This window comes from Symphalangus syndactylus, chromosome 22 (assembly GCF_028878055.3).
Source record: "Symphalangus syndactylus isolate Jambi chromosome 22, NHGRI_mSymSyn1-v2.1_pri, whole genome shotgun sequence".
Taxonomy (NCBI): domain Eukaryota; kingdom Metazoa; phylum Chordata; class Mammalia; order Primates; family Hylobatidae; genus Symphalangus; species Symphalangus syndactylus.
The window spans coordinates 11,365,499-11,496,321 of record NC_072444.2 but is presented as its reverse complement, the minus strand read 5'-3'; the positions used below and the strand labels follow the sequence as shown (position 1 = coordinate 11,496,321).

General features: G+C 50.4%; 5 protein-coding genes and 2 pseudogenes across 26 annotated transcripts; 4 read left to right on the top strand and 3 right to left on the bottom strand.

The window, feature by feature from the left end:
* The first annotated feature begins 11,391 nt into the window (after positions 1-11,391).
* On the top strand, positions 11,392-53,436 carry CEP85 (centrosomal protein 85). 10 transcript variants are annotated; one of them, XM_063631421.1, is made up of 16 exons: positions 11,422-11,558; positions 15,034-15,137; positions 15,444-15,545; positions 16,987-17,059; positions 21,324-21,476; positions 28,935-29,629; positions 31,694-31,827; positions 32,241-32,358; positions 33,997-34,182; positions 42,883-43,035; positions 43,860-44,014; positions 45,420-45,513; positions 46,452-46,502; positions 49,610-49,717; positions 51,169-51,394; positions 51,763-53,436. In XM_063631421.1, the coding sequence occupies exons 2-16, from the start codon at positions 15,105-15,107 to the stop codon at positions 51,921-51,923; spliced, it is 2,442 nt and encodes an 813-aa protein (XP_063487491.1). In that variant the 5' UTR covers positions 11,422-11,558; positions 15,034-15,104; the 3' UTR covers positions 51,924-53,436. The 10 variants fall into 10 exon arrangements, with proteins under 10 accessions (XP_063487495.1, XP_055117062.1, XP_055117061.1 ...); XM_063631425.1 differs by lacking the exon at positions 15,444-15,545 and having other exon boundaries at positions 11,392-11,558; positions 51,766-53,436; XM_063631422.1 differs by lacking the exon at positions 15,444-15,545.
* On the bottom strand, positions 37,424-37,845 carry LOC129471937 (small ribosomal subunit protein bS6m-like; annotated as a pseudogene).
* A 945-nt stretch (positions 53,437-54,381) lies between the features above and the next one.
* SH3BGRL3 (SH3 domain binding glutamate rich protein like 3) lies at positions 54,382-56,158 on the top strand. Its single transcript, XM_055261099.1, is given in 7 exon segments — positions 54,382-54,406; positions 54,409-54,450; positions 54,453-54,529; positions 54,531-54,660; positions 54,663-54,829; positions 55,411-55,578; positions 55,696-56,158. Coding segments are annotated over 7 exon segments (675 nt in total). The 3' UTR covers positions 55,762-56,158.
* Positions 56,159-56,904: 746 nt separating this feature from the next.
* Positions 56,905-81,070, bottom strand: UBXN11 (UBX domain protein 11). 12 transcript variants are annotated; one of them, XM_055261090.2, is made up of 16 exons: positions 80,994-81,070; positions 77,413-77,537; positions 77,174-77,279; positions 76,063-76,091; positions 75,301-75,399; positions 71,732-71,844; positions 71,234-71,288; positions 70,726-70,802; positions 68,026-68,152; positions 60,332-60,546; positions 59,975-60,052; positions 58,905-59,025; positions 58,683-58,786; positions 57,421-57,494; positions 57,206-57,346; positions 56,905-57,126 (listed from the first exon to the last, which is right to left on the bottom strand). In XM_055261090.2, exons 3-16 carry the CDS (start codon positions 77,242-77,244, stop codon positions 56,922-56,924), a joined length of 1,509 nt encoding a protein of 502 aa, XP_055117065.1. In that variant the 5' UTR covers positions 77,245-77,279; positions 77,413-77,537; positions 80,994-81,070; the 3' UTR covers positions 56,905-56,921. The 12 variants fall into 12 exon arrangements, with proteins under 12 accessions (XP_055117065.1, XP_055117067.1, XP_063487534.1 ...); XM_055261092.2 differs by having other exon boundaries at positions 71,744-71,844; positions 80,994-81,069; XM_063631464.1 differs by having other exon boundaries at positions 71,732-71,877; positions 80,897-81,030.
* An 11,864-nt stretch (positions 81,071-92,934) lies between these two features.
* Positions 92,935-95,580, top strand: CD52 (CD52 molecule). The gene is made up of 2 exons (XM_055261083.2): positions 92,935-93,091; positions 95,230-95,580. Exons 1-2 carry the CDS (start codon positions 93,038-93,040, stop codon positions 95,359-95,361), a joined length of 186 nt encoding a protein of 61 aa, XP_055117058.1. The 5' UTR covers positions 92,935-93,037; the 3' UTR covers positions 95,362-95,580.
* Positions 95,581-96,858: 1,278 nt separating this feature from the next.
* On the bottom strand, positions 96,859-129,232 carry CRYBG2 (crystallin beta-gamma domain containing 2). Of its 2 annotated transcripts, XM_055261542.2 has the most exons (21): positions 129,087-129,185; positions 120,260-121,796; positions 118,790-120,208; positions 118,291-118,338; positions 118,092-118,204; positions 117,799-117,928; positions 114,308-114,447; positions 113,379-113,505; positions 113,022-113,057; positions 112,539-112,675; positions 112,254-112,380; positions 111,843-111,982; positions 111,608-111,734; positions 111,341-111,373; positions 111,098-111,210; positions 106,813-106,942; positions 103,763-103,902; positions 103,239-103,362; positions 99,208-99,366; positions 97,216-97,375; positions 96,859-97,119 (listed from the first exon to the last, which is right to left on the bottom strand). In XM_055261542.2, the coding sequence occupies exons 2-21, from the start codon at positions 121,739-121,741 to the stop codon at positions 97,031-97,033; spliced, it is 4,974 nt and encodes a 1,657-aa protein (XP_055117517.1). In that variant the 5' UTR covers positions 121,742-121,796; positions 129,087-129,185; the 3' UTR covers positions 96,859-97,030. The 2 variants fall into 2 exon arrangements, with proteins under 2 accessions (XP_055117517.1, XP_055117516.1); XM_055261541.2 differs by having other exon boundaries at positions 118,790-121,796; positions 129,097-129,232.
* On the top strand, positions 101,745-102,097 carry LOC129472112 (large ribosomal subunit protein eL34-like; annotated as a pseudogene).
* Positions 129,233-130,823: the final 1,591 nt, after the last annotated feature.

Sequence of the window (130,823 nt, the reverse complement as noted above, 5' to 3'; positions counted from 1 at the left end):
CCTTCCCCTTCCCCTTCTCTACTCCAGCAAAGAGCAACTACCACTCCCCATGCCTTACTGAGCCTGAGTTAGGAGTGCAGCCCTGGATTCTGAGCTCCTAGGACAGTACAGAGGAAGATATTGGGAGGTGGCTGGAAATTGTGTGTCTCATCACCCCTATGGTCTCATCTGATGGGTTTCCCATCAACTACAATCAGTGGACCTCTGGGGACTCCCTATGAGTCCATAACTTTTACCAGGGACAGAAGTATCCTTGGCAAACTGTCCAGGAAGCAGACACCAATTCTGATGAGAGGAGCAGCAGGGGATAATCATTCCCAATAGCAAGTCTACTCATTGAGTACCTACTAGGTGCTAAGCATGGTGCTGAGTGCTTCACACGCATATTTCATCCTCATGACCATCAGTGAAGTGAGTATGAAGAGGATATGTCCCCATGGGACATATTTGAGCCTGGGAGGTCGAGGCTGCAGTGAGCCGTAATCATGCCACTGCCCTCCAGGGTAGGCAAAACAGTGAGACCCTGTATTAATTAAAAAAAAAAAAAAAAAGATGCTTCTATGAAGGAATACAAACAAGTTGTTTATGTAAATTACTGTGGATAGCTTCAGGGTTCCTAGGTCTGGGGATCTATGAGGTGGCACCTCACTTTTTAGGCAGACCAGGAAGAAGGTAAGCAGGTTTGTTCCGTCCGCCCTTTATTCTCTGTGGTTACCGGTGCTTAGTGACCTTGCGGAGGCAGAAGATGTGGGTGAATGTCTCTCCCTCTGGGGCTTCATGATGAGGGTTTTACTCCTGTCCCTCTCCAGATATAGCACCATCCATGTTCCGGGCACTGGGGACATCATCATCATCTTGGGCAACTTCACAGACCTTCAGCTCTCAACTCTGCTTGAAAACAGAACACTTCCTCTTGGCATGCCCCTCTACGTGGTCCTCAAGACAATAAGCAGTGATCCAGACCAATTTATTTGCCCTGGTGGTCAGTGAGGTCTTTGCCAGCACCAACTTCTCCAGGACAGGTGCTGTTAAGGCCACCTACCACTTTGTGAACAAGAGGTAAGGGTCAGTCAGGCCTGGTAACCTCCTGTGAGTGCCAGACCAGCCCCTGGATTTGGCTTGTGCTGGGTGCTTTTATACCCTTGAGCACAGATTCTGTCACTCTTCTTGGTATCCCTGGCATGCAAACGCTGGAAGAAAGTGCTGGGTGAATGTTTCTTGAATAACGCTATCATTCCCATTTTGAAGATAAGTAAATTAAGGCTCAGAGATTAAAGCCTGCCCAAGATCTTGCAGCCAGCAAATAACATGCATTTCTTTTTTTCTTTGTTCAGTTACTGAGGGCCTACAAAGATAAAACTAAAAAACAAAGACACAACATTTCAGAGTGCTATATATATGTTATATATTGGACATTCATTTTATTTAGTAGCTAATAATATCTAATACTGACATAGCATTGACTCTACTCCAGACACAGTTTGCATCACTTCACATATATTAACTCATTTAAGCCTCACAACACACTCTATGAGATAGTTATATTTTCTTTTCTTTTTTTTTTTTTTTTGAGATGGAGTCTCGCTCTGTCACCCAGGCTGGAGTGAAGTGGCACGATCTCGGCTCACTACCACCTCTGCCTCCCAGGTTCAAGCAATTCTCCTGTCTCAGCCTCCGGAGTAGCTGGGACTACAGGCACCGGCCATCACACCTGGCTAATTTTTGTATTTTTAGTAGATATGGGGTGTCACCATATTGGCCAGGCTGGTCTCGAACTCAGGTGATCCACCCGCCTCAGCCTCCCAAAGTGCTGGGATTACAGGCGTGAGCCACCGCGCCCAGCCGAGATAGTTATATTTTCATTCCCACTTTATGGAGAAACTGAGGCTCAGTTCACACAGTAAGTTGCAGATCTTGCTAAGTGTTGGGAACACAGAGACAGTAAGTCCAAGTTCTTCCTCAACATTCTTGGGAAGGAGTTGGGTCTCCCTATTTCTAGGTCATATTTTAGTAACAAGGCTTCACAGAGCACAGGGAATCATTTATTACCTTATTTATTCCTCCAAACAACCCTAGGAAGTATTATTTCCCCCACTTTACAGCTGAGAGAACAAGGGAAGACTCGGAGTTTAGGGGACTTCACCCAGGACACACCATCAGTCTCCAGAGTCCAGGCTCTGAAACACACCAGGGCCAAACCTGTCCTTGCCTGTCATTCCTCTTTTATCAGGAGGAACTAGAACCCAGTGGTTAAGGGTGTGGGTGGGCGCTAGGGCCAGGCTTCTCCCTGCAGAACCTTGGGCAACCCTCTTTGAACCTCAGTTTGAGCCTCAGTTTCCTCATCTTTAAAAAAGGGGTGGTGGGGGGCAAAAGTATTGTCTTCTTCACGGGATCGGTGAGGATGAAATGATGTAAAGTTCTCAGCATGAGACCAGCATCTGCACCTATACAAGCAAAAGTAAAAAGTGGGCAACGGTGCTCGGTGTTCATCCATCGGCACCGCGGGCCTGTGACGCTCTCCCCACAGCTGCCCCGTCAGCAACCGGCTGCTCCAGGGCCTGCGGGCCAACGGGGCCTCTCTGGAGGTGACCTTGGCCTTCAACCTGATCCGCTTCTCGACCAGCGATACACTCTACCTGCACGGCCGAGTGACCCTGTGTGACACGCGGGCGAGACGCCCGTGCCAACCAGTGAGTGGGCAGCCCCGGCGCCTCCTGCGCAGCCGCCGCAGCCTTGCCTGCAAAGCAGTTCCTGCGGGGCAGGCTGGATAGCCGGACTCCCAGCTGCGCAGTCTTCACGGAAGCGGGGCTGAGGCGGGGTCTGGGGGACTGCGGTGCTGGGGACTGGCCAGTCCTGCCGGGGGCGGGGCTTGTAGAAGACGGGGCGGGATTTTGAAGACCTAGGTCTTGTGGATTGGTGAACTCACTTGGGACGGAGGGAGGCGGGGCTACCCTGGGGTCTTGGGCAAAGTCCTCGCCTGGCCGGCTTCGCTACCCTTGCGCTTGCGTTGCCCACAAGCTTGTAGTCAGAAGAACTCGCCTGGGAGGGATCGCTCCTGGGAGATCCGAACGCGGGAGGGCCTGGAGCGCGGCGGCAGCTGGATAGTGTTCGGGCCCATCCGAATAAGCGGTAAATGGATCATTTCTGGGGCCTCCCTGACTCCTCTTCCAGAGCCTCCTACCGACCTGCTTCTGTCCCCTCCTTCCTTCATGCCCTCCACTCTTCCCTAAATGCAAGTCTCCTCCCCGAGCCCATGTCCTCCTCGGCTTCCCCTCTGCTCTCCTCACCGAGTCCTGGTCTCACTCGGTAAACTTCGAGTCTGAGCCTTCTCTGCCTGTCTCCTTCCATTCTCACCTTTCCTGTCACGCTACATCACTCTTCTCCCAGGCTGTCCCTCGTGCCAACTTTTTTTGGTAAATCTTCCTTAATGATCTAGAAACAGTCTCTCCCTTCTTTCTATTCCATAAAGTTCCTTCAAAACCCCAACCCTCCAGGGCGCGGTGGCTCACGCCTGTAATTCCAGCACTTTGGGAGGCCGAGGTGGGCGGATCACGAGGTCAGGAGATCGAGACCATCCTGGCTAACAAGGTGAAACCCTGTCTCTACTAAAAATACAAAAAAAAAAAAAAAAAAAAAATTAGCCGGGCGTGGGGGCGGGCGCCCGTAGTCCCAGCTACTCGGGAGGCTAAGGCAGGAGAATGGCGTGAACCCGGGAGGCGGAGCTTGCAGTGAGCCAAGATCCTGCCACTGCACTCCAGCCTGGGCGACAGAGAGAGACTCCGTCTCAAAAAACAAAAACAAGCAAACAAACAAACAAAAAAACTCCAACCCTCTTGGGAAAGCCCATCTTCTACTAAGTCCATTCTTATTAGAGGCAGGTCCATCATCACACCCTTCTGAATCTCAGTTTCAAAGAGACCAAGCCCTTTGCCCAATCTTGATAAAACAACGGGAGAATGCTAGCCTTGTCCTGCCAGAATGGCACCTTAAGCTTGATCTCTCTTTCCATGTGGTTTCATAGTCCAATGTCTCCAGCAGCAGAAGCTCAGCCGGTTGGTACAAAGAGTCTCACCCTGTTGCCCAGGCTGGAGTGCAGTGGGGTGATCTCAGCTCACTGCAACCTCCGCCCCCCGGGTTCAAACCATTCTCCTGCCTCAGCCTCCCAAGTAGCTGGGATTACAGGCACGCACCACCATGCCCAGCTAATTTTTGTACTTTTAGTAGAGGGAGGGTTTCACCATGTTGGCCAGGCTGGTCTCAAACTCCTGACCTCAGACAATCTGCCTGCCTCAGCCTCCCAAAATGCTGGGATTATAGGCGTGAGCCATCGCGCCCGGCAGTTAACTTGAGTTTCAGTCTCTTGGGTCTCAACAGTACACGGCACTTGTCATTGTGGGGCTGGTGGTTTATCTTTCATCAGAACCTGAGTCTATCCAGAAATGATTGAAAATTCAAGATACAGGGGCAAGCAGGTAGGAGGTGAAAATTCAAGATACAGGCCATGCAGTGGCTCACACTTGTAATCCCAGCATTTTGCGAGGCCAAAGTGGGAGGAGTGGTTGGGGCCAGGAGTTTGACACCAGACTGGACAACACAGCAAGATGCTGTCTCTATAAAAAATTTAAAAATTAGCTGGGCATCATGGCACATGCTCGTAATCCTAGCTACTTGAGAGGCTGAGGCAGAAGGATCACTTGAGACCAGGAGTTTGAGGGTGCAGTGAGCTATGATGGCGCCACTACACTCAGCCTGGGAGACAGAGTGAGACCCTGTCTCTGAAAACAAACAAACAAACAAACAGAAAATTCAAGATACAGAGCCAGGCAGGTAACAAGGACAAGTGAAGGTGGCTGAGCAGGGTCCACACTGAACTAGAGAGTGCCTTTCATCCCCATCCTCCCCACCCCCAATTTAACTTACACACAGTCAGTCCCAAGAAATCTTGTTGAATGAATGAATGGATTTCTAAATAATTCCCTAAAGGGGAATATCTAAGCCTAAAAAGTTTCCCCTGCTCTCAATGCCACTTAATTCTGTTTTATAATCATTTCTTTCTTTCCTGCAGGAGCCTGGATGGCCATCTTTCTTCTGATAGTGATAGGCTGGATGCTGGGATAGAAGCCTGATACCTCCTCCAACCCTAGTCCTTGGCCTCTAGTTTACTCGCCTGAGGCAAGGGTAGAGTGGAGGAAGATTTAGGGAAAGAAAGTAGTCTGTCTTATTGTTAGGGACCAGAGAGGTTGGGGGTGCAGATGAAATCAACATCTGGTAAGGAGTGTGGCTGATCAGCCTTGGGCTCTGCTTCCTCATCCCACCTTTGCTTCCCATCTCTGGAACTCTTCTAGGGGGAGATTGAGTTACTCAGTATGGTATGGGGAGGTGCAATGGGTATGGCTAATAAACAGCCGGGAATTCTTCTTTGTCTGACTCCTTTCTATGTAATCCAGATCTCATATTGAGGGGGTTGGGGATGGCAGGGAGAAGTCACTTTATCCTCTATCTCTCCATATGTAAAATGAGAGTTTGAACCGATGATCTCTGCTTCAACATGGGGACTCTATGACTCTCATTCCAGGGACAGTTCCTGGGCCTTGGCCAGCTGGCCCTAAGTCTCCTTTCTTTTTTTCTGCAAAATGGGCACGAACTATTCAATTTCAGAATGAGGATAAATGTATACGCACACTATTATCCAAGCCTCCTTCTCCCGCCCCTTAATTATTTCTGACCTCATTAGCTCCCCCTTCCTAGTAGAGGGTGGATATGGCAGCAGTGTTTGTGTGAATGTCATTCCTTTATTCAAAAACAGGCTGGAATCTGTTATGTACTTGTTAACTGTATTAGGCCTGGGGGATTCAACAGTACAAAAGACAGTCTTTGACCTTACAGAGAGAACAGTTGAGTTTGGGGAGTAGGTAGTGAGGACCAGGAAGCAAGACAGGGTTTATAAGTTGGGAGAGGTGGGACCTACCCATAAGGTAGAATTTCACAAAAACACAGGAAGGCCCTGTGCCTTCTTTTGATGTTTCATTTTTGAAATACAATTTTTTATTAGTATCCATAATTATTTTAGAAATTAATTTCCGGGGGAAAACATGAGTACAAGCAACACAATAAAAGTTAAATTTGGGCTGGGCACAGTGGCTCATGCCTGTAATCCCAGTACTTTGGGAGGCCAAGGTGGGCGAATCACGAGGTCAGGAGTTCAAGACCAGCCTGGCCAGCATGGTGAAACCCCGTCTCTACTAAAAATACAAAAATTAGCCAGCCAGGCGTGGTGGCACACGCCTGTAATCCCAGCTACGCAGGAGGCTGAGGCAGGAGAATTGCTTGAACCCGGGAGGCAGAGATTGCAGTGAGCCAAGATCATGCTACTGCACTCCAGCTTGGGTGACAGAGCGAGACTCTGTCTCAGAAAAAAAAAAAAGTTAAATTTGGCCAGGCACAGTGGCTCACACCTGTAATCCCAACACTTTGGGAGGCCAAGGTGTGCCAGATAGCTTGAGCCCAAGAGTTTGAGAGCAGTCTGGGCAACATAGTGAGACCTTCTTCCCTACAAAAAATTTAAAAATTAGCCAGGCATGGTGGTGTGTACCTGTAGTTCCAGCTACTTGGGAGGCTGAGGTGGGAGAATCACCTGAGCCCAGGAGGTCGAGGCTGCAGTGAGCTGTGTTCCTGCCACTGTACTCCAGCCTGGGTGACAGTAAGACCTTGTAAAAAAAAAAAAAAAAAAAAAGCTAAATTTAATTTAAATTTAACAGTCTTAATATTTCATTTGCAGGTTGGCTGGGCATGGTGGCTCACGCCTGTAATCCCAGCACTTTGGGAGGCCGAGGCGGGTGGATCACGAGGTCAGGAGATCGAGACCATCCTGGCTAACACAGTGAAACCCCGTCTCTACGAAAAACACAAAAAATTTGCCAGGCGTGGTGGCGGGAGCCTGTAGTCCCAGCTGCTCAGGAGGCTGAGGCAGGAGAATGGCATGAACCTGGGAGGCAGAGGTTGCAGTGAGCCGAGATCGTGCCACTGCACTCCAGCCTGGGTGACAGAGCAAAAAAAAAAAAAAATTCATTTGCAGGAACATTTTGTTGTCTTTAATGCCTTAACAGCTCCTGAAAAAAATCATGTCAAATGATCAATCCATATTATTTTTTCATGCACATCAAAGTCACACATTTATTAAATCAGCAATAAATTACATTTCATTGTGAATTCATATTAACTTTATATGTCTGTAGTAGGCTTTAAACAGTCCTGCTATCAAAGGCATTAGCCCTTGCCATTATTTAAAATGTATCCTGGCCAGGCACTGTGGCTCACGCTTGTAATCCCCGCATTTTGGGAGGTTGAGATGGGTGGATCACCTGAGGTTAGGCATGCAAGCCCAGCCTGGCCATAATAGTGAAATCCTGTCTCTACTAAAAATACAAAAATTAGCTGGGTGTGGTGGCAGGTGCCTCTAATCCCAGCTACTCGGGAGGCTGAGGCAGGAGAATCGCTTGAACCCAAGAGGTGGAGGTTTGCAGTAAGCCGAGATTATGCCATTGCACTCCAGCCTGGGGGACAAGAGCAAGACTCTGTCTCAAAAATAAATAGATAAAATATATCCTGAGGGAAGAAGGGAAGTAGAAAAATATATACATGTATATCTTGAAGGATAAGGACAAAATATTGACTCTGCTTAAATATCTCAAAAAGAAAATAAATGAAATAAAATTAAGTAAACAAGGAAGCTATTGCATTTAAACTAAATTAGTTGACCACGTTAAAGAAGCCTCAGTGCTGTGTAACAATAGATGCTTATAAAATAATCCACCAGACAACACAGTGCATATGAAAGTGATAACTCTAATTATATGATTGTAACTAAGTTGCAATTTATTTTTTTTTATACCGAGGTGGGTCACATCTGGCCTAACCCTGTCGCTTTTCAGTCATAGTGTACTTGATATATTTTATTAAAATATTCAGTAATATGATTTGGCTGTGTCCCTACCCAAATCTCATCTTGTTCCCATAATCTTCATGTGTCATAGGAGGGAACTGATGGCAGGTAATTTAATCATGGGGCCGGTTGCCCTCGTGCTGGTCTCATGAAAGTGACTTCTCACAAGGTCTGATAGTTTTATAAGGGGCTTTTCCCCTTTTTGCTGGGCACTTCTCCTTGCTGCCACCATGTGAAGAAGGACGTGTTTGCTTCCGCTTCTGCCATGATTGTAAGCTTCCTGAGGCCTCCCCAGCCCTGTGGAACTGTGAGTCAATTAAACCTCTTCCCTTTATAAATTACGTAGTCTCAGGTATGTCTTACCCAGTGAACATTAGTCTGTTCTCAGCGTGAGAACAGACTAATACATCCAGCAAGTCTTTTAAAAATAATAATGTAACTGATGATTTAAGAATATCTCATATTGGCCAGGCGCTCACACCTGTAATCCCAACACTTTGGGAAGCCAAGGTGGGTGGATCACGAGGTCAGGAATTTGAGACCAGACTGGCCAACATGGTGAAACCCCATCTCTATTAAAAATACAAAAATTAGCCAGGCATGGTGGCGTGCACCTGTAGTCCCAGCTAATCAGGAGGCTGAGGCAGAAGAATTGCTTGAACCCAGGAGGCAGAGGTTGCAGTGAGCCAAGATCGCTCCACTGCACTCCAGCCTGGGCAACAAAGCAAGACTCCATCTCAAAAAAAAAAAAAAAAAAAGAATATATCTAAAGAGGTTGGTCATGAATATTCTCTGAAACTAGGACCAAAAGTCTCTGTTAAAATATAAATGAGCTGGGAGTGGTGGCACATGCCTGCAGTCCCAGCTACGCTGGAGGTTGAATGAGAGGATAGCTTGAGCCCAGGAGTTTGAGCCCAGCCTGGGCAACATAAAGAGACCCCTTCTCAAATGTGTGTGTGTGTGTGTGTGTGTGTGTGTGTGTGTGTGTGTGTGTGTATGTTTCTCCTTTGAAACAATTTTCCAGTCTGATTCTTCAAGCTCATATTAACGCAAATGGACTTAATGGTTCCTTTTCCTGGGGACTAAGTTTGGGGAGGGAGGCAGGACTGATTCCTTACCCTTCAACCTGAACCCTGGTCACAGGCTGACCACTGCCTCCAACCCAGACCAAGCCCTGACCCTAGACTCAGACTGTGCCATAACCCTGACTAGCATATATGTATATATATATACATATGACAAGTCATTCACATTTGAAAATTGGCAGTAGGGCCGGCCACGGTGGCTCACCTGTAATCCCAGCATTTTGGGAGGCCAACGTGGGTGGATCACCTGAGGTCAGGAGTTCGAGACCAGCCTGGCCAACATGGTGAAACCCCGTCTCTACTAAAAATACAAAAATTAGCCAGGTGTAGTGGTGGGTGCCTATAGTCCCAGCTACTCAGGAGGCTGAGACAGGAGAATTGCTTGAACCTGGGAGGCAGAGGTTGCAGTGAGCTGAGATCACGCCACTGCACTCCAGCCTGGGTGACAGTGCAAGACTCTGTCTCAAAACAAAACAAACAAAAAAGAAAACTGACAGTAGATAATGGAATTACTTTTAAACTATAGATATCTATTACAAAGAACTGTACAAATGTACTGTTTGCTATTTGTAAATTTAAATCTCAACACTTCCACTATGTTTCCAGTCGGATTTCTCATCTATCCTCTGTATCAGCAATTCACATCATCCCAATTCTTCTCAGTCCTCTAGATGCCCCTGTTCCCTCCCTCCTCACATATGCCTTTCACAAAAGAAATGGAAGCCTTTCAACGTTTTCTGACTCTTCTTTCTCTTTCTTTCTTTTTCTTTCTTTCCTTCTTTCCTTCCTTCTTTCCTTCTTTCTTTCAGAACCTCGCTCTGTTGCCCAGGCTGGAGTGCAGTGATCTTGGCTCACTGCAACCTGTCCTCCTGAATTCAAGTGATTCTCTTGCCTCAGCTTCCCCAGTAGCTGGGATTACAGGTACCCACCACCACACCTGGCTAATTTTTGTATTTTTAGTAGAGACGGGGTTTTATCATGTTGGCCACAGGCTGGTCTCAAACTCCCAACCTCAAGTGATCCACCTGCTTTGGCCTCCCAAAATGCTGGGATTATAGGCGTGAGCCACCGTGCCCGGCCAGGACTAACACTTTCTAGCTTTCTACCCATCAGTCCATAAATTTATTCATTTAGACACCCTATCTTAACATTTTTTTTTTTTTTTAGCCTTTACATTAACAGACGCTTCTGGTCGTAATTTCATATCATACCCAGGTTCATTTTCATTATCCATTAAATCTGCTATTTTATGTCTTCTATATTCTTACCTTAAAATACTAAAAGAGAGGGCAGAGGATACAACCTTGGGGCACATCCCTAGGGTCTTTCCTCTAGAGTGACTTTTATTCAGTAATGAACTCGCTGTGTCTGGCTCTTAAAGCTAAGAAATTATACAACTTTTTTTGTCCATACAACTTTTATTTGGAGTGCAGGGGCACGATCTTGGCTCACTGCAACCTCTGACTCCCTGGTTCAAGTGATTCTCCTGCCTGAACCTCCCGAATAGCTGGGATTAGAGGCACGCACCACCACACCCAGCTAATTTTTGTATTTTTAGTAGGGACGGGGTTGCACCATATTGGCCAGGATGGTCTCGATCTCCTGACCTCGTGATCCGCCCTCCTCTGTCTCCCAAAGTACTGGGATTACAGGCGTGAGCCACCGCGCCCGGCCTCCTATACAACTTTTTAATATCTCTCCCTGCCAAGTCAGGTTTCTGGATACCCAGAATTTCACTATTCGAGATTCATTCCTTTGGCTGATGGTTCCGTTCTCCTTTGAAACAATTTTCCTGTCTGACTCTTCAAGCGTATATTAATGCAAATAGACTTAACGGTCCCTTCTCCTGGGGACCAAGTTTGGGGAGGGAGGCAGGACTGATCCTTTACCCTTCAACCTGAACCTTGGTCACAGGCTGACCACTGCCTCCAACCCAGACCAAGCCTTGACCCTGACTAGTCAGTGACCCAGGCCACACCCTAACTCCTGGTCACAACCTGAACCCCTGCTTCAGGTGGGAGAACTGATAGACCGGCGCTGGAATGGAAGGAGGGTGAGGCAAGTTGAGTGGGATTCTCGTGTCCCCAGCCCCGCCCCCGGGCCGCCAGCTTCCCAGCCTGCACAGGCCCAGCAGGGCCCCTCCAGGTCTGGGTGAGCAGGGCTCCACCTACAGGTAAAACGGGGCAAGGGGCAGAGAAGCAGTCAAGTGGCGGCGTGGTCATGCGCAGAAAGATCCGTCCGGCGCTCTGAGCAGAGGGTAGCGTGCGGGGGCGGGATACCGACGCGGCTCGACTGCCGATTGGTCAGAAAAGGATAGAAAGGGGCGGAAAGCCGGCGCGGCTCGACTCCCGATTGGCCAGAGGCAGCAGAACGGGGTGGGGCCGGACGACGCGCGTTCTGTGGCGCGCGGCCTCGCGGGCGTGCAACGGCCGTTAGAGGAGCTGAGGGAGGGAACCACGGCTCACCGCAGACGTGGTGGCTGCAGTCAGTCTTCCCGAGTGAGGGATTTCGCCGCCCACTTTCAGGCCCGTGTAAGTTTTCCTCCCTCGGGAGCCCCAGTCCTAGCGGCCGACCTTGCCTCTTCTCCCGTAGCTCCGGCGAAGCCGCAGACGCTCGCGACCTGCCACCGTGAGGGGCCGGGGAGAGCGAAGCGCATGCGCCTCCGCTCCGAAGCGAGTGCCGCGGCACACACCCTCTCGCGTCCCATTCCCCTCGCTTCCCCCGTTGCCTTGCTTTGCCCTCCGTGGTTCACCCCACGACAGTCGCTTTACCTGCGTGCCAGGCCCTGTGCCGATAGCCAGGGACACAGCGGGCGGCGCATTCCTTGCCCTCGCGGAGCGCACAGCCCTGGGAGGGGAGTCGACGTTAAGCGGGGTAATCCCTCGGCGCGCAGTGAGGGTAGAGTGGAGAAATCTTACAAAGAGCAGAAAACAGAAGGCGCGGATCTAGTCGGAGAGGTCAGGGAGCCCTCCCCGAGGAGGTGAAGTTTGAGCCGAGATTGGAAGGCTGTGTAGAGAATTAAGGTTGTGGGACGGAGAGCACTTGGCGGGGCCTTAACCCCGGTACTTCTCGGCCGGGGCGATTTTGCTTCCGTGGGGACATTGGTCGATGTCTGGAAACATTTTTGATAGTCACAGCTCCAGGGCTTGCTACTGGCGTCTAGTGCGAAGAAGCCAGGGATGCTTCTACACAGCCTACTGTGTATAGGACGCCCCCAACAACAAAGAAAAATCCCCCAAAATGTCAGTAGGGCGGAAGGTGAGGAAGCTTCCTTCAGTGAGAAGGAGCTGGTGCTTTGATTGAACGGAAAGTTTAGTGTGTTCAGGTTCATTTGTTCAACAGTAAATTCAACGCTTACTTCACCTCAGTTAATGAGAGCGATCCTTTACACCAGTATATCCCCAACACGTGGCTCAGAGCCAGGCGCATAGTAGGCACGCAGTAAATTTCGGTTGATGAATTGAACACTGGGATACGTAGGGGGCGGTGGTGATACAAGGATGATGAAGCTAGCCAGGCCTCATTGACTTGCCCTCAGACCTTGTCTACTTTATAATGATCTAGTGGTTTTGTATGTCTCACGACTTTTCTTTGTAAAAGCAGCTTCTCAAGGATTTGGCTTCTCTTTCACAAGGTTTAATGAATGATCAAGGCGGTGAAAATAGTGTGATGGTGTGAGATCCTTCGTTTGTCTGTGTCAGCTGTCTGTGTATCCCTTCAGATCGTCTCTTGTCTTGATGTAGTTCTCTTAACAGCTGCCAAGCGTGATGTTCCACACTTAGATTGTAATTCTTTTTTTTTTTTTTTTTTTTTTTTTTTTTTAAGACAGAGTTTTGCTCTTGTTGCCCAGACTGGAGTGCCGTGGCGCGATGTCGGCTCACCGCAACCTCCGCCTCCTGGGTTCAAGCGATTCTCCTGCCTCAGCCTCCCGAGTAGCTGGGATTACAGGCATGCGCCACCATGCACGGATAATTTTGTATTTTTAGTAGAGATGGCGTTTCTCCATGTTGGTCAGGCTGGTCTCAAACTCCCGACCTCAGGTGATCCGCCGGCCTCGGCCTCCCGAAGTGCTGGGATTACAGGCGTGAGCCATCGCACCCGGCCACACTTCGATTGTAATTCTTATAGGGGAAAAATACTTATGGCAGTCAAAATCTAATTCTTGGGTAGCAACTTGAGAAAGTCTAGGTGATGACCAAGGACAAAGTGAAGAAATTTTATGAGCTTTTACTGCTCATATAATTAAGGCTTGCAGCTCTAGCTGTCTGAGGCAGAAACTCCAACTTGTGGTGCCATGCTTGATCTCTTTTTTTGTGTTTTGTCACATGTAGAATGCTGACTAGACTCCTGTAGCGTTAGAGTACAGTCCTGGCTTTGAAGCCTCTTCCTAGCTGTATGACCTTCACTACTCTAAACCTTTATTTTCTCATCCATAAAATGAGGATAATAGTAGCTGCCTCATAGGGTTGATGTGAGCATGAAACATGAGACATGATACCTAAAAAGTGTTGAGCACAGTGGTAGTAAGTGCAGAATGCATGTTGAATTTGTTGAATGAATGACTATTTCTGTAGTTTAAAGGGCTTTGAAGATGGAAACCAATCCTGTTGGGTGCTTTTTTTTTTTTTCTCTGTCTGCCTCCATTCACTCCCTTTCTAAGCTTTATAACTGCTTGTGTTACTTCTTGTACATTCACTTCTCTCATTTTTATCCCAAGAAATTTCTGTCTCCTTCAGTTGTCCCAAAAATTTCCACCAGTAGCTCCTCTAATTCTGAACTTAAGTCAAGAATGATTTATTTTGTATTGTTTTACTCCTTACGGGGTTTCTTTCTTTCTTTTTTTTCTTTTTTCTGAGATATTTGTTGTCAATGAGAGTCAGACTCTGAAATATTTGAAGGGATTTATTCTGAGCCAAATATGGGTGACCAGTGGCCCCTGACACAGCCCTCAGGTGATCCTGATAACGTGCCCTGGTTTTAAACATTTTAGGGAGACATGAGACATCAGTCAAATACATGTAAGATTTACATTGATCTGGAAGGGTAAGACAACTCTTAGGGGGTGGTGGCTTCCAGGTCATAGGTAGATTTCAAAATTTTCTGATTGGCTGTTGGTTGAAAGTTGTTATCAATAGAAAGGAATGTCTGGGTTAAGGTATCCTGGGGATCAAGGTTTTATTGTGCGGATGAAGCCTCCAAATAGCAGGCTTTAGAGAGAATAGATTGTAAATGTTTCTTACAGACGTCTGTGTTAATGGTAATGCTTTTCCTAAATTCCAGAAGGGAGGAGGGTATAATGAGGGATGTAGGACTTCACCACCACTACCACCATTATGGCCTTAACAGGTTTTTCAGCTTAACTTTGGAATGCCCTTGGCCAAGGGGAGGGATCCATTCAGATGGTTGGGGGTGCCTTAGAATTTTATTTTTGGCTTATATCACATACCATAAAATTTAATTTTATGTGTGTGCAATTCAGAGGTTTTTAATATATTGGCAAGGTTGTGCAGTCAGTCACCACTATCTAATCTCAGAACATTTTGATCACCCTGAAAAGAAACCCGGTGTCCATTAGCAGTCCCTTCCTATTCTCCTACCCTCCCTCCTCTCAGTCCCTTGCAATCACTAATCTGTGTCTCTATGGATTTGCCTATTCTAACATTTTATATAAATAGGATGAAGCCTTTTGTTTGGCTTCTTTGACTTTGCATGTCTTCAGTGTTCATCCATGTTGTCACATGTATCAGTACTTACTTTTATTGCTGAATAATATTCTGTTTTTTGGATATACCACATTTTATGTATCTATTCATTAGCTCATGGATATTTGTGTTGTTTCCACTTTTTGGCTATTGTAAATAATGCTGCTATGAACATTCTTATTGAAGCTTTTGTGTAAACCTATGTTTTCATTTCTCTTGGGTGTATACTTCAGTGTAGAATTGCTGAGTCATAGGGTAACTGGGAGTTCTTCTGTCACCGTGTTTTCAACTTGTCTGAATTTAGAAACGCCTTAGAATCCAGTGCACCTACCATTTAGTTATCCTTTAAAGAAAGGAGTGAAGAAAAGGATTTTGATGTTGACAAGAAAGGAAATCACTAGTAAGGAGGTAATCTAATCCTTCTATGTCATCATTTAACTCACTGAATAATACTTGCCATAAACTAAAGCTTTTATTACTGAACAAAGCTTCCCTTGCCCAGTATGTGAAGAACTGGGATTCTGGAGGATGATACCCTTTCTGTTGTAGATGCAGTGAATTAATAAGCGTTTGGGTTGTTGTTACTAAGAGAATACTATAGAGGTCACTAAAGTACATTAGAGAAATAGTACCATATAGTCTTTTTTCTCCAGAGTGATCGAGTTATGTTCTATGAATTGTCCCAAACTCTTTTTTTTTTTTTTTTTTTTTGAGACGGAGTCTTGCTCTGTCGCCCAGGCTGGAGTGCAATGGCGCGATCTCGGCTCACTGCAACCTCCGCCTCCAAGGTCCAAGCGATTCTCCTGCCTCAGCCTCGTGAGTAGCTGGGATTACAGGCGCCTGCCGCCATGCCTGGCTAATTTTTGTATTTTTAGTAGAGACGGAGTTTCACCATGTTGGCCAGGCTGGTCTCGAACTCCTGACTTCAGGTAATCCACCTGCCTCAGCCTCCCAAAGTGCTGGGATTACAGGCATGAGCCACTGAGCCCGGCCGAATTGTCCCAAACTCTTTTGGGGCTTTTATAAATTTAGAGTTTGAGTTGATACTCCTTGATCTTCCATGGGCTGTACAGTGCTACTTTTGTTGATGTAAATTGCCAAGTAATAACAGCACTTAGTATGTGTCAGGAACTGTTGTAAGTTAATTATAAATGAATTAACATGAATTAGGTTGTGTCGTTATCCTCGTTTTTATATGAAGAAACTGAGGAACAGAGATACTAAGAAATTTGCCCAAGGTTACATGGCTAATAAATTGATAACTTAATGTTTAGTGGGTTCAAGTGTATTTGTTTAGACTTCAAATCCACTTCTGCTGAATTCTCAGCACCTACCCCTAGTATACCGTAAATATAAATATTTTAAGGAGTGAGAACACAGGACAAGAACTTCATGTTCCTAGCTCAGGATCGGGGTTCTACTTATGAGAAAGAGTTCTTTCCATCTTTATACGTCGTATGACTGACTTTAATTACTGGAAAAATTGAGGAATTTGTTTTGTGTTAATCATAATTGATGCTGTAATACTTCACTGTTGGTTTAGTTCTTTAGTTCTTTATCCACCTCATCCTGTCATCAGGTCCCCATGGCTAAGAAGATTCATGGTAAAGTTTGTTAATTAAAAGTAATATTTTTAAATTTTATAAAAACCAGAGGGGTTCTAGGACCATATGGAATCTGTATTGGTAATCTCTGGTTCTAGGTTTTCTATACTGGATTTAGGAAGAGCAGTAGAGTGGAGTATTGGGATTTACTTTGTCTTTAAAAATATCCTTAGAAGTAAAACACGTAAAAACATATTTACTCCTAAATATCCTTAGGAATATAACATTTAGAATACTTGAATATTCTTTTTTATTTTTTTTGAGATGGAGTCTTGCTCAGTTGCCCAGCCTGGAGTGCAGTGGTGTGATCTTGGCTCACTGAAACCTCTGCCTCCCGGGTTCAAGCAATCCTCCTGCCTCAGCCTCCCGCGTAGCTGGGACTACAGATGTGTGCCACCATGCCCGGCCAATTTTTGTGTTTTTAGTAGAGATGGGGTTTCCCCATGTTGATCAGGCTGATCTCGAACTCCTGACCTCAGGTGATCCGCCCGCCTTGGCCTCCCAAAGTGCTGGGATTACAGGTATGAGCCACTGTGCCTGGCCAAATACTTGAATATTCTATATGGGTTTGACAGTTTCAGTTGAATGAGAACTGAGTTGCGGGGAATTAAAGATACTGCAGAGAACTGACTGGTTATTCCTTCATTCTACAGTTGGCTCAAATAACTGTGATGGCCATGCAGGAGAAGTATCCAACTGAGGGGATCTCTCAGGTCACTTCACCGAGTGAGTAGTCAAAAGTTTTCTGGGTTAAATTCTGACCTTTGTTCTGTTTTTTCGTATTCCTTAAGGTATATATTGAACAAACAAGCATTCACTGAAATGCTGGTGCTAAAAGAATAAAAATAACATGGGGCTTCATTGAATACAAAAACAGGTCTCTGAGGGAACAATTATTTATCTCTTGTGCTACGTGGCTTTCAACAGGACCACGTGGTTGGGAGAGGACGACATATAAAGGATTGGAACAGAAAGACTGCAACATAGTTCCATTTGAAATCAGAAAAACACAGCATAAATTACTGTGTTCTATGTTGTCTTTGTCCTCCGGGTGGGTCAGTCATCTGCTAGCCCACAAAGATAGGAATTCTGCTTGGATGCCAACAGATTCTGTTGCGTTGTTACTAGAAACTCAGGAATTTAGAATGGATTAACAAGATTTTGAAACTTCAGTAGATATATTAAATATATACAGTCCTTAAGTGTCCATGGCGGACTGGTTCCAGGACCTCCTGCGGATACCAAAATCCACAGATACTCAAGTCCCTGATATAAAATGGTGTGGTATTTGCATATAACCTGTGTATATCCTACTGTTTACCTTAAATCGTCTCTAGATTACTTGTAATACCCAATGCAATGTAAATGCTATGTAAATAGTTATACTGTATTGTTTGGGGAATAAGAAGAAAAACAAGTCTATGCACGTTCAGTAAGATACCATTAAAAAAAAAAATTGGTTGAATTCACACACATAGAAACCATGGATATGGCCAGGCGCTGTGGCTCACGCCTATAATTCCAGCACTTTGGGAGCCCAAGGCGGGTGGATCACCTGAGGTCAGGAGTTCGAGACCAGCCTGGCCAACATGGTAAAACCCCATGTCTATTAAAAATACAAAAATTAGCCGGGTGCAGTGGCACGTGCCTATAATCCCAGCTACTTGGGAGGCTGAGGCAGGAGAATCACTTGAACACAGGAAGCAGAGGTTGAGGTGAGCTGAGATCGCACCACTGCACTCCAGCCTGGGCAACAGAGCGAGACTGTGTCTCAAAAAAAAAGGGGAAAAAAAAGAAACCATGGATATGGAGAACTGACTGTGTATTAAACACATAAATATATGTATACACTGTGCAGGCATATTAAGTAGATAATGTATATTTCAAATAAGTAATATTTTAGAAAAATGACTTGTTGAATTCTGGGGTATTGGTACAGAAGAGGGCACATTTAATTCAACTTAGGGTATGTTTTATTTAACTTTAAAATCTCACAGTGCCTTACTCAGCATAGATATTCGGTAAATGTTAGGTGTATTCTCTTAGGCATGCTGCCTTGCATATAGTAGGCACCATTATAAGCTTTGGTTGAATCAATTCAAGATTCCTTGAGCAGAATTTTTTTTGAGATGGAGTCTTGCTCTGTCACCCAGGCTGGAGTGCAGTGGCGTGATCTCGGCTCACTGCAAGCTCCGCCTCCCAGGTTCATGCCATTGTCCTGCCTCAGCCTCCCAAGTAGCTGGGACTACAGGCGCCTGCCACCATGCCCAGCTAATTTTTTGCATTTTTTAGTAGAGATGGGGTTTCACCATGTTAGCCAGGATGGTCTCGATCTCCTGACCTTGTGATCCGCCCGCCTGGGCCTCTCAAAGTGCTGGGATTACAGGCGTGAGCCACTGCGCCTGGCCTCAGCAAATATTTTTTAAACATCTGCTATGTGCTGCACATTCTCTTAGGTTTGTATAGTTTCTATGACAATTATGTATATAATGCAAGTTTTTGGAACATTGCCTTTCCTATGTTTTTTTTCTCTCTTCAGTAGTATCTCATTCAGATTAATAATGGTCTTAATAATTGATAAGGATGCTACTGACAGGACATGCACTATAACACAAAAAATTTCAGCGGTTTTTTTTTTTTTTTTTTTTTGGAGACAGAGTCTTGCTCTGTGGCCCAGGCTGGAGTGCAGTGGCACAATCTCAGCTCACTGTAACTTCTGTCTCCCAGGTTTAAGTGATTCTCGTGCCTCAGCCTCCCAAGTAGCTGGGATTACAGGCATGCACCACCACACCTGGCTAATTTTTTTGTATTTTTAGTAGAGACGGGGTTTTGCCATATGCGCAGGCTGTTCTCCAACTCCTGAGCTCAGGTAATCTGCCCGCCCCGGCCTCCCAAAGTGCTAGGATTACAGGCATGAGCCACTGCACCCGGCCAACTTCAGCATTTAAATTTCAATTTTGAAATAAGTGTAAACCTCTATAAATATACCAAAATATATTTTTAACAAATAACTCTTTGGAATTAGAGTATGGAGTAGGTGGATGGAAAAACGATGAAGAGTGGAAGATTAGTAGTAGTAACAGGGAAGCAGTTTCCAGTAGGAAGTCAGGAAGATGGTAATAGAGGCCCTCAATCTTAACTGTTTGAAAAGGCCTGGCAAATTTTACACTGACTAGAGAGAGAAAGCTGTGTAGACTCACCAGAAGGTCGGATTTTTTTGCTTTGGGCCAGAATTACACCAACTTAATATAGTAGCATTGGCTAATCTCATGCTGCTCAGAAACTCTGATTGTTGCCTGTGTCTTCTATAACAATTACAGATTACTGAGTATATAAAGATTCTTTCAAATCAGGCAGTCACTGTGATCCAAAGAATAGAAGAAGTATTTGGGGAAAGTCAGGTTGCCTTCAGTAGAAAGCCAAAGTAAGGGTAGCAAAAAAGGAGCAAAAGTAGAAGAAAATAGGTTAAAAAGATGGGAGAAGCACTAAACTTGGAAGAAAGGAATAAAGTAATTTGTGTCCAAATATCATTTGCCTCCCACTAGATCAGAGTCTGTAGAACCGTATTTTCTGAAATAGGCTCTCACACTTTAAGTTAAATGGAGGATAAGTAGCTGCCATTGGTTTTTTTTGTTTATTTGTTTACATGGATCACCAGATACACCTTAGGAAAATTATAGTGGTTTTTAAAAAATAAATTTAAGTCTTTGCTAGAATGTTAGTGAATCAAGTATTTATTGAACACTTACTGCCTACCTCCCCCTAAACAGCATATTTTAAATCAAATAAATCTCATCAGTCTTTTTGTCTTAACCTGCTCAGCAGTTTTAGTGATTTCTTCACGTTGCTCTCAAGATAAAGCCCTAGGCTCTTCAGATTGACTTTCAAAACTCACCTTGATCTCAATAGGATTCACCTATTGAGGGTACCCTGGTTCAGTGAAGCAATGATTTTCTTTTTTTTTTTTTTTTTTTTTGAGATGGAGTTTTTCTCTTGTTGCCTAGGCTGGAGTGCAGTGGTGCAGTCTTGGCTGACTGCAACCTCAAAGTAATGATTTTCAGCTGGGGACTGGACTGCTTGTTGCCCTAGGAATGATTTGGAACTATATGGTTATTTTCTGGTTTCACAATGATGGTGGGCTTGGTTGAGGGTTGCTGCTGGCATTCAGTGAGTGAGAAACAGGGATGCTAAACCATTCTGTAATGTATAGACTACACATTGAAGAATGGTCATCCCCAGAATGCCAAAAGCACCATTGAGAAACTGTAAGAGGAAAGAATGTGGGTTTTGGAATCAGAAAGAACTGGGTTCAAATATCAGCCCTCCCCTCTGTAAAATAGGAGTGGTAATACTTTTCAGTAAGTAGGTAGGCGAGATTATGTTTGTGAGGTCCTGTGGCTTTACAGGTTTCAATAAATGGCCACTGCTATTAAATACGATTGTTTTCTGTTCCAGTACTCCTGGATTCTTCATGGGTCTTATTACCATCTTTGAATATTCTCACTTCTCATACTATTTCCACTTAAAATTAACTAGCTCAGGCTTGGCGTGGTGGCTCACACCTGTAATCTCAGCACTTTGGGAGGCCAAGGCAGGTGGATTATGAGATCAGGAGTTCAAGACCAGCCTGGCCAAGATGGTGAAACCCCGTCTCTACTAAAAATACAAAAATTAACTGGGCGTGGTGGCGGGCGCCTGAAATCCCAGCTACTCGGTAGGCTGAGGCAGAGAATTGCTTGAACCCAGGAGGCAGAGGTTGCAGTGAGCTGCGCACCACTGCACTCTAGCCTGGGCGACAGCAGACTCCATCTCAAAAAAAAAAAAAAAAAAAAAAAAAGCTAGATTGGAGCAGCCGAAATAGGCACAGGAGAGAGAAAGGGGTGGGTTGCTGCTATTCTCTCTTAGGTTTATGTGATTTTTTTTAAAAAAAGATCTGATGGGGTTACATCAGCCGGTTCACAGTAAAGGTGGGAAATGCCTCTTGTTTCAGGTTCCAATGTGATTCAGAAGGGCAGTTCCCTGGGGACTGAATGGCAGACCCCAGTTATCTCGGAGCCCTTTCGGAGCCGCTTCAGCCGCTGTTCAAGTGTAGCCGACAGTGGGGACACAGCCATTGGTACATCATGCTCAGATATTGCAGAGGGTAAGTTTGTATTAATGATTTGATTACCAATATGTGTTCTCATTTTCAGATTGCATTTTGGGTATATTGGCATTTCCAGATTGTGTTATTTCCAGAATGTTCATAACGTCATTCCATTTCATTCAATGAGTCTTTCATTCTTCTTACTCTGTGCTTCTCACATCTGGTCCCTTTATCTAAATTTCCACTTTTTATCTTATCTGAAACAGCTTTGTTGGGGGTGGAGAGACAGGGTCTCACTCTGTCACCCAGGTTGGAGTGCACTGGCGTGATTATAGCTCACTGCAGCCTCCCAGGCCGAGGTAATCCTCCCACCTCAGCCTCCTAGGTAGCTGAGACTGCAGGTATGCACCACCGTGCCTGGCTAATTTTTTGTGTGTTTTTATAGAGATGGAGTTTCGCCATGTTGCCCAGGCTGGTCTGGACTCCCAGACTCAAGAGAACCACCTGCTTCAGCCTCCCAGAGTGCTCAGATTACAGGCATGAGCCCCTGTGCCTAGCCTTTGAAACAACTTTCTGATAGGTTAATTGGCATCAAGTCTTTCCCTCTGCTGCCAGATTATTTTTGCTAAAAGCCTAATTTCATAGTTTCCTATAAATCTTCAATAACTCCTATTGCTTGGGCGATGAAGTTCAGAGGCTTCAGTTCTGTGATCGTCCCTATCCCACCCACTCAAACATATTTCCTGCTGCCATCAAGTCTGAACGTACGGTCCTGTTTTTTTGTTTTGTTTCTATTAAATTTTTGAGATGGTCTCACTCTGTCACCCAGGCTGGAGTGCAGTAGTGCCGTCATGCTCACTGCAGCCTTAAACTCCTAGGCTCCTGAGTAGCAGGGACTACTAGCATGGTGCCACCACACCCAGCTATTTTTTTTTTTTTTTTTTTCATTTTTTGTAGAATTGAGGTCTTGCTATATTGCCCGGGATGGTCTCAAACTCTTTGCCTGAAACGATCCTATTGCCTCAGCCTCCCAAAGTGCTGAGTGCTGGGATTACAGGCTGGAGCCACCATACCCAGCTGGTTTTTGGTTTCTGATACCAGGGCTCTTTTTTTCCTTTTTTTTTTTTTTTTGAGGCGGAGTCTCGCTCTGTCGCCCGGGCTGGAGTGCAGTGGCGCAATCTCAGCTCACTGCAAGCTCCGCCTCCCAGGTTCACGCCATTCTCCTGCCTCAGCCTCCTAAGTAGTTGGGATTACAGGCACGTGCCACCACACCCGGCTAATTTTTGTATTTTTAGTAAAGATGGGGTTCCACCATGTTGGCCAGACTGGTCTCGAACTCCTGACCTCAGCTGATCCACCCACCTTGGCCTCTCAAAGTGTTGGGATTATAGGCGTGAGCCACTGCTCCTGGCCTCTAATCTTAACTCTTACACATTTTGTTCATGAATCTAGCTTGCAGTCTAGTTGACAAGAACCCCTATGACTGGTATACAGTATAGTTCATTGTTGCATCTTTAAATTGAATAGGCATGCTTTTGATTCCACCCTCTTCACTAAAGTGTTTTACCTTGGAAGATTCTCGAGGGACAGAGTAGAGGTGGGTACTGAAGAGTTCAGAATGCTTTCAGCTCTTTGCAAAAGACTGAAATAGTCACTGGCGTAATTCAGGTTACTGAATCACTTCAGGTGTAGACTGAAGTGACTGAGATTTGGTAATAGCTGAATCTACCCTTACTGTGAAAGGAAGTTTGCTCAAAAATGAGTTGTTTTTTAGGGTAGGGAGGGGGCATAAAATGTGGTTAAGTAGGGGAGAGATTTAGAACTATATTCTTAAAATGGAAAAACCCCAATGTTTTTGGGAACTGTAGATTTCTGTAAATAAAAATCACATATCACATGCATTGTATTTTTTAAAGAGATGGGTCTCGCTATGTTGCCTACACTGGAGTGCAATGACTGTTCCCACAGGTACCCATCATAGTGTACTATAGCCATGAACTCGGTGGGGCTCAAGTAATCCTCCTGAGTTAGACTGCTGAGTAGCTGGGCCTACAGAGGTACACCACCTGCCTGGTTCCCATACACTAAATTTTGAATGCCTTTGAAAATTGTAGAAGATAGAGGTCCCTTTGAAAATGAGTGTTGCTATTTCGTTTCGAAATATTCTAAACCACAGACCAGACTTATGGTGTAACTCAGAGGTCCCCAACTCCTGGCCCGTGGACTGGTACCAGTCCATGGCATATTAGGAACCAGGCCACACAGCTGGAGGTGAGCAGCAGGCGAGCAAGCATTACTGCCTGAGCCTGCGCCTTCTGTCAGATCAGAGGTGACATTAGATTCTCATAGGAGCACGAACCCTATTGTGAACTGTGCATGTGAGGGATCTAGGTTGCTCAGTCCTTACGAGAATCTAATGCCTGATGATCTGAGGTGGAACAGTTTCATCCTGAAACCATCCCCCCAACCATTGTCTGTGGAAAAATTGTGTTCCACAAAACCATTCCCTGGTAACAAAAAGGCTGGGGACCGCTGATGTAACTTTACATTTCATAGCACAGTTAGTCTGAATCAGGCAGTTTACTTAATATAAATAGATAAACCCAATAGATAAGTTAAAAATGTGGACAAAGACCTCACCTTAATTTTCTAATATGTCCATTTATCATCTATAAAAAATTAGAAAAGCCATATTCTTCTGGGTCAGTTGGTACTTTTCTTCTTGGCTTTGGTTTTGGCATTATTTTGGGGTTATCTTAGTCTATTTTCTGTTACTATAAGAGAATACCTGAGACAGTGTAACTTACACAGAAAAGATGTTTATTTTGCCCATGGTTCTGGAGAGTGAGAAGTCCAAAGGCATAGTGGCAGCATCTGGCGAAGGCTTTTGTACTGTATCATAACATGGTGGAAAGCAGAGACCACTAGAGTGAGCCAAGCTTGCCTTTTTTTTTTTCTTTTTCTTTTTTTTTTTTTTTTTTTTGAGACAAGAGTCTTACTTCTGTCACTCAGGCTGGAGTGCAGTGGCGGGATTTTGGCTCACTGCAGTGTCTGCCTCCCAGGTTCAAGTGATTCTCCTGCCTCAGCCTCCCGAGTAGCTGGGATTACAGGCACCTGCCATCATGCCCAGCTAATTTTTGTATTTTTAGTAGAGACGGGTTTCACCATGTTAGCCAGGCTGGCCTTGAACTCCTGACCTCAAATGATCTGCTTGCCTCTGCCTCCCAAAGTGCTAGGATTACAGGCGTAAACCACCATGCCCAACCCAAGCTTGGTTTTTTTTTTGTTTGTTTTTTTGTTGTTTTTTTTTTGAGGCAGAGTTAAGCTCTTGTTGCCCAGGCTGGAGTGCAGTGGTGCAATCTCGGCTCACTGCAACCTCTGCCTCCCGGGTTCAAGCGATTCTCCTGCCTCAGCCTCCCGAGAAGCTGGGACTACAGGCATGCGTCACCACGCCCGGCTAATTTTGTATTTTTAGTGGAGACAGGGTTTCTCCATGTTGATCAGGCTGGTCTCAAACTCCTGACCTCAGGTGATCCGCCAGCCTTAGCCTCCCAAAGTGCTGGGATTACAGGTATGAGCCACTGTGCCCGGCCCCAAGCTTGCTTTTATAACAACCCACTGCTTTGAGAACTAACTCACTTCTGCCAATCTATTATGAGGCTTCTACCCTCGTGACCCAGTCACCTCTTAGAGGCCCCCACCTCTTAATACTGTTACATTGGCAATTAAGTTTCCAACACATGAACTTTTGGGGGACAGACACTTTCAAACCACAGCAGGGGATATGGGCTCAAAACTGAATTTGGTGAATCTGGAGAGAGTGGTGCTATGGATGGAGAATGGAAGGAGGTATTGCAAAGTTCATGGTAGCAATCCCTCATGTGCTACAACCTCACAGTCTTCTGTTTTGTAATTACACTATGGGAGCAGCGACCCTTGGTAAGAACTGATACTATGGTGCTGTTATGGAGGATTTAAAACATATTGCTTATGGTTAAGCACAGTGGCTCATCCCTGTAATCCCAGCAATTTGGGAGGCTGAGACAGGTGGATCACTTGAGGTTAGAAGTTCAAGACCAGCCTGGCCAACATGGTGAAACCCTGTCTACTAAAAATACAAAAATTAGCCAGGCATGGTGGCGGGCTCCTGTAATCCCAGCTACTCGGGAGCCTGAGGCAGAAGAGTTGCTTGAACCCGGGAGGCAGAGGTTGTGGTGACCCAAGATCGTGCCACTGCACTCCAGCCTGGACAACAGAGTGAGTGAGACCCCATCTCAAAAAAGAAAAAATTGGGCCAGGGGCAGTGGCTCACACCTGTAATCCCAGCACTTTGGGAGGCCAAGGCGGGCAGATCACCTGAGGTTGGGAGTTCAAGACCAGCCTGACCAGCATGGAGAAGCCCTGTCTCTACTAAAAACACAAAATTAGCCGGGCATGGTGGAGCATGCCTTTAATTCAGCTACTCGGGAGCCTGAGGCAGGAGAATCGCTTGAACTCAGGAGAAGGAGGTTGCGGTGAGCCAAGATCGCGCCATTGCACTCCAGCCTGGGCAACAAGAGCGAAATTCCGTCTCCAAAAAAAAGAAAAGAAAAAATTGTATTTCTTACTAGTCTTTGAAGTCTTTATTACTAGCAGTCTGCTTTAACCTTGTGTACTAGTCCTATATTGAAGTTGTGAGACATCAGAAACTGGGTCCTTTAACTGAGAAATTTCTTTCTTGGTCCTGAGAGACTAATGCATGTTATCAGAACTTATTCAAGTTTTTGTTTCATTATGTGTGTGTGTTTTTTTTTTTAGTGTGGCCTTTTATATATCCCCAAGATCATCTTCAGTATAGCAAATTAGATACTATGCATATAGTATAAGGCTTGCATATCTTTTTTTAAAGTATTTATTCCTCCTGTCTAACTGAAATGTTTTACCCTTTGATCAGCATCTCTCGATTCCCCCTGCTCCCAGCTTCTAGTAATCACAATTATTCTCTGTGTTTCTATGTGTCGAGGTTTTTTTAGCTTCCACATATAAGTAAGAACGTGTGCAGTATTTGTCATTTTGTACCTGGCTTATTTCTCTTAGTGTCCTCCAGGTTCATCCATGTTGTTGCAAGTGACATAATTTACATCTTTTATAAGGCTGGTATTCCATTGTGTATATATACTGCATTTTCCTTATCTATTCGTCCATTGATTCTGTAACTTGGCTATTGTGAATAATTACTCAGTAAACATGGGATTGTAGATATCTCTTTGACATACATATTTCATATGAGTTGGATATATACCCAGAAGTAGATTGCTGGATCATATGGTAACTATTTCTAGTTTTTTGGTGTTTTTTTTTTTTTGAAACGGAGTCTCGCTCTGTCGCCCAAGCTGGAGTGCAGTGGCACAATCTCGGCTCACTGCAAGCTCCGCCTCCCGGGTTCATGCCATTCTCCTGCCTCAGCCTCTCCGAGTAGCTGGGACTACAGGCGCCTGCCACTATGCCCGGCTAACGGGGTTTCACCGTGGTCTCGATCTCCTGACCTCGTGATCCGCCCGCCTCGGCCTCCCAAAGTGCTGGGATTACAAGCGTGAGCCACCGCGCTGGGCAGTTTTTTGGTTTTTTGAGGGACTACATACTCCATTGTTTTCCACAATGGCTGTGTTACATTCCCACCAACTGTGTACTAGAGTTCCCTTTTCTCTGCATCCTCTCCAAACTTGTTATCTTTCATCTTTTTTTTTTTTTTTTTTTTTTTTTTTTTGAGATGGAGTCTCGCTCTGTCACCCAGGCTAGAGTGCAGTGGTGCGATCCCGGCTCATTGCAACCTCCACCTCCCGGGTTCAAGCAATTCTCCTGCCTCAGCCTCCCAAATAGCTGGGACTCCAGGTGCGTGCCACCACACCTGGCTAATATTTTGTGTTTTTAGTAGAGACAGGGTTTCACCGTGTTAGCCAGGATGGTTTCGATCTCCTGACCTCGTGATTCCCCCTCCTCAGCCTCCCAAAGTGCTGGGAATTACAGGCGTGAGCCACTGCGCCCGGCCTCATCTTTCTGATAATAGCCATTCTGACAGGTGTGAGGTGGCTTGCCCATATTTTTAAAGAGTTGCTTAAAGACAGGCATGGTGGCTCACACCTATAATCCTAGCACTTTGGGAGGCTGAGGTGGGTGGATCGCTTGAGCCCATGAGTTCGAGACCAGTCTGGGCAACATGGCGAAACCCTGTCTCTCCTAAAAATACAAAAACTGAGGTGGGAAGATCACCTGAGCCTGGGGAGGTCGAGGCTGCAGTGAACTGTGATCACGCCACTGTGCTCCAGCCTGGGTGACAGAGTGAGACCCCACCTCAAAAAAAAAAAAAAAAAAAAAGTTGTTTAATGAGAAGGTAGTAGCTGATCTATACTCACATAATTCTGGGAACAATTATAGTATTTGTTGTTGTTATCTGAGTGTGTTCTGTGTTGGTTGGTGGGGAGAAAAAGAAACAAGTTGGTAGTCGCTCTTCTCCGTGGTAGATATGCTTGATTTGGGAACGAGTACTGAATATAGTTGAAAAGAGAAGAAATTGGTATTCCTTGTTTCCTTATTCAGTTTTCTGCCTGCTGAAAGCAATAAGTTTGTTACCTCACATTCCTCCCTTATTGTTTGCTTGCAGTAGTCCCCTTCAGAGTAGTACTTGAAAATTGGAAATAGGTGGAAATGTGAATCTTGTGCAGTAGGGCTAATCAAGGGTTGTCTCCCAAGACCAGGCAGGAGCCAAAGGAAACACGAATTCAGTCTGAAGGAAAAGTTTAAAAAAAAACACAGTTGGGTACACACAAGGGGGCAAGTGAAAGGCAAAATATAAAATAGAGGATTTCAGTGTGTACCCAATTGAGAGTGCTCACTGTGCTAGAGTGAAACCTGAGAGTTACTAAGAATAACTTCACATATCCAGGCAGTCAGGTCGGGGTATGGGAGAGAGAACAGAATCCTGCCTCAGATGCCATACTCCCTGTCCTGCATACTGAGCAAGACTGTCTAGTTCGCTTCATTCTTCAGATAGTTTGGACTCGTTGCTCACCTTCCTGGGGGAGCTTTTGGAGGTCTCAGAAGATTCTGGCGACTCTTGGAAAGGATATTTTTATTAGATTTGATTATAGCTGAGAGTTGTCCAGCTTCCAGAAGAGTAGGACCTAACTCATTTTCCTTAAGTAAGTAATTTTTTTTAAGTTTAAAGTTTTTAAAAAACTTGTTTAAAGTTTTTCAGCTTTGTCTGTTGACTGACAAGATTTTTTTTATTCCAGTACGAAGGACTAAGTTAAAAGTGAAGCCATTATTGCCTTTTGTTAGTTTACCTTGTGAATGGCACTTGAGATCCCGGAACATACATCTCCCAGTTTGGTTGCCGTGTCTTTCTGCCTGATACTTTTGATGATGGTGCTCTCTCTGCTTGGTCTCAGGACAGGCCGAGAGCTTCTGGCATAGCATTCAAACTCAAGAAAGCTTGTTACTTCAATTTTTACTTATGGAAGACTATTTTCTCCGCAGATTTTTGCAGCTCAAGTGGCAGTCCTCCTTTCCAGCCCATCAAAAGCCACGTAACCATTCCAACAGCCCATGTGATGCCTTCTACTTTAGGGACCTCTCCTGCCAAGCCAAATTCTACACCTGTTGGACCCTCTTCCTCTAAACTCCCTTTGTCAGGGTTGGTTGAAAGTGTGGGAATGACAAGAAATGGAGACCTCGGTGCAATGAAACATTCTCCAGGCCTCTCTAGAGATCTCATGTATTTCTCTGGTGCTACTGGAGAAAATGGAATTGAGCAGTCCTGGTTTCCAGCAGTGGGCCATGAAAGACAAGAAGAGGCAAGGAAGTTTGATATTCCTAGCATGGAATCTACCCTCAATCAGTCGGCAATGATGGAGACACTTTATTCAGATCCTCACCACCGAGTCCGCTTCCACAACCCAAGAACCAGCACAAGTAAGGAGTTGTACAAAGTGTTGCCTGAGGCCAAGAAGGCACCAGGCAGCGGGGCAGTGTTTGAGCGGAATGGACCACATTCTAATAGCAGTGGGGTCCTCCCTTTGGGACTCCAGCCTGCTCCCGGGCTCTCCAAGCCTCTGCCCTCTCAGGTGTGGCAGCCGAGTCCTGACACTTGGCATCCCCGAGAGCAATCTTGTGAACTGAGCACTTGTCGGCAGCAGCTGGAATTGATTCGTTTACAGATGGAGCAAATGCAGGTAGAGGTCTATCTTTCCTTGGATTTTCTAGGTTCTGTACAGTTCTTAGAATTGTAATAGCTTTTGTCCTTTGAGTTTTGGCTTAAAGAAAATAGCTGTAAAAAGAAGGAAGATGTTTGTAGACAGGAAATACAGGCTTGTGAGCTGTTGGCCATTGAATCTGTTTGGTGGTCAAATTAAGCACCAGATGGGGTCTCCAAAATAGCAAAAGGTTACAGAGGAAAACCTAAAAACGTATTTATACCAGTCACTAGGCTAAGGTACTTTCACCTACAGGATTTTATTTAATCTTCATAGTGTACTAACGAGGTAGATGTAGAAACTTACCAGGTTCTTAGACTACATAATCTGTCCAGGGTCATAGAGCTGGTAATTGGTAGAGCTGGGGTTTAAAAACCATCTTTGAGGCCGGGTGCAGTGGCTTACACCTATAATCCCAGCACTTTGGGAGGCCAAGGCAGGCAGGAGTTCGTGACCAGCCTGGCCAGCAGAGTGAAACACTGCCTCTACTAAAAATATAAAAATTAGCCAGGTGTGGTGGCATGCACCTGTAGTCCCAACTACTCAGGAGGCTGTGGCAGGAGAATTGCTTGAACCTGGGAGGTGGAGGTTGCAGTGAGCCGAGACCGCGCCATTGCACTCCAGTCTGGATGACAGAGCAAGACTCTGTCTCAAAAAATAAATAAATAAATAAATATGAAAGCCTTCTTTGAGCCCCTGTGTTCTGTCTGCCACTTTTGTAGTTTCTTTTTTTTTTTTTGAGATGGAGTCTCGCTCTGTTGCCCAGGCTGGAGTGCAGTGGCGTGATCTCTGCTCACTGCAACCTCCACCTCCGAAGGTCAGGTGATTCTCCTGCCTTAACCTCCTGAGTAGCTGGGACTACAGGTGCGTGCCACCACGCCCGGCTTATTTTTGTATTTTTAGTAGAAATGGTTTCACCATGCTGGCCAGCCTAGTCTCGAACTCCTGACCTTGTGATCCGCCCGCCTCAGCCTCTGAAAGTGCTGGGATTACAGGGGTGAGCTACTGCGCCTGGCCTATGTTTTCTTTTTTTTGTTGTGTGTGTGTGTGTGTGTTGTTGTTGTTGTTGTTGTTTTGGAGACAGAGTCTTGCTCTGTCGCCCAGTGGCGTGATCTCGGCTCACTGCAACCTCCACCTCCCAGGTTCAAGCAATTTTCCTGCCTCAGCCTCCTGAGTAGCTGGGACCACAGGCGCATGCCACCACGCCCGGCTAATTTTTTGTATTTTTTATTAGAGACGGGGTTTCACCCCATTGCCCATGCTAGTTTAGAACTCCTGAGCTCGGGCAGTCTGCCCACCTTGGCCTCCCAAAGTGCTGGGATTACAGGCATGAGCCACTGCGCCCAGCATATTTTCTTTTAAAAAATCCTTGTGCTGGCTGGGCGCGGTGGCTCACGCCTGTAATCCCAGCACTTTGGGAGGCCGAGGCGGGCAGATCATGGGGTCAGGAGATCGAGACCATCCTGGCTAACGCGGTGAAACCCCGTCTCTACTAAAAAAAAAATACAAAAAAAATTAGCCGGGCATGGTGGCGTGCGTCTGTAGTCCCAGCTACTCGGGGGGCTGAGGCAGGAGAATGGCGCGAACCCGGGAGGCGGAGCTTGCAGTGAGCCGAGACGTGCCACTGCACTCCAGCCTGGGCAACAGAGCTAGACTCCATCTCAAAAAATAAATAAATAAATAAAAATAAAATAAATCCTTGTGCTGCTGAAGAGTGGGAAGGAAGGGAGCAGACATATTCCCCTTCCTTGGTTGGTGAGGACATCCTAGCTCCTGGTTTGCCTCTGTTGCTAGATAATAAAAGATAACTGACCTTTTCTTAGAAGCTAGAGCCTTTTTGAACAGGGAGTGTTCAGTTGGCAGAAGCCTTCCTGGCATGTTCTTTCCAGTCATGCCTCAGAGCTAAAATTATTTCATAAACATTGGGCCTCATCAGGCTGAGCCAAGTTGGGCCTTGACTACAGACCCAGCTGATTACTGCTCAGGTGTTTTCAGGCATGTATGGGTCAAGATCAAGCTCATCTGGGCCTACTTGCCTTTCAGCTTCAGAACGGAGCCATCTGCCACCATCCTGCTGCTTTTGCTCCTTCACTGCCCATCTTAGAGCCAGCACAGTGGATCAGCATCTTGAACAGTAATGAACACCTTCTGAAGGAAAAAGAGCTTCTCATTGACAAGTAAGAGGGCAAGGGGTACCACGGAGCCAGACTACTCTCCCAGGCCCCATTGAAGACACCTAATGGAGTCTTCCCAAGGGCAAAGCATTCCTCCTCTGTTTAGGTCCATGTCTTGCCTCATGGTGGAGGCAGTTTGATAAGCAGCCTAGTCGTATATATAACTAATATAATAGGCCAGTTATGTATTTCTTCAGGGGCTCTAGGGAATGCCTAAAGGGGGTAGCCAGTTCATTGCTTCTGATCTTTTCCTCATTTCCCCTCAGTTATCTTTCTCATTTGTTCTTCTTCCTTCAGAAAATAGTGATTTCCAGAATCTAAGATCTTGCTTACGTAATAGGGATTGTACTTAGTAGGGGCTCATACTGTGAGGGGTTAGCATCAGGACCCTGACCTGATTCTACCGGCTTGTGCAGGCAGAGGAAACACATCTCTCAGCTGGAGCAGAAAGTGCGAGAGAGCGAACTGCAAGTCCACAGTGCCCTCTTGGGCCGCCCTGCCCCCTTTGGTGATGTCTGCTTGCTGAGGCTACAGGTAAGTATTGGCCATCAGGATGGCATTCTGTTTGTCATAACTCAGTGTCTTCCCTATGCTTGACACCATTAGGTATCCAGGAGATACAAAAGAGATCAAGTGATATAAGTGTCCCTGCCCTTAAAGAGTAAACATACTAATTATAAAGCACCCTTTATCATGCCCTTGTGGGGGCAGAAAAGGCTAAGAACCAGGTGAAAGTCCAGATATCTGGGTGTGAAGACATACTTGGAAGAAAGGTAGATAGTAAGGTCCTAGAGTTGGGTGATGTTATGAGAAGTCTTAATCTTCTAGCCCTGGCCAAAAGGAGAGAGAGGCAAAGGTAATGCAGGATTTAGAGCCATTCTCTTTTTTTTTTTTCCCCCCTGCTCTGTCACCCAGGCTGGAGTGCAGTGGCACAATCTCGGCTTACTGCAACCTCCGCCTCCCGGGTTCAAGCAATTCTCCTGCCTCAGCCTCCCAAGTAGCTAGGATTACAGGTGCCCGCCACCATGCCTGGCTAATTTTTATATTTTTAGTAGAGACGGGGTTTCATCATATTGGCCAGGCTGGTCTTGAACTCCTGACCTCGTGATCCACCTACCTCGGCCTCCCAAAGTGCTGGGATTACAGGCATGAGTCACTGCACCCGGCCATTCTCATTTTTATCCTCCATATCTAGGAGCAGCTGAAGAAGATAATATTCTCACTGAGATCAGTGGTTGTGGGGCTTGAGAGTTTGAAAAGAAGCCTGCTTTGTTGACCAAGCTTCTGCAATTTGGGCATTTGAATGTTGGATATTTGACAGGTTATAGCACTGGCTTTGCTACCTAATTAAGGCAGTATCCTGTCTCATAGAATCAAAATGTTAAGAGTGGGAAGTGCCTTAAATAAAATCTAGTTAATTCTTCGAATTTACTGATGAAAGAATTGAAGCCCGAGAAAGAGGAAGACCTTGCCTGAGATCATATAGAGAATGAGTGGAGGGAAGCCAGGCTTTGAGCCCAGGTCTTCTAATGTCTTGTCCTAGGTTCCTTCCAGTATACAATGGCTTAGGTATTGCTTTAAGGCAGTGGTTCTCAAATGTGAGTGTGCATCAGAATCCCTGGAGCGCTTGTTAAAATACAGATTATTGGGACCCATCCCTACAATTTCTGATTTGGTGGGCCTAGGAGTTAGGCTTAAGAAATCGCATTGCCGGCCGGGCGCGGTGGCTCATGCTTGTAATCCCAGCACTTTGGGAGGCCGAGGCGGGCGGATCACGAGGTCAGGAGATCGAGACCACGGTGAAACCCCGTCTCTACTAAAAATACAAAAAATTAGCCGGGCGTGGTGGCGGGCGCCTGTAGTCCCAGCTACTCAGAGGCTGAGGCAGGAGAATGGCGTGAACCCGGGAGGCGGAGCTTGCAGTGAGCCAAGATCGCACCACTGCACTCCAGCCTGGGTGACAGAGCAAGACTCAAAAAGAAATTGCATTGCTAACAAATTACAACATCAGGTAATGCTGATGCTGTTAACCCTAAGACCCAGTTGAGAACCACTTCTTGAAGAAATTCTTGGAGAAAAATGATATTTGACCATGAAGTATGCTGGGAATAAGTAAAGTACATGAGACTATAAGGGTAGAGAACAGTTACATATTGAGAATCTTTCTGGCAGGAATTGCAGCGAGAAAACACTTTCTTACGTGCACAGTTTGCACAGAAGACAGAAGCCTTGAGCAGAGAAAAGATTGACCTTGAAAAGAAACTCTCTGCTTCTGAAGTTGAAGTCCAGCTCATCAGAGAGTCGCTCAAAGTGGCGTTGCAGAAGCATTCTGAGGAAGTGAAGAAACAGGAAGAAAGGGTGAGCTGAGTAGCTGATAGCCCTAATTCACAAAGAAGTTGGCAGTCAGCTGTCTAAAGCCTAAGCTGTTTCTGACCCCCATTCCTGGAACTAAGAGGAGACAATTGGGTGAAATCCTCCACTGGCTTCTCACACAGAATCATCACAGATCTCCTTTTTGCTAGAAATGGAACTCTCCTCCCTCCCTCATTTTTGCTTCATCTCCACAAAACCACAACAGTCAGAGAAAGTTGTATGATCCCTCACTGTCCCAGGTTGTGCTGTGCAATGTAACACCAGCTGGTCTGGGTAGAAAACCAACCTGAGTACTCATACCAGATGGCACTGTTGCAAGATACACCTGTGGTATATTTGTATCATTCAGTCTGGTTTCTCACCCTTCCTAAAAAGTAGAGAAAAATTCCATGTGCGCCAGGCGTGGTGGCTCATGCCTGTAATCCCAGCACTTTGGGAGGCTGAAACGGGTGGATCACCTGAGGTCCAGAGTTCGAGACCAGCCTGGCCAACATGGTGAAACCCCGTCTCTACTAAAAATACAAAAATTAGCTGGGTGTGGTGGCTGGCGCCTGTAATCTCAGCTACTCGGGAGGCTGAAGCAGGAGAATAGCTTCAACCCAGGAGGTGGAGGTTGCAGTGAACCAGGATCACGCCATCACGCCATTGCACTCCAGCCTAGGTGATAGAGCAAGACTGTCTCAGGAAAAAAAAAAAAATTCCATGTGCACAGCTAGTTTGGGTGTTTATTTTTGCCAGTACTCTTAGAATTGCCTTAGGTTTAAAGTTATTTGGTTTTGTTGGTATCTCCCAATTCACAGCTTGCTCTAAAGCATGTGTTTTTGGGGGAACCAGTTTAGTAATCTTAAAGTTCTGGACCACTTAAAACAACTAGAGCAATACTTCTCCAACTTCAGTGTTTCAGAATCGGTTGGGGATCTTGTTAAAAATGTACATCAGATTCAGTAGTTCTAGGAGGGGGCCTGAGATCCTGCATTTCTTTTTTTTTTTTTTTTTTTTTTTTGAGATGGAATTTCGCTCTGGCACCCGGGCTGGAGTGCAGTGGTGCAATCTCAGCTCACTGCAACCTCAGCCTCCTGGGTTCAAGCGATTCCCCTGCTTCAGCCTCCCAAGTAATTGGGATTACAGGCGCCTGCTACCACACCCAGCTAATTTTTGTAATTTTAGTGGAGATAGTGTTTCACCATGTTGGCCAGGCTGGTCTCGAACTCCTGACCTCAGGTGATCCACCCACCTCAGCCTCCCAAAGTGCTGGGATTACAGATGTGACCCACTGCACCCAGCTGGATTCTGCATTTCTGACAAGCTCCCAGGTGATGCTGATGTTGTTGGTACTGGAAGGACGAAAGAGGGTTTGTTAAAAAAGAAAATTTAAAGTTGAGTTAGGCTGGGCGCCGTGGCTCATGCCTGTAATCCCTGCACTTTGGGAGGCTGAGGTGGGCAGATCACCTCAGGTTGGGAGTTCGAGACCAGCCTGACCAACATGGAGAAACCCCCGTCTCTACTAAAAATACAAAATTAGCTGGGCGTGGTGGCACATGCCTATAATCCCAGCTACTCAGGAGGCTGAAGCAGGAGAATCACTTTAACCCAGGAGGCGGAGGTTGCAATGAGGCAAGATCGCTCCATTGCACCCTAGCCTGGGCAACAAGAGCGAAACTCCATCTCAAAAAAATAAAGTTGGGTTAGTGAGTTTAAAAAAATAATTATTTATATATCTAAGTGAAGTAATTAAATACCAATAGATTTATAATAAAATGAGTAGTTCTAAAAACAAATGAAAAAATAAAAAATTTAGTAGTTCTGGCCAGACTCAGTGGCTCATACCTATAATTCCAGCACTTTGGGAGACTGTGGCAAGAGAATTGCTTGAGCTCAGGAGTTTAAGACAAGCCTGGACAACATAGTGAGACTCTTTCTCTTAAAAAAAAATTTTTTTTTCCTAAAATCAAGTTTATTACTCAGAGCAAAAGTTGCTTATATAACACGTTGCTCTTCAATTTTTATTTCTGCATGGTTATACAGTCTGAATGACTAGTTTACAATCCCAGGTGGTATTATAAGTTTTGCTTTTACTGGCCGGGCACAGTGGCTCACACCTGTAATCCCAGCATATGGGGAGGCCGAGGCAGGCGAATCACTTGGGGTCAGGAGTTCGAGACCAGTCTGGCCAACATGGTGAAACCCTGTCTCTACTAAAAAAAATACAAAAATGGCCAGGCACGATGGCTCACGCCTGTAATCCCAACACTTTGGGAGGCTGAGGAGGGCAGATCACAAGGTCGAGAACATCCTGGCCAACATGGTGAAACCCCATCTCTACTAAAAATACAAAAAATTAGCTGGGGGTGGTGGCACACGCCTATAGTCCCAGCTACTTGGGAGGCTGAGGCAGGAGAATTGCTTGAACACGGGAGGCGGAGGTTGCAGTGAGCCAAGATCACGCCACTGTACTTCCAGCCTGGCGACAGAGCAAGACTCCCGTCTCAAAAAAAAAATAAATAAAAATACAAAAATTAGCTGGGTATGGTGGTGGGTGTCTGTAACCTCAGCTACTTAAGAGGCTGGGGCAAGAGAGTCGCTTGAACCCAGGAGGTAGATGTTGCAGTGAGCCGAGATAGCACCGCTGCTCTCCAATCTGGGCAACAGAGTGAGATTCTGTCTCAAAAAAAAAAAAAAAAAAGCGAGGGGCGGGGGATGTGACTGGTGGAAGGGGAAAAGTCCTCGCTGACAAAGAAATGACACTAATGAAAACAAAATCAAGAATGATCCACTGTTACCACAGATGACAGAGAAGCTTGTCAGTGAGCAGTTCCCTACTTCTTGCAGCAAAGGGTAGCATGGGCTAAAAATACTTTAGAAAAATCAAACGGCACCTGCAACACACTCTTAAATAAAGGCCAAGCTTGCAAACTATTCCTTCTCATCCATGCTGCTCAAATGTGAAGGAATTCTATATAAGGCTAAAATCTAAAATTCTATATAAGGCTAAAATCTTCTCACTTCAATTTCCACCTCTCTGGCTCAAGCCATTCTTGTGACTTAGCCTCCCAAGTAGCTGGGATGATAGGCACATGCCACCACGCTGGGCTAAATTTTGTACTTTTAGTAGAGACGGGGTTTCACTATGTTGGCCAGGCTGGTCTTGAACTCCTGGCCTCAGGTGATTCACCCACCTTAGCCTCCCAAAGTGCTAGGATTACAGACGAGCCACTGCGCCTGGCCCTCACTGCTGCTTCTTTGTGGAATATAGTTTTTCTTCAAGCGTGACTACGACAATCTCTTCATATTCTTTTAGTTCCTGGGATGTTTTACAGTACTCTGTCTAATCACATCTACATCTCTAGACAAGTGCTCCATCATGCTTTCAACAGTTGTGGTTGGTGCATAAAAATTCACCAAGAAATACCTGCCTCTGCTGTGCTGTTGACGAAGATCTTATAAGGAAGTGCTCCTTCGCCCAGGTTTTCCAAGTCCCTCACTATTGCTCCTCTGTTCATCAGGGCTTGTATCATACTTTTCAAAGCAGCAGTAGTCTCTGGCCACGGCATGGCTGTCAAGATTAAAGCCAGCTTATAGCCAGGCATTCCCGGAGGCTCGGTGGGCGGCTCAGAACTGGGCTGGTTCCCAGGAAGCAAAGGAGCAGGATGGCAGGGACCTGGAAGTGGCTGGGTTCAATGACTGCCGGATGGCAAAAGCTACAAAAAATTTTTTAAAATTAGCCAGGCATGGTGGTGCCTCCTGTAGTCCCAGCTGCTCAGGAGGCTGAAGTGGGAGAATCACTCACTGGAGCCCAAAAGGTCAAGGCTGCAGTAAGCCATGATCTCACAGTTACACTCCAGTCTGGGTGACAGCAAGACATTGTCTCAAAAAAAAAAAAAGATCAGTAGTTCTGTGCCCCAGCACAACCCCACAGTAGTATCTGTCTTGAGCTCTTCTCTTTCCCCGATATATATAGTTGACTTTGGAACAATATATTTAAACTGAACAGTTCCACTTGTACGTGTATTTTTTTCAACCAAACACAGATCAAAAATCATGTATTCAAGAGATGGAAAACCAGAGTATACGGAGGGCTGACATATATGTGGTTTCTACAGGACCAGCTGTGGCACTTGAGTATGAGCAGACTTGGATATACAAAGGTGGTCCTGGAACCAGTGCCCCGTGTATGCGAAGGGACAACTGTATTTCTGAATAGTATGCTTTTCCTGCACTTTTTTTCTTCAGTGAATTTTATACATCTGTTTTTGTTTCATGGGTACAGTATCTCTCTGACAATATTGATTGTAATTGTTCTGGATGTTTACATCTGTTTATAGTATTTCTTGTTTTCTTAAGGTCCTTTTTTTCTGTTTTTGGTGTCTTTCATGTTAGAGGCTTGGTGATCATTGAATGGATGGGCATTCATATTTAATAAGGAAGCAGGCTGGGCGCGGTGGCTCACGCCTGTAATCCCAGCACTTTGGGAGGCCGAGGCGGGCGGATCACCTGAGGTCAGGAATTTGAGACCAGCCTGGCCAACATGGCGAAATCCTGTCTCTACTAAAAATACAAAAATTAGCCGGGCATGGTAGCGGGTGCCTGTAATCCCAGCTACTCAGGAGGCTGAGGCAGGAGAATTGCTTGAACCCGAGAGGTGGAGGTTGCAGTGAGCCGAGATCACGCCACTGCACTCCAGCCTTGGTGATGAGAGTGAGACTCCTTCAAAAAAATAAATAAAATTAAAAGGAAGCATTTAAAAGCTGGATGAAAGCTCTGGATTCATGGTGGTTACCTGTTGGACTTTACTGTAGGATCAGACTTAGACTACCCTTTTCACTTGGGAACGCTCAAATGTCAGTCTCTGGATGTCTTCTCTCACACTCTCTAGGGAAGAATCTTCAACCTGCTGCCTGGTGGAGAGGCTAGAGGCAGGAATGCTTTTTAGCCTTTGGATTCTTGGTGTTGAGGAGATTGGTCTTAGAGTCCCCACAGTTCTATACATTGTTTTGTTTTGTTTTGTTTTGTTTTGTTTTGAGACACAGTCTCGCTGGAGACTCTGGAGTTGCTGGAGTGCAGTGCCACGATTTAGGCTCACTGCAGCCTCCACCTCCCAGGTTCAAACTATTCTCTCTCATGCCTCAGCTACCTGAGTAGCTGGGATTACAGGCATGTACCACCACACTCGGCTTTTTTTTTTTTTGGACAGAGTCTCGCTCTGTTGCCTGGGCTGGAGTGCAGTGGCGTGATCTTGGCCACTGCAGCCTCCGTCTCCCAGGTTCAAGCGATTCTCCTGCCTCAGCCTCCCGAGTAGCTGGGATTACAGGCACCCACCACCATGCCCGGCTAATTTTTGTATTTTTAGTAGAGACAGGATTTCGCCATGTTGACCAGGCTGGTCTCAAACTCCTGACCTCATGTGATCTGCCCGCCTCGACTTCCCAAAGTGCTAGGATTGCAGGCTTGAGCCACTGCACTGGCCTAATTTTTGTATTTTTTATAGAGATAAGAGTTTTACCATTTTGGCCAGGCTGGTCTTGAACTCCTGGCCTCAATTAATCTGCCCACCTCAGCCTCCCAAAGTGCTGGGATTACAGGTGTGAGACACCACACCCGGCCATATACATAGATTTTTACTTGTTTTCAACCCAGTACTTCACCCTCTCTGCTGTGACTGGGTATTCTTGAGTCGGGAATCGCTCTCATTGATTTCTCCAGAGAATAGTCTGCTGATGGGGAAGCCCAGGGTGAGGCTGGTATCTAGCTAATTTGTATATAGATTTCTAGGGAATTCCCCTATTTTTCAGATCCGTGGTTGATTCTTGCCTCCATAGTGAGCTGGTACTTCAGTTTAGAGGCTCTTGGGAGTTGGGGGGAGCAGATTTTCTTCCCTGTTGTCCGTAACTCCCACTGCAGATTATAACTTTTCTGCCCCAAGTCGTTTATCTCCCCTGTTCACTTTCATCTTTTAAAAACGTTAAAATCTTTCATAGGCTGGGCATGGTGGCTCACTCCTGTTAATCCTGGTACTTTGGGAGGCCAAGGCAGGAGAATTGCTTGAGCCCAGTTCAAGAACAGCCTGGGCAACATGATGAGATTCCATCTCTATGAAAAATTTTAAGCCAGGCTCGGTGGCTCATGCCTGTAATCCCAGCACTTTGGGAGGCCAAGGTGGGCGGATCACCTAAGGTCAGGAGTTCGAGATCAGCATGGCCAACATGGTGAAACCCCGTCTCTACCAGTAATACAAAAAATTAGCTGGGCGTGGTGGTGGATGCTTGTAACCCCAGCTGCTCGGGAGGCTGAGGCAGGAGAATTGCTTGAACCCGGGAGGTGGAGGTTGCAGTGAGCAGAGATCACGCCACTGCACTCCAGCCTGGGCAACAAGAAAGAAACTCCATCTCAAAAAAAAAAAAAAAAATTTTGTTTTCTTTAAATATTAGCTGGGCGTGGTGGTACACACTTGTAGTCTAAGCTACTGAGAGGCTGAGGTGGGAGCGTCACTTGAGCCCAGGAGGTCAAGGCTGCAGTGTGGGCTGTGTCCGTGTCACTGCTTTTCAGCATGGGTGACAGAGCAAGACCCTGTCTCAAAAAGATAACAAATCTTTCCTAGACTTTTGTTTCCTCCCCTGTTGTTTCTCAGTTAATACTTTATTTCTTTTCTGTCGTTTTAAAGATGTTTTTGGAAAGGAGAAGAGATAAACATTTATGGTCAGTTGACCATTTTCAGTAAGCTTCCCAGGTGATTCTGATACATACTGAAATGTGAAAATCACTGGTTCAGAAATTTAAGAGTACAAATTGGACCTAGGATAAAGCTTTTGGCTGATTTTCAGGGATCTTTCTTAGTACTGTTATATCTTTGGATTAAATTAGGCCTTTGCCGCCTCTTTGACATTTAATAGATCTGCATCACTTTTTCTGTTTTCTCTTGCTTTCCTCAGCTTCCTTGTTCATAAGCAAACAAAATAAAACAAAGCACCATAATGGTGAAGAAAAAGCCTCTTTTCAAATCTTTATTGAATACCTGCTTTGTGCCAGGTCTTCTGCCCTGTGTTTAGTATATGATTATTAGCAAATGGACATAGCTCTTTCTCTCAAGTCTCATTAGCCTTTCCAGTTGATTGCATGGCTTTATATCATGTGTGGTATTTAGGGAAGAATATATTACCTTTCTGACGAAACTCGTTATATGTCTTATCAGAAAGTTATGTATATTTCTGCAGTCCAATTCAGATGCAGACCATCTGGAGTTAGTGTCAGACTCCACAGGTTTAAGGGCACAGATCTCAGCAAAACTGTGTTTACTTCAGATGCCAACAGCAAATTCTGGGGTCTTCAGGCCACCCATATTTCTGACCAACTGGCTGCAGATCTGTAGGCTTCTACGACTCCTTCAGGTTTAATAATTCCCAGAATTACTCACAGAACTCAGGAAAGTGCTATATTTATTATTACAGTTTTATTATAAGGGATACAATTCAGGGCTGGGCGCAGTGGCTCATGCCTGTAATCCCAGCACTTTGGGAGGCCGAGGCGGGTGGATCACCTGAAGTCAAGGGTTCGAGACCAGCCTGGCCAACATGGTGAAATCCCATCTGTACTAAAAATAGAAAAATTAGCTGGGCGTGGTGGCGGGTGCCTATAATCCCAGCTACTCAGGAAACTGAGGCAGGAGAATCTCTTGAACCCAGGAGGCGAAGGTTGCAGTGAGCCAAGATTGCACCATTGCACTCCAGCCTGGGCAACAAGAGCGAAACTGTCTCAAAAAAAAAAGGGTGTGGGAGGGTGGGATACAATTCAGGACCAGCCAAATGAAGAGAGACATAGGGTGAGGTCCAGGAGCATCCTGAGAGCAGAGCTTCCATGCCCTCTCCTTGTGGAATAAGAGCATGTAAACACAGCACATTTATGTGTTTACCTACCAGGAAGCTCCAGTGAGCTGCTGTGTCCAGAGTTTTTAGTTGGAGTTTCATTTATGTAGGCATGATTGAACTCAGTCACCTGTCCGTCTCTCTTCCCCGTAGTAGATTAGGCTCAAAGCAGTTGGTTTTTCTGGTGATCTGCATCCATTCTGAGTCATAGTATTGGCATAAATTTACTCATGATGGGTTCTGGCCCACTCCTGTCCAATTCAGGAAATTCCAAGGGCTTAGAGGTTACAGACCTCCCAGGAACCAGGTACAGAGAACAGACAAATTCTGTATTTTACAACAGAAATGCTGCCAGTTTTTAAAAACTGCCCTAGAAGCCTTTCTCTGTCCTCGATTTGAAAGTTCATTAATTCTTTAGTTTTATACTCAAATCCTAAATGGCAAAATTTGTTCAGCTTCCTACCTTCACTGCAGTAGAACAACATTCACAGCCTCAAGGGTTGCTTCAAAAAAAGTTGATGTGGCTGGGTTTGGTGGCTCATGCTTGTAATCCCAGCAGTTTGGGAGGCCAAGGTGGGCGGATGGCTTGAGGCCAGGAATTGGAGACTAGCCTGAAAAACATGGCGAAACTCTGTCTCTACAAAACATAGAAAAATTAGTCTGCCATGGTAGCGTGTGCCTGTAGTCCCAGCTACTCCAGGGGCTGAGGTAGGAGGATCACTTGAGCCTGGGAGGTGGAGGCTGCAGTCAGCTGAGATCACACCACTGCACTCCAGCAGGGTCATAGTGGAGTGAATGGTGGAGACAGACTTGACATTTCTTTTCCTAGGTCAAAGGTCGTGATAAACATATCAATAATTTGAAAAAGAAATGCCAGAAGGAATCAGAGCAGAACCGGGAGAAGCAGCAGCGTATTGAGACCTTGGAGCGCTACCTGGCTGACCTGCCCACACTGGAAGACCATCAGAAGCAGAGCCAGCAGGTAGTAGCAATGTCTTGGCATGCCTGGGGTGATCAGGGAGTGGCCAGGCAGGGGAACTTTTTCATCATCTGCTGTATGCAGTTATCCTGTGACTTCCTGAAAGGAGAATCCCAAAGCAGTCATGTCCAGATTCACAATTGTCAGATTTGTAACCAGACTGCAAATTTTTTGAGGTACCCAGACAGAGTCTTTCTTATGTTAAAGGGAACCCCACGTTTCTCTTCAAAGAATCAGTATGTTCAGCTCTCTTACTCATTGATTCACTATTTTAAAGTTTAACTTCCTGGTTCTCTTCACCCTCTTGCTTCTAGTTTCAGTAAACAACTTTTTCTACCAGTTTTAATCAGTAGTTCACATCTGTTCCCCTGGTCACCTGCTCCGTCCTGACTCATCCCGGTCACCTGCTTTGACCTGAGTCACCCTGGTCACCTGCTCTGACCTAAGTCACCTTTAGTTACCTGTTCCTAACTGTCCTTCCCACCAAACTACTCACCCCACCACTCTGGCTCATAAATCTGCTCTCTTTAAAATAGCCAATCAGAATTAGCTTAGACTGTGCGGTTCAACCCTAGCCAATAGGGGAACGACATAGCAGTAGGGACTACCTGCGTCAGGAATAAGAACTCCTTCCCCTCCCCTCTCCAGTTGTGCTCTCACCGTTGTCCCATCTGCGAGGAGCACCCTTTCTGCAGAAAGTAAAAATTGCCTTGCTGAGGAAATTAAATATATGTTTGAGTGCTATTTCTTTGTGACACCGAGGAACAAGCATTTTGCATTTCTGACACTTGGCTTATTTGACCTAAACATGGGATCCTGTCTCTCAGCTTAAGGATTCTGAGTTGAAGAGCACAGAGCTGCAGGAGAAAGTGACTGAGCTGGAGAGTTTGCTGGAGGAGACCCAGGCAATCTGCAGAGAGAAGGAGATTCAGCTGGAAAGCCTGAGGCAGAGAGAAGCAGAATTCTCCTCTGCTGGACATAGGTAAATAACCCTGTGGGATTGAGAGGAGTGGAGAGTTAGTTTTTTGTCGTAGCCATCCTTCTCACTTACCTGTGTGACTTTGGGTGATTTGGGAAAATCATTTTACTTATCTGAGCTTTATTTTCTTTGGACTGTGAATAATAGGAAAGTTGCTTATGGGAAGCGGCTTTTTTTTTTTTTTTTTTTTTTTTTTGAGACGGAGTCTTGGTCTGTCGCCCGGGCTGGAGTGCAGTGGTGCGATCTTGGCTCACTGCAAGCTCCGCCTCCTGCGTTCACGCCATTCTCCTGCCTCAGCCTCCTGAGTAGCTGGGACTACAGGCGGCCGCCATCATGCCCGGCTAATTTTTTTTGTATTTTTAGTAGAGACGGGGTTTCACCATGGTCTTGATCTCCTGACCTCGTGATCCGCCCACCTCGGCCTCCCAAAGTGCTGGGATTACAGGCATGAGCCACTGCGCCCAGCCAGGAAGCGGCTTTTATATCTTTGGCATGGAGTATGGATGCAGTGGGGGCTTATCTTCATAGCCTTTGTAAGGATCTAACCCAGTGCCTGGCACATAATTCTTAGTATGTATATGTTGAATAAATGAAAGCACTTTGTAAACTGGGAAATGAGGTATCTGTATACTTTTAAAAGTGGGTACTGGTGATAAGAACTGAGAGTTATCCACAGTTCCAGCCATGTAGGCTAAAGGCTACCAGGAGCCTTTCTCCTCAGCCCTAGGGATTGTTCTCCATTGCCATGACAGGTTCTGAGAACAAAACAAGATGCCATAATGTTCTCTCAGGGTGTCTTGGGAGCCTTCTCCATATTAATAGCAGTTTCTGAAAATAATGGTGTGTTTCAACAGCCTCTTGGACCAAATCCAGTTTCTGATGGGTTAGATTGGATTTCTCATCCCATATTTAACCACAGTGTCCCTGTTGTTTATCTCAGCAGATGGGCTTTGCTATAAGTAACTGTAGGGATCCACTGGAGGAAACCATTGGTTAGAGTCAGAAGTGGGGTTAGAGGAGAGTTGGCTTTGCCCCAGACCGTGTGTTCCAAGAAAACAGCTTTTGTGTTTTCCAAACTTCCTACAATGTACATGTATGACTTACAATCTAAATACATGTGATAAATATGTATTTTTTAAATATCAAAACAAAATACACAATATCTCTACCTTGGGCAGGTAGAGAATTGGTGTCACATTGTATAGATTCTGGCCCCTAGGGAAGAGAATTAACATACACTGAGCAGCTTTTCTGTGGCACCCCATATATTACAACAGACCTAAGTATTATCCCCAGCTACCGCTTGGACTAAGTGTCTTGCCTCAAAATGTGCAATAAATAGCAGAACCAAGAATCAAAGCCACTTGTCTCTAACTTCATAGTTCTTGAAGAGGCCACTGTCTTTCAGCCTGCAAGATGAACAGTGTGTGGAGGAGAGCAGTGGAGAAGGTCCGGAAGTGGAAGTGGAGTCCTGGCAGAAGCAATGTGATTCGCTCCAAAAGGTGACTGAGGGTGTCCAGGCTGTAACGGAGGGTAGGCTAGGAGGACAGAGAAGACTGTGTATCAGGAGGGAGACATGAATTCTTGGCTTTGGGCTATCTAGGATTTGTTACCAAGAGCTTTTCTTTCTCTTCTGAGAAGTCACCCTGCATAGTAATTTGTATTTAGATAGTCATCCTTATAACAGGCAAACTTTACTCATTTGGAATATAGGCAAAAGTAAGAGGAGGGGTGATATGCCTCTGAATATCTAGATTAGATGACCCAAAATGGTGCAGTAAAGTTTGCTGCACTTTATTCATGGCACAGGCCCATACAGAAACCCTTGAATTGAACAGAGTTCTAAGCAGTGAGGTGCCCTGGTTTCTTAATTCAGCAAAGACGAGGGAGCCAGGGGCCAGCTGGTGAAATTGACTGCAGGTTAGTAAAAAAAGAAGACCCATAAATGATTCAAAGAACACCTGCAGTCTTTAAAAGACAAGAAACCAGGCCTGTTTAGGGTCCCTTCTTGGATAATCAGTATGACCAGAGCTGTAAGTAACAACAACCATCATAGTGCTAGAAATGGCAAGCTTCATTAAACTGAATTTTTAGCCATGTCCTTGTACCAAAGAACAAGAGTTTGCACTGGCTGTTTGTAAAATTGATTCCACTGGCCTGCAGTTATTAGGGTGAGAGTTCCCTTTCCCCCAGTAGTGGTCATGTGTCCACACTACATTCCTGTATAAACCTTTGTGATTGGAGCACAGTACTGTGAAGCTAGTTAGCCAGGATTAGGAGTCTGGTTTATATTTCTATAGGTAGTGTTCACTGATCTTTATCCTGGTCTCACTCTTCATGGTCTAATAGCCAGACCACATGTCCTAGTGCAGCCCGCTTGCCCTCTGTCCTCACCGTCAGCCTTGTGCTTGCAGCCTTCCTTGATAACTTTACCTTTCAGATTGTGGAGAAGCAGCAGCAGAAGATGGATCAGTTGCGCTCACAAGTACAGGTGAGCAGGAATCCTTGGGACATGGTGGGCAGAACTTAATGATGGAATCTCTAGAATTTAGCCAATATTTATTTTGTTCTCTGCCATGCAAGTTGCTCAGTGTTAGGGATACAAAAAGAATGGGACCCAGTCAGTGCTTTTGAGCCTTGCTGAGAGGACACAAATATAGTAGGGAGTTTCAGCACAGTACTGTGAGAGCAGTCCCCACAGTATCCCGGGGGAGTGCAGGAGAGTTAGTGGGAGGAAGGGAGGTAAAAGAGAGGTTTCTGGAGATCCTGAACCTAGAAGGATGAGGAGTTAGCGAGGCAAAGAAGAGGAGCTGGATAGGATGTGTTGGATTCCAGATAGGAGGAACAGCATGAGTGGGAACATGGAGACATGAAACAGCATAGTTTGAATGTGGTGCTACAAGCAGTTTGGTACTGCTGAAGTATCCACTTTAACATGGTAAATGGAGACCTGGGCATTCCAGGCTATGGAAGGGCCTTATCTAGCAACTAAGTTAGCTTTTATTCTTTAGGTAGGTGGTGGGCATCTATTACAGCATTTTTTTTTTTTTTTTTTTTTTTTGAGACGGAGTCTCGCTCTTGTCGCCCAGGCTGGAGTGCAATGGCACAATCTCAGCTCACTGTAACCTCTGCCCCCCGGGTTCAAGCAATTCTCCTGCCTCAGCCTCCCGAGTAGCTGGTATTACAGGTGCCCGCCATCGCGCCCAGCTAACTTTTGTATTTTTTGTAGAGACAGGGTTTCCCCACGTTGGCCAGACTGGTCTCGAACTCCTGACCTCAGGTGATCTGCCCACCTCGGCCTCCCAAAGTGCTGGGATTACAGGCGTGAGCCATCATGCCCAGCCTATTACAGCATTTAATTGGGATGTGATGTGGTCAGGTTTGCAATTCAGGCTCAAGTGTGGAAGATTGGCATCCTGGAGAGAAGAAAGGTCCAGGGGGACTGTTGGAGAAATTCTCGTGAGAGACGATGAGGGAACCTGGCATAAGGCAGCATAGCAGCGGGGAGATGTGAGGGGACAGATTTAAGTGACTTTACATCAAGCGGAATCAGTGACTGACAAGATGTAGGGGTTGAAGAATAGGGAAGAATCAAAGATGACTCCAGGTTTCTATTTTGGGCCAGAGTGGGAGTGTCTTTAACTGGGTTCTCCAAGAAATCCTGGGTAAAGCAGGTTCACTCAGCATCTCTTTGGACTCTAGAAGTTTTCACACCAAAACACCAGAAATGCACTCATTTTGAGGGAATAAATGGAGGCTGCAGTCTTGCCTTTGCCGTTATGCGGATTGGGCTACGTCTATCTGGTTCACCTCTTTCAAGTCCTGTAAGGAGGTAGTCAAGCCTGGCAAGCATTTTAATATATGCCCATTTAAAATCCCAGGTTTTTAGTAGAATTTTTAGTGGATCTCAAAATAGGTTGCCTAGAACCCTTGGGGTTCTGCAAAGTTTGGAAAAGCCTGACATTTTTAAATGGCACATTTACCTATGATAAGACTACTTAGGCAAATTAAAATATCAGGTGAGGCCGGGCACGGTGGCTCGCGCCTGTAATCCAGCACTTTGGGAGGCTGAGGCAGGCAGATAACAAGGTCAGGAGATTGAGAACATCCTGGCTAACAAGGTGAAACCCTGTCTCTACTAAGAATACAAAAAATTAGCTGGGCATGGTGTCATGCACCTGTAGTCCCAGCTACTCGGGAGGCTGAGGCAGGAGAATTGCTTGAACCTGGGAGGCGGAGGTTGCAGTGAGCCAAGATCACGCAACTGCACTCCAGCCAGCCTGGGGGACAGAGTGAAGCTCCATCTCAAAATATATATATATTTATAATATATATTATATAATATAAAATATATATATTATATATAAAAAATATAAAATATATATAAAATATATATAAAATATATATATTATATAATATGTAATATATATAAAATATATATTATATAATATATATAAAATATATAATATATAAAAATAATATATAATATATTACATGATATATAAAATAATATATAATATATAGACTATATAAAATGATATATATTATATAATATGTATAATATAATATAAAATAATATATATAAAATATATATCAGGTGAATTTGTTGGAATTAGATGGATTCATCATGGTTACTTTGGCTATTTCATGATCACGAGGTGTTTTCCTTGATAGTTTTTTTTTATTAATACCAAATGAGAAATATAAAAAAAAATTCACACTTCATTCAAATCAGTTTCAAAATTTGAGGGAAAATTGAATGAAGAGAAGGAGAGGCAGTTTAAATATCTCCCTTCCCCTGACCGCTCCCACACACACAAACACAGACACACTTACATGCAACTCACTAAATTTAGGTACCTGTGAGTATGCTTTCCTACCCCTTTCCATGTCTCTGAACAGCATTTAGTAGACAGTATTGTCAAGAGTACTTGACTGTTAACTCCTAAAAGACAGGAACTGTTTGGTGTTCTACTCGATGCTGGTCACAGTAAGCACTCAGTAAATACTGAACTCAGCTGAATAGCACATTCCCTGCCCCCAAGAAAGTTATGTTTGAGTGGAGCGGAGGATCATGTGCATAGAATATTAAGCATATGTACTCGTAAGCCATGATGGATATGATAGCAGGGTAGGATTAGGATTAATTAGATCTGATTTGCACATTGAAGACAGCTCAGGTGGGCCTTGGAGGTTTCCTGGAGGTAACAGCAGAAGAGCAGCTTGAAGAAAGGAAAAGAGAAGTGAGCAGAAGCATTGATGCTGCAGCCTTCAGGGATGAGGGCCAGTCATTCATTGTGGTGGTGTAGAGGCTGGCCATGTGGAGGGTGGAAAGAGATATGACTAGAAAAGTAGGTAGGAGCTACAGTGGCCTTGAATGCCCTGGTAAGAAGCTGACCTCTATTTGGTATGTAGTCAAGGGCTATAGGAGGCTTTAAATGGGAGGTCACAAATCAGGACTGTTCTAAAATGATTTCTTAGGAGGGTGTATGTAGGTACGGTGAGTCGTCACTATATAGTCCAAGCCAGCGGTGATATTGTCTGAACCAGACTTGTTACCCCTACTGTGTTCCCTCAACATCTTGCTGTGTGATTCAGAGCCTAGAGCAGGAAGTGGCTCAAGAAGAAGGAACAAGCCAGGCCCTGAGAGAGGAGGCCCAGCGAAGGGATTCAGCCCTGCAGCAGCTGCGCACAGCTGTGAAGGAGGTGAGCAGCATTAGTCAGACCTCTTGGTTTTGCCTCCACAAACCTGATTTCTTTGTATGCCCTCCCCATCTCTACCCCAATAAGAGCCCCAGTGTTTGAAAGGGAAAGGTCCCTACTGAGCTTTGGGGGCAGAGGAAAGGTGCATTGCATCATTCTTTATATTACAGACCCTAAGCCTGTTTTAGTGTGTCCATAATTACTACCTAGGTATTTTTTTTTTTTCTTAAGACAGAGTCTTGCTCTGTTGCCAGGCTAGAGTGCAATGGCGTGATCTCAGCTCACTGCAACCTCCACCTCCCAGGTTCAAGCGATTCCCCTGCCTCAGCCTCCTGAGTAGCTGGGACTACAGGCACGCACCACCATGCCCAGCTAATTTTTTGTATTTTAGTTGAGGCAGGGTTTCACCATGTTGGCCAGAATGGTCTTCATCTCCTGACCTTGTGATCTGCCCACCTCGGCCTCCCAAAGTGCTGGGATTACAGGTGTGAGCCACAGCGCTGGGCCCAGGAATGCTTTTTGATCGGGAAAGTCATTCTTCATCTTCTTGAAGCCACAGGTTTCTGGGGTTGGGGAGTGGAGAGTTCAAGAAGACTGAGGATTTGGTGGCCTTCATGCTCTAAACAGAGCTGTCAGCAGGGGGCAACCAAGTTCACTGACTGGCCTAATGCCTAGGAAGGAACATCCTTGAGTTAGGATTGTCACATGGGCCAGTGTGGGTGGAGGGCCTGGAACTGAAGGACAGACTCTATTCAGACTCTATAAAAAACACAATCAAGGTAGGAAGGGAAGGAAAGTGGATTAAGCTGTCAGGAGGAGAGGGAAACAGACAGACATACCCGAATAGATGGTTTTTGTAATAAAGTCTGACTCCACTGAGGTGAGAATTTGAAAAGGCAGGACTTGTTCCAGGGCTGGATCCTCCAGGTTCCAGCTTCTCCAGCCCCCCACCTAGGGGCTACTAGCTGTCATATTGTCTTTCTTACTCTCTTTATTCCTCTGACACACTGATCAGGCTGGCTGGTGGCCACTTTTGTCAGGGTGGCAGGGAGAGATTGAAACCAGTGTCTCATCAGGTTTCACGGTTCACATTAAGCCTTCTCTAATAGCCTGGCTAACAGAGTTGGCTGAGGGACTGGCTTGAGATAGAGTTCCTAGGGGCGGGAGCATCTTCTCTGGTTCTTGAACAGAAACTTGGATGCTGATGATTCAGAACCAGTTGAGGGTTGGCTTCCTCTCCAGTGCTGGAGCCCTGTGGGCCCAACCTACCCACAGGAAGAACCAGGCCTGATACTGATAGTGGGAGAAGTGCTAAAAGCCTGTTGGCAGTAGGGTTGGGGAAGGAGGGACACTGCCTATGACTCACCCATCCCTTCCACACCCACACACTCATACACCGATACTCTTCCTCTCCCTGGGCCTGAGTTAATGTGCTTACCCATCTGTCTGCTCAGCTTTCAGTGCAAAACCAGGACTTGATTGAGAAGAATCTGACGCTCCAGGAACACCTGCGCCAGGCCCAACCAGGGTCTCCACCTTCACCAGACACAGCCCAGTTGGCACTTGAGCTGCACCAGGAGTTGGCCAGTTGCCTTCAAGATCTGCAGGCTGTCTGTAGCATTGTGACCCAGAGGGCCCAGGGCCATGACCCCAATCTCTCCCTGCTCCTGGGCATTCACTGTGAGTCCTCAGACCAGTCTGGGGCCCGGGAAGGAGGGTCCTTCTTTCTCTTCTCTCCCCCATCCTGCTTTCCCATATTCTTGTGGTAATATGTAGACAGAGTACATAGGCCTGGCCACTGCCCTCTGGACATTTGTTTCACAAAGTAGGTGTTCACAAATCTGTTTTTAGAAACAAGCTATGGGGTACTTGCATGCAGGACAAACTAAAAGTGGACCTTCAGGAGCAAATTAACCCACTGTCCCCAGATGCTTTTTTTAAAGTGCATGTCCCAAGACTATGGGTTCAAGATACTGCCTATTCATACTGTGCCCTCCACATGAAAGTGTCTCGTAACTAACATTCTCTTGAAATGCTTTTCTCCCCAGCAGCACAGCACCCAGAGACTCAGCTAGATTTGCAGAAGCCAGATGTGATCAAGAGGAAACTAGAAGAGGTTCAACAGCTGCGTCGTGACATTGAGGACTTAAGGACCACCATGTCAGACAGATATGCCCAGGACATGGGAGAAAACTGTGTCACACAGTGAGGAATTCTGGGGGATTCCCTCAGGGAGGATCTGGGCTGCTGAGAGCCTAGTCCAGCAGGTTTCTGTCCTGACATTCTCTTGTCTGCTATTCCCAGAGAGAAGTGTCAGAGGGGAGGGGAGAGCCTGCATCTGGGGGCCAAGGGCTGATTAGGGAACTGTGTCCTACCCCACACTGGCATGTTGGATTACGTTTGTCCTGTTAATTCACTCTCGACAGTGAGTTACTAATTAACTTTTGGCAGGTACAACAGATAAGTCCTCACAAACCGTTCCCAGCCCTAGGTTGACATGAGAGACGAACAGGCTGTCCACCTTTCTTCTCCATCCAATGAGATGGATCCATGTTCATTCCCACTTCACACCTTGGTCCTGCTGATTAGAGCTCATCAGAGGGGCCTGGAAAGGCTGAGCAAGTACCAGTAACAATGGCCATTTAAGAATTCTCAGGCTCCATGTGCCAGCCTCGGGAACTGAGCTGGCTTTCTGGGTTTTCTCATGCCTGGTCTCACTGCTTCTTCCTCAGGGCTCTTCTCCCAGAAGCCTCAGGGTAATGTGTTGGTTAGCACGTAACTACTAGGATTGGGGCCCTAGGGATTATAGCTGGGACTCTAATCTGCCTACCATGCCATTTAACAAGAGATCCCACTCTCCAGCTGCCTTGTGTCCCTAGGGCCCTGGCCATGTGTTTAGCACAGCCCCTTTCTCCTTTGTTCTCAGGCCTTCCAGGTAGCCCCCTTCCTGGACTTAAGAGTGCAAACTCTTTTGTGTGGTTCTAGTCTTGGGCGGAATTATATCCTAGAGACCACAGAGCAACTGTCAAGCTGCTTACCCCCTCACCCAGGGCTACAGCCTGTGCCCACCCCTCTAATTTGTGCCTCTCTCGTGTTGGGGGCGGTGGGGGTTAGTCCTTTCCTTTTCCTGCTCTGGCCTCCTTGAAAGTTGAGTACCCACTACAAGTCAGCTTTAAAGTAAAGTACAGCTTTTAGTGTTTCCTGGGTTGTTTCTCTGGGGCTTTAGGGAGGGCCCTTTGCCCTCTGGTTTTTCTTGCCTCCTGGTTTAGGGAGCATCTCACACTTGTTAGTATCTGGTTGTTGGGCCAGCCATGCCTCCTCTAGATCTGGAGCCAGGCCAGGCAGGGGCCATGTGTGGGCCAGTCAGCCACTACAAGATTTTTTGCTAAGCTTTGGGCTGTTGGCAGCATCTTGGACCTCATGCCTGGGCCTGAAAGAGGCTCTTTCTTAAGTGTTTTTACAAGTTTGTGTTTTATTTATGGAGTGACTTATCCCCTCCATTCAGAGCAGCCCCACCCAGCCAGCCCTTCAGCCTCTGGGCTCCTGCCTCTTAAAGGCAGAGCCGCCTGGTTGGTCTCCACCCTGTGCATTGGGAGCCCAGCCACCATGCTCACGGGTATTTTTCCCCATAAAGTTTATAAGCAGTTATTTATATGAATCTTTGTTATGTCCACTTGTTTGTACTGCCTATTTTGATTATAAAATAAAGTATCTTAACAGACTCCTCAGTTTTCCATACCCTTCCGTCACCACCACCACGCTATTCTACCCCTCACTTTGGCTTGTTAGAGCCAAACACCTGGGTGTTCAGCCAGGTTCCCCAGGCAGCAGCGTGGAGGAACCTTTGGCAGGTCCAGCCTCATGTCCCTATCTCTGCCACCTCTGCTCCTGTCGTTCTATATAGAACCAGATCTCTTCTCACTTTCCGTTGGGCAAACCTTCCCTGAGTCATAGCAGAAGTTTGTCACTGGAAAGTTTCAGCAGTCCTCTCAGGAAGTTGGCAGCCTCTGGGTTGCTGTGAGGAAGTGACTTTACCAGAGCAAGGGTTGTCTTTCTGGGCTGTTACCTGCCTGAGCCCTGGATCGGGGGGACATCTGAGAAGCATTATGTTGGGTGCCAGACAGCTAGGTCTCCAAAGTTGGGCTGGTTGCTGGAGTCTGTCCCCTCAACCCCTGAATTCTTGCTGGGAGTAGTAGCAGTTTGGGAATTGCCATCTGTAGCAGGGAGCTGGGGTTGAGCTTGGACCACCCCAAGACCAGGGGTGGATCTTAAGGGTCAGCTTGAGCCTAGGCTCAAGTGGAGTCCTGACCCCACCCTCTACCGCCACGCTTTCCAGCTGTCAGCCCCTTGGTCTCCATCTGGTTCCTAGAGGGTGTGGCGTCTGCATCCTGCTACCACCCTTCCTTGTCTAAACCTTCCCACCTGAGTGGAGAGGAACTTGGGGGAAAAATCTCTAAGCATGGGCTCTTCCTGCTGTCCTATGCTTCCTATCCCCTAGGGCTAGTGGTGCGTGTTGGGTGGGCGGAGCGGGGGTTCCCTTGGAGCAAGGTTCCTTAGTTTGGGAACTTCGGATCTGAAAGCAGCTCAAGCCTTCCAAAGCCCCAAGCTGCCCTGTGCTATTAGGGCACCTCCTCCTGGAGACAGCGGCTCTCCTGGCTGGGGAGTTGATGCACCAAACCTGTGTGCGGCTGGAGAGGAGGCTTCTGCCAGACCCTCTCCCGGGCCTGTCCTGCCACCTAGCCCCTCCCCAGTCTCACTGAGCTCCAGATCAGGGAAGGGCCGAAAAGGACGAGCAGGGCAGCCGCAGAAGGGGCGGCCCTGCGTGGGAGGGGTCCGTTGCGCGCCTGGTCACCGAGGGGGAAGGGAAGGGGCCTCTGGCGCGCGGGGCGGTGTCGCGCAGGTCCCGCCCCGCCTGCCCGCGCCGCCCATTGGTCCCGAGCGCGATGACTTGCGGGCGGAGCAGGAAGGAAACCGCTCCCGAGCGCGGCGGCGGCGTCGTCGTCTCCCGGCAGTGCAGCTGCCGCTACCGCCGCCCTCTGCCCGCCGGCCCGTCTGTCTACCCCCAGCATGAGCGGCCTGCGCGTCTACAGCACGTCGGTCACCGGCTCCCGCGAAGTAAGTGTGCGCCCGGACTGGCGCTGGGGGAAAGCGCAGGGCTGTGTCCCGGTGCTTTGGACCCTAGTGCCCGGGACCCGCCCCCAGGACGGGGGCGGGGTGGGGGGAGCACGTCGGCGAGATGCTGGGCACGGTCTCCCGGATCCGGTCCCGAGGCCCCATCCTGAGCGTCTTCATCGGGCATCCTGGGTCCTTTACAGCTGCAGCATGAAGTTCCCGTTCCCATCCCCCATCAACCCCACACCCATCCTCTGCACTCCCACTACCGGGCTGACCCTGACCACGAACGCAGCCTGCTCCTGCGGGGCCTACCCTCCCCTCCCCACCCCACCCCACCCCGAGGCCTGATCCCACTTCCCTTCACTCTGACCCCCTCCCCGTGGTTGATAATCCCTCTCTTTATCCTGCACCACCTCAAGCCTGACTCATCCTCCCAACTCCTAGAGGCCAGAACCCTCCCCTAGAGTGGAGTGGAATGGGGGGACAAAAGCTCCTGGTCATAGCCTCTCTCACCCTGCCCAGCGTTTCCCCCATACATCCTCCAGCCTATCCACTAACCCCTACCCACCCTCTGTCCCCAGATCAAGTCCCAGCAGAGTGAGGTGACCCGAATCCTGGATGGGAAGCGCATCCAATACCAGCTAGTGGACATCTCCCAGGACAACGCCCTGCGGGATGAGATGCGAGCCTTGGCAGGCAACCCCAAGGCCACCCCACCCCAGATTGTCAACGGGGACCAGTACTGTGGGGTATGGACTGGGGGGTGGGGGGAGTGTTGGAAGAGGACTCTGGCCAGGGTCAGATCTGCCACAAAGCACTTGGGCCCCCTGCATTCAGGTGACCACCCCTCGCCTCCCTTTCTGCAGGACTATGAGCTCTTCGTGGAGGCTGTGGAACAAAACACGCTGCAGGAGTTCCTGAAGCTGGCCTGAGTCAAGCCTGTCCAGAGTTCCCCTGCTGGACTCCATCACCACACTCCCCCCAGCCTTCACCTGGCCATGAAGGACCTTTTGACCAACTCCCTGTCATTCCTCACCTAACCTTAGAGTCCCTCCCCCAATCCAGGCCACTTCTCCTCCCTCCTCTCCAAATGTAGTCCCCTCTTCTCCATCCAAAGGCAACATTCCTTACCTTAGTCTCAGCAATTGTCTTAAGCAACAGCCCCAAATGCTGGCTGCCCCCAGCCAAGCATTGGGACCGCCATCCTGCCTGGCACTGGCTGATGGGCACCTCTGTTGGTTCCATCAGCCAGAGCTCTGCCAAAGGCCCCGCAGTCCCTCTCCCAGGAGGACCCTAGAGACAATTAAATGATGTCCTGTTCCATTGGCACTGTGTCTGGTTGGTTGTGGCCTGGGCCTCCTGGGTCCCTGCCCTGGGCAAGGTTGGTAGTTGTGACTGTGCTGAGACTGCTCTGTGGGAAGGGTGGCTGAGCTGTTCTGTCACCTCTGTGTTAGTGCATGTGTTTGGATATGTCTGGCACGCAAATACCTGTATGGACCAGTGGTTTCTGGAGATGGCTGGGTGGGCCACCCTCCAGTTCACATGCATGTGTCCATATCATGCTTGTGCCTTGGTGTGTACTGCACATTTGCATGTGTCAGTGAGTGTGGCCATCCTATGCGCCTGTGTTGGAGCACAATGGCTAAGTATGAGTGTGTCATGGGAGGTGGGTACCCAGCTGCAGTTCTGCTAGTTTGGGGGCATGGGTCTAGTGGCAAAATGGCTTTGTGTGGTGTTGAAGTGTCCCCACGAGTTGGTGGGTCTGTGCCTGTGCACAGGTATCTGCTGGCTGCACATGTACACAGTGAGGCTCTGCTGTCCCAGCTGAGAATGTAAACCCAGCTGAGGCCAGCTCCTTCCCCCCACTGCATCCCTCCCTTCACAGGATCCACTTAGCCCTCCTTGGGAGAAAGAGGAACCTAGAAGACAAAGACCCAGCAGCCAGGCCCGCCAGCTGGGGCTCGAGTTACCAAGGGGCGGGTCGGCACCGCCCCCTCCCTAGCCCAGCTGGTCCCAGGCCTTTCCTACATGCCTGGCGAGATGGCCCACCCCTGAGAGCCTGGCGGAGCAGGGGGTTGAGGGGGCGGGCGCTTTATTGGGGACCGGGACTGGGACTGGGGCCGGGACCGGGACTGGGGCCAGGACTGAAGTTCGGGCTGGACTTCGGGGCTTGGCGTGCCCGCAGCAGCAGTGCTGCTTTGGGCACGAGGCCTGCAGCCTGCAGTGTGAGTGCATCGTCCTGGTAGAGGGTGGGCGGGAATGTGCTGAAGATCTCAAAGGCAGAGGCATCCATGGCCCTGGGGACCAGGCAGAGCAGATCAGGCTGGGCACCGGGGCCAGAACCCCTCCGTGGCCCCAGCCCTGCCCTGCGCCCACCTGGCCTGCGCTAGCAGAGCTCGCACGTCCCCAATGGTGTTGTCAGGCTGCATCATCAGTAGGAAGGCCTGTTCCCCATTCTCAGACTTGATGCGCAGCATGGAGAGCCGGGGTGCCGGCGTGTTGGGCGACTCCCGGCTCCTGCACAGCCCAGAGGCCATCAGCGCTCGGTGACCCAACGCCCCCAGGCCCTCACCTCCTCGTCCTGCCCTCACCTCTCTCGCTCAGCGGCCAAGGTGGGCGTCTCCACCACAATTTCCTGGATCCGGGCAGGCAATGGGCAGCAGTTCTGGAAGGTATCAATGGAGGGTGGACAGAGCCCTAGGCCCCATTTGAGTCATCCCCGTTATCCTTAGAGGGACACATCCTTGACCAGGGACAGATGAGACCAGTGAGCAAAGTGGGAGGGGGTGTTCTGTATAAACCAAGGCCACAGGAGGGGCAGTGGAAGGGGAAGAAGGTTCTGGGAGGCAGCCCCGTGGTTCCCCCCAGGTAACCTCCCGTTTCAGTCTAATGGAGACAGAACCCCACACAGATGATAATCAGGCTGGAAGCCTACCCCAGCCTGGGGTCAGGGGAGGCTTCCCTCGGAAAATGACAACCGAGCTGTGACTGAAGGATGAGTGGGAGTCCTTAGAAATGGAATGGGTGCAGGGATATTCCAGACAGCATCAACAAAGATCCTGGGGTCAGGGAAAGCTTCCTAGAGGTGGCGACACATTTGGGCAACTGCCAGCATTATGTGTGGCTGAAGCTGGGGCGCAACTGGACTGGAAGGAAAAGGCTGGTGTGAGGAGGGGCCTGGCAATATAGGACGGGCCTTGAGTGCCAGCATAAGGAAGCTGGCTTTATCTCAAGAACCACTGGAACATTTCAACAGGGAAGGCGGCCTGGAGGATGGTCAGCAGGGGCAGGAGTGGCAGTGGGAGAGACACTCCCAGCTGTCTGGGAGAGACACTCTGGACCCTAGACTAGGGTGGTGGGTGGCGCGAATGTGGAGAAGGGATGCATCTGGGAGAAGTTCTGGGGGTGGACAGACCAGATAGGACTTAGCAATGTGTGGGTGAGGGAGGCAGAGGAGGCCTGAGAAACTAAGGTTTGGTGCCTTTCACAGGTGGACACCTAGGAGGAGAAGCAGAATAGGGAGCGAGGAGACAGAATGATGAGGGCCAAGGAGAGTCTGAGGCAACCACGAAGGGAGTACCCAGTACTGAGGTGGATATTTTGGCCTAGACCTTGGTGGGGGGGCCTGGACTCTGACTTTAGCCCTCTTACAGCCAACCCACCTGCTTTCTGGGGCCCAGCCAGTGCCCTCACCAGCCTCACAGTTTCCAGGAGACAGTGGAGCAACAGCTCTGAGGGACTCATCAGGTGCCTCAAGCTTGAGCCTCCAGACAAGACACGGTCCTGGCTGGCTGGACCAGGGCTGGTGCTAAAGTTCCCCCAAGAGGGCTGGGGGAGTTAGCGTTGGCCTCACCTGCAAGGTGTCCCTGATGGGGCCCCGGATGTCAATCACCTCGCCTTTCCGGATCACAAACTTGGGGAGCCTGTTCAGAAATTTCTCAGCAGTCATCCTGGAGCCTGCAGGGACAGCATTGGGAACCGGGGCCCAGGAAGGACTATGAGTGGTGGTGGAGCCCCCCTGGAGTTTGTTCTGCAGTCCCCCGGCCCCCTGGCTCAGCCTGGGGGCCAAACTCACCTGGGTGCTCCTCCACCCTGTCCAAGGCCTTGTGCATCCGCTGCCTGCCCACTGCACGGCCCTCGCCTGGGAAGGGGTCCAGCCCATCCTCCAGGTAGACCTGACTGCGCAAGTCACTCACCTGGCAAAAAAGGGCGACAGCAGCGGGCCCAGCTCTTCAGCCCTTGGCCCCACTTTCATCCCTATTTGCCTAAACACAGGCCAAGGGTATGGTCTAATGCAACCCCCATTTTACATATGAGGAAACCCAGGCCTCAGGAGAGCCACAGTTCATACTGCTGTCATCTCCCTCAGCCCTGCTGCTCCTGTAAGCACCCCATCCACGCCAGCTGAAGCTGCAGTACTGACTCCTCCTTGGAGACCCCCCTCTCAGGAGCCTACCGTGAAGGCAGAGTGTGAGGGGATCAGGAGAGGACAAAGCCCCTGCTTTTTTCCAGTCTGCAGCACAAACCATCATCGTACATGGAACCTCACTTGCCTCAAGGCATAGCTCCGAGGCCCCCACTGTGGCACGAATGCCTTAAACACCCCCCGTCATGACTCATGCTGTTTCCTGAGCCCTGGTAACACATGCTCCCTCCCTGACACACCCTCAGTGCGGCACTAACCCACCACCCTCTGGAACACGCAGCCGCAAGGGCTCCGGTGGTGGCACCTACCCATGGGGCCAGCTCTACCTTATGTCCTTGAGTCTCAACATCTGTCCCCTCTGCTTTGCATTTGTGGCTCACAGCACTGCCTCCCACCCTACCCAGATAGCTTCAGGAGACTTGGGGGATAGCTGGGCCACTTCTGCAGGGACCCCAGGTTGTCAAGTTGTCCTGAAAGCTGGAGGCAGTGGCCCTGCAGCCGAGGCTGTCTCCAGGGTGCCAGCAGAGGGCGCTGCCTGCTGCTCTGTTTCGGGCCTCTCCGCTCCCTTCCCAGCCTGGCTTCAGGCTTATCCTCCTGAAGGGCATCAGACTGGGGTCCCCCAGGGAGTGCAGTGGCTTCCCCTCAGAATAGGAGGTGCCTGGGGCGGCCCCACTCCCTTCAAAATCCCCAAAGGTGTGGTTTGAGGAGCAGCTCATTACCTTAAAGGGGACCCCATTGGGGTATACTCGCTGGAGCTCTGAGGGAAAGAAGCCATCCAATATGTCTCGGAGGCAGCGCTGCAAGGGGAAAGGAAAAGTGAGGGGGTGGCCTGGGCCTTGGGCCCACCTTGCCCTGCCACTGGTCTGGATGGCAGGCCCTAGATCCAGGGTCACCCAGTGCCGCACTCTGGAAACATTCAGAGTCCCAAGCCTTGGGAGAGGGGCCTCTGCAAGTCGTGTGTGGGCCTGGGTGCCCCGTGGAGGGCAGGCTAGGCCTGGGGTGAGCTGGCTTCATCATCCCCAACTAACAGCGGGCAGCAGGGACACTAGAGCACCACCCCCCGACACCACTCCTACCTGTGTGGAGGGATCGTAGAAGGGCTGGAAGGGCCCGTCGAACATCATGATGCCATTCCGGTAGAGCTTCAGCGGGATGGGCTCCAGGGTACGCAGCTGTGCCCCACCGGGCACTGGTGTCACCTGGGTGTCACCCTCTACCACCAGCTCACTAAGATCCTGCAGGCTGGCCAGCAGCCTGTCAAAGTCCACCTCAGGGGGCGCCAATGAGTCCCCTGGCAAAGAGGACAGACACCTATGAGCCACCTCTCTGCTGTCCCTAGCCTCTGTGGCTCTCTCCCAAGCTGGGCAGCAGTCTTAGTGTCTCCTTGACTGACTGCCTGGGGAAAAGGAAGGACAACACTAGATAATAACAGCAGCTGTCTTTTACTGAGCACTTATTTTGTGCTAGGGGTTTACTATCCATATTCCATTCCTACTTCTTACCAAGCCTTCTATAAAGGCTATAATCACCTCCATTTTTTTCAGATGAGGAAACTGAGGGTTAGAGAAAGTTACATGGCTTGTGAGGAACACAGCAGTAAGCAGCAGAAGCAGGATCTGATCCCAGATCTGTGTCAGGCACTGGGTTGGCAGCTGAAAAGCACAGGGCAGAGCTCCCAGCTCTGGATCAAGGCCTTCTGGGTTCAAATCCCAGCTCCTCCCTTCTATCTGTGTGACCTTAGGTCATTTAATGCTTGTGCTGCAGCATTCTCTTCTAGAATGGATGACAGCAGTATCTGCCTCCTAGGATGGCTGTAAGGCTTCAAGAAGTGACCACGTAAGAGCCAGCCTGGAACACGCACCCTGTCCGTGTTTGCTACTGTGCCCAGCTCTACCTTGCACACATGGTCCTTACGCCATCCCTGAGGCTTAAGGCAGGGGTAATTATTTTTATTTATTTGAGATGGAGTTTCACTCTTGTTGTCCAGGCTGGAGTGCAATAGCACAATCTTGGATCACAACCTTGCCTCCTGGGTTCAAGCGATTCTCCTATCTCAGCCTCCCAAGTAGCTGGGATTACAGGTGAGTGCCACCACACCCGGCTAATTTTTGTATTTTTAGTAGAGATGGGGTTTCATCACATTGGTCAGGCTGGTCTTGAACTCCCGACCTCAGGTGATCTGCCCGCCTGGGCCTCCCAAAGTGCTGGGATTACAGGTGTGAGCCACCACGCCAGGCTGAGGCAGGGGTTACTTAGATTCCATTTTACACACAAGGAAACAGGCCCACAGAGATGAAAAATGACTCGCCCCAAGCCACTCAGTGAGAGGAGGAACTGGGAAGGGAGCCGGGGCTGACTCTTAAGTGTGTTTCCCCCACCCATCTGCACCAGCAGGAGAGGGAGGTCAGAAGAGGGACAGATGGCTTTTAGGGAGGATGTAGGGACAGCTGCTGGCCAGAACAGATATGGGACAGACCTTAGGTTGTACAACTATTTCTGGGTCACAGACCCCTTTGAGAAGCTGACAAAGCTCTGGCCTCCTCTTCTGAAAAATGTGTGGCACATACAGCTGTGCACTGGCTTCAGGGGAGAATACGGAGTGCTGGGACAGCCGTGATGGATAACAGAGCAGAAAGGTGGAGGGCAGGTAGATGCTGGCTGCGTACAGACCAGGGGTCTGTTCTGTCATCTTTGATGGGACCTGGCCCCCAAGTAAGTCATCTGTTCGGGTGTGCCCTACAACACACCAGTAACTTTTGGGGCCTCGGAGAGGCTGTTTTTCAACAGGACAAGCAGGCTGCGGCAGGATGTGGGTCAGGGCTCTGGGGACCTAATTCCTTTCCTCTCAGTGGTGCAGTGGCTGTACCAGGGAGGTGCAGATGTGTTTCCTGTTGCTTTTGCAGGAGGTGAAATGGTAAGCCCCAGCTGGCCTCCTCCTCTCCCCTACACTTCCTACCGTTGAAGGGGCTATACCTGCCCCCACCCCCTCCGGGGGTTCCCGCATAGTCCCTGAGATTCCCAGGAAAAACTCGCCTAACATAATGATACCAAGACACTATTTTCTTTTAACAACTACCTTAAAAACAAATAGGCAACCTAAAAACATAGCAGAATAGATAATCTCATACAATGCCTGCCTCAACCCTTTTTTTTTTTTTTTTTTTTTTCGAGAAAGGGTCTCCCTCTGTCACCCAAGCTGGAGTATAGTGGCACAGTCATGACACTGCAACCACGACCTCCCGGGTTCAACTGATCCTCCCACCTCAGCCTCCCAAGTAGCTGGGACCACAGGCAGGCATCACCACACCCTGCTAATTAATTAAAAAAAAAAATTGTAGAGACGGGGTCTCGCTGTGTTACCAGGGCTCCATCTTCTTTATAGATGGGGAAAGTGAGGCCCAGAAAGGTCAGATGACATAGCCTTATCAGACCAGACAGAGCCAGGAAGAGCACCAAATACACCAACTCCTAATTCAATGCTCCTGCCGCCTCCCAGGGCCGGGGGTTTTCCAGGCTGATGAACGTGGGTGGTTGACATGGGATGGCGTGAGACCAGGGAGGATGCCAAGAAACGACGAAAGGGAAGAGAGAAGGTTGCCAAGAAAACGGCCCTGGCTTAAAGAAGTAAAAACAGGTGGCCCAGGCAGATGCTGGATATGATAGAGTGGAGATGAGACCAGGGGCCAGGAAGAAGGAACCACAGCTCTGGGCAAACCAGCACTGAGAGAATGAGATGGGAAGAGCTACCACAGCAGGGCCTTGTGAAGCCAGTGAGCCCCCACCACCCCACAAGGATTCAACTGAGGCCTGACCCGTGGATGGAGAGAGGTGCAGTTGGGGAGTCACACAGCGGGAGGAAGGTCAGAGGGCAAGTCCCAGGTCTGCCCTGAGCTAGCAGCATAACTCAAATGGAAAGGCACTTCCTCTGTGAGCCACAGCCATCCTTTCTGTGCAATGGGGAGACAAGAACCCTGTACTGCCTGCAAGATTCAGCTGGTGAACCTGTCTGTAAATGACAGCCCTGTGCCAAGCGCCAGGAGACAGGCATCACCATTTCTGTTTTACAGATAAGGAAATTGGGCCGTGTGAGCTGTCACGCCCCAGATCATGCAGCTTGCAGGGCCCAAGTGACTCAGCCTCAGTGCTCAGTGATCACATAGGCTGCCTCTCAATATTGGTTCTTGGGAGGCTGCTTACTGGGGTTCCTTTTCCAGGGAGAGTGGCCATGCTGGGAGATCACCTCTGAGGCCTCATCCAACTTTGAGAGCCCACGAGCATATTAAAATGAGGAGAAGGGCGGTCAAGTCCAAGCTCTTTGTCCCAACTCCCAAGACCCTTACCTAGCACCCAGCCTCCCCTCAACATGCCCCTCGCCTAGCGCTCTGGTGGGCACTGTAGGGCGCTTCCAGGCTCTGTAACCCTGGGCCTCTATGGGCCTCAGCTTCCTCTTCTGTATGATGAGGACAATAAAAGTTCCCACACTTCACAGGGCTGCTGTGAGGCTTGGAGGAAGCGTTTGGCAGATGGTGGCTGTTGTTGTCCCTAGCACCGCCTACTCATCGCTGGGCTCAAGCTGTGCCCACTCACCCCCACCTCCTCCAAGAAGCCTTGCTAGGAGCCCCCCCAACCTGCCTTGAGGCTGCATGCCTGGAGCCCTTGGGCCCACTCCCTCGGCCCTCATCACAGGCTGCTTTCTGCTTGCTTGTTTGCCTTCCAGCCATGCTGGGCACCCCTTGAGCTCAGGAGCATTGAGCCCTGAGCTAGCAGCAGAACTCAAATGGAAAGGCACTTCCTCTGTGAGCCACAGCCATCCTTTCTGTGCAATGGGGAGACAAGAACCCTGTACTGCCTGCAAGATTCAGCTGGTGAACCTGTCTGTAAATGACAGCCCTGTGCCAAGCGCCAGGAGACAGGCATCACCATTTCTGTTTTACAGATAAGGAAATTGGGCCGTGTGAGCTGTCACGCCCCAGAGTGGCTGGGCCACTAGAAGCAGGGTTGGATCCTCCTCTCCAGCAATGTCTGAGCACCCGTGCTCTGCTAGGCCCTGCCCATCATGGCAATGCCCACGCCCAGGGTCCTGCCATCCTCAGGCTCAGACTCAAGTGAAGAAGACAGGGCGGCAAACGGCGACAATGGCACGTGTAAGTATCGCTGTGGGGGCTGTGGAGCCCAGAAGAGGGCCAGAGCCTATCACGCTCGGTGGAGAGGTGGCAGCCCCTCACTGCGCAAGTGCCCACGGCACCCCGGCAGCTCACGCGGTGCCGCCCTCCATGTGCCTGCCCTTGACCCTCAGGCAAAGACGGCTGCAACAGGAAGTGGAACCACTATTACCACACATCTGCAAGCCGGGCCCAGCTCTGGGGACTTTACTGCAGTCACTCTGCTCCTCAGAGGAGCCAGTGCAGGAAAGGAGGCCCTGCACGTCTGGTCCCCACCAGAGCACTTAACCAGCCTGTGGCCTGGCAGGATCTGAACTCAGGCCTGCCGGGTCCCACCTGCAGCTCTCTCTGGCCCCTGCCATTGAGCTACGCACCACCCTGTCCCCACCTCATCGTGTGCAGATGATTGTCCCAATGTGCTCTGATCATCCAAGCCTGGGCACACGGGCATCACAGCCAATCACATGCAGCTACACACCCTTGCCCATGTGCCAAGCACTGGGACATGCATGACAACAGCTAGGTGACAGTGGCTGTCACAGTTTATTACCACATCCATTCAGGGGCCCTAGGAGCCCGTCAGCAGGAAATGAACTCAGAGGGGGTCAGCGATCTGCCGACCTGGGGTCTGACCCGACCTGAACCCTGCCTCAGCCAGAGCTTTTAGCCCCTTCCCTCAAGCAGAGCCCTCCCCACAGAGCAGCACAGCCCACACAGGGCAGTCAGGGTTTGCTGGCGGAGGTTGGATTTGCCCTGAGCTTCAGAGGAGAGGGAAGCAGGCAAGGCACTCTGTGGGGACAGAGCAGGAGCAAAGGCTGGAGGCAGAAGTGCAGGTGGGGAGGGGTCAAGCCAGATGGCTATGGGGATTGAAGGGCAGGCCCAGGGGCAAGTCACGCAGGCTGCGGAGTCAGGGAGTCTCCAACCCAGACTCAGGAGTGTGGGGCTTGAGAGGAAGGAGGGAGGCGTGTGGGGTGCTGGCAGGGAGAGGTGGAGCCATGGAGGGAGGCAGGGACTGACTTGGGTAGGGGAAGTAGGGATTTCAGAGGGGGATGGGAGGGTGAGGATTCTCAGGGGAACAGGGAAGTAGTGAGGAGTGAGGAGTGAGGAGCTCAGAGATGCAGAGGGTGGAGGAGAAGTGAGAACCTCAGAGCTGACCAGAGCTCTCAGCCCCGAGGCCCAACACCTGGCCCCAGTGGCGTGTGACCAGAGCAGGACTGTCCCTTTCATGTCTCCACGGACCCTGAAGCACCTGGCACAGCATTCTCTGTGACGCTGGCAGAGAGATGGGGAGAGTGAGCAATCCAGCCTGAGGCCAAGCCCCTTCATGGCCCCACTGGCCCTCCTCCCTAGGAATCCCAGGCTCCAGAAAGTTTGATCACCCCCCTGGCTCGGCACAGACGGCCCTGGCTCACCCTCCACGGGCCTCCACCCCAGCGCCTGTGGGAGCCTCTCCAACAGAGGGAGAGCAGAGCAATCAGCCGAGTGTCAGGCCAGCAGGGGCCAGGCTGTGAGCCTGAGGCCTCTGGGCAGGAGCAGGTTGGCACCTGGGGAGAGAGGAACGGGGACGCAGGCGAGAGAGATGTCCCAGGAACGGAAGCTGCTAGCGACGAAAAACATGACATTCATCTGGCAGAAAGAGCCGAATCAAGGCCCCCTGCTGCCCCATGCTAAAAAAAAATCAAAAAACAAAAGAAGGAAGAGAACGCACGGAGGGACCACATATATGGCCAGGGCCTCCAAGATAGAGGGCAGGGTTTTTCACAAGTTACTTTGACTTGAGGCACTCAGAGCACAACCAACCAAACAGGGCAGAGTAGGAATCCACAGAGCCAGGTCCAGAAACCAGCCATCTGGAAAGGAGCAAGGAGGTCCCCCCTGGCCAGGAGGAAGGCTGCCCTGTAACAAGATGACAGGCCTACCTGAAGCCTGAACCCAGCCTGCCACACAGGGCCGAGGGTGCAGCACTCGCGGGCCTCTGGCCTAGATCCCGGATACACATTCTCAGAGCACCTGCAGCCACCCAATAGGGCCTCACCTCTCACTCATGCCAGGGATCCCTCGAGAACTCTCCCCACGACACCCACCCTGGGTTCAGTTAGAGCTTTGGTATTGGAATGCCTGGGCCTACAGTGCCCTGGGCAGCAGGGACACACTCCCCTTCCTAGCATCACAGGGGCTGCACAGTCCCCAGCTTTGCTGTGTCCCAAGTGGACTCGGCATCTTTCCCGCAGCTGTGCTCCCTTAGGTTATCCCTGACTCCTCCGGTCCTCTCCCTCATGAAAAGACACCAAGGCCACGAACTCCACCTAAATCTCTCTGCCCATCCCTTCTCACCATCCCCACCCTCAAGCTGGGCATCATCTCATCTTCTGCCTCGGTGACCAACTGCCCTACAGTGGGCTGTCAGCCTTAAGTCTTGCCCCTCTTCCCTCAATGAGTCCACAGACTCCCTGAGTGCCTCCCTTTACCCATCTGTGAAATAGAGTAACTCCTGGCCCCTGTCAAGGCTATGAAGATGCTGGCAGGGCACAGTGGCTCACAACTGCAATCCCAGCACTTTGGGAGGCTGAGGCAGGAGGATCACTGGCATCCAGGAGTTCAAGACCAGCCTTGGCAACGTAGCGAGACCTCGTCTCTACAAAAAATAAAGAAAATCAGCTGGGTGTGGTGGCACGTGCCTGCAGTCCCAACTACTCAGACAGCTGAGGTGGGAGGATCGCTTCAGCCCAGGAGGTTGAGGCTGCAGTGAGCCAAGATTGTGCCACTGCACTCAGCCCACGCAAAAGTGAAACCCTGCCTCAAAAAATAAAAATAAAGGAAAGAAAAAAGAAAATGCTTTGAAAGCTGCAAATGGCTGGGTGCGGTGGCTCACACCTGTAATCCCAGCATTATTGGGCTGCCGAGGCGAGAAGATCACGAGGTCAGGAGTTTGAGACCAGCCTGGCCAACATGGTGAAACCCCGTCTCTACTAAAAATACAAAAATTAGCTGGGTGTGTTGGCACACACTTGTAATCCTAGCTACTCAGGAGGCTGAAGCAGAATTGCTTGAACTTGGGAGGCGGAGGTTGCAGTGAGCCAAGATCGTGCCACTACACTCCAGCCTGGGTGACAGAGCAAGACTCTGTCTCAAAAAAAAAAAAAAAAAAAAAAAAAGACATGGCAGGGGCCCACAGAACCAGGTGGATTCCGAGGGCCATAAGTGAACCTGGAGAGGGAGGCCAAGCCTGGGAATTTGGGAGCAGCTTCCAGAACAGAGGATCTCTTTTTTTTTTTTTAACGGCAACAGTTTCTAGATTGGTGGTGTTTTGCAGACTATGTAACCTGAGGCAAATGAGGCCTTGCGACCTCTTGTATCTCTGGGTCTCTGACAGATGAGCAAGAGAGAGCAGAGGGGGGACCGCGGAGAAGTGGGCCAGCAGGTTAAGTGGTCAGTGATGGAGGCCGAGGCTGCTCCCCCGTCATCTCAGGGGCAAGTTGTGGGCTCTCAGGGCGTCTTGGGTCAGGGGCCCGGGCATGAATGAGATAGGCCTCTGGGGAGCTGCCAGCAACAGCAAACTGTTGGAGAATTCCTTTTGAAGCGGGCCTGGGGCGGACGCCCTGCTCTACCTGGCTTCCAGAACTTCTTGGCTGTCATCCAGTCCCTCTCGCCATCCTCTGAGACCGTCTTGCTCTCTGAGTCCTCCTGGTCCATGGGCTCGCCCACCCACTGCAGGTCATAGTCACTGAGGAACCGCTGTGGGAACGACGGGGGAGATGCAGGGGCACCGCCAGCTCAGCCTCTTCCCAGGGAAAGACAGCGTCAGCCCAAAGCCCAGCCTCAGTCTGCAGGTGACGGGGCCCCCAGAGCTGACCAGACAAAGGGATGAGTAGGGGGATCTTGCCATTTCCTGGCTGTGACCTTGGAAAGCCACCTCAGCCCCTGGAGCCTCAGACTCCTCCTCCAATAAAATGGAGATGACGGTTCCTGCCACATAAGCTTGTGAGGAGGGCTCAGTAAGATCACTCAGGTCAGCGCCCGGCCCACGCGAGGGCTGGATCAGCTCAGCCTCCTTGGCTGCAGGAATCATGTGGCCCAAGTGTGGGAAGGAGGCAGGGCTGAGGGATGTGAACCACGTGCCAGCCTCCCCAGGGCTTGGCCACATGTCCCCTCTGCCACAGGAAACTTCTGGACTGTCTACATGTCCACACTCCGACTTCTTTTCTCAAGCCACCCTAACCTGGCTCCATCGCCATACCTCTCTGAAACTGCTCAAGGTGCTGCCACCAGCAACCTAACCCACCCGCTGCCACGCGCATGGGCACATTTCTGTCTTTATCTTTCACCATCTGCTAGTTTTCCTCCCATCTCCTGGGCTGTTCCTTTCCAATTTCCTTCACCGTTTCCCCTTCCTATCCAACACCAACTCGTGGGGGCCCAGCTCCATCCACACGCTCTCCCAAATATATACGACAGAACCCAAATTTGTATTTATGCGGATTTCACTCGTGCTCCAGACTCACATTTCCAACCGTCTACACTTGGATGTCTAATGGCTGTGGCTCTTGCCCCCATTTCAAACCTCTCCCACGCCAGGCTTTCCTGTCTCCAGAAATGGCACCCCCTCCACCTGGGAATCCTCTGTGGCCCATGCCTCCAGGATGACCCACAAGGCCTGTGGTGTCCCCTTCAATGCAGCCTGGAACCCATCCGCTGGACTCCATCTGCTGCCACCACCCTAGTTCAAGCCACCGTCATCTTTCTCCTGGACAATCCGGAGCGGCACCTGCCTCCCCCGTCCTCTCCTAACCCACACCACCCACCCCCACAGAGCAGGGTGGTCTTTTTGTCAGGCCACCTCTCAAACTGAAGCCTTCCAATGGCTTCCCATTTTTTCGGGACAGGATCCAGCCAGCACCATGGGCGGCTCCAATGTGATGAGGCCCGTACGACCTCTTCTCTTTTCCCGTTCTTCTCCTTCCTCCACACAGCCACCGACCACAAGCCAAGTTATGTGGTGGGAAGTGGCACCTTCCCTGTCTAAGGCCTGGATCCTCTTACCCCATTCCCCTCCTCACTCACCAGACATCATGCCCAATGTCACCCCCGCAGGTGGTCCCCCAACTTGCCTCTGTGGTGTCACCCATTTCATCAAGTCACAGCACTCTCTGTACTTGTGTACCTGTGTACTCGTTTGTTCCCCTCCCCACAGACCGGCAGCCTCATGCAGGCGGGGGACCATGTCTGTCTTGGTCATGCTCTGCTCCGGGCCTGCCCCAAGCAGATCCTCCAGATGAGGCTGTTAAATGACTGAAGTGATAACTGTGTGGCGGAGATGCATGCAAGGGCAGTCATGCCCCTGCCCCGAGGCTCTGGCGCAGCCCTCACCGCCTGTGGCCACTGCTCGGGGACAACCGCAGGTATGAACAGCTTGGAGCGGGAAGGGCTCTCAGCTGCAACGGGAGGTTTGCTGCCAAGGTTTTAAATTAGATTGGGACTTTGGAAACCAATTCTGCACGGAGAGGGAGAGAGGCTGAATCCCAGGAAGAACTGGCAGGGCCCATGCGTGCCTGGGACCCTTCTCTGTGCCTGGTGTCCCTCTAGTTCCCTTGCTGTTTGAATGGCTGTGTGAGTGGGGGAAAGAAAGGTGACTGGGGTCACTGAGTCCCCAGTGAGCAGAAGTCACAGCCAGAGGCAGCAAATTGCTTAACCAGTTCAGTGCTAGGTCCTGGGTGCACAGTGACAAACAGGAGGAAACTGCTCCCTCCTTCGTGGAGTTCAGAGTCCCACAAGGGAAGAGAGATGAGGCACTGAGAAAGTATGGGATGGAAAACCTACCTAGGAGGCCCAGGGGATGTGACTGAGGACAGTGAACTGACCTGGGGGAGGTGGGGAAACATTCCAGCAGAGGGAACAGCAACAGCACGGCCCAAAGCCCTGAGGTAGGAAGCAGCTCCATGAGGTCAAAGAGCCGGAGGAACGGCCTCATGGCTGGAGGGGAGAGTGGTTCAAGCTAAGATGAAGAGGCATGCAGGGGCCAGCCCGCAGGGGCCACAGTGAGGACTGTACCATTCAGTTCAGTGGGAGCCATGATGTCTGCTAAGCAGGGGAGAGGTATGTTCAGAGCGCCCAAAAGCAGGGGTGTGCCCCAGCCCCAGACACCTCCCTGGCTCTTTAAAGTCTGGGCAAGTCCTGGGTAGGGAAATGCAGGGCAGAGCCCCTAGGTGGGATGTGACGAGGAGAGGCCCACAGAGTTGGGCCTGAGGAACGTGCCGTGAAGAGCTGGGGACTGCTGGCTGCCCGCATCCCCCGGGGCCCACCTCTCTCACCTCCATCTCCCTGACCTGCCGCTGCAGCTGCACGCACATCGTCTCCAGTTCCTCCTGCCGCTGCAGGGTTGCCTTGGCTTCAGGGAAAGACAGGGACAGGCTTCAGCTGCCCCAGCAAGACACTGCCAGGTCACCTCTGCCCTGAGGGTCATCTGGAGAAGCTGTTCTGGGGATCCCCCAAGAACTGCCTCTTGGCCCCCCACCTCTCTGGCCTCTCCTCTGACCCCGTGGCGGTACCTTGATGGGCCCTAGGAGGCTGCCACTCCCCTCAGAGCCTCCTGTCCTCCACACTTCAGATGGGACTCGGTCCCGTGTAGGAGGGCATGGAGTGACTCTAGCACTGTCCTGCATATGCTGCAGCCCCTCTGTGGACTCAGCTGTCCAGACCCTACCAAGCAGTCAGCTTGATGCTCTTGATGCCAGAAGCCATTGTGAAGCTTCCAGGAGCCCTGGGCCCAGGGGAGGTGCCTGACTGGGGGTGCAGGTCAGCCCCCCAAGAGCCACCTACCTGGGTGTGGCCGGAGGGTCTGCACCAGGTCCTCCAGGGCCGCTATCTTCCGATCCTGTAGCATAAGACACAGGGTGAGCACAGGGCCTGTGCTTCCCAAAGCCCTGCCCAGACAGTAAGCTCCAGAACTTTGCCTACGTTGGATGCTGGGGAGCAGCAAGCCCCTGCCACCCTTTGGCACAGCCACTTCTCCTGGACCTCAGATAACCCCTGCAGTTCCTCTGAGGTAGGGAGAGGTGCGGCCCACACCTGAGGACCCCCGCATCTGAGGGTGCCACCCAGTCCAGGGTCTACCGGGTCCTGCTCAGCTGAGGGGAAGAACCCCCCAGCCTCTCACCTCGGGTCACAGGGACCTAGATCAGGCCCAGGCCACACCTGTTCCTCAAACTGGGCAGGTCAGTGGGGAAGATGGTTCTAGCATCACCCGCCCTAGTCCAACTCCAAGCCTCCCCAGCCCAGTCCCTCCACCTCTCAGACTGGCCCCTGGCCCTGTCCCACCTGGAGCCCCACCTTGGACAGTATCTCATCAGTCTGGGCCTTCACCTGCTGCTCCAGGTCCCACAACTTCCTCGTCATGGAGGCCATCAGCTCCGAGTCATGGGATGCAGGGACTGCCACGCACGCAAAGTCTTTAGAGCCCAGACCTAGAGTCAAGGCCGAGTTGTGGGGGTGCAGGGAGGAGGATAGGGGTCCCAGGAATGGAAATGAAGGTACTGACAGCAGCTCCCACTGGCATCATAGGAACTGTTCTAAACACTTCATGTAGATCAACCCCCTGTAATCCTTGAAACACACCCAAGAGGTAAATGAACTGTTTTAGGAAACTGAGACACAGAGGGATCAAGTAATTTGTCCAACATATACAAGGAAGTGGTGTAACATATGGATCACATCACTCTGAAGCATTGCCAAAAATTTCACCCTCAATCTAATCGAACCTCCAAATCTAGCGTCCAGTTGGTAGGCAAAACGGCAGATAGAGGAGTGAGGCAAACACCCCACGGGCAAACTGCCAGACAAAGCCAGAATGCGGGGCGTTGTAGAAAACAGTAGCCAGGGCCGGGCGCGCGGTGGCTCACGCCTGTAATCCCAGCACTTTGGGAGGCCAAGGCAGGTGGATCACTTGAGGCCAGGAGTCCGAAACCAGCCTGGCCAACATGGTGAAACCCTGTCTCTACTAAAAATACAAAAATCAGCCGGGCGTGGTGGCAGGTGCCTGTAACCCCAGCTACTCGAGAATCGCTTGAACCCAGGAAGCAGAGGTTGCAGTGAGCCAAGATCGCACCACTGCACTCTAGCCTGGGTAACAGAGTGAGGGGCTCTGTCTCAAAAAAAAAATAAAATTAAATTAAAAAAAAGCATGAAAACGGAAAAAAAAGAGAAACCTAGAGGAAGAAGCAGGCCTTTTCCTTTTCTTCTCCTAGATACTGTCCTTTCTATGTATGAAGCAGGAACCGCAGTCATCATCCTACAACCACATGAGGCTGACATGTCAAGGCAGGTTCAGTGGAAAGATGGAGAAACCTGAGCCCCTGATGATGTCTGGGAGTCACTGAATTAACACCCCTGGAGCTGCCTCTTTAGGATTTCTTTGCATGTGGGATAACAAAACTTCCTTAATGTTCTTGGTTGAGGAAGGGTTTTCTTTGACTTATAGTTAAATGCATCTTAATTGACAAACAAACATTTGGGAACTGTCTACACATGGAGTGCAGGTGAGCTCACTGGGGCACAGTGGACACAGAGGAGAATCCAGGCCAGAGGAACATCACATTGAAAAGCTGGCTCGCACCTGTATTCCCAGCACTTTGGGAGGCCGAGGCGGGCAGATCACTTGAGACCAGGAGTTCGAGACCAGCCTGAGCAACATAGCAAGACCCTGTCTCTACTAAAAATACAAAAATTAGCCAGGGATGGTGGTGTGTGCCTGTAGTCCCAGCTACTCGAGAGGCTGAAGTGGGAGGACTGCTTGAGCCTGGCAGGTCGAGGCTGCAGTAAGCAGTGATTTGCACCACTGCACTCCAGCCTGGGCAACAGAGCAAGGTGGTCTCCCAAAAAAAAAAAAAAAAAGACTGAGGCAAAAAAGGAGGTGGTGATGACAGCTAAGAGACAAAGCCTAGAAGCAGAGGGTAATGGGAGGGCCGCAGCTTGGTGCCTAAGAACTTGGTGGAGGTCCTGAGAAGGAAGGAGCAGTGGACAGTATAGGACACTGCTGGCAGAGAAGTAAAATAAGGCAAGTCCTCATCTGTTACCTTGGTAGGGACAGATACTGGCTGGGAGAGAGGAGGGGATGACAGGGGGAAGCAGGGAGAGGACACCTGGAGCTCTTTCAAAGAAAGAACCTGGTTGCCATGGTTACTACTGAAAGTGACCTGGCTGGGTATGGTGGCTCATGCCTGTAATCCCAGCACTTTGGGAGGCTGAGGCAGGAGGACTGATTGCGCCTGGGAGGCTGAGGTTGCAGTGAGCCGTGGTCGCACCACTGCACTCCAGCCAGGACAACAGAGCAAAACCCTGCCTCAAAAAAAAATAAAATAAAAAAGAAAGGTGGCCGGGCGCGGTGGCTCACGCTTGTAATCCCAGCACTTTGGGAGGCCGAGGCAGGCGGATCACGAGGTCAGGAGATCGAGGCCATCCTGGCTAACACAGTGAAATCCCGTCTCTACTAAAAAATACAAAAAATTGGGCCGGGCGCGGTGGCTCACGCTTGTAATCCCAGCACTTTGGGAGGCCGAGGCGGGCGGATCACAAGGTCAGGAGATCGAGACCACGGTGAAACCCCGTCTCTACTAAAAATACAAAAAATTAGCCGGGCGTGGTGGCGGGCGCCTGTAGTCCCAGCTACTCGGAGAGGCTGAGACAGGAGAATGGCGTGAACCCGGGAGGCGGAGCTTGCAGTGAGCCGAGACTGCGCCACCGCACTCCAGCCTGGGTGACAGAGCGAGACTCATCTCAAAAAAAAAAAAAAAAAAAAAAAAATACAAAAAATTAGCCGGGCGTGGTGGCGGGCGCCTGTGGTCCCAGCTACTCGGAGAGGCTGAGGCAGGAGAATGGCGTGAACCCGGGAGGCGGAGCTTGCAGTGAGCCAAGATTGAGCCACTGCACTCCAGCCTGGGCGACAGAGCGAGACTCCGTCTCAAAAAATAAAAAAAAAAAAAAAGAAAGCTGACCCCAGCCAGGGTATAGGAGATCTTGGCTTTGTGGTGAAATGGCCGCGGAACCTTAGGCCAGGCTCTTCCTGTCTCTTTTTCCACCTCAATTCCCTCCTCCGGTAAAATGGAGAGCCTGGTGGAGGATCATCAGGCCCTTCCCTACGGCTGGCCTCCTGATGGGCAGCCACCACGCTGAGCACCTCGTGTGACAAGCACTGGCCAGGGGCCTTCCACCGAGGAGCATCTCATCGAATCCTCCCAACACGCTGCCCTCGCTGTTCCCATGCCCACTTCACAGAGGAGGCCTCAGAGACAGAGAGATGCGAAGTTACTTGCTCAAGATACCACAGCTAGTGAGCTAGTGGAAAGTTCTAACCTTATCCCCAGCATTCCCAGATCCCGCCCAGCACTCTGCACGGCTCATCCCTGCCTGCCCATGTCTCCCCTTTTCTCAGACCTGCTAAATTCCCGCTCTGGGAAACCACCCTGATTAGCCCCATCCCACTTTAGGTGCCTCCATGAGCTCAGCATTGCCACAGACCTCTGCCAAGCTAAGCAGACTGTCTAGGCGACTTTGGGCCTTGCCAGAGCCCTGCAGAAGCAGGAAGCTGAGCTCTACCCTCAGGCTCTTCATCCCTCTCTGACCCTGAATCCTGAGCCCACTGATACCACACCTGGTAACTACAACCACAGCCTGGCCTGGGGCTGGGGCTGGGCCAGGCCTCCTGAGCTAAGGGTGGGGCTTGTGTGGCTTTACGCCAAGCCAGGTCCCTGACACGATCAGCCAGGAGTGGAAGCAGCTGCCTCAGACCAAACAGGCGAGAGAAAGGGCCATGCCTCCTCCCCAGGCCTTGCCCTTTCTCTGGGGCCCCCTCCTGCAGCCAGAACCCAGACCCTTCCGGCCTCTGCTCTCACCTTGCAGACTCACAGGGGCCCCTATGCCGCCATAGCAGGAAGGGACTGAGATCTTTTCTTCTGAGCCACGCCCATCACTCAACATGTCCACCTCATCTTCTGCAGACAGGGATGCCTAGGTCACCGCTCTGGGGCCGAGACCCAGAGGAAACTCACGCCCTGAGCCCTGGCCAGCATGATACGGCCTATGCACTGTGCCCCAGGGAGTTTGAGGAGAGAGATTTCACAAGGCTGGGGAGCAAGGATCCAACCAGAATGGGGCTGTTTTGGAGTTCTTCCAGTCCTGCTCCCAGGGGGACCGGCATGGCCAATGCCATGGTAGGGCGTTGGGGGGCAGGGACCCAAAGGCCTGAGCTACAAGAGTCAGGGTGGCAATGTGTGGACAGGCCTCCCAGGAGAAAAGGCTGTCATGCTGGGGGAGGCTGGAGGGGGAAGGGGGGCTGGGATCCAGACCCCCGGGCTGGGTAATCTCTTGGCCCTCACGTGGTTTCTAGGCACACACAGGCCAGTCCCACAGTGGGTCAAGGGGTTCAAATGTGAGTGGCAACATCTGTGCCAAAGTATGGGGCCTCCTAATCTGAGAGCTTCCAGGAGGGAAGCGCAGCCCTCAGGGAGGACAGCGTGGGAGCTGCACACAACACGGTGGAGGCCGCTGCTCCAGCTCACAAGGGCCTTGCTGGTGTGACTTCTCTCCATCGGTCCGACTGTAGGAGGTGCGAGCACATGAGAGGCGAAGAGGGCATGAGGGCGGGGCACACTTACCATCTCCATAGATGCGGATTCCTCGCCTCCTGGGAACCCAGGCAGGAAGAAGGAAGAAATATAAGTTAGGGCCCCTGGAATGATACTAGGCATAAGGCCCTGGGCACTGGACTTCAGCCAAAGCTCAAAGAGATGGAAGCAGGGCCTCTAACTCTTGAGGACTTCCAGCCCCAAATCCCAGCCCCAGCCTGGGGTGAGACAAGGGACAGGCTTCGAGGTGTCTGACTTCGCCCAGTGGAGAAGGATGGGGAAGAGGTGAAGAGCAGAGTCTTAGGTGGGAAGACTACAAGGCTTGCAAAGCCCATGAGCTCAGCCCCAGCTCTGCTCTGCAAAGGCTGTGAGGCCTGTTGCTTAACCTCTCAGAATCTTCTAGGCCTTAGAATGACTCAAAGTGGGGCCAGGCACGGCAGCTCACACCTAGAGTGCTGGTAATTCCAGCACTTTGGGAGGCCGAGATGGGCAGATCACGAGGTCAAGAGATCGAGACCATCCTGGCTAACACAGTGAAACGCGTCTCTACTAAAAATACAAAAAATTAGCCACGTGCCTGTAGTCCCAGCTACTGAGGCTGAGGCAGGAGAATCGCTTGAACCCAGGAGGCACAGGTTGCAGTGAGCCAAGATCATGCCACTGCAATCCACAGCCTGGGCGACAGAGCAAGACTTGGTCTAAAAAAAAAAAAAAAAAAAGACTCAAAGTGGTATTCCAAAGAGCAAGAAGGAAGAGAGGTAAAAAATGTTTTGAAAACATGAAAGTGCTAGAGAGATGTAAAAGTTTTCCCTTTACTGAACCCCACACAGGGCCTGGCCCAGGATAGGTCCATAGACCATCTGTGTTTGCAGAATTAATCAATGAACAGTGAATGAACAGATGGGATGCCAAGCCACTCCTACAGGGCCCATATCTTACTAAAAGCACAACCCATTTTATGCTTAGATCCCAAGTTGGGCGCCCCAGAAGAAGGTATAAAGAAAAAGACAGTCGTCAGGGAAGGCTATGTGGCCCTTCTTTGTATTCCCCAAGACACTAGGAGTCATTGTCCTCTGGCCATGGAAGGATGGAAGAGGATACAGGGGCGGGGACAGAAAGACCCCCGAGGCTGGCTCCTTACCCAGGATTCACAGGCTCCGAGGGCAGGGGCACTTTTCGGGTCTTGCTAAGGGAGGCCAAGGGTGAGCTCATAGTTCTACTTCTAGAATCCAGCTGTCAGGAACTCCCTAAAGGAATGCAGGAAGTCAGCCCTTGGGGACAGAGGGGACAGACTCAGGGCTCCAAGCTCAGGGGGTAGCCTGAAGTTTCCACTTCCCTGGCTACTCTTCCTAATGGGAAGCACTGTCTAGGCAGCAGTACCTTTTGCCTCTTCTACTGTCCCCACAGAGGTTTCTGGAAGTTTCTGTCATCTGCCTGCTCCTCTGGGTATACGGCTTCCTGCTCTGAACTGAGAGACCTTTGGCCTGGTGGTGCTTGGGAAAGGACTATGAGGGTGGGATGGGATGCAGAAATTAGTCAGAAGCCTGGAACTTTCCCAAACTTAGAGCCTGAAAATGCTACTACCCAGGAGGCTGCCCGTCCATCAGCCAGCTGGGTGACACAAAGCCCAAGTGTCTCCTTCCCTCCCACCAGAAACCAGGTGCCACTCCCAACATCTCAGAGCCAGAGAGTCCAACCCACAGGCAGGATTCAATCAAGACACAGTCCATGTGGGCTGGGCTCGGTGGCTCACACCTGTAATCCCAGCGCTTTGGGAGGCCAAGGTGGGTGGATCGCCTGAGGTCAGTGGTTCGAGATCAGCCTGTCCAACATGGTGAAACCCTGTCTCTACTAAAAATACAAAAATTAGCTGGGCGTGGTGGCATGCTCCTGTAGTCCCAGCTACTTGGGAGGCTGAGGCACGAGAATCGCTTGAACCCAGGAGGTGGGGAGGTAGCAATGAGATGAGACTGCACCATTGCACTCCAACCTGGGCAACAAGAGCAAAACTCCATCTCAAAAAAAAAAAAAAAAAAAAAAAAAAAAAAAAGACACAGTCCATGTGACACCAAGGTTAAGATGCCAGGTTTTGCCACTCATGGAGTAACCCATCCTCAGTTACTTTTAGTATAGAATGGGGGTAGTAATAGTACTGGCACAGGCAGGGTTCTGAGCAGATTCAGAGATAACAGAGAAGGTCTAGCCCAGCACCAAGCTCAAAGGAAGCACTGAAAAATGTGAGTTGGGGCTGCTGTTGTTTTTGCTGTTGCTGCCACATAGGAGGCACTCGTAAATGTTAGTTTCCTTTCCTTCCCTCTTCCTTCTGGAAAAAGGAGTGCACCTGAGGGACATAATCGAAGGCTACTACTCTATTCAGTAAATGACCTCAGGTGATCCGCCCGCCTCGGCCTCCCAAAGTGCTGGGATTACAGGCATGAGCCACCGCACCCAGCCTGGACCAAATTTTTTAGGACAAATCCAAGGAAGTTCCACTTTGAAGATGTCTGGTTCTGGCCTCAACCCTACTTCTGAAGTCAGTTAGCAAGGGAATCCATGCTGCCTGGAGGCAGCCTCCAATGCCCTCACTGCAGAGTTTGAGAATCATGCCCTGCCCCTTCCTTGGAAGGAGCCCTCCTCAAGGATCAGGCTGAGTTTCTTCACCCCCACAATCCAGCCTCCCAAATCTGTCCCCACCCTGCCCCAGCCCCTGCCCTATCTGGGCAGCCTCACGGGTTATATGGCCAAGGCTCCCTTCATTAGTTCCCATGTGCTACCAGAGAGATCTTCTTAAAACATAAAGCAGGCCGGGAGAGGTTGCTCATGCCTATAATCCCAGCACTTCTCACCCACGGAAAAAAATGCAAAATTCTTGCCAGGCACGGTGGCTCACACCTGGAATCCCAGCACTTTGGGAGGCCGAGGAGGGTGGATCACCTGAGGTCAGGAGTTCAAGACCAGCCTGACCAACGTGGTGAAACCCCATCTCTACTAAAAATACAAAAATTAGCCGGGTGTGGTGGCAGGTGCCTGTAATCCCAGCTACTCGGGAGGCTGAGACAGGAGAATCACTTGAACCCAGGAGGCGGAGGTTGCAGTAAGCAGAGATTGCGCCATTGCACTCCAGCCTGGGTGACAGAGCAAGACTCCATCTCAAAAAAAAATTCATAATTCCTTGATATAGGTGACCTGGTCCCTGCTTATGTCTCCTGACCTCATCTCCCATCTTGCTGCCTCCCACACTTGAGCCACCTGAACTGCTAGCAATGCCTCAAATGCACGTGTATCCCCCCTGCCTCAACCTCAACCCCCCCACTCCCAGGTCTCCCCACTCCTACCTGCACCCTTCCCTTGGCCAGCTAACTCTTTTTTTTCCCCTTCAGTTTGTTTTTCACTTATATTCTAGCTTTTTATTTGAAAATTATTATAGATTCACAGGAAATTAGAAAATAGTACAGAAAGATCCTTTGTATCCTTCACCCACCTCCCCTCAATACTTTTTGTTTTGTTTTTTGAGATGGAATCTCGCTCTGTCGCCCAGGCTGGAGTGCAATGGCACAATCTCGGTTCACTGCAACCTCCGCCTCCCAGGTTCAAGCAATTCTCCTGCCTCAGCCTCCGAAAGTGCTAGGATTACCAGCGTGAGCCACCACACCTGGCCCATCTCTAAATTTTCTTACTTCAAAAAAGTTACATAAATGGAATTATACAGTATGCAACCTTTTTCATAAAACGGCTTTGAGATATAATTCACATATTTCACCTTACAGTGTAAATTTCTTTTTAGTATATTCACAGAGCTGTACTACCATCACAATTTTAGAACATTTTCATCAGCCTAAAAAGACCCTGTACCCTTTAGCAGTCACCCCCCACCCGTTTCCCAGGCAGCCTTAGGCAACCACAAATCTACTCTCTGTTCTATAGACTTGCCCACACTGCACATTTCATATAAATGGAATATATACTAAAATATACTAAAAACGATTGAAATTTACACTTTAAAGGAGTGAAGTATGTAATACGTGAATTATATCTCAATAAAGCTGTCATAGGGGAAAAAAAAACTCCTAAACCAAATCCAACATTTTCGTCAAACTCACTTCCTCCCATTTCCCCCTTCTTAATGGGACCCCATCACCCAACCACATTTTTCTCTCCTTCCTTCCCTCTTAACGCCATCTTTCCTCTTACACCAAACCTTGCAGGTTACACTCTCTCACATATAGCTACCCCTTTCCATGGCCACCGTCGGCCGTCCTAGTGGGACCCTCACTGCCCATTCTGAGGGCTGTCACGTGGCCCCCAACTGACTTCCCTACTTCCAGTGTCACTCCAGTCCAGTCCGACACATTGTCTCCACGTTAATCTTCTCCCAGATTACAAGGGCCCCTGAGGGCAAAGGATGCATTTCCCTGTCCGTCTGGGGGGACTCCTGAAGGCAGGGGCATGTCTCTTTCTCCTTCAGATTAGGGAGCCCGGAGAACAGTCGCCTACCTCCTTCACTTTGGGGCTTCCAAGGGCAGGACTGTGACTACCCCTCAGGCCAAAAGCTCCTTAAGGCAGAGTTGTCATCCACTTCAGACCTGGCTCTGAGAGCCAAGCTGTGTACCATGCCTCTACATCTTTGGGACCAAACTCAGTGCTGTGCTTGACTCGCGACATTCTTCTTCACACCTCCTCGGCCTATCCGTCATCCCCAGGGCCCAGAGCTCTGGCGGGGACACGGTCCGGCCCGCTGCCAGGACTCCCTAATGCCCCCAGGACGCGCTCAGGGAGCGACGTCTATCACGACCTAACCCAGCCCTGGAAGCCGTGGCGCCTCCTTCCGCCTCCACGCGTAGTCATGGTAAGCAGGGTCCCGAACCTCTCCTGTGGGAGCCGCGGAGCTCGCAGGCCCTCGGGGCTCGGGCTCCAGCCTGCGTGGGGACTCCAGGGGCAGAAAGGTCTTAAGCCAGACTCACCACGCAGGGCCGCTAGCCATCCCGCAGCGCCGCCATCTTGTTGTCACGCGGTTTCCTAGGCGACCAGGACCCGTGCACTTCTCATTGGCTAGTTTGAGGGAGGCCTGAGCAACCTGCAGACAGCGAAGGTGGATATAGTCGCCTGTGCTCGGATTCTATTGGCCCACAGAGTCGGTATTCTTCGCGGGCGAATCCCAGAATGCACCGCTCTGAGCGGGCTCCTGGTCGGGGCGGGGGGGGGGGGGGGCGGTTCGTTCATACCTTCACGTGCGGGAGGAAGGAGCCTGGGATTAGGTTAATGAAACTGCTGGCTGCCTCTGGACCTGAATGTGTGATCCCGACAGTGCCGCTATTTTGCTAAATTGATCTTGTGGGGGGGATTATCCCCCTTAGCTTATTTCCCCATATGATCAGTGTTGTAACACGAAGTACTGTAATACTTCGCGGAGGCTGCTTTGAGGATGGATTGCGATGATGCAAGTACTTAATAAATGTTTCTTAAATCTGAGTTTCTGTGACAATTCCTTGACCGGATTGGCGCCCGGAAGGGAGGCCCAAATTCTAGTTCCCTTGTGTAAGAGTTGGGTAAGACAATTTCCCCTCCCTGAGCCTCATCTGTAAAACTGTGTTGGATTAGACTCAGTCACCAAAACAGCTAAAGGCAGTTAAGAGCACGAACTTTGGGATTAGGAGTCCTGGCTCCTTGCTGTGTGTTCTTGGGCACTTTATACACCTTAGTTTTTTTATCTGTAAAACAGTGATAATACCTACCCCCACTGGGTTGCGGTGAGGATTAAATAAGATAATGCAAAGTACACGATTTTAAAGGGGAAAGCCGAAACAGAAACACCTGTAGAGAGCACTTTTTCAAAACCTTTCCTGCTGTTAATCATCATCATCATCTCTCCACCCTTTCAGCTGTGATGGTCTGGGAGTTTATGATTTCTGATCTCAGGCACTCACTTCTTTGTGCCCAGGTTCAAAAGCCCTTTCTCTGCACAACACAAGACTGTTTTTTTTTGTTGTTGTTGTTTTTTTTAATTTTCCGTTTGACTTTCTAGCCTACCACATTCAGGGATGGGTAGACTCTGCTCACTGCAACATCCGCCTCCCAGGCTCAAGCCATCCTCCCATCACAGCCACCAGTGTAGCTGGGACTACAGGTGCACACAACAACGCTCAGCTAGTTTTTGTATTTTTTTGTAGAGACGGGGTCTTGCCATGTTGCCCAGCCTGGTCTCAAACTCCTGAGCTCAAGTGATCCGCCCATCTCTGCCTCCCAAAGTGGACGGCATTCTTTATATGCAAATTGGAAGCTAAAGAGAGCGACCACTACTGAGTGCCTTCCAAGTACCAGGTGGTAACAAGAAATTTACAGATGAGGGCTGGGCGCGGTGGTTCACGCCTGTAATCCCAGCATTTTGGGAGGCTGAGGCAGGCGGATCATCTGAGGTCAGGAGTTCGAGACCAGCCTGACCAACATGGAGAAACGCCGTCTCTACTAAAAATACAAAATTAGCCGGGCGTGATGGCGCATGCCTATAATCCCAGCTACTCAGGAAGGCTGAGGCAGGATAATTGCTTGAACGTGGGAGGTGGAGGTTGCGGTGAGCTGAGATCACGCCATTGCACTCCAGCCTGGGCAACAGGAGTGAAACTCTCTCTCAAAAAAAAAAAAGAAAGAAAAGAAAAGAAAAAAAGAAACCGATGAGAAAACAAGCTCAGGGTAGTACAGTGGCTTGCATAAGATTATAAAGGCAGGAAGCAGAAGTGGATTCAAACCCAGAATGGTCAGCCTCAAGATCCCATGCTCTTCCTAGAACTTTCACTCTGGTAAACAAGGCAGGCATAGATAAGCCAGGGAAGCAGGTGGCACAAACCTACTGCCAAGGGAGGAGTCTGGGCAGAGAGTGTGACTGGAGAGTGGAGACAGGAGGAGCTCTCTTGTTGCCGAGCTGCTCCCAGAAAGTTTTCTGAGGTTTTAGGTATATGAAGATGAGAAAGACTGAGATCACGTTGGGGCCAAGTGTTTTTTGGGGTTGGACCCGTGGTCAGGGAGAGTGGCAACTTCATACTGTCACCTTGCTCATGGAGATAAGCAAGCGTGGGAAGCAGGAGCTCTGGCCTCCTGAGCCCTGCTGTGGTCTGCCCTCTGATTCCTGCCTCAGCGAGAACCAGATCATGAGTGGCATTTACCCAGGCACCAGGATTTACCCCATCCCTTCTTCCCACCCAGGGCCTGGCTGTAGATTCTGCAGCAGGCAGACACTCAGCCAACATCTAGTTCCTGGGAGGAAAATGGGAGCCCTCTAACCTGGCAGGCCAGTCGTTTGATTTTTTTTTTTTTTTTTTTGAGTCTTGCTCTGTCACCAGGCTGGAGTGCAGTGGCACGATCTCGGCTCGCCACACCCTCCACCTCCCAGATTCAAGCGATTCTCCAGCCTCAGCCTCCTGAGTAGCTGGGACTACAGGCACGCGCCACCACGCCCAGCTAATTTTTTTGTATTTTTAGTAGAGACGGGGTTTCATGATGTTGGCCAGGATGGTCTCTGTCTCCTGACCTTGTGATCCGCCCACCTCAGCCTTCCAAAGTGCTGGGATTACAGGCGTGAGCCACTGCGCCCAGCCCCAAGTCAATAGATTTTTTTTTTGAGACAGAGTCTCACTCTGTCTCCAGGCTGGAGTGCAGTGGTGTGATCTCAGCTCACTGCAATCTCCCACTCTCTGGTTCGAGCAATTCTCCTGCCTCAGCCTCTGAGTTGCTGGGATTACAGGCATGTGCCACCATCCCCAGCTAATTTTTGTATTTTTAGTAGAGATGGGGTTTCACTATGTTGGCCAGGATGGTCTCTATCTCCTGACCTCGTGATCTACCCGCCTCAGCCTCCCAAAGTGCTGGGATTACAGGCGTGAGCCACCGTGCCCTGCTAGTTTGATTTTTTTTTTTAAATAATATTTATTGGGGAAGTCAGAGCCTTATTATAAAAATATACAATTTCACTGGAGAAACTTGGAAAATAATAAGAGCCATCATTTGTTGTGGATACATTCTACTATGGACCAGCATAACTTAACAATTCTATGAGGCTGGGCTCTGTCGCTTAATGGCTGGCTGTTCCTGCTCAAGATACTTCACTTATCAGAGTCTCAGTATCCACAGCTGTAAAGTAGAGATACTAATAGAATCTACCTCCTGGGATTATTGTACAAATTAAATTTTCCATAATGAGGCACCGGCCCCAGCATGAGTGGGGACAACAGCTGAAAAAAATATATACGCTATTTTAAAAATTCCTATAATGTTGCATTATTGCTTCTGAAAAGGTGTTCTTCTTTTCTTTCTTTGCTCATTTATTTATTTTTAGAGACAGACTCTGTCTATGTTGCCCAGGCTGGATTTGAACTCCTGAGCTCAAGGGATCCTCCTGTCTCGGCCTCTCAGCCTCCCAAGTAGCAGAGACTATACCCTCTTGCCACTGTGCCTGGCTCAAAAAGGAGGAGTTTTTGGCTGGGCACAGTGGCTTACACCTGTAATCCCAATATTTTGGGAGGCTGAGGTGGGTGGATCACCTGAGGTCAGGAATTCGAGACCAGCCTGGCCAACATGACAAAACCCTGTCTCTACTAAAAAATACAAAAACTAGGCCAGGAGCAGTGGCTCATGCCTGTAATCCCAGCACTTTGGGAGGCTGAGGCGGATGGATCACCTGAGGTCAGGAGTTTGAGACCAGCCTGGCCAACATGGTGAAACCCCGTCTCTACTAAAAGTACAAAAAGCAGCCAGGTGTGGTGGCATGCGCCTATAATCTCAGCTACTTTGGAGACTAAAGCAGGAGAATCGCTTGAACCCAGCAGTCGGAGGTTGCAGTGAGCTGAGGTTGCACCACTGCACTCCAGCCTGGGCAATGAGAGCGAGACTCCATCTCAAAAAAAAAAAAAAAAAAAAAAAGAAAGAAATACAAAAATTAGCAGGGCATGGTGGTGGTCGCCTGTAATCCCAGCTACTCGGGAGGCTAAGGCAGGAGAATTGCTTGAACCTGGGAGGCTGAGGTCGCAGTGAGCCAAGATTGCGCCACTGCACTCCAGCCTGGGCAACAGTGCCAGACTCTGTCTTTTTTTTTTTTTTTTTTTTTTTGAGACGGAGTCTTGCTCTTTCGCCCAGGCTGGAGTGCAGTGGCACAATCTCGGCTCACTGCAAGCTCCGCGTCCCGGGTTCACGCCATTCTCCTGCCTCAGCCTCTCCGAGTAGCTGGGACTACAGGCGCCCGCCACCACGCCCGGCTAATTTTTTGTATTTTTTAGTAGAGACGGGGTTTCACCGTGGTCTCGATCTCCTGACCTTGTGATCTGCCCGCCTCAGCCTCCCAAAGTGCTGGGATTACAAGCGTGAGCCACCGCGCCCGGCCAGACTCTGTCTTAAAAAAATAAATAAATAAGTAAATAAAGAGGTATTTTCCAAAACAAAATTATAAAAGAAACCAAGAGTCTAAGCTCATCTGATTTTTTTTTTTTTTGACCTATATTTCTCTTCCCACATCTTAGAAGGTCTGGAAATCTCTGAGGTCTCCAGACTCACAATACTTGAGTGTTGTGAGGGCCTTGGAGACCCATCTGACCACTTCCAAGCTGGAAGGATTCCCTCTGGATGTCTGAGATGGGGTCGCCCAGCCTCATCTTGATCGCATCCAATGGTGGATATTCACTGTCTGATGATGGTGCAAAGGCCCTGGCCTGGGAGGAGGGAGGTCCTGAACAAGGCTCTTTCTAGACCTGTTTCCCACCTGCAGGGTGAGGAAGTAGACCCCAGCTCTGGGGCTAGATGGTTCTGGAAGTCTCTATTCTTTTTTTCTTTTTTTTGAGATAGAATCTCACTCTGTTGTCCAGGCTGGAGTGCAGTGACATGATCTCAGCTTACTGCAAACTCCACCTCCCGGGTTCAAGCGATTCTCTGCCTCAGCCTCCCGAGTAGCTGGGATTACAGGCGCCTGCTACCATGCCCAGCTAATTTTTTTGTATTTCTTAGTAAAGACGGGGTTTCACCATGTTGGCCAGGCTGGTCTTGAACTCCTGACCTCGTGATCCACCCGCCTCACCCTCCCAAAGTGCTGGGATTACAAGCATGAGCCACCGTGCCTGGTGGAAGTCTCTGTTCTTTTTTTGAGATGGAGTCTCACACTCGTTGTCAAGGTTGGAATACAGTGGCGCGATCTTGGCTCACTGCAAACTCTGCCTCCCGGGTTCAAGTGACTCTTCTGCCTCAGCCTCCCAAGTAGCTAAGATTACAGGTACGTGCCACCATGCCCAGCTAACTTTTGTATTTTTAGTAGAGACAGAGTTTCACCATGTTGGTCAGGCTGTTCTCAAACTCCTGACCTCATGATCCACCCACCTCGGCCTCCCAAAGTGTTGTGATTACAGGCATGACCCACCGCACCCGGCCACAAGCCTCTATTTTTGAGAGTGGACAGAGTCTGCTTTGCTTTTAGGTCATTTCCTGAAAGAGCCTTATCAGTTATGACCCCTCTGAGGTTAAAGAGTTTATTGAGTTCTACCAGCTCAGGAAGTAAAAGGTAAATAATAGAGGAGAGAGTTCCTCCAAGTCTCTTTAGCAGAATACAAATCTAGTTATCTCTTCCACCTTCTCCCTTCTCTACCCACATCACCACCACCTTAGACGAAGCCCTCATCATCTACAGCTTAGCCTGATATTTAGAGCCCTCCTATTTTGGGTTCTGCCTTTCTCACATTCCAGAAACCGTCATGTTCTCCCCTACCTTCTGGCCTCTCCTTCCAATGAGAACATCCTCTCTTGCCTTTTCCATTTGGGAAAATTCCCACTTGACCCTTGAACAAGTTCAAATGTCCCCTCCCCCATGAAATCATCTCTGGTTCATCCCCACTCCCCCGCAAGCAGAGCCACACTCTACACTCCACTCTCTAAAAGCCCTGCTGTTGGCCGGGCGCGGTGGCTCATGCTTGTAATCCCAGCACTTTGGGAGGCTGAGGCGGGCGGATCACGAGGTCAGGAGATCGAGACCACGGTGAAACCCCGTTTCTACTAAAAAAATGCAAAAAAAAATTAGCCAGGCGTGGTGGCGGGCGCCTGTAGTCCCAGCTACTCGGGAGGCTGAGGCAGGAGAATGGCGTGAACCTGGGAGGCGGAGCTTGCAGTGAGCCGAGATTGCGCCACTGCACTCCAGCCTGGGTGACAGAACGAGACTCCATCTCAAAAAATAAATAAATAAAAAATTAAAAAAAAAAAAAGCCCTGCTGCCATTATAGCATTTCTTTTTTTTTTGAGACAAAATTTCTGTCACCTAGGCTGGATGGAGTGCAATGGCGGGATCTCAGTTCACTGCAATCTCCACCTCTGGGTTCAAGCGATTTTCCTGCCTCAGCGTCCTGAGTAGTTGAGATTACAGGTGCATGCCACCACGCCCAGCTAATTTTTTGTATTTTCAGTAGAGACGGGGTTTCTCCATGTTTGCCAGGCTGATCTCAAACTCCTGACCTCAGGTGATCTGCCCGCCTCGGCCTCCCAAAGTGCTGGGATTACAGGCATGAGCCACCATGCCTGGCCCATTATAGCATTTCTTCTTCAGTTTTGTGATTTTTGTATGGGTCTCCCTGCTGGACTATAAATTCCTCAGGGGAAAGGACCCTCACTCATTCATCTTGCCTGACACACAGTAGGTGTCAATAAATTAATTAAAAGAGTGAATGAGGCTGGATGCAGTGGCTCACGAATGTAAGCCCAGGACTTTGGGAGGCCAAGGTGGGCAGATCACCTGAGGTCGGGAGTTTGAGACCAGCCTGGCCAACATGGAGAAACCCCATCTCTACTAAAAATACAAAAAATTAGCTGGGCGTGGTGGCATGCACCTGTAATCCCAGCTACTCAGGATGCTGAGGCAGGAGAATCACTTGAACCCAGGAGGTGGAGGTTGCGGTGAGCCAAGATCATGCCATTGCACTCCAGACTCGGCAACAAGAGCGAAACTCCGTCACCAAAAAAAAAAAAAAAAAAAAAAATGAATGACCAAAAGACTGAATGGGTAGGTGGGTGGATGGATAGGTGAATGAACGGGTAGATGAAGACTCACCTTGGATGCAGTATGATGCTACTGAATCCCAGCCCTGTCTCAGTGAGGATGAAAAATTCAGGGCGGATCACACTGTGATGTGTGCTGTAACTCTCTCCTCCTTCCTCCCTCCCTGCTGTATTCCATTCTATCATTGACCAAGGACATTTGGAGAACCTGGCCTATGTGAGACTGTGCTAGGCCCTAGGGACAGTCATCAAAAGACACTGTGGAACTGGGATGGGATGGTGATCTAAGGTGCTTTGCATGCCTGGACTCCTCTTGTTCTACAGGTCTCAGCACACACATTTCCTCTGAGTGGTCTTTCCTGACCACTGACCTAGAATATATCCTCCCCACGTTTCACTTCTTCTTCTCACATTACCCCCTTGATTTCCTGCTGCCATTTGTGAAAATCTGAAATTACCATTGTTTTTATTAGTCTTTCCCCCACTCAAATATCAGCTCCATAATAGCAGGGACCCTGTCTTTATGTCACTGCTGTATTCCCAGTGCCTAGTTCAGTACCTGGTACACAGCAGGCACCCAATAAACACATTCTGGTCTAATAATATTTTCTTACAATCTTTACTTCACTTCACTAATTTTCTCTTCAGTTGTGCCCAATCTGGTGTTAAACCTATCCACTGAGTTCCTAATTTTTATTACCATATTTTTCAGTTCTAGAATTTCCATTTGGTTCTTTACTATAATTTCTTTTTTTTTTTTTTTTTGAGACAGAGTCTTGCTCCGTCACCCAGGCTGGAGTGCAGTGGCACAATCTTGGCTCACCGCAAGCTCTGCCATTCTCCTACCTCAGCCTCCCGAGTAGCTGGGACTACAGGTGCCCGCCACCACGCCCGGCTAAGTTTTTGTATTTTTAGTAGAGACGGGGTTTCACCGTGTTAGCCAGGATGGTCTCGATCTCCTGACCTTGTGATCCACTCGCCTCGGCCTCTCAAAGTGCTGGGATTACAGGTGTGAGCCACCGTGCCCGGCCGGTTCTTTACTATAATTTCTAGTTCTCAATCTTGTCCAGTCTCAATCTTGTCCTGCTGCTCAGAGGGCAGAAGAGGAAAATGTCTTTAAGTATAGTAAGCATAGTTATTTGAAAATCTGATTGATTATTCCATTATCTGGATCTTTTGTATAACTTTCTATTATCTGTTTCTGCTTTTTGGTCATGTTGTCTTCAATTTCTTTGAGGGTTGGGCTGTTGTTTCCTGTTTACTCTCACTCCCCGTGGTCCAACCCAAAGCCTAGGTGGGGCGAGTTTGTCAGGGCTCCCCTTGCTTAGAGGATCTAGAACTATAGTTTTTCTCCCATACATTTGTAAGTATGTGAAGATGAGAAAGCTCGGTTCAGTTTCTCAGCTGTCCCCTCTGCAAGTGGCATACTTTTAGAAGAAAAGCAGCTCCAAATAAAGGGCTTGCTTCTCTCAATCCCTTATCTCTTTTCTGCATTAGTAACTTTTCAGTACTGACTCTACTGTTGCCCCATAGTAAATGTTTACTGGATGAATAAATACAGGACTACTAGGCTCGGAGGTGAGAATAGATCTAGATGCATTACATGCACTCATTCTTCCGGCAGTCCCTGACACCTACACTGTGCCATGTTCTGTGCTGTGCTGAGTAAGAGAAGTGACAAAACCTAGTCCCAACCCACAAGGGACAGACCATACTCTTGGTAGACACAATCTTTAGAACAGAGGTCAACAGAAAGGGCCCTTCGAACATTTAGGAACTTTGAGTTTCCTAGGGAAAGTGGAAAGTTTCCCTGGGGAAGGGGCTTCTAAGCTAAATCTTGAAGAATAAAGAAGAGTTTGCAGTCTGGGCAACATAGCAGAAGAATTCCATCCTCCACCACCCCAAACATTAGCTGGGCTTGGTGGCATGCACCTGTAGTCCCAGGTACTTAGGAGGATGAGGGGGGAGGATTGCTTGAGCCCAGGAGTTCGAGGTTACAGTGAGCAATGATTACACCACTTGTACTCCAGCCTGGGTGACAACGGCAAGAACGTATCTCAAGGGGGATAAAAAAAAAGAGTTTGCCAGGTGCCAGGTAAAATAATTGGAAGGGCTTTCCTTGCAGAGGAAATACATGGACTGTAAAAGATACTCCTCAGAGTATCAGGAGGTGAAAATGAAGCTTCTGAGGTTTGCAAGAAAATGTTTACAAATAAGAGTCTGGCATTTAGTATCCTCGCATGCGTCTCCAGCATGGGAAACTACAACACGGCTGGCCCCAGGCTCGTCCTGTCTGGCTGCCTCTTTGTAAGAGGGGAGAAGATTGCGCAGTGCGATGGAGCTCATTTTCGGCGGAGTCATCTCAGACTTCAACACGGGTATCCTGTCTCCTGGGCTGGTGCCCTTCTGGCACAGGACACCTCCCTGGCTCTCATGAACCCTAGAATCACTCACCCCCACAGGCACACCAAAGACAGCTGAGAACTTGAGTCAAGGGTGAGGAGAGACCTCTGGGTGAAAGGGCAGGGATGGGGAAAGAGGGTGATGGATGGCTGGGGGCTCCTCCCTCTTCTCTCCCTCCCTGCCCCTCCCTCTCCACTTCTGCCTTTCTCTCATCAGCTTTGACTCTCAGTTCTTCTTTTCTTCTCTTATTTTATTTTTTTTTTTTTGAAATGGAGTTTTTCTCTTGTCACTCAGGCTGGAGTGCAATGGCACGATCTCGGCTCACTGCAACCTCCTTCTCCTGGGTTCAAGCGATTCTCCTGCCTCAGCCTCCCGAGTAGCTGGGATTACAGGCATGTGCCAGCACACCTGGCTAATTTCTGTATTTTTAGTAGAGATGGGGTTTCACCATGTTGGCCAGGCTGGTCTCGAACTCCTGACCTCAGGTGATCCACTCACTTTGGCCTCCCAAAATGCTGGGATTACAGGCGTGAGCCACTGTTCCCCGGCCCTTTTTTTTTTTTTTTGAGACAGGGTCTTGCTCTGTCACCCTGGCTGGAGTGCAGTGGCACAATCATGGCTCATTGCAGCCTGGACCTCCCAGGCACAAGCAATCCTCCTGCCTCAGCCCCCAAGTAGCTGAGGCTATAGGTTTGTGCCACTATGCCCGGCTAATTTTTTTTTTTTTTTTTTTTTTGAGAGATGGGGCCTCCCTATGTTTCCCGGGTGGTCTCAGACTCCTGTGCTCAAGTTATCTACCTGCCTCAGCCTCCCAAACTGCTAGGATTACAGGCGTAGCCCCCATGCCCGGCCTCTATTTTTTTCTTTGGACCCAGCCTCAGCCAGATCTCCCCTGGGCTTGCAACACAAGACCCAAAACAATAGAAGAGAAGTGAGGGGAGTTTTCCCTTCACTACCTAGCATGTAAATGAGGCCTAAAGTAGACTAAGGAAGGGAGAGTGTGAAGGGAGAGTGGGCCAGAGCTGGGGTTGTGGTGACCAACTCCTGGGGCCTGGGGGGAGTTGGTGTAGGGGAGGGGGCGGGAGTGGCAGGGAATCAAGACTTAATGGGTGAATTCTAGGGCAGCCCCAGAGGTTACATACATGGCTGTGGCTTCAGACAGACCTGGATTCAAGGTCAAATGAGACTGGCTCCACCATTTACGACCTTAGCAAGTCACTTAACATCTAAGCCTCAGTTTTTTCACCAGTCAAATGGGGATAAACATAACACCTGCTGCAGGGCACCACAGAGGGAATCAAGTGAGGGAATGCATAAAGCATGGAGCACTATCCAGGCAGCTTTGGGATTCCTCTCATCCGCCCACCCCTCCCTGGGCCCTCACAGCCACTCCCTCACCACAATCCCTTTCTACTGCAGCTTAGTCACCCACTTGTCCCTTCCCTCGCTCCCCTCCCATTCATCCTCAGCTAATACAAACAACCCATCTGCTTGCCACTTTCTCTACCCAAATCACAAAATGCTAGGTCTTGGCTGGGCGCGGTGGCTCATGCCTGTAATCCCAGCACTTTGGGAGGCCGAGGCAGGCAGATCGCTTGAGGTCAGGCATTCGAGACCAGCCTAGCCAACATGGTGAAACCCTGTCTCTAAAAAAAAAGTACAAAAAATTAGCCAGGCGTGGTGGCATGCACCTGTAGTCCCAGCTGTGAGGGAGGCTAAGGCAGGAGAATTGCTTGAACCCAGGAGGTGGAGGTTGCAGTAAGCCGAGATCACGCCAGTGCACAGAGCAAGACTCTGTTTAAAAAAAAAAACGAAAACCAACAACAACAACAAAACACAACACTAGGCCTTGACAAACTTCACAAATCATCTATTTCAGTCTTCCCAATTCCTTGAAATGAAGAACTGAGGCCTCAAGAGGAAAGCGCAACTGAAACCAGGCTTCCCCATTCCTCACCTCCAGCACTTTCACAGAAACCACCAGCCCTTCCACAATCTAAACATTTCCCAAGCTTTCATTCAGAACCTGCAGCCCATCTACAACCTTCCCTTGAAACCTAAATCTATCCCAGCCTTTCTCCTTCAGCTCCTATACCCTGCCCCAATCTTCTTTAAACAACAAACTCATTTATGGCATATCTGCTATGTGCTGGCTCTTTTTAAATTGGTTATTATTACATGTAATCCGGCAGTTCTTTTGTTAAAAGGTCAGAGAGGTAGAGTTTCTGGCCCAGGGTCTCAGAGTTGGTCAGTGATTAAACCAGAATTCAGCCTGCAGGATGCATGATTCCAAGCCTCGGGCCCTACTTACTCCCACCATTGCCTCTGGATTGACCTCTCTCCTATCTCATATGATCTAGCCTGCTCCCTCAGCCAGGGCCTTAGAACCTAGGGCCTGGTATTATCCACCCCCAGATCTGCAGAAAGGAAGCCACACCCCTCCTCCACCTTGTAGGCCCTCCTTCCTCTCCCTACCTCACCCCACCTCCTCTGCCTCCTGGTTCAAAAGCAGCCAAGCCAAGAAGCCTCCAGACAGCCCTGAGATCACCTAAAAAGCTGCTACCAAGACAGCCACCAAGATCCTAACAAAATGAAGCGTTTCCTCTTCCTCCTACTCACCATCAGCCTCCTGGTTACGGTACAGGTAAGAGCAACAGCTGGCACCACTGCCAGGACTCCCCAAAGTTGCTTGGCATGGAGGGAGGGCATACAGGATGTGAGCTCCCAGAGACCCAGCCTTCTCTCCTGAGAGCACAGCAGATGGACTCCAACAGGAAAATCAGGGACACAGTGGGCCTGGCCGCCCAGCCTTCCAGCTCTTTTGGCTGGGGCTGCACTGCTTGTGGGCTGCCCTGAGAGAAACCTGTATCCACAGCTGGGGAGTACTTACAGGGTGCCAGGCGCATTGGGGCACCCAAGGGGTGCTGTGGAATAATAGAGAACTAAGAGACTTGGGAACACAACCCTGAGTGAGGAAGGCATCGGCCCACAGGGAGTCTGGGGAGACGGTCCTTTGGGGAGAGGCCAGGAGATGTCCAAGTGGAGCCTGCTGTGGTTACGGAGGTGACAGGCGACACTCCAATCCCCACTCCCCTGCCAGAGAGAAGCCTGGATGTTCAGGAATGCAAAGAAGACAGGACTCTCCCATTTCAGAAACAACTGGAGTCTCAAAAGCGACTGCTATTCCAGGAAGCAGCTTTGGTAGCACCCCAGGTGCCCAGAGGGGAGTCGGTACAGGAGACCGGAGCCATCAAGTTCTTGATCAAGAACAGCTTGATCACCATCAAAACCAGCTTCATCTCCATCCAGAGCAGTTCTAGTTGCAGCTCCATCAAGCATTAAGGACAGCTTGATCACCATCTGGCCACTTCCCCACCCCACATCCAGCCACCCACGCTTTGCCAAGTGCTTTCTCACTCAGCCCCGGCTCATGTGACCTTCACAACTGTGATGAACTTCTCCCCACTCAGAAGAGGAAACTGAGGCTCAGGGAAGCTAAGCCCTTTGCCAGGCTAGGAAAGTCAAGGGCTAGGGCTCCCCTGTCTCCCTCTATGCCAGAAGGGCTGGTGGCTGGGGGAGACATGAAAAGAAATGTTCTGTGACTGGGCACGGTGGCTCACGCCTGTAATCCCAGCACTTTGGGAGGCCGAGGCAGGCGGATCACCTGAGGTCAGGAGTTCAAGACCAGCCTGGCCAACATGACAAAATCCCGTCTCTACTAAAAATACAAAAATTAGCTGGGCGAGCCGGGCGCGGTGGCTCACGCCTGTAATCCCAGCACTTTGGGAGGCCGAGGCAGGCGGATCACCTGAGGTCAGGAGATCGAGACCATCCTAGCTAACACGGTGAAACCCCATCTCTACCATAAATACAAAAAGAAATTAGCCGGGCGTAGTGGTGGGCGCCTGTAGTCCCAGCTACTCGGGAGGCTGAGGCAGGAGAATGGCGTGAACCCGGGGGTGGAGCTTGCAGTGAGCCGAGATCGCGCCACTGCACTCCAGTCTGAGTGGGTGACAGAGCGAGACTCTGTCTCAGAAAAAAAAAAAAATTAGCAGCTGGGCGTGATGGCGGGTGCCTATAATCCCAGCTACTCGGGAGGTTGAGGCAGGAGAATCGCTTGAAACCGGGGGTGGAGGTTGCAGTGAGCCGAGATCATGCCACTTCACTCCAGCCTGGGCAAAAGAGCGAAACTCTATCTCAAAAAAACAGAAGGGTTCTGTGAAAGGGGGTGAGCAGGGGCAGTGATCACCTCTGTCCCTGCCTGTGTCAAAGCAGAGCAGCCAAACATCCTGATAGCACCTTGTGGAAGAAGTAGTGGTCACATGAGGCAGAACTGAGGACTGTTTTATGGAGGTGGGCGGATGGAGGGCAGGGAGGGTAGAAAGGGGACTGCATCTTTAAATAACAAACACGAGATTCAAAAGTCCCCTGAGGGCTGGGTACGGTGGCTCACGCCTGTAATCCCAGTACTTTGGAAGGCTGAGGCAGGTGGATCACCAGGTCAGGAGTTCGAGACCAGCCTGACCAACATGGTGAAACCCCGTCTCTACTGAAAATAGAAAAATTAGCCTGGCATGGTGGCACGTGCCTGTAGTCCCAGCTACTCAGGAGGCTGAGGCAGGAGAATCACTTGAACCCGGGAGGTGCAGGATGCAGTGAGCCAAGATCGCACCACTGCAGTCCAGCCTGGGTGACAGAGTGAGACGCCGCCTCAGAAAAAAAAAAAAAAAAAAAAAAAAAAAAAAAAAGTCCGCTGAGCTTATCCCACTTCTCTTCCTGCAGATACAAACTGGAGTCTTGGGACAAAACGACACCAGCCAAACCAGCAGCTCCGCAGCATCCAGCAACATAAGCGGAGGCATTTTCCTTTTCTTCGTGGCCAATGCCATAATCCACCTCTTCTGCTTCAGTTGAGGTGACACGTCTCAGCCTTAGCCCTGTACCCCCTGAAACAGCTGCCACCATCACTCGCAAGAATCCCCTCCATCCTTGGGAGGGGTTGATGCCAGACATCAGCAGGTTGTAGAAGTTGACAGGCAGTGCCATGGGGGCAACAGCCAAAATAGGGGGGTAATGATGTAGGGGCCAAGCACTGCCCAGCTGGGGGTCAATAAAGTTACCCTTGTACTTGCAGTGGGGTCCTGCGTGTGGTTACTGGACATCCCTGCACTCCAAGAGCCAGCTGTGCAGCAGCACCAGGGAGTTTCCCATGTCCCCATCAGCAGGGAAGTTGGCACCAGCGAGCAGCCCCCAGCTTCCCTACCTAAATTCCAAGGCTGAGGGCCCTTCCCCTTAGAAGCACACCGCAGGGACAAGGCCCAGAACCTGGCAGCCTCACCAACCCTGCAGTTGCGTTTGCTTCACCCATCCCTGGGTGTTTGGGAATGATGGTACTAGAGATGCCACCACCCTGGACATCCCAGGCTCAGAGAGCCCCTACCCCACTACCTGGGTATCTTCAGAATGACAGACCCAGGGAGATCCCCAGTCCCAGGGACACCCCTCAACAAGGTCTTTGGATCCCCAGCAAACCAGCCCCACAGGCATCTGGGGCTGGAGAAGGATGATGGGTGGCTGTCTACCTCCCATGCTGGCCCAGGGGCTGGGAAGGCAGGAAGGGCAAGCAGCTGCTCTGACCACTCCCACCCTCCTGGGCTTGGGGCATCGGAGGTGGGTGCTGCAGAGATGGAAGGGAGCCCCAGGGCACCCCCCAAGGGCCCCTCCCACCTTGGCTTCTTCCTCGAGGACCTCCAGGAGCAGAGGGAGCTCCCCCTCTTCTATGTCCTGCCCTCTTTGAGCTGGGTTAGAATCCTAGACGCCCTGTCCTGGCTTCCCTAAGACCAGAGTTGGGGTGAGTGCAACAGAGCCCTGGGGGCACAGCCCTTCAGGGTGTGGCTCATACTCATCTCCCGTGCCTGGCCCACTGCACCCCTATCACACTAACCTCCATGTTTTCACCCTGGACTTGTATGCATCCCTAGAATATTCTTTCTCTGCCTCCTGGAGCCTGGCTAACTCCTTCCCACCCTAACATCTCAGCTGCAGGTCCCTGATGTGTGCAGAGGGACATCTCAGCCTGCCCTGCACCCCTTGCGGGGATGATGTTCCTGCTGTGTGAGTCCCTCTACTTCTTTCCTCCCTTCTCATGGATGCATCACCCTACCTGTCAGGATCCTCTGTGGGACTGTGAGTTCCCTAAGGACAGGGACCGAAAGGCTCAGTTTGTGTCTGTGCCCGCACAGCCTAGGGCCCCGCCCGGCTCAGAGCCCGCTCTCACAACACATCATTTGGGTGGCTGCGCGAGACTACACTCCCCAGTTAGTCTGGTCCCAGGGCGCCCTCTGATGGCAGAAGGAGGCCTAACATCTGAACCCCAAAGCTGGAGCCTGGAGGGAAGAAGCCGGCCCGAGCGTCAGGGAAGAAGGCAGGTGAACAAATCCCCACACCACCCCGAAATATCAAGGTGCACAGAGACAAGGGTACCTGGCAGCATATTAGAAAATAGCTTATGTTACAACAAAAATCCTATAAAAACATTCATCCCAGCAAAAGCCTCCAGGGCTGGAGGGTGAGGGGAAAAGGTTCAAAGCACATGGATGGTCCAGATCTGAGATGCCCTGTCCTCATCCGGCTCCCATAGCACCACGTGGTCCCGGTCGTAGCCCCGGCCTCCTGGGGGTGGGATGGGGATTAAAATAGTCAGAGAGAGCTGGGACTCCATGGCTCTCAGCCCCTCAGGAGCCCTCTTCCCCACACATCCCATCTTACCCTTCACATCCAGGATCTGGCCTTCGAACATCTGGCTGCAGATGTGGCCCAATTCACTGATGCTCCACGTCTGGCGTGGCAGGCGGCTCTCGGCCCACAGCACCACCTTGGAGCCTGGGCTAGGGGGTCCAATCACCTGCAGGCTCATGGTGGGGGCCATCTGAGGCCCCAAGAGGTCATCAGGCATCGTTCCTCCCCACAGGGACTCTACCATACCCAAGAAACCCTTGACCCATCTGCTCCGAATCCTGGCTCCTAGGGACTGTGGCCCTGGGCAAGTCTCTTCATCCTCCTCAGCTTCAGTTTCCTTGGGGATGGGAATCCCCAAATGCTGGCTTTTGTGAGGGTTCAGTGTGAGAAAACATGAAGGGGCTGGAAAAATATTAACTCCTCCAGGAATCCTTCCATGACTGGCTTCCAAAGCATAGGCTTTAGCATCAGACAAATCTCTACACATTGACCAGCTGTGTGACTTTCAGCAAATTACCTAACCTCTCTACGCTCTGGTTTCCTCACCTGTAAAATGGGGAGTATAAAAAGACCTGCCCCACGGTACTCTAGACTAAAGATTATAGGTGGCATTTGTGTGAAGAACTCAATGCAGAGCCTGGCGTGTGGTCAGCCGTCTCTCTCATTCTAAGTAAAAGACAAAACCTCTCAATGGCCTACAAAGACCTACAGTCCCCATAACATTTCTGGCCTCATCTCCTGCTACCTCCCCCTCACTCAACTCACTCTAGCCGCCTTGCTAGCCCAGAAAAATCCCAGGCATGTTCCTTCCTCATGGCTTTTGCACTGGCTGTTCCCTCTGCCTGGAACACTCTTCCCTCAGATATCTGAACGGCTGCCTCCCTCAAATGTCATCTTCTTAGGAAAGTCTCCCATACCATACCGGATACTTCCTATTCTCCCGTTGTTGTTGTTGTTGTTTGTTTTTGAGACAGAGTCTCCCTCTGTTGCCCAGGCTGGTGTGCAGTGGTGTGATCACAGCTTACCGCAGCCTCAATCTCCTGGGCTCACGTAATCCTCCCACCTCAGCCTCCCGAGTAGCTGGGACTACAGGTGCATGCCACCACATCTGGCTAGTTTTTTTATTTTTTGTGGAGATGGCATCTCATTATGCTGCCCAGGCTGGTCTTGAACTCCTGAGCTCAAGAGATCCTCCCGACTCACTCAGCCTCTCAAAGTGCTGTGATTACAGGCGTGAGCCACTGCGCCTGGCCTATTCCCCTTTCATGATTTATCTTCCTCTATTGAACTTTCATCCTCTAAGACACTCAGACATTCTGCCCATTTAAGTTATTTCTGTCTATCTCTCCCCACTAGGATATAAGCTTCAGGAGGGCAGGTATCAATTCTGTCTATAACTGCTGTATCCCCAGCATCTAGAACAGAGCCTGGCACATAGTAGGTGCTCAAGAAATGTGTGTGGAGTAAATCTACCTTTCTTCTTATTTTTATATTTGTTTTTTTTTTGAGACCAGATCTTGTGCTGTCACCAAGGCTGGAGTGCAGTGGTGCAATCCTGGCTCACTGCAGCCTCTAACTCCTGGGCTCAAGCCTCCCACCTCAGCCTCTTGAGTACCTGGGACTACAGGCATGCACCACCACACCCAGTTAATTTTTTGTTTGGCCTCAAACTCCTGTCCTCAAGCAATCCTCCTGCCTCGGCCTTCCAAAGTGCTGGGATTACAAGCATGAGCCACTGCGCCTGGCCAAATCTACCATTATTAATAGGGCTCAAGTTCTGTCATGGGCATCAGAGCTGGGAGGTCCCTTAGAAGCACCCAGTTCATTGCTCTTGTTTTTACAGACTGAGGCCCAGAGAAGAGCATGACTTGCCGAGGGGGACACAGTCTGCACTCTCCCCCTCCCCAGGGTCGCGGCTTCTGTGTGCCTCCCTCTGTGTTCCTGATTGGGCTGGGTCTCCCCAGAGTGGACCTGCAAATGCCTAGGGCCAGGCTGTCCCTGTGCCAGCCCCTGTGTCAGTACCTGGTTCTTCAGCAGCCCATCCTCGTAGTACCAGATGCAGCTACCTCCAGCTCGGGGGTCGGAGACCACCACACGGCCTGCCTTCATGTCCTCCACGTGGTCTGGCACTGCCAGGAATCCCCCCAGTGCTGCATTCCAGAGGCGGAAATAAACCCGGCGCTGGTGGCAGAAAGAGGCTGAGAGTCAGGGGTGCCAGGGAGGGATGACCTGGGCCCCCAGTACCCTCAACTCTGGACTCTCCAGTATGTCAGGCTCCCAAGCCCTCCGCCCTGTTCCCAAACTTCCCTTGACTCTATTTCTAAGTCACCACTTCTTTACACACAAATACGGAGAGCACATGTACCACACACACACACACACACACACACACACACACAGAGTTCCATGGTCATAGACATACCCACAGATGTGTGCAGAGGGACAAACTGACAGCTATACCTCTGGTCCACATGGTGGCGCAGAAGTTCACAGAAGACTCAAACACATGGATACATGCAGCCATCCAACTCACATGTTCTAACCATAGATCCGTGCAGCCTACTCCATACGAGGCCGTTCTGCTCGCTAAAAGCGTGGATGCGTGTGGGCATACAGATGTGCACACACACGTACAGAAAGAAACGCACACACACCTGTGTTGAAGAGGGTTCCTGACGGGGTGGACACTGGACTGTCAGACATCAGACATGGCTCTGCCATGAATCAGCTGGCGCTCTTAGACGGTAGCAAAAGTAATAATAGTAATAACAATAATCACAGCTAACGTGTGTTGAGAGCTGCCTCACTCAAGCACTGTTCTAAGGGTTTTACCTACATCATCTTCAATCCTCAAAACAGACCCATGACACGTGTTATCCTCATTTTAAAGATGAGGAAACGAAGGTCTAAGGAGGTACAGTACTTGCCCAAGATTGCAGAGCAAATCTGTGTCCACTTCTCTGGGCCTTTATTTCCCCATCTGTAAAATGTGAGGGGTGGAGATAATCTCCAAGATTTCTCCCAGCAATGATGTTATGAGTCTTGAATACAAGAACTACACAAATATCCTTATAGAAAGATACACACATTGTCAATGGTGTCACAAGTCCAAGCATGCGCAGTCATAAATGCACTCCTGGCCGGGCGCAGAGGCTCACACCTGTAATAGCAGCATTTTGGGAGGCCAAGGTGGGTGGATCACCTGAGGTCAGGAGTTCGAGGTCAGCCTGGCCAACATGGCAAAACCCTGTCTCTACCAAAAATACAAAAAAATTAGCCAGGCGTGGTGGCACACACCTGTAATCCCAGCTACTCGGGAGGCTGAGGCAGGAGAATCACTTGAACCCAGGAGATGAAGGTTGCAGTGAGCCGAGATCACACCACTGCACTCCAGCCTGGGTGACAGAGTAGGACCCCATCTCAAAAATAAATAAATTAATAAAAATAAAAAAATGAATGCACTCCCACAGATACACACACACACACACACACACACACACACGTCATCACCAGAGCACACAGATGCATGGACACAAATAACCTGATGAGCACAGAAATACCCTCAGATGGGAACATGCATGCACACACACATACACACAGAGCCCATGGCCTTACCATTTATCTGCACATGTGCATTAGTGATACTGATGTTCAGACATGCAGGCGCGGACACACAGAAACACATATGCAGGCAGTGCTTCCCCAAGTGAGGTATGCTTACTACCAGTGGGTGGTCCATGAGATCACTTTCAGTCCTATGTGGCTAAACTTTTTTTTTTTTTTTTGAGACAGGGTCTCGCTCTGTCACCCAGGCTGGAGTGCCAGTGGAGCCATCATGGCTCACTGCAGCCTCAAACTCCCGGGCTCAGGTGATCCTCCCGAGTAGCTGGGACTATAGCACAAGCCATCACACCTAGCTCATTTCTTTTGTATTTTTTATAGAGACGGGGTCTCGCCATGTTGCCCAGGCTGGTCTCGAACTCCTGGGCTCAAGCAACCCTCCCTCCTCAGCCTCCCAAAGTGATAAAATTACAGGCATGAGCCACCACACCCAGCCTATAAACTCATTTTTGAAAAATTAATGGTAATATATTTATTACATCTATTAAGAAAAAAATCAGGCCGGGCATGGTGGCTCATGCCTGTAAACCCAGCACTTTGGGAGGCTGAGACGGGCAGATCACGAGGTCAGGAGATTGAGACCATCCTGGCTAACATGGTGAAACACCGTCTCTACTAAAAATACAAAAAAATTAGCCGGGTGTGGTGGCGGGTGCCTGTAGTCCCAGCTACTCAGGAGGCTGAGGCAGGAGAATGGCGTGAACCCGGGAGGCGGAGCTTGTGGTAAGCCGAGATCGCGCCACTGCACTCCAGCCTGGGCGACAGAACGAGACTCTGTCTCAAAAAAAAAAAAAAAAGAAAAGAAAAGAAAATCATATATACACATCAAACTCATGACTTTATGGATATTATTCCTTAAGACAAGGATAAAGTAAAAAAAAAAAAATGTGATTTTTTTCTTTTTCCTCTTCTGGGGATATTGTCTAGAGGCACTCAGAATGTTCCAGCGTTTGACATATTGTCATAGGCTTTCCTACGGTACAGCCTCTAACAAAACTAGGCTGTCCTGAGCCCCTGGTAATAGAATTGTTGACCTTCATACAAACAAAGTTGGGAAAGCACCAAAATCTGCATGTGGCGTGTGCCCAGGCAGGCTTCAAGGGGTTCATGCTGTGAGGTCTAAAGTTCTTATGAGATTGTCCAAAACAAAAAACATGTCAGGAGGGCCTACGGTGGTTCCAGGTATGCTAAATATGTTTGTGACGGGATCAAGCCGGCTTTCCTTATGCAGCAGCTGAAAATCGTTATGAAAGTGTTGAAGGTATAAGCACAGACTCAGAAAGCTAAATAAAAACTGGGCTGGGGCTGGGCACAGTGGTTCATGCCTGTAATCCCAACACTTTGGGAGGCCAAGGTGGGCAGATCACGTGAGGTCAAGAGTTCAACACCAACCTGGCCGACATGATGAAACCCCATCTCTACTAAAAATACAAAAATTAGCCGGGCGCAGTGGCTCATGCCTGTAATCCCAGCACTCTGGGAGGCCGAAGTGGGCAGATCACAAGGTCAGGCGTTCGAGACCAACCTGGCCAACACAGTGAAACCCCGTCTCTACTAAAAATACAAAAAATTAGCCAGTTGTGGTGGCAGACACCTGTAATCCCAGCTACTTGGGAGTCTGAGGCAGGAGAATTGCTTGAACCCAGGGGGCAGAGGTTGCAGTGAGCCAAGATCACGCCATTGCACTTCAGCCCAGGTGACAGTGCGAGATTCCGTCTCAAAAAACAAAAAACAAAAAACCCCAAAAATTAGCCAGATGTGGTGGCACATACTTGTAATCCCAACTACGTCAGAGGATGAGGTAGGAGAATCACTTGAACCTGGGAGGCAGAGGTTGCAGTGAGCCGAGATCGTGCCATTGCACTCCAACCTGGGCAACAAGAGCATAACTCCATCTCAAAAAAAAAAAAAAAAAAGGGCTGGGCATGGTGGCTTACATCTGTAATCCCAGCACTTTGGGCGGCCGAGGCAGGTAGATCACTTGAGGTCAGGAGTTCGGGACCAGCCTGGTCAACATGGTGAAACCCTGCCTCTACTAAAAATACAAAAATTAGCTGGGTGTGGTGGCACGTGCCTATGGTCCCAGTTACTTGGGAGACTGAGGCACAAGAAGCACTTAAATCCAGGAGGTGGAGGTTGCAGTGAGCCGGGATGTTGCCACTGTGCTCCAGCCTTTGTGACAGAGCAAGACTCTGTCTCAAAAAAGAAAAAGAAAAAAAAAAGCTTCTTTGAGAAATAAAAATTAATTAAAAGACTTTTAAAAAGAGAGTTAATGTAGAGAAAAATATTAAGTAGACAATAGCTCAAGAGGAATGATGATGTGACAAAAGTTGTGACAAAAGTACACAAATGCTGTGTTTGGGAAACACACAGCTAGACACTCATCCAGAAAGGCCTGCCCAGACACGCTCAGCTCCAGCCACGCTACCCACCTGCTTGATGGGGTAGAGGGAGCCCACCCTCTGGGTGCCGCTGTAGGTCAGCCAGTTGGTGATCTCGCAGCTTCCCACCAGCCACTGGCGGCCCCGGAAGTCACTGTGTTCACATAGCACCCAACTGGGCCCAGCAGGTGTCAGGGACACAGAGAAGAGCACAGACACACAGACAGACAGACAGGTGGAGGAGGAGACACAGATGCCAAAACGTTCTCCACCCCCTCTTCTCCCATGCAGGGATTCCTCTGCCTGGAATAGGGTTCCCAGGGCAGAGAGGGAGGCTGGGAAGTAGATTTGGGGTTTTCAGGGTAAAGTAGGATCCTGAGAAGCCCACCAAGCTGGGGTCTAAGCCCTGAGAGCCAGTGACCCTTCTCAGTGTGCACTTCTCCCTCCTTCCTGGCTAGGAGGGGAGTGGGGGAAAAGTGGGGAGGGGAAAGAGGCCAGAGACCCCCAGGATCTCCGTCTTGCCGTGACTCATCCCCACCAGCAGCCCCGCACCCGTGCCTCCCCTCAGCACTCACATGCCCCCCTTGATCCGCACGGACAGCACATGGTTGTTGAAGCCCTCGGCTTGCAGGCTCCGCACCTCCCCGCTGAGCTCGATCTCCTTCCCCTCGAAGCACTCGAGTCCATACAGGAAAATCGAAGGCTCTGAAAAGTGCTGGGGCCCAGGAGACAGAGAAGGGTGAGGCTCTGAGAGCCCAAGTCCCAGACGCAGCCCCACAATCCCAGACACCCCGACTTCCAGATCTGTATGTCAGGACTTCTTCCCTCCTGAGCTCAGTTCTGCAGGGCCCCTGACTCTTGGACGCCGCCAGCCAAGTGCTCCCGATTCTCAGAGGCAGTAAGCGCTAGGCTGGGTCCCCAGTTTCCCCCTCAAACCTCCTTTCCCGTAAATAGCACTTCTCAGAACTAACCTGGCACTCTGAGCCAGGATGGAAACCTGGGGCTTATTCTAGGCTTTTTTTTTGAGACAGAGTCTCGCTCTTGTTGCCCAGGCTGCAGTACAGTGGCGCGATATTGGCTCACTGCAACCTCTGCCTCCCGTGTTCAAACAATTCTTCTGCCTCAGCCTCCTGAGTAGCTGGGATTACAGGCACGCACCACCACGGCCGGCTAATTTTTGTACTTTTAGTGGAGACGGGGTTTTGCCATGTTAGTCTGGCTGGTCTCAAACTCCTGACCTCAGGTGATCTGCCCTCCTTGGCCTGCCAAAGTGCTGGGATTACAGGAGTGAGCCACTATGCCCAGCCTAGATTTTTTTTTTTTTTTTTTTGAGATAGGGTCTCACTCTGTTGTCCAGGTTGGAGTGCAGTGGCGCAATCACGGCTCACTGCAGCCTCGACTTCCTGGGCTAAAGCGATCCTCCCACCTCAGCCTCCTGAGTAGCTGGGACTACAGGCACATGCTACCATGCCCAGCTAATTTTTTGTAGAGACAGGGTCTCACCATGTTGCCCAGGCAGGTCTCAATCTCCTAGGCTCAAGTGATCTTCCTGCCTTAGCCTCCTGAAGTGCTAGAATTTATTTACTTAATTTTTTTGAGAGAGTCTCACTCTGTCACCCAGGCTGGAGTGCAGTGGCGCAATCTCAGCTCACTGTAACCTCCACCTTTTAAGTTCAAGCAATTCTCCTGCTTCAGCCTCCCAAGTAGCTGGGATTACAGGCACGTGCCATCACGCCCGGCTAATTTTTGTAGAGACGGGGTTTCATCATGTTGGCCAGGCTGGTCTCAAACTCCTGACCTCATGATCTGCCCGCCTTGGCTTCCCAAAGTGCTGGAACTACAGGCATGAGCCAACACGCCTGACCCAAAGTGCTAGAATTATAGGTACAAGCCACTACACCTGGCCTCGTTCTAGATTTCTCCTTTTCATCTTCATGATAACAATAACAACAATAATAATACTGATAATAATAGCAGCTCACATTCATCAGGGTTTACTACAGGCCATGTCATGCTAAGCGATTTACCTGATCTCATGATAACTCTTCAACAACCCTATAAGGTAGAAGCTATTATTATCCCCCACTTAATAGGGAGGAAACAGTCTGGAGAGGGTAAATCGCTTGCTCAGGGCCCTAAAGCTGGGCTTCAGAACCAGGTTTATTTGTCTTCAGAGCCCAATGTGTCATTGCAGGGGACTTGGACCCCAGAACCAGCTGTCTGGGGGAGAGCCTGGCTTTGCCTGTTATCAACTGTGTGACCTGGAGCCTGTGGCTTAGTTTCCACATCTGGAAAAGGGAGATAATAATGGTAACACACCTCTCAGCGTTGTGGAGAAGATTAAAAGGCTTTAGCATACGTGGCAAGCCTTTTTTTTTGAGATGGAGTCTTGTTCTGTCACCCAGGCTGGAGTACAGTGGCGCTATCTGGGCTCACCGTAACCTCTGCCTCCTGGGTTCAAGCGAATCTCCTGTCTCAGCCTCCCAAGTAGCTAGGATTACAGACATGCACCACCACACCTGGCTAATTTTTGTATTTTTTTTTTTTTTTTTTTTTTTTTTTTTTGAGACGGAGTCTCGCTCTGTCGCCCAGGCTGGAGTGCAGTGGCGCAACGTCGGCTCACTGCAAGCTTCGCCTCCCGGGTTCACGCCATTCTCCTGCCTCAGCCTCTCCGAGTAGCTGGGACTACAGGCGCCCGCCACCACGCCCGGCTAATTTTTTGTATTTTTTAGTAGAGACGGGGTTTCACCGTGGTCTCGATCTCCTGACCTCGTGATCCGCCCGCCTCGGCCTCCCAAAGTGCTGGGATTACAAGCGTGAGCCACCGCGCCCGGCCTAATTTTTGTATTTTTAGTAGAGATGGGGTTTCACCATGTTGGCCAAGCTGGTCTCGAACTCCTCACCTCAGGTGATCCACCCACCTCGGCCTCTCAAAGTGCTGGGATTACAGGCATGAGCCACCGTGCCTGGCTGGTGGGAAGCCTTTTAAACACCACCTGGTACATACTATGCACTCAGTAAGCATCACCTGTTCTGACTGGGTACTGCCCCCACTGGCCACACAGTAAGTCACCAAGTCCTACAGATGCTAGCCCCTTATTGTGGCCCCGTCACTTCCATCCATCTCTTCCTAGGTGGAGGACATCACAATTCATTCTGGATCATTGTAGCAGCAACCCCACTGCCTTGCCCCTTCTCATTGGTCTGCGGCAGGCACGGCCATCTTTCTAGCTGGTCCTGTCACTCTTCCCTGTGTGGAACATCACCTTGGCAGCACTGGCCCCTGCCCCACCCAGCCGTGAGTGTTAGTCCCACCGTCCCCGCACCACTTCTGTATCTGGATGCACCACTCTGCATATAATCTTTACATCTATGGGACCATGGGTTCCTTACAGGCAGGGCTGTGTCTGATTTCTTTCCATGTCCCCAGGTCCTCTCTCAGTGGGTGCTCAATGAAGAGCTAGCAAACTAAACTGGCTTTACAGCCCCAGAGTCAAGGGGACCTGGGGCGGTTCTGAAAACACTGGCATCAACCCCTGCACCAGCACACAGGTTCTGTGTCCAGAACTCCCACAGCAGCAACTTCTGCTTCTGGGATTGCCTGGAACCAGACATGGAAACTCACCAGGGATACCTTCTGGAGAGAGCCCAGGACTGTGGAGGCTAGGCAGCCCATGGCCGTGAGAGTGGGGAACTCGCCCTCAGAGAGAATGTGCTGGTCACCCTCGAAGTTCTTCTCATCAAACAGGATCCAGCTGGGGAAGGGGAAGAAATGGAGGGTGTCTGAGCCTACCTGTCCTTGGCCTGCCCAGGTTCCCCTGAGATACAGAAGAGGGAATGCAGATTGATCATGATCCACTGTCCCAGGGGAGATGGGATGAACAGGCACTACAGCAGCAGGGAATGAGGTCGGACCTAAGAAAAGACTAAATGAAATCATAGTGCCCCTATGGAGGGGAATTTGGCAATATTAGGCAAAACTCCATGAGTAATTGCTCAGCAATCTCATACCTAGGAATCCATCCCAAGGACACCCTTTGAAAACATGAAATAACACATGCAGGGGGCTATTCATTATGGCACTTCTGCAGTAGAAAAGAGGGGAAGCAGCCCAGATGTCCATCAATAGGGGATTGGCTGAATAAATTAAGAAAAAGTGGAATATAATGCAGCAGTTAAGTGGAATGAAAAAGAGCTCTTAAGGGGATATAAAGTGATCTCTAAACAGATGAAAAAAGCAGGTGCATAACAGTGTTTATAGCAAACTTCCTTTAAAAAACTAAGATATAATTCACATGCCATAAAATTCACACTTTTTGTTGTTGTTGTTGTTGTTGAGACAGAGTTTCCCTATTGTTGCCCAGGTTGGAGTGCAATGGCACGATCTCAGCTCACCATAACCTCCGTCTCCTGGGTTCAAGCAATTCTCCTGCAACAGCCTCCCGAGTAGCTAGGACTACAAGCACGCGCCACCATGCCCAGCTAATTTTGTATTTTTAGTAGAGATGGGGTTTCACCATGTTGGCCAGGCTGGTCTCGAGCTCCTGACCTCAGGTGATCCACCCACCTTGGCCTCCCAGAGTGCTGGGATTACAGGTATGAGCCACCGCACCTGGCCAAAATTCACACTTTTAAAGTGTACAATTTAGTGGTTTTTTTTTTATTATATTAACCCGGTTATAGTATGCTCCCTTTTGTGTAAGAAAATGGAGAAGGAAAACAAAATATAAATATTTGGTTTCTATTGTTATATGGAAATTTGTGAGTGTATATTTGCTTATATCTTAACAACAACAACAACAAAAAGCCAGTGGATGAATATGCCAAACACCAAAAAAAAAAAAAAAAAACAATGATTTCTAACAGGGGGAGAGAGAGAAAAAATTGGCAGGGACAGAGATGAAAGCTATTGGCTTTGGAACTGTTATAGGCTGAATGTCTGTGTCCTCCCAAAATCATATGCTAAAGCCATAACCCTCAATGTAATGTCATTCAGAGGTGGGGCCTTTAGGAGGTAATTCGGTTTAAAGGGGGTCATGAGGGTGAGACCCCATGATGGGATTAGTGTCCTTAAAAGAAGAGGAAGAGGCCGGGTGCGGTGGCTCATGCCTGTAATCCCAACACTTTGGGAGGCCGAGGTGGGCAGATCACCTGAGGTCGGGAGTTCGAGGCCAGCCTGACCAACATGAAGAAACCCCATCTCTACTAAAAATACAAAAATTAGCCGGGTGGGGTGGTGCATGCCTATAATCCCAGCTACTCGAGAGGCTGAGGCAGGAGAGTTGCTTGAACCCGGGAGGCAGAGGTTTCAGTGAGCCGAGATTGCGCCATTGCACTCTAGCCTAGGCAACAAGAGTGAAACTCCACCTCAAAAAAAAAAAAGAAGAGGAAGAGATGGGAGCTCACACTCTCTCTCTTCACTACATGAGAACACAGCAAGAATATGGCCTTCTGCAAGCCAGGAAGAAAGGCCCACTGGGCAAGTGAAGTGGCCAGCACCTTGATCTTGAATTTCCTAGTCTCCAGAACTGTGACAGAATAAATTTCTCTTATTTAAACCACACAGAGTATGGTATTTTGTGATAGCAGCCTGAGCTAAGGCAGGAACCATGTAAATATTTCATGTAATAATTATTATTTTAGAGATAAGATCTCACTCTGTTGCCCAGGCTGGAGTGCAGTGGTGTGATCATAGCTTACTGCAGCCTCCAACTCCTGGGCTCAAACAGTCCTCCCATCTCAGCCTCCTGAGTAGATAGTACTATAGGTGCCTGACACCACACCCAACTAATTAAAAATGTTTTTGTCGAAACAGGGTCTCCTTATGTTGCCCAGGTGGTTCTTGAACTCCTGGACTCCTGCCTCAGCCTCCCAAAATGCTGGGATTACAGGCATGAGCCACCGTGCCCAACTTCATGGTAATTATTGATAGGAAAATAGAATTAGGGCCAGGTGCAGTGGCTCATACCTGTAATCCCAACACTTTGGGAGACCAAGAAGGGAGGATTGCTTGAGCCCAGAAGTTTGAAACCAGCCTGAGTAACAAAGTGAGACCCCCATCTCTACAAAAAAAGTTGAAAAATTAGCCGGGCGCGGTGGCGTGCACCTATGGTCCCAGCTTCTCAGGAGGCTGAAGTAGGAGGATCCCTTGAGCCCAGGAGGTCAAGGCTGCAATGGGCTGTGTTCACACCACTGCACTCCAGCCTGAATGAGAAAGTGAGACCCTGTCTCAAACAAAAACAAAAACAAATCCAGAAATAGATAAAAATGAAAAATATTCCTTAAAACTGAAAATAAATTAATTTAATGAACCTAATTGTATATTAGGTTGGTGACATAACCACACACACAAAAGTATTATTTCAAATGTGCTTAAGACACAGTAATTTGAACGAATACATAACAAATAGGGTATAGGTGAATATCTTGAGGACAAAAAGAACCACAAGAGGCCAGCTACGGTGGCTCATGCCTGTAATCCCAGCACTTTGGGAGGCCGAGGGGGGCGGATCACGAGGTCAAGAGTTTGAGACCAGCCTGACCAACATCATGAAACCCCATCTCTACTAAAAAAACAAAAATTAGCTGGGCATGCTGATGCACACCTGTAATCCCAGCTACTCGGGAGGCTGAAGCAGGAGAATTGCTTGAACCCAGGAGGTGGAGGTTGCAGTGAGCCGAGACAGCGCCACTGCACTCCAGTCTGGGTGACAGAGCGAGACTCCATCTCAAAAAACAAACAAACAAACAAACACACACACACACACACACAAAAACAGGAAACTCCCAACAGCATTCAGTGGTTTTCACTATTGGTTGTAATAAGGGCATTATAACTTTGAAACACCTAGCATGCAGATTTTGGTCTCTACCATTTGCCACTAAAAGGAACTAGGGTTCCTTGGCAAATAGCCAATTCTAGATTTGGAACAAAAAGAAAAAATGTACAAAATGATCCTGGAGTATCTTATTATATCAAGAAAGTTATCAAAACTACTGGGGTTGCAGAGCCCGGTGGCTCACGCCTGTAATCCCAGCACTTTGGGAGGCCGAGGTGGGTGGATCACCTCAGGTCGAGAATTCAAGACCAGCCTGACCCACATGGAGAAACCCCATCTCTACTAAAAATACAAAATTAGCCGGGCTTGGTGGCCCTTGCCTATAATCCCAGCTACTTGGGAAGGCTGAGGCAGGAGAATCGCTTGAACCTGGGAGGCGGAGGTTGCGGTGAGCTGAGATCGCGCCACTGCACTCCAGCCTGGGCAACAGAGCAAAACTCTGTCTCAAAACAAAACAAAACCATACAAAAAAAACTACTGGGGTCGGCCGGGCACGGTGGCTCATGCCTGTAATCCCAGCACTTTGGAAGGCCGAGGTGGCGGATAGCTTGAGCCCAGGAGTTTGAGATCAGCCTGGCCAACATGAGGAAACCTGGCCCGAGGACCTTATTTGGATGCTGAGAAAAACAAGTTAATTTCACAAAGGCATTTTTGAGACAATGGGAGAAATCTGAACACGGACTGGGTATTGGGTAATATGAACATATTGTTAGTAATTGTATTAGATGTGATAATGACTTGTGGCTACGTGGGGAAAATGTTCTTTCATATTAGAGACACACGTTGAAGTGTGTACCCATGAAATTTTACGTTGGGTCAGGGATTTAAAATACTCCACTGAAAATTTAAAAGAGCACACGGATAGAGGAAACAAGATTTATCTTTGTATTATACAATCTACAGTTTTACATTTTCCATTAAAACCTTATTTTATTTTGTTCGTTTTAAAATTGCGCAAGACAGAACAGCTCATCCCAAGGTAGCCAAAGGAAGGAAATCAGTTGAAAGACTCCTCCTGCAGCCCCGCCTCTGCCCCAGCGCCCCCGGCCCTCCACCCCTCCACGTCCTCACCTGCCGCCGTGGACCCGGCAGGACTGAGGTCGGAAAGAGGCGGGCAGAGCGGCCTGGTCATCTTCGAAAGAGAAGTGGTCGCCCAGAAAGTCGGGGCGGGAGAAAAGCTGAATCTGGAGGCAGAGAGGGGAGATGAGGGGAAGGAGGGCGATGGAGTGGGGCCAAGAACAGCGGGCAGGGGAGAGGTTTGAAATGAGGGGACAGACGTGAGCCCAGCGGCTCCCTGCGGAGTCCCCACCTTACCTTTGAGACAAAGTGCAGATCGTGCTCCCCGACCTGAAGGGAGGGACCGAATCGAGAATTAGGGAGGGTGCCGGCCCCTAGCCTCGGCTCCTCTAGGTTTCAGTACTGCCCACCCCGCGGCCGCGCCCTCGGCCCCGCCCCCTTCCAAGGCCCCGCCCCAAGCGCCCAGGCGGGTCCTCCAGCCCGCTACCTCTGCGTGGGGGCGGGGCGCACCCGAACTCCAGGCCCCGCCCCCGGGGTGCCCCGCCCCCCGCGGCCGGCACTCACCTGTAGGACCGGCTGCAGCGAGGCGAGGGTGCTGTTGCCAGCGCCCCAGTCCTCGCAGTTACGGTACACGCCCTTCTCCAGCACGTACTGTTCCCCGGAGAAGCCCACCTCCTGGTAGGCCACCCACCTACAAGAAGGGCGGGGCGCGGGTCAGCTGGGACGGAGCCTGCACCTCTCCTGGAACCGCCCCCGGCTCGCCGGGGCCCGCCCCGCTCCCGGAGCCCAGGTCACTTACACGCCGCTGAGCACGTGGATCGCCTGTGTGCTGGGGCCGTGTTGCACCAGCTCCACATCCGGCAATGCCTTGCTCACCTCCACGCCGTGCCCCTCGAAGTCCATGGCCTCAAATAGCACGACGGCTGGGTCCCCGAAGTCCTGGGTCCCCAGGGACAGTCAGGTCTCTCCCGCCCACAAACCGAAACCCCTGGGAGTGCCCAGACCCCAGGGTCACAGCCCACCCGGGGAATTAGGGGTGAGGCTGTCAGTACGGCCTGGAGAAGAGCAGCGGGGAAGAGAGGCTAGACCTCCGGGAACACTTCCAGGGAGAACACGGAGAGGGGGTATAAATTCTTCCCTCCACAAACTGTACTGGGGAAGGTCTGGCTGTGGCCAGAGGCAGAGGGATGGGCCAACTGCATTTGCTTACCGTCCGGATGACCCGGAGGGAGGTCAGCAACTCGTCATAGCCTCCCCAGTGTGACCAGTCTGGGTATTCCCCCTCCTCCAGCAGATACTGGTGGCCCCGGAAGCCCTCCTTCTCGTAGCCCACCCAGCTGGGAAAAGCAGGAGGATGGACAGGCAGGTTCAGTCATAGGAGGCCCATGGATGAATGAGACAGCTGTCCCCACCCCTACGCAGCCCAGGTCACTCCCCACTCCCAAGGGTAAAGGCCAGAGGTGATGAAATAGAAGGAAGGGTCCTGAGTTCTCACCAGCCCCCGAGAACTCTCAGGGACCCCACAGAGGCCAGGTGGGGGCTCTGGCTGTCCTCTGGCTGCTGAAGGTTGTAGATGTCTCGGCTCACTTCCCAGCTGCGGCCCTGAAAGCCTGGGGCCTCATACACCACAGCCTGGAGGAAAGAGTTTGTCAGGATAGCGGGGAGTCATCTGGACCCAAACACACCCAGCCAGCTCAGGAATGGCTCTGCCCAGCATCAAGCCAATGTGGCACCCCCTAGTCCTCCCACCTCCTTGCTAAACTCTATCCCCTTACCCAGTTCCTATCTCTACTCTGACCTCTGACCTTCTTACACATCAAAAGCCAGTTCCCAGTGAGCCCATCAGGTCCCATCGCCCCAGACCCAGATTCTGGCCCCCAGTGCCCTCCTCTCTGGATTTCCTGTCCAGACCACGATAACCAAACACCTGCACCCCACCACCAAAGGCCCTCTTTGGCTCTTAAGCCCAGACTCTTACCCTGGGCTCCCCTGGCTTCTCCACACTTGGGCAGCCCTGCAGAGGAGACAGAGCTGAGACACCAGCTCAGAGATGGGAAAGACAGATGGGGCTGGGGATCTAGGATTTTCCTGATCCTGAGAACCCCAACCCCATGTCTTCCCTCTTCCCCCACCTCTTAGGTTAATCCTCCCTCTCCTCCCACTCCCATTCCCAATAGAAGCTCCCAGGAATCAGTCTCCAAGGGGTGCTGTTTTACACTTCATCCCCCATCCCTTCCCACAGACTGCAGGACCAGCTACTTGGTCCTTGCAGGACCTTGCAGGACCAGGGGCAGAGCCTAGACCTCCTGGCCTGTGGGTGTGCCCTGTTCTTTACCAATCTCATGGGCTTCAGGGAGCCCACGCTGGGGTCCGATGTGCCCCAGGCCTCCGAGGTGGGGTACTCTCCAGGTTCCAGGATGTAGGGAGTGTCTTCAAATAATGGTTTGGGGTACAGTAGCCACCTGGGGGAAGGCAGAGAGGCTGCTGCACCCCAGACTTCAAGGGACACAGATTGGCGGGTGGGAGGGAAGGTATAGAGGGGAAAAGGAGGTTTTCTGGGGAGGTTCCCCTCAGTCCCGTATAATCTCTTGCGATAGCCATATTGGTCTCCCTTCCTCTGGCTTTGCCTTCTCTAATTTCACACAGCAGCTGGAGCACTTTTCTCTAGCATGCGTGGAAAACTGCTTCAACAACCCCAGCAGTTCCCTGTTAGCCTCACAATAAAGCCCGGCTATGCAAAGAGGCTCTGCAATCTGGCCTCTTCCTTCTCCCTGGGCCTCAGTTCTTCCCACTTGTTGCTTACACCGGCTACACTGAAAATTTGAAGCTTAGCTCTCTCCTCTCTGGGCCTTTGCATGTGCTATTCCCTCTGTCAGATATATTCTTTTCCCCATTCATTCAATTGACAAATATTTAGAAGCATCTGCTCTGTGCCAGACCCTGCTACAGGCATCAGGGATACAGTAGTGAACATACAAAATCTCTGCCCTCATGGAGCTTAGATTCTTGGCCAACTCATCCCAGCATGGTGTCTCCTCCTCCAGGAAGGTTTCTCTGACTTCCACACTCCGCCTCTCATGGTATGGTGTTTTTCTGTGCTCCCTCACCCCAAAAATCTGAATTGCTATTGTCTGTTTACTTGCCTGTCCCTGCCAGTGGACTGAGCACTCCTGAAGGCAGGAACTGTGTTCTGTCACCTCTATGTCCCCAGCACCCAGCACAGTGAATGTCAAATGAAGGGATTCTAGAATAGACCAGACTCACAGTCCTGCAGAGACGGTGGCAGATGCCACCTGCAGGGGCTTCTCCAGACCCTGGGAATTCTTCAAGGCCTTTGTTAGCTTCACTTGCTCCCCCTTGAGGCCCTCCTCAGAGAAGAGGCTGATTTCCGGGGTGCTGTAGTCCTGTGGAAGGAGGGGGAAAATTAAATATATATAAACAGCCAGGCATGTTGGCTCATGCCTGTAATCCCAGCACTTCGGGAGGCCGAGGCGGGCAGATCACCTGAGGTCAGCAGTTCGAGACCAGCTGACCAACATGGAAAAACCCGGTCTCTACTAAAAATACAAAATTAGCTGGGCATGCCTGTAATCCCAGCTACTCAGGAGCCTGAGGCAGGAGAATCGCTTGAACCTGGGAGGCAGAGGTTGCGGTGAGCCGAGATCACGCGATTGCACTCCAGCCTGGGCAATAAGAGTGAAACTCCGTCTCAAAAAAAAAAAAAAAAAGAAAAGAAAAGATATATAAACAGCCCCCCTTGGACAACACCCCGCTTTCCCAAGTCCATTTAGCCAAGGCTCCAAATAGCTTCTGAGAAAACCTTTGTAGCCATTCCCCCAGAGACCAGGAAACTGACTAGGGTGGTCTTTGCAAGGTCAGCCAGCCAAGCCTGAGACCAAAGCCCGTGCTGGTCCCTTGCTGAATCTTTGGGACCTGGGACAGAAGTTCGCGGGAGAACCTGCAAAGTGCCAGGCCCATAGCCTTGCCTCTGGGTAGCCTGACTTCCAGCCTGGTGGAAGGACAGGCAAGATGGACAGCCACTTCCTGAGTTCCAACTTTGACTCCTCCTGTAGGTACGATTCCTGCCTCTGTCCAGACTGTCTTTGCCTGCTCATCATCCCAGGAAGCAGCAGATCCTCTTTGTATTCTGAGTGTTTCTTCCCCACCAGGACCATTTTCATTCACTCACTCATTCATCAAATATGTACGAAGCATCTACTGCATGCAAGGCACTGTGCTAAGGTCATGTCCTACCCTATCTCATTTAGTCCTCCCAGTGGGCGTTATTCATCCAGTCACAGGTAAGGAAAGTGAGGCTCGGAGAAGTTAAGCAACCTGCCCAAGGTCACACAGCTTGTAAGTAGCAGAGCAGCATAGTTTTTGTTCACCTCCCATGTGCTTGGCATACAACAGGCGCCCAATCAATGCTGAATGAATCAAAGGAATCCAGAAACATCTGACTTCAAAGCCTTTGCTTTTCTCTTGTGGTTGTTAACTCCCACATGTAGATGAATTTATTGTCAGAAGTTCACAATTAATTGTCCACAAACATTTGTGTGTTTCTGGAGAGGCTTTGTTTTTTTTTTTTTTGTTTTTTTGTTTTTTGTTTTTTGAGATGGAGTTTCACTCTTGTTGCCCAGTCTGGATTGCAGTGGCGTGATCTTGGCTCACCGAAACCTCTGCCTCCCGAGTTCAAGCCATTCTCCTGCCTCAGCCTCCCAAGTAGCTGGGATTACAGGCACCCGCCACCATGCCCAGCTAATTTTTTGTATTTTTTTTAGTTGAGACAGGGTTTCATCAGGTTGGCCAGGCTGGTCTTGAATTCCTTACCTCAGGTGATCCACCTGCCTTAGCCTCCCAAAGTGTTGGGATTACAGGCATGAGCCACCGCGCCCAGCCTCTGGAGAGGCTTTGAAAACTATCCCCTCCTCCTGGGCCACTGTCCTAGTTAAGCCTAATGAGCTCTCATCATCTCCTACCAGGAAGATTGCAACAGCTCTGGACTCAGTTATTCATTCTTTCGTTAGAAACAAAAATCAGGCCAGGCGCAGTGGCTCACGCCTGTAATCCCAGCACTTTGAGAAGCCGAGATGGGCAGATCACGAGGTCAGGAGATCAAGATCATCCTGGCTAACACGGTGAAACCCCCTCTCTGCTAAAAATACAAAAAAAAAATTAGCTGGGTGTGGTGGCAGGCGCCTATAGTCCCAGCTACTTGGGAGGCTGAGGCAGGAGAATCGCTTGAACCTGGGAGGCAGAGCCTGCAGTGAGCCGAGATCATGCCACTGCACTCCAGCCTGGGTGACACAGCGAGACTGAAGTCTCAAAAAAAAAAAAAAAGAAACAAACAAAAATCAAAAAATCAAACAAACCAAAAGAACCAAAATGCCTGATAGACACTGCTTTTAGAGTCATTGCTCTTCCTTCTGGTGTCAAGCTTAATTTCAGTAGTTTATTACTGTGCTGTGAAAAAATGTTGTTGTTTTTACTTTACAAACATGAAATTATAATTTTTTTTTAACTCTTTTTGCCCAGGCTGGAGTGCAATGGCATGATCTCAGCTCACTGCAACCTCTGCCTCCCGAGTTCAAGCGATTTTCCAGCCTCAGCCTCCCGAGTAGCTGGGATTATAGGCGCCCACCATCAAACCTGGCTAATTTTTTTATTTTTAGTAGAGACAGAGTTTCACCATATTGGCCGGGCTGGTCTTGAACTCCTGACCTCAGGTGATCCCCCAACTTGGCCTCCCAAAGTGCTGGGATTATAGGCGTGAGCCACTGTGCCGGGCCTTTGAAATTATGTTAACTTTTCAAACCACACAGCCCTTCCTCAAAAATCAGAGGTGCCCCTGGCTGGAAATCACAGCCCTTCTTGGTCTCCCTGCCTCCAGGATCCCTCTTTTTTCCACCTGGCAGCCAGTGGGATGTTTACAAATCCCTAGTCTGGCTATATGGCATCCCTGCTCCAAACCCAATCCTCATAGCCTAGCTTGACTGTAAGTCCTGCAGGGCAAAGAGGAGATCTCCCCCAACTGCCCATTGCCTGGCACCGGTGCCTGGCACATATTAGACATGAGTGAGCATCTGTGAGCAAATGAATGAGCAAACATGCCTGGCACCTCGGATCTGACTGGGGGCCTGCACGCTGGCCCCTGGGGGGGCAGGTAACCCCCACATCCACTCCCACCTTGTCTCTGCTGCTCTCTCCCCTTCCTGCCTGAGCATCCATTCAAACTTCCCCAGACTGCTTTCCCAAGCTGAGCTTGGCCTCTGCCTGGGCCCTGACTCCTCAAGCCAGGCTGCCCATTCCCCAGAATCTCTTTCTTCCCCAGTCAGCTCCACGGTCAGGAATCTACAGACCAGTCCATATTAAGCCCCTCTGCCCACTATCCCATAAGATCTCTGCCAGGAATTTCTTTTGAAACAGAGTCTCACTCTGTTGCCCAGATTGGAGTGCAGTGGTGCAATCCAGGCTCACTGCAACCTCTGCCTCCCGAGTTCAAGTAATTCTCCTGCCTCAGCCTCCTGAGAAGCTGGGATTACAAGCACATGCCACCACACTCGGCTAATTTTTGTATTTTTAGTAGAGACGGGGTTTCACCATGTTGGCCAGGCTGGTCTCCAACTCCTGTCCTCAGCCGATCCACCTGCCTTGGCTTCCAAACTGCTGGCATTACAGGCGTGAGCCACTGCTCCCGGCCTCGGGGATTTCAACTTTAGGCACTCGAGGCCGTCTCCCACCTCCAACTCACTCACCCAGACAACCCTCCTTAGGGAGCCGATGCCTTGGGGACTCCACTTTGTCCCTGGGGTTCTGAGTTCCATGTCTCCTTCAGGCAGGACCAGCTTCTGACCCCGGAACTCTGGCTGTTCGTACAGCACCCAGCTGTGGGCACAGAGATTCTAGGGTCACAGATGAGGAGGAGGATGTGCCCAAGGCTGCCGGGTAGCTGACGGGGTTTCTCCCAGGCTGGCCTGATCGCTCCTCACTCCCCTCTGCACCCCCCCAGGTTCACAGCCAGGTGCCCTGCTGGGCACTCCCCACTTACCAGCCTCGAACTACCCTTATGGAGGCTACAGGGGCCCAGCCTGAGGCATCAACGATGTCTCCCCAGACCTCCCTGCCACTGCCTTGGCAGCCAGACTCCGAGAAGAAGATCACCTGAGAAGGCACAGAAGGGGTCCTCAGGCCCTGACCCCAGGCCCCTGCCTCCTGCTGCCCCCACCCACTTGCCCCCACAAGCCTACCTTTCCAGGCCTGGTGTTTGGCTTACCCTGGGTCTTTAAGGCTGGGCTCTGAAATGGAGACAGGTAAGTCCTGTGGGGTCACCTCTTTTCTGCCTCCCCACAACCTGCCATTCCAAGGATCCCACATCCTCCCTATAGACCTCCACCCCCAAGGAGCTGGCGCATAGAGGATGCTCACACTTGTTCCCAACCCCCAGGGGCCTCATCACCCTGGCCCAGGAGCTCAGTGCTCATCACCTGCCTTCCTCAGCTCCCAGGATGTTGGAGCCCCCACACCCTTCGGAATCCACAGTACAAACCTCCCACAGTACAAACCTCTCACAGTAGGGATAGGGAGATTGAGGCCCAGAGAGATGTGGCTTACACAGGTCAACTGAACCAGACTTCAGACAGAAGCCTCTGCCCCCAGACTCTGACTGGCACCACTCTCTTCACACTACCCAAGCCTTGACCCAGGTGAGGCCAGGCACCTCCCTTGCCCACCCGAGGCCTCACTTACCCACCCCTCCAGGGACAGGGCACAGGCAAGCTTCTCCGTCGGGGATGGTCTTTCACTGCAAAGCAGGGGCAACTGTCCTGGCACCTTCCTGAGCCCCGGTGCCCCATGGGGCAGCAGAGCAGATAGTTTTGTGCCCAGCGGTTCTGGGGTGGAGGTCTCCTTGGTGGCAGGCACCAGACTGCCGAAAAGAAGGCTGCCTTCGAGACGGGAAGTGGGCCTGCTGCCTCCCTGCAATTCCAACCCCAGCTCTGAGTGGGGGCCCTTGGTTCCTGCTACATGCTTCTTCATCATCTCCAGAGGAGAGCAGGAGACCTGGGTGGGTCTGGCAGGGTGGAGGTCCCTGGAGGGGCTGGGCCCGGCTTTCTCCTGCCTGCGCTGAAGCTTCTCATCGTCACTCAGATAGGGGTTCTCTGGTTCCTCCTCCTCCTCCTCCTCTTTCTCTTCCAGTGAAGGCACCTCCTGGGGGCCGGGGCCCAGCACCCATGGCCCCGGCTGGTCCTCCTCAATGGCAGGCAGTGTGGCGTACATGGACAGGTAGGAGGAGCGAGGGGCTCGTGGCAGCCGGTGAGTGAGGAGGATCTCAGGGGGCTCCATGCTCCTCAGGGTATCCAGGAATATCTCCAGGTCAGCGGCCAGGGCCACCTCATCCTCCTCCCTCGATGTCTCTGGGCATGTCTTGCCCTCGGTGAGATCAGAGACAAGCTGGGACTCCGTGCTGGCCTCTGCTCCTGTTGGCACTGGGGCAGGGGTGCCTCCTGGGCTGGGGGACACCCTGTCCACTGAGGAAGATGGGGCAGGGACAGCAGCAGTATCCTGCACAACGTCTTTCTGGGTGAGATATGAGATAGGGCTCTCTTCAGAGTCCTGGACCCCCTTATCCTGTTTGGGGAGTGAGGTGGCAGGAGCAGTTGGGCCTTGAACAGTCTCTTCCTTGGTGAGGGGTGGGGCAAGGCTGCCTGCAATACCCTGGACAGCCTCTTTTTGGATGCTAGGGCTGCCTTCTGGGCCCTGGACAACCTCAGTTGACTTGGGGGACAAGGCAGCAGGAGCACCGGACCCCTGCACCACCTCCTGGGTGGGAGATGAGGCAGCAGGAGCACCGGACCCCTGCACCACCTCCTTCTGGGTGGGGGATGAGGCAGCAGGAGCACCGGACCCCTGCACCACCTCCTTCTGGGTGGGGGATGAGGCAGCAGGAGCACCGGACCCCTGCACCACCTCCTTCTGGGTGGGGGATGAGGCAGCAGGAGCACCGGACCCCTGCACCACCTCCTGGGTGGGAGATGAGGCAGCAGGAGCACCAGACACCTGCACCACCTCCTTCTGGGTGGGCGATGAGGCAGCAGGAGCACCAGACCCCTGCACCACCTCCTTCTGGGTGGGGGATGAGGCAGCAGGAATACCAGAGCCCTTCACAACCTCTTTCCAAGTGGGAAATGAGGCATCAGGAGCACTGGGGCCCTTCACGGCCTCTTTCCTGGTGGGGGACAAGGCAGCAGGAGCACTGGACCCCTGCACCACCTCCTTCTGGGTGGGGGATGAGGCAGCAGGAGCACCGGAGCCCCGCACCACCTCCCTCTGGGTAAAGAGGAGGACAGGGACATTTTCAGAGTTCTGAACAAACTTATTCCTTAGGGACGATGGAGCAGAAAGACCTCCTGGGCTGGGGACATCCTTCCTTCTTGTAGAGGATGGAGCAGGAGGTTGACCAGGGACTGTCACATGCTCGCTCCTCACCATGGGCAGGACGGTGGCAGCAGGGGGGTCCACGAGCCCTTCCCTTTTTATGGGGGGCAGAACAAGGGGAGTGAGCTGGGCCCTGGGGTGAGTGGGCACCACAGGCTGCTTTGCAGGGTGAGTTAGGCCCGGAGAGGGGACGTGGGTCTGGAGTCTGGGAGAGGAGGGGACTGATGCTTGACCCTGAGAAGTCTGGAGAGGGAGCTCAGTGGAACTGGGGGCTCCCAGCACCTGCCGGAGCTCACAGACCCTGGCATCCGGGGCTCTGCCCTGGTCTCTGTCTGGACAGGCTGCAGGGGCATCCTGATTCTTAAGCAGGTGAGCACTGCCTGGGATGCCTGTAGAGGCCAGGGCAGAGCTGTCTTTAAGCTCTGCTGTCCCGGTCTCAGGCAGCTGCCTCAAGGCTGCCCCCACTGTGCTGCCCAGACCTGTGCTCCTTGGCCCGCCAGCCGTGGGCCTGGGCAGGTGGCTGGCAGGGGGGCTGTGCCCAGCAGGCACGAGGTTACTTAGCACTTTCACAGCCTGGCTGCGGCTGGGCGAGCCTGGTGGGGAGCCCACCACCACTGGCTGCACCATGCGGGCGACCTGACGGCCCCGTGGCAGGGCCTCTCCTGAGGACACTGGCTTCACGGTCACAGAGCTGCTCACCCGCCGGTCCACATGACCTCCCACCACCGTGGTGGTCCGCACAGTGCGTGTCACTCGGTATTCCTCGAGGCTCCGGGAGCTCCCACTGGTGAGACCTACACCTGGGTGGGGACTTGGCTCTCGGGGCCCAGGCAGGGGAACCAAAAGCTCAGTCCTGGCCACAGCTCCCACACGTGGGGGCCCAGTCCTGGGAGCCTGGCGGCTGCCATCACTCTGGTCCACAGCCTCCTTCAGCCTCCCCTCAGGCCTTTTCTCCTTGGGAGGTGGTGTGTACTTCTTGGAAAAGATGGGTCCATGGCTCTGGAAGTTTTTGGAGCCAGCTGTATCCCAAGGGCCCTGGCAATTCACAGTCTCTTCTTCCTGTGTTGCAAAGCCATTGACTTCCTCTTGACGGCTGAACTCAAACATCTCCTCCTGGGGGACTTCCATCTGGGCCCCTGACACCAGGGACACCTTGTGAAAACCATGTTTGATCTCTTCCTGGGCAGGGGGCCGCTGCCGCCATGTCAATGTGGCACTTACCACTCGGGCCTTGGCCCGGGCCATAGGCCCACCCGCCTCCTCCATGTGGGGCCCTGGCAACTTGTCTGGAGGTGTCTTTGTCCCACTGTGGTCCAGCTCCCTGCAGAGGAATAAGAGAGATGAGGGTCAGAGGGTGGTGAGAGTGGCTTCCCAAAGGACAGAATAACCACCCCTAGCCCGGTCAGGCCGGGAACCTCAGGCAAATCGCTTGGCCTTTTGGGTCATTGCTCTCTCATCTGTGAAATGGGCATGGTAGTCTCAGCTCTGATTTGGTTGATCAGAGCCCCTCATCCATCCCTCTCCCTGACTTTCAGGTGATCTCCTAGGTCAGGGTCCTTCAAAGGTGAAGCTGAGGTCTGAGCCCAGAAGGAGAGAAAAGAAAGAAGGCAGAAGGGAAGATGCAGCTGACCCACAGGTCTATGGGGGGGCTGGGACTCTGCCCACAGAGCCCTAGGTCTAGTCCCCCAGGAGCTGAAAACTAGAAAGCCGAAAACTGGGCAAGCGTTGCTCTAACTGTTCAGGAAAGATGGGCTTTGGCCTCAAGCAGAGCTGGGTTCCTTAGTTGCTCACTAGCTGGCCATTTCTCCCCTTCAAGCATCAGGGTCCTCAGCCACAAAACTGGAGTCTTGCCAGAGTCCAGAAAGAGAAACAATGAAACCTCCCCCTGGGTTTTTTTTTTTTTTTTTTTTTTTTTTGAGACAGGATCTTGCTGTGTTACCCAGGCTGGAGTGCAGTGGCATGATCATAGCTCACCGCAGCCTCGAACTCCTGGGCTCAAGTGATCCTCCTGCCTCAGCCTCCCAAGTAGCTGGGACTACAGGCACATGCCACCACACCCAGCTAGTTTTTATTTATTTATTTATTTATTTATTTTTGAGACGGAGTCTCGCTCTGTCGCCAGGCTGGAATGCAGTGGCGCGATCTCGGCTCACTGCAAGCTCCACATCCCCGGTTCACGCCATTCTCCTGCCTCAGCCTCCCCAAGTAGCTGGGACTACAGGCACCCGCCACCATGCCTGGCTAATTTTTTTGTATTTTTGGTAAAGATGGGGTTTCACCGTGTTAGCCAGGATGGTCTTGATCTCCTGACCTCATGATCCGCCTGCCTCGGCCTCCCAAAGTGCTCAGATTACAGGTGTGAGCCACCGTGCCCGGCCCCAGCTAGTTTTTATTTTGTATTTTGAGGTCTTGTTATGTTGCCTAGGCTGGTCTCAAACTCCTAGGCTGAAGTGATCCTCCCACCTTGGCCTTCCAAAATGTTGGGATTATGGATATAAGCCACTACTGTGCCTGGCCTAAATTTTTATCTTTTTATTTTAATTTATTTTATGAGACTGAGTCTTGCTCTGTTGCCCAGGTTGAAGTGCAGTAGCTCTCTGCAGCCGTGAACTCCTGGGCTGAACTGATCCTTCTGTGTTAACTCTCCAAGTAATTGGGACCACAGGCACATGCCACCACACCCAAAATGCTCGCCTTATAACCTAAATTGCTGGCTCATCAACTTTCTGCTGTCACCTTGGAGATTTGTGACCAAACGTTAGCAGGTGTGCACATGTGTGTATGGGCATGAGCACCTGCTGATGGTCTCCAGAGCACAGGGGCAGGTCTGTGTGCAAGTGTAGGTCTAAATGGAGCCTCTCAGAGCTGGGTGCAGTGACTCACACCTGTAATCCCAGCACTTTGGGAGGCAGAGGTGGGAGGATTGCTTGAGGCCAGCAGTTCTAGACCAGCCTAGGTGACATAACAAGACTCTACAAGTCTCTACAAAAAATTAAAAGAATTAGCCAGCATGGTGGTGTGTGCCTGTAGCCCTAGCTACCCTGGGGGCTGAGGTGGGAGGATCACTTGAGCCCAGGCTGCAATGAGCTATGATCGTGTCACTGCACTCTAGCCTGAGTGACAGAGAGATCTTATCGCTAAGAAAAGTTACCATTATTTTTTGAGACAGGATCTCGCTCTGTTGCCCAGGCTGGAGTGCAGTGGCATGATCTCAGCCCACTGCAACCTCCTCCTCCCAGGTTCAAGTGATTCTCCTGCCTCAGCCTCCCGAGTAGCTGGGATTACAGGCATGTGCCACCATGCCCAGCTAATTTTTGTATTTTTAGTAGAGATGGGGTTTCACCATGTTGCCCAGGTTAGTCTCAAACTCCTGACCTCAAGTGATCCACCCACCTTGGCTTCCCAAAGTGCTGGGATTACAGACGTGAGCCACTGCGCCCGGCCTAAAAAAAGTTTTTAATAAAAACAAAAATAAGGCTGGGTGCGGTGGCTCATGCCTATAATCCGAGCACTTTGGGAGACCGAGGCGGGCCGATCACCTGAGGTCAGGAGTTCGAGACCAGCCTGACTAACGTGATGAAACCTAGTCTCTCCTAAAAATAAAAATATTATCCAGGCATGGTGGCGGGCACCTGTAATCCCAGCTACTTGGGAAACTGAGGTAGGAGAATCGCTTGAACCCGGGGGGCAGAGGTTGCAGTGAGCTGAGATCGCACCACTGCACTCCAGCCTGGGCAACAGAGCGAGACTCTGTCTCAAAATAAAAATAAAAATAAAAAGTAAATAAATGGAGCCCCTTGGCTCTGTTAGGGCCCTTGGGCTTTATAATGCCCTCTTCCCTCCATTCTGTCCTCTACGATTATTTCCCTACTGAAGGTTAAGAAACCGAGGGTCAGAGAAGAGGAGCGACTGACCCAGGATGACGCAGCTATGAGATTTTCAAGCGGGGATTTAAATTCCTATCTTCTGATTTCATATCCAGGCATCCTCCCTCCTACCCCCAGGCCATGCTCTAGGGCATGTCCAGCTGCTCCCGTGATCCTCCTCAGCAGAGTATGTCTCAACCTCCATCCTGGAGGGCTGGGGCCTGGGTCTGGTTTCTTTTCTGACTCTTTCTTGATCTCTCTGGGTCTCCATAGCCTCGCTTACTAAATGTAGGATAATATTAACACCTGCCAAAGAAGACCTTCTAAGCTTCTGCTATGGCTTGAGTATTTGTCCCCTCCAAAACTCATGTTGAAACTTAATCCCCAGTGTGGTAATATTCAGAGGTGGGGCCTCTAAGCAGTGATTGGGTTATGAGGGCTATGCCTCATGAATGGATTAATACATTCATGGATTAATAGATTAATGGTTTAATGGATTAATGAGCAATCATGGGAGTAGGACTAGAGGCTTTTTTTTTGTTTGAGACAGGGTTTTGCTCTGTTGCCCAGGCTGGAGTGCGGTGGCACAATCTCAGCTCACTGCAACCTCTGCCTCTTGGGCCCAAACAGTCCTCCCACCTCAGCCCGCCGAGTAGCTGGGACTACAAGCATGCACCGCTGTGCTTGGCTAATTTTTGTATTTTTTGTAGAGATGGGGTTTCACTATGTTGCCCAGGCTGGTCTCAAACTCCTGAGCCCAAGAGATCTGCCTGCCTCTGCCTCCCACAGTGCTGGGATTACAGGTGTGAGCCACTGTGCCTGAGCAGACCAGTGGTTTTATAGGAAGAGGAAGGGACACCTGAACTAGCACCTCAGCCCCACTGCCATGTGATGCTCTGAGCGCCCTCAGGACTCTGCAGAGAATCACCAACAAGGTTCTCACCAGATGCACCCCCTTGACCTTGGGCTTCCAGGTTCAGGTATTCCATTATAAGCAACAGAAAATAGACTAAGCTCCCTAGGAACTCTCAGGTCAATTTCTCTGTTTTAATAGTAACAACAGCAACAGCCATTTGGGGAGGGCTTACTCTGCCAAACACCTTGCTAAGTGCTTTACATTCATTGTCCCATTGAAGCCTCAGGAGAATCCCACGAGCCTGAGACCTCGTAAAGAATAAACTATTCATAAATTAGATCATACATTCCCATTTTGCAGATGAGATTTTTTAAATGCTCAGAGAGGTTAAGAAACTTGTCCAAAGTCACAGAGTAGCCGAATCAAGACTTGAACCCCAACCCTAAGTGCTTACCCACCATACCAAACTTCCTAATATATGTATCCTATAACTGAGTCTCTGGTTTGGGGGTTTACATTTACAGGGAGCCACGTCCGTCCTGGAGGGCCTCTCCACCTCCACTCCCTGACTTCCAAGCTACACTGACCACGGCAATCCTATTCTTAGACCCCACGAACCCCAGAGAGGCCAGCCTGTTCAGCCCCAGTCTTTAGGCCTTCTCCATGAGGTACCCCCCACCCAGAGACCGACTCTGGGTGGGAAATGGACCCACTGCCCCCACTCCCCTCCCCCATTTCCCATTGTCCTCCTTCCTGAGAAGCTGGTAGAATTCAGAACTTTGACCCTTCCCTGTGGCCACAGCAGTGACTCACGTTTTATGAGGGGCAGAGATGAAAGAGACTGAGGCCCCGGGAAGCCTGACCTGACTCCAGGACCGCTGGTGGCTATGACAGTGTCAGGGACAGTGTCCAAGGGGGCCTGGAAGGTGAAGGGGTTAGGTAGAGCCCTGGTCCTTTTCCCAGGCCAGGGCTTCCTGAGAGCGGGACACAGCCAGACACCAAAGGCTCTGGATTTTGACCTCTCACTGAGGCCCCAACCCACTCCCCTGTCCCCATTAGGGAGCTCCTTTTTTCCTCATGCAACCCCTGCCCTCCTCGCTGGGACTCCTCCCAGATGAAGTTCGACGCTCTCGCTGAGCACCTCCTAAGCCCCTGTCCACCTGCCTCCCACTCTCCGAGCTTCCTTGTCTCTGATGGTGCTTATAGTAAGTGGCAAGGCTTGAGCTCTATCTCATTCATTCATCCATTCATTCCATTACTCACTCATTCAATGCTAATTGTGTCAAGGGATGTGCTAGGCCTCGGCTAGACTCAACCAGAACCAGAGCCAACTTTCTCATGAAAGGTGGCATATTAAGAAACTAGGGGCCAAGGAATTAGACATAAAAACAGGGACATTTGGAAAGTGCCATAGGCATCAGGAAAGCAACAGGAGAGCAATGTTGAAGGGAGCGGCTGATCATCAGATCAGATATTGTCAATGACCTCTTACCAATCAGAATTTAACATCTTTCTCAACCAGCCCAACCCCTGGACAACACCCCTGATAGCCAGTCATTCCACAAGCATGTGGTCATTGGCTTCTGCCTGCATACCTCCAGGGACAGGGAGGTCACCACTTGACAGTTCACCTGCCCCGTCCCTGAACAGTCATGACTGCTAGAATGTCCTTCAGACTCTGCTGGAATGTGCCTGCCTATAGATGCCCCCTTTTGTCCTTGCTCTGAAGACATACCCCAATACAATGACCCAGGATGCCTCTCCTGGGCCAGCAGAAGGGGCCATTCCCAGAGCCCTTTCTTCTGCAGGGCCCTAGACCAGAAGTGGATTTGTTGGCAGCGTGACCTGTGACCTCCAAACAAGGCATGTGGAGCTGGGAAGGGAGAGGCTGAGGAGGGGGCGGGGGGACTGTGGGAAAGAGCCTTGTCTAACCCAACAAGTCCTGGATTCTCCCCACTTACCTGTGAGTCACCCCCAAACTAGGCCAAACCAGTCCACAGGCCCACATGCAGGCAAACACATGCTGCGTCACACAGACGCAGGCACAGACACACAGATACCAACACAGACCCACAATCACACAGGCACAAAGATACACCTAGACGCCTACAAAAACATACACAACCAGGGACACACACACAAATACACACTTACCCAAGAAATACAAACACACACAGACACTCAGAGCCACAACAGACACACAAATCACATACACACAGACAGAAACACAGACACAATGACACACATGTGCACACATTCACAATACACACACAGTCAATTCACAGCCACAAGCTCTCTTCCCCTTGAAATTCACCTACCCCTGAACGTGGACACACACGCTTGGATGCACACGTATCTTACACAGTCCCACTGGCAGTCCCAGCTATGTCTCACTTCTTCTCGACTCCCGTATTTGCCAATCTTGGCCCAGAGAAACTTCTCCCAGGAAGGGGATATAGAAGGATGATGTTTCTGGAGGTCACCTGCCCCCCGCTGTAAGTGAGCCCTAGCCTCCCACCTGAGTCTGTCATTATCCACCTGGGCCCAAAATAGCCAGGTATTGGCAGATAGAAACCACATCTCCCCAGCTAACCCTACTTCTCTTTCCCGTCCCCCTCTCCAAGGTAGCCCCCTCCACCCACCTTCCCTCTCTCTGTAGCCCTTCTCCCCCAGCCCCTGACTTCTGGGGCATCCAAGCAGGTCTCAGAGCCAGCCTGGGTCCTACATCTCCCTCTTCCTTGGCACGGAACCCGTCACACTGACCCCTGCTTGGAGGACCCCAGCATCCCTGATTCTGCCTCTGCTACTACAACGCTGCCCAATCCACCGCCACAGGAGCCCAGAAAACCCTGGAGCCCACACAGCAACCTCACCTAACCCTCCACTCTCTGCACAGGGCCAGAGGCTTCCTCCAGGCAGCATGGAGCAGTGGTTAGAGCACAGGCACTGGAGTTACAGAAACCTAAGTTCAGATTCTAGCCCCTTCACTTTCTAGTTGACTTTGAGCAAGTGACTTAACCTTTCAGAGCCTCCTAGAATTAGGTGGCAGGGGTTGGGATTAGTCCCTACTTCATGGGATGGTTGGGAAGATTAAATAAAATTATGCTTAGAAAACAAATTGCAAATGACAGCCACCCCATCATTCTTAAGCACCATTCAAAACCCCACCCCAGGCTCATTTCCTCTTCAGGGTCATCCCTGGGAGGTTCCATGTTCATCCCTCCTTGATGAGCTTTGGGGGACACATCCTTCCACCTCTGCGTCCCCCAGGCAGATTTGGGAGAGTCATTTCAACACAAATAAAACCAGGCTTGGAAAACTCGACACCTGCTCCTTTGGCTTCCAGCGCAGAGCCAGGTGGGGTAATTATTGCTGTCACTGAGACATAATTAATAAGCATCCCTGCTATTTTGGCACCCCCAGTCTCTGGAGTTCAAAGTATATTCCTGTAAGCACCTCCTCCTTCCTCATTTTTAGCTACCAAACCCTCTCAACAACTCAAGGCCCAGAGAGGTTAAGCAACTCGCCTCAGGACACCCATCACCTAGGCTGGGTGCCAATTCCCAGGCTGAGTCTGTGGCCTCCTGAACAGAACTGGGGAGTGGTGTGTGCTGTGGAGAAGGTGACCCCCCCTTCCTGCCCATCCTCTCCCTGACAGGCTTTCCCCTTTCTCAGATGGACAGTGGGGGTGAGCAGCAGTGGGTTCCAGGAGGTAGCCTGTGGGCAAAGGGAGGGAGAGGAAGGCAGGGTTGGAGCAGGGAGGGAAGGCAGAGTCGGCTCAGGGTCCTGAATGAATGGGCCTGGAGCTGGAGAGGCCCAGGGAATAGGCAAAGTCTCAAGACAGGGCAGCCAGGCCAGTCTCCCCTCCCATCTCCCCACAGAGACCGACCTCTACTCACAGTCTGCGTGGGGACCCAGGTGTCCGGCCAGCCTGGAGCTCCTGCTGCTGGCCCGTGCTCCCCTGATGCGATTGGGCTCTCAGCTGGGGTTCCTGGGGCAGGGCCGTCTGGCACTCCGTGATGGGGCGGGGCCCCTGAGGAGGCTCCCACCAGCCCTCGGATTCCTCAGGGCCGCAGGGGTGTGGAGCTGGTTGGGCCGGTTCTTCACCCTCCTCCCCAGGTGCTAGCCTGTGCCCCAGCAGGGTGACAGTGATGCAGTAGCGGGTCCTCCTGGAAGAGGGACTCGTGTGTAGGGTCTGGGCGGGCTCTGGCAAGGGAGTCCCTGGGGTGGCGGGCTCGCCCTTTGTCCCCTCTGCCCTGGGGAAGGATGCAGGGCGGGGCAGCAGGGCTGCGTCTTCCAGGTTGCTGGGTGGCTCAGGCCTCAGAGGGACCTCTGGAGCTGTGGGTGGAGACTGCTGACAGGTGCAGCCTGAGGATCCCTGCTCTCCGTGTCCAGGAGCAGGCCCTGGGTACGGGGGGTGCCTGGCACGAGCAGACTCTCCTGAGGCCACTTCCAGGGCCAGGCACTCAGGCCCCAGGGAGGCATGGCTGGCCAGGTCGAAGGCGCTGCCCACCGCTGGCCTCTGTAGGCGCCCCAGGGACTGAGCAGGACCCCCCGAGATTCCTTGTTGCTTCCAAATCCAGAAATCACCGTGGCCCCCCACATGGATGTCCCATTCTGAGCAGCTCTGGCCTTGGGCCTGGGTGAAAACAGAGACAGACATTGAGAGAGGCAGGGGCATAGTGACAGCTCCCGCTGCCCTCCAGGCACCCCTGGTACCTGGTACCTTCCCTGTCACAGGGAAGCTGAACAGGGCTCTGACACCAAGGTAAGCTGCCCTAGGGAGAGGCTGCTAAGGCCACCAGAGCTGGACAAAGGGACAGAGCTCTGGGAAGGCCCTTCAGCATTTAACTCACCCCTTCCCATTCTACATAAGAGGAAAGTGGGTCCCAAAGAAGACGGCGACATGACTGAGATCACACAGCAAGCCAGCGAGAGCTCCCAACTCTCAGGTGCCGCACACCCTCCCAGGTGACAAGGCACCCAGGGCCTGGCCGGCCATGCCTCCCAAAGGCTGGGGATCCCAGCTTCCTCGCAGTCCTGAGGTGCTTCCCCGCCCTGGGGCTGAGGGCTGGTGGGCAGGCCTGCCTCAAGTGCCCATGGCCTCCGCCCATTCCAGGCTAACAGAGAGACTGCGGCCACCTCTCTTGTACCCTCCCAGCTTAAGACCGAATACCCAGGAGGAGGTACCTGGGATATAAGGGAGCCAGAGAAGAGGGTTCCCCTGAAATGGGACAACACCTGACCTCTTCTGCTCTCTTCCCTTGGGGTCCAGCCTGGCTGTGGGGATAAGAGGAGAGGGCTCAGCACCCCAGACCCAGATGGACACTGCCCCCAAAACCACCCATTTAAAAAGATGGGCTGTTTCCTTGGCAACAGAGGAGGTCAAAATTCCTCCTAACAGGGGTCCTTGCTGCCAAATGCCTGAATTTACTCATCTATGAAACAGATGCAGCCTCTCATTCCCCAGGCGCTGACCACCTCAAGAGACAAGAGTACAGTGATGAACCTGGAAGCTTGGATCGAGGCAACCTGGGCTTGAATCCCAGCCCTGCTGCTTCCTGTAATAGCTGCAATACCATTTGCATTTCAGTTTCCTCATGTGGAAAATGGGTGTGATAATAAC

Bases quoted from the DNA above. Each gene is read 5' to 3' on its own strand.
- CEP85 (XM_063631421.1), top strand. From the start codon at position 15,105: ATGTTGACAAGAAAGGAAATCACTAGTAAGGAG. The intron at 32,359-33,996 runs GTAAGTATTGGC...TCTTTCTGGCAG, and splicing joins TCTGCTTGCTGAGGCTACAG to GAATTGCAGCGAGAAAACAC. The intron at 46,503-49,609 runs GTGAGCAGGAAT...TGTGTGATTCAG, and splicing joins AGTTGCGCTCACAAGTACAG to AGCCTAGAGCAGGAAGTGGC.
- UBXN11 (XM_063631464.1), bottom strand. From the start codon at position 77,244: ATGAGCTCACCCTTGGCCTCCCTTAGCAAGACCCGAAAAGTGCCCCTG. The intron at 57,495-58,682 runs GTGAGGCCAACG...GATACCTTCCAG, and splicing joins CCATCAGGGACACCTTGCAG to AACTGCTGCCCATTGCCTGC. The intron at 57,127-57,205 runs GTGGGCGCAGGG...CCTGGTCCCCAG, and splicing joins GCTCTGCTAGCGCAGGCCAG to GGCCATGGATGCCTCTGCCT.
- CD52 (XM_055261083.2), top strand. From the start codon at position 93,038: ATGAAGCGTTTCCTCTTCCTCCTACTCACCATCAGCCTCCTGGTTACG. The intron at 93,092-95,229 runs GTAAGAGCAACA...CTCTTCCTGCAG, and splicing joins GCCTCCTGGTTACGGTACAG to ATACAAACTGGAGTCTTGGG.
- CRYBG2 (XM_055261541.2), bottom strand. From the start codon at position 121,741: ATGGAGGAGGCGGGTGGGCCTATGGCCCGGGCCAAGGCCCGAGTGGTA. The intron at 111,983-112,253 runs GTAAGCAAATGC...CTGGGGACCCAG, and splicing joins CCCTCCGGGTCATCCGGACG to GACTTCGGGGACCCAGCCGT. The intron at 106,943-111,097 runs GTGAGGACGTGG...CCCCTTCCCCAG, and splicing joins TGCCGGGTCCACGGCGGCAG to CTGGATCCTGTTTGATGAGA.